Source organism: Polyodon spathula, chromosome 27 (assembly GCF_017654505.1).
Source record: "Polyodon spathula isolate WHYD16114869_AA chromosome 27, ASM1765450v1, whole genome shotgun sequence".
In the NCBI taxonomy this organism is placed as follows: Eukaryota; Metazoa; Chordata; class Actinopteri; order Acipenseriformes; family Polyodontidae; genus Polyodon; species Polyodon spathula.
Genome location: NC_054560.1, coordinates 1,118,145 through 1,262,323, shown reverse-complemented (window position 1 = coordinate 1,262,323; position 144,179 = coordinate 1,118,145). Strand labels below are relative to the sequence as shown.

Below are 144,179 nucleotides of genomic sequence, written 5' to 3'. Positions count from 1 at the left end.
TGACAGGCCATATGGCACAATTCACGGGGGAGTAGTTCAGCCCAGTTTATGTATCAGAACTTGTCGAGTTACACGTGTGAAAACTTATTTGTTTGTTCTGGACAAAAGTGCTTCATTGTGGTTTTCACAAGTCATAGAAAAAAGCAGCAGAAACACAGAGGACTGACAGTGAAATCTATGGAAATGAAACTGATATTAATGAAACTGAAGTTAAAATAGGAATTATCATTATAACGAAAACGAAATGAATACTAACATTCATAGCCAAACTGAAAATGGAACTGAAAAATGGCATAGCAATAGAAACTGAAATAACACTGCCCAGGTTTAGCTGTTTGAAGAGTTAGTCCTATTTGATATACCAACTTGAGAAAATGGCAGAAAACAATCCTGTATTTAAGAGATGAGCTACATTATTGCTATGCCGGACTAATATGATTACAATCCATTATAGAGGAAGAATGGAGAACATACATCACACAAATTACATTAATACCACATCACATCTGGCTGTGGTGCAATTCAATTGTTAGCACATAGCTTACAGTAATATTGATCCCCATGCACACTTGGATATTAATTATCTATTTCCTCTGTTACTGATGGTTTAAAAGTGAACGTCAAACCCAGCAAATGTTTTTCTACTCCCTTCTTGTATGAGTCTGATAGACAGCAGGGTTACTTCAATATTAGGGGGAGAATGATTACTCATTTGAACAGTCAACAAGTCAGCACTTAAAAACAATATGAATGGATCATGTCTGGTGGTCTATGTGTGAATGTTCAGGAACGCTGTGCTGTTTGTGCACCATATATTAAACAGCTTGGAACTGTTTTAAAACTATTTGTTCTTAAATGTCATTTTTGCATTAATGGTTCACAGTGACTTCACAATGACTTCATGATCATGTGACATGTGATCAGTCCACTACCAATTTCTTAAGTCCACTGTCAGTTTGATGCTACCCTTAATACATACAAGATTACTGTATGACTGTCTTTGCAGATATAATGACTTCCTATGTGTAAAGTCAGCAAAGTCATTGTTTCTGATCAAGCACCCTGGCAAGGCATTGCAGCCCATTAAATTGAATGGAGAAGCAAGGCTGGGCATGAACCACTAGCCCCAGGTTTTGCAGACCATGTTAAAACTCTACGCTGTATTGCTTGCTAGCCTAACCTCTCTTTGAGTGACTGAATACAATGGACCAATCACACATCTTAAAGATTAGGCGGCATTTCTCTGCTTGTATTTCACATTTGTGAAGATAATACCCTTTTACAAGATAGCAAACTATACATATTCAAATAATGAATCCAAACCAAAACCAAATACTTTAAAATCCTGCTCTTTAATTTTAAACTGGTCATGTGACTCCTGAATGAAAATCTTTCTTCCCAGATCTCATTAATTAAAATCCAATGACAGAAGGACCAGGAAAATCCCACTGTTCAGAATACAAAGTACTCTAGGATTTCTCAGAATGGTTGGATTAGTATGCCAATAAGCACTCCATTAAATGCATTTGGTCTACTTCATATTTGATAAAATACCAACATATACCACATCTTTATAGATAAATGGAGCCTTTTTTAAACTTTTTGAATTTCTTACTGAGAATACCAAAACCAGGAGTACATTTTAAAAAATGAAATATTACAATGTTTATTATGGCATAACGACCATCTGAAAAAATTGCACTAATTGCTTGAAAAAAAGATATGGTAAATATGACCTATTTTTGTTCAGATAAAATGACACAGCAAAGTTATTTTTTATTGATAAAGAAAAGTTTTGGCCCCTGATGTGCAGTCAGGGCTGGTGCTGGTGCCTGGCTGGGTGAAGTCGTTGATCTTCGCTGTACATTCCACAGGGAGCACTGGCTCTGGCGCTAGGTTGGGGAGTGTAGCAGGGCACAGGAGAGCCCTGCATGAAATTAAAGGAGGTAGGGCAAAGCCCTGCTTGTAAGTAAATGTATTGTGGGGTGTTGATTCGAATGTATTTTTTGTTTAGTTAAAACACAGTGTATTAGGGCTCCCGAGCAGGACATCCAGTAAAGGCGCGCTGCATGAGTGCAGGATGCTCCCCATAGCCTGGGCGTCGCTGGTTCAATTCTGGGCTATTCCACAGCCGACCATGGATGGGAGTTCCCAGGGGGTGGCGCTCAATTGGCTGAGCGTCGCCGGGGGGGCTGGGGTTTAGGTCAGCAAGGGTGTCCGCGGCTCACCGCTCACCAGCGACCCCTGTAGTCTGGCCGGGAGCCCGTTAGCTGCCCGGGAGCTGGGTTGTCCTCCGATGCTGTAGCTCCTGTGTGGCTGGTTGGTGAATCTGCAGTGTGTAAAGAAGCGGGCGGCTGACGGCACACGCTTCGGAGGACAGCGTGCGTTCATCTTCACCCTCCCGAGTCAGCGCAGGGGTGGTAGAGGTGAGCTGAGTCTAAATAATAATTGGGCATTTCAAATTGGGAGAAAATAACAAAAATAATTGGCAACAACTAAATATAAAAAAGAAAAACATGATGTATTATGATTTAAAAGTAATGGTTTATTGTTATTATTGTTGTGTTATTATGATTTAAGATGTTGTTTTGTGTTTATTAAAAAAGTGATGTTTTTGTTTGTTGTTTTTTGGCAGCATGGAATGTGACCATCTCCGGATTGATTCATTTATTGTTAATTCAGAGATGGTCACATGTATAAAAACCGCAGTTTTTGCTGAACGGGTGGGTGATCAGGAAGGAGGAACAAGAGCGGAGGAGAAAGATTAAAGCAAGAGAGAAAACAAAGAGAAAGCAAAACAATTGCTACGCGTGCAGGAAGCATGGTGCTTGTTTGTTGAAGGTAGTTGTGTGTTGTGAGATTTTGTTTTTGTTCAACCCTTTTGTTTTGTTCTGTGAACGTTGTCTTGTTTAATTATTTGATTTTAAATAAATACGCGTGCACCAGCGCTTTCAACCCGCAATTACCAGTGTGCATGTCTGTGTCAGCTTCCCGGTCAGGGGACGTCATTACCCTACCACAGGGAGGTAAAACCGGCAAGGACGGTTCTCCTCAGCGCACTACAGCGGCCCCTACTGGCCAGAGCCTGGTGAGCTCAAGCAAACACATGCAGGGCTGGCATGAGTGAATCAGATTTAAAATAATTAAGCACTCCAAATTCAAAAAAAGAACCCCCTTCCTCTCAGCACAATAAAGATAACTGGTTAATCCTTTCTGGTTCAAATGTAATGGTCTAATCTATAAGAATAAGAAGTACATGACTCTGGTTGTAACATTGTGTAATACCCTATGTAGCTGGACAATGTTTTTGCCAGGTTTGACGCTGTTCTTTATGTTCCTAGTTGAAGGTAAGGACATTTCAGCTACATGAGTTTATTTTAGTTCCTGCAAGGCATAAAGCAAGTATTGTCACACAGACAGCCGCTGCTTTCACCCACAGCTTGCAGTTTTCAAGTGAACATTTATTCCAAAAATCACTGATCTATAGGTTAATTCGAGTTTCATCAGATTTATTTATGTAATTTACAAAGTTTAAACATACATGTCCATTAATGAAATAGTATATTAGCAAGTAATATGTCAATATAATTGATAAACAAATTATTTACTTAATACACGCTTTAATCAATATTTAATATTTAAGAATTTTGTTGTGTATATATTAGTTATTTTTTTATTTAATTTTTTTGGTTCAGAAAAGTGACAGCCACAAAAGATTTGATGAAACGTAATATACCTTGGCCCATGGCCTTGTCCATTGGAGACTATTGTTTGATGCCAGCGGGCAGGACAATTAATTAATTAAAATAAGAACATATCTTGCCAGTGGGCAGGACAAGCGGAGCGATTTCTTTCCCCCGGGACAGGCCGATCTCAAGCTCCTTCACCTTGCGGTATTAAACTGCCCAGCGCTCGTAAGGAAACACTTTCTTTTCTTTTCTTTAGTGACAGTGTTTAGTGAGTCATTTTTTTTTGGATGTAAAGTTTGTAAGCCCCAGTCTTGATCAGGTGGAGAAATGCTCAATGCCGATCCTGAAGGAAGGTCTGGAGTAAATACCAGGAGAAAATCCAGTGCGTAGGAGAGATGTGCATAGATGATGGTAGAAACAATTCCTGGAAACAACTGATCCTTCTGGGGTTTCTTTTTTTTAAACACTCACACTCTTGCGTCACATATCTCTCAACTTCTTGTTGCATCTTGAGCCAGAAGAACCGCTCTCTGATGAGACTCAATGTCCTTTCACTCCTGAGATGACCCATGTTCTGATGGAGCTCCCGATACACTAAGGGCTTGTACCTGCTGGGTAACACAAGCTGGGTCCGGTGGGCGGACTTCCGGACGAGCAGATCCTCTTCGTTGACTTGTAACCTTGGCAATTCTCTTAACAACATCCTCACCTCCTTGCTCTCTTGTCTTTCGGCAATTGCACCTGGGCGCTCCCCACGGATCTTGTACTTCAACACTCGATCGATTACCGGGTCATCTTCCTGGGCCCTTCGATTTCATCCGGTGGGAATGGCTGGGTAGTGGTGGGTAGCTTGTCCATTGCCTCCTGGGATGTACTGGCCCTCCCTCAAACACGGCTACGATCACCTCTTTGCTCAGCTCGTCTGCACACTGCCCAATGAAGCCCTCAAAGTTGTCTAATATGGGTGGTACTTGACCGTGAAGTTGAAATCTTCCAGCTCTGCCACCCACCTTTGGCTGGTGGTGTTAAGTTTAACAGTAGTGAGCACATAGGTGAGCGTATTGTTGTCTTTATAGACTGTAAACAAGGGGGCGTGATACAAATAGTGTCAGAACTGCTCACATATGGTCTACTTAAGCTCCAGGAACTCCTACTTCCCTGAGTGTAAGTTATACTTCTTTTCTGCAGGTGAGAGGGTTCTCGAACTGTAGATGATCACACAGAGTTTTGCATCTTGTCACTGGTATAATACAGCTTCCAGTCCTTTATGTGAGGAATCAAAGTGTAGGACAAATGGCTGGTTTCGTCAGGCAGTCGGCTAACTGTTCGAGAACATGCTAATGTGTCTCCATCCATTCAATGGGACACAGCTCAGTAGCTGGCCTTGCCCCCCCCCCCCCCATGTGCCCTTCCTTCTGGGTGGTTTCTTTGCTCCCAATGATGTCTCTGCTGTCCTGTTTCTCCACCTGTGGGCCTGCGAGAAGGTCGTAAAGGGGTTTTCCAATAAGCGAGAAGTTTGAAATGTATGCCCTACTGAAAAACAAGAAACCTAAGATCTTCCACAGTTCCCCCACTGTGGCTGGCCTCTTGGTCTTCAATGCCTGGACTGGGGCTGTCTCTGCAGGGTCCATGGGGTAGCCTTCTGCTGATACCACTCTCCCCAGGAACCTCACCTTGCGCCAGAACAACTCGCACTTCCTGGGAGTCAGCTTTACCCCATGTTCCTGGTATTTCTGAAGTACAGCTTGAATGTAATGTACATGATCCTCAAATGTCTTGCTATGGACCAGGCTGTCATCCAAGTAGGGTAGACAGATCTCATCGCGGAGGCCCCTCAGGCATTCCTCCATACTCCGCTGGAACTCAGTGGGGGCGTTGCTCAATCCAAAGGGATTCTGCACCCACTCGTACAGTCCCCATGGAGTGATGAAGGCTGTCAACGGCCGGCTCTCCTCGTCTAAGCTTCTCTGATGATACTCCTTGCCCTGGTCCATCACTGAAAACCACAAACTTCCAGTCAAGTTGTAAAGCATACGCGGGATTGGGTGACGGTCGAGGACAGTCTTGAGATTTAGTTCTCAGTAATCAATACAGTGACAAAGGCTGCCATCCTTCCGGACGCACACGATCGGAGAGAATAAATTTGACCTGGACTGGGTAATCCAACCCCGGTTCAGGAGGTCCTGTAGATACTCCTTCACTTCTCGGTGGAGGGGCTTCGGCATGGAAGCATAGGTCTTTTGTACAGGAGTCGGTTCCTGGAGGGTGATGTGCATCTTCAGATTTGGAATGCAATCCATGTCTTCCTCATCCATGGAGAAGGCGTGGCACTCTTCCTTTAGCATTCTCCATGCCATTGCCTGTCGTTCCGCCATCAAGTGTTCCAGAGTGACTGGAGGGACCCACAACTGCTCGAGGGTCCTGGTCCCTGTCCTCTCCTGGGAATAAGAACATAAGAAAGTTTACAAACGAGAGGAGGCCATTCGGCCCATCTTGCTCGTTTGGTTGTTAGTAGCTTATTGATCCCAAAATCTCATCAAGCAGCTTCTTGAAGGATCCCAGGGTGTCAGCTTCAACAACATTACTGGGGAGTTGATTCCAGACCCTCACAATTCTCTGTGTAAAAAAGTGTCTCCTATTTTCTGTTCTGAATGCCCCTTTTTCTAAACTCCATTTGTGACCCCTGGTCCTTGTTTCTTTTTTCAGGCTGAAAAAGTCCCTTGGGTCGACACTGTCAATACCTTTTAGAATTTTGAATGCTTGAATTAGGTCGCCACGTAGTCTTCTTTGTTCAAGACTGAACAGATTCAATTCTTTTAGCCTGTCTGCATATGACATGCCTTTTAAACCCGGAATAATTCTGGTCGCTCTTCTTTGCACTCTTTCTAGAGCAGCAATATCTTTTTTATAGCGAGGTGACCAGAACTGCACACAATATTCAAGATGAGGTCTTACAAGTGCATTGTACAGTTTTAACATTACTTCCCTTGATTTAAATTCAACACTTTTCACAATGTATCCGAGCATCTTGTTAGCCTTTTTTATAGCTTCCCCACATTGCCTAGATGAAGACATTTCTGAGTCAACAAAAACTCCTAGGTCTTTTTCATAGATTCCTTCTCCAATTTCAATATCTCCCATATGATATTTATAATGTACATTTTTATTTCCTGCGTGCAGTACCTTACACTTTTCTCTATTAAATGTCATTTGCCATGTGTCTGCCCAGTTCTGAATCTTGTCTAGATCATTTTGAATGACCTTTGCTGCTGCAACAGTGTTTGCCACTCCTCCTACTTTTGTGTCGTCTGCAAATTTAACAAGTTTTCTTACTATACCAGAATCTAAATCATTAATGTAGATTAGGAATAGCAGAGGACCTAATACTGATCCCTGTGGTACACCGCTGGTTACCACACTCCATTCTGAGGTTTTTCCTCTAATCAGTACTTTCTGTTTTCTACATGTTAACCACTCCCTAATCCATGTACATGTGTTTCCTTGAATCCCAACTGCGTTCAGTTTGAGAATTAATCTTTTGTGCGGGACTTTGTCAAAAGCTTTCTGGAAATCTAAATAAACCATGTCATATGCTTTGCAATTATCCATTATCGATGTTGCATCCTCAAAAAAATCAAGCAAGTTAGTTATGGGTTTTCGTGACTGTGCCTTCTCTTGTCCAGCTCTACGGAAGCTTCAGCAGGGGTGAGGGGATGCACTGTGGCCAGGTAAGCTGCTTTCACCTAGTGGAGGTGCCCCAAGATTCTCCGTTTTCCCAGTATGATGTTACAATGTGTCATACTGAGCACGGGGATGGTTGTTGTACATTGGAACTCTCAGCTTCCGGCCCCGGTGTGTGGGGCTGTCCAACTGGAACTCAACCTCTATCCACCCAATGAATGGGATCTCAGACTGATTTTCAGAATTTAGGTACATCTGTTATGTTTTGGGTCTTATTGACCCGATGCAATTTCATACTAATTAAACAGCCTTAAATTGTGTTTTTATTTGCAAAAGTTTTATGCTCTTTTAGTCCAGGCGCTGTGATAAAAGTTGTTTGACTGCCAACCTCCTTTTGGAATGTCTTTACCACTAAGATGCTGTTGCAATACTGACAGTGAAAATTAGGCTCTGCCTTGTAGATATATATATATATATATATATATATATATATATATATATATATATATATATATATATAATATATATATATATATATATTTTGTTTTTTTGTTTATAATTTAAAGAGGCAGACCCGTGCAGCCATTTCCAGAGATAATAATACAAATATAATAACAATAAAATAACACATTGAAGAAGTTTGTTTTATTCCTGTACATAAATCTACATAAATAAATGCCACAGGTCACAGTGACCCAAAACAGCTTATTTGTATACATGACCTGTTCTAAAAAAAATAAACATCTCAAAGGTTCTGTTTTCTGTGTATAAGTTCATGACCCCAACTTAGGAAAAGTCATAGAATATTATACAGAAAATGAAGAGAAAAATAGCATTTAAGCTAATTGGAAACTAGAGTTGGGTCAAATAGACCCGAAACTTAATAGGAGGGTTAAAAAAAAACGTACTTTTTCTTTTCCTGACAAATCCATAGTCTCATCCATCATGATGGAATAAAACTTAGCGGTCTTTATCTTTAGCACTGGCATTGCCATAATTTTGATTATCTTGTTAACAACATCATGTGACAGCCACTTGTATTTTATGTGACTAAGTCATTGTCTTAATTCCTCAGAATATATACTGTGTAGCAGCAAGAGCTGCATCAAATTCAAATCACTGTCATTATGTCCATGCAATGCTATTCCTTGCTGAGTTAGATATTGAACACTGGGAAACATTTTGTGCAGGGCATTCCTAGCTGATTGGCATTCTTTTTTGTAACTAGCTGACATCAATGCAGAAACATTTACCTGAGATTGCAGAGACGCACACTTCATTACAGCGTCTTTGTGATATGAAGATTTTTCATGTAATGTAAAAACCACGCGATGCATGTCTCCAATCTTAAAATCCAGATGAAATAAAACTTGGTTCAGCCTTTGTAGAAAATGTTAAGAGCTTCTTTTGTATTACTTCAGTTTGCAAGGTGGGTATCAAACTCTGACTGTCACATGATGAATGACCTTTTGGCACTTCTTTTTCTTTTGGTAACTTTATTAAGTATTTATCCATTTTGTTTTTTTATTATTGGTCTCATGAATTGAGAATTAGCACAGATAAGACAATGCAGCTAGAGCGCGCCCCATTACAGGGCCAGGAATGTATGTCAAATACAAGCTCAAACATTGGTGGAGCTGGGCCCATGTTCCTGAATATTGGTGGAGCGGGGCCCATGTTCCTGAATATTGGTGGAGCTGGGCCCATGTTCCTGAATATTGGTGGAGCTGGGCCCATGTTCCTGAATATTGGTGGAGCTGGGCCCATGTTCCTGAATATTGGTGGAGCTGGGCCCATGTTCCTGAATATTGGTGGAGCTGGGCCCATGTTCCTGAATATTGGTGGAGTGGGGCCCATGTTCCTGAATATTGGTGGAGTGGGGCCCATGTTCCTGAATATTGGTGGAGCTGGGCCCATGTTCCTGAATATTGGTAGAGTGAGGCCCATGTTCCTGAATATTGGTGGAGCTGGGCCCATGTTCCTGAATATTGGTAGAGTGAGGCCCATGTTCCTGAATATTGGTGGAGCTGGGCCCATGTTCTTGAATATTGGTGGAGCACGGGCACCATGGGCCCGTATTATAACTCACCGCCGAAGCCTGTGCCTGAGCTCTATTGCTTATTAATTATTCAATTGAGCCCAGGCACATTCTGCATGACAGTTTTTAATTTGCGTGGCCGACAGCCAATTTGTAATAATCATTAGCTTCAACCACGCATTCTCACGAACTGGCAGACAGAGATGAGTTGCTAACGCTGCCTCTGCCAGACCAAATTTAAACCAAACAATAATACATTAAATCACCTGTGCTACATAACCCCAAACAATACATACAATAATAACAATAAACCACCATTCTTTTAAATAAATACAATACACCATGATACATTCATCAGCAGGGCTTTACCTTGCCCGCTATGTACCCACAGCGCTCTGCTCAGTGCAGGAGACAGTGAGCGGCATTGACTTTCTCAAGAGTTCATTGATAACCTGGAGAAATAAGCACTTCTGGATACCAACAATAAAACAAATAAAAAAACAAACACATTTGCACAATATCGGCGCAATTATAATTACCATGAGATTGTGAATAAAACTAGAATTACATGTATCTGTTCGTCTCATGTATGCAGTATTCTGCCATTGCTTTATCCTGTTCGTTAAGAATTAAAACTCCTAAAGTAAAAATCTTGAATTGAAGCTTTACTTTTATTTAAAATCAATCTGACATGAATTGTTTCAAAGTACGTCAAATCTTAATCCAACATGCACGAATCCCTAAACGATTTTTTATTCCAAATCAACTCTACATGAAGTTTGACATGAAATGTTTGCTGTTGTTGTTTTTTTCTTGAATCAATTTTGCTTTGCCACATGGTTGCTGAACACTGAACAGAGTGCTTTTTGATAACCTATATTCATAATGATTGCGATTTGGAATATACCATCAGCATTCTTTTTCTTCTTATGGGGTATAGCAACGTTTTGTGATACGTTTCTGAATTTCTTTTACCTTAATTCCTCAGTTAGTTGATTTACGATTAAAATATGTGAATACAATATCAAAACAACTGATACTATGTTGAAAAAACATTTCAGCAATACGTGTAGCATGTGTTGGTCATGTGCTTGTTGTAAAAACGAAAGGGTGTTTATTAACACCAAGGCCAGACCGACAGTGGTGCCTGAATTTGAGGTAGTTTTATTTTAAAGCACTAAGAAGAATGTCTGTAACATACAACTCTCGGGTCTTTTCAATGCTTGCCTATACTTTGCTTTATTACACTGCTATGCTTTTCAGAAGCAGTTCCCTGTGTTATTGCATTCCAAGTGTGTTATGCCTCTGGCTTTGCGCTTTCCCTGGAGAGCTGATGTTTTTCTTACAGCGGAGGATCTGTTTCCTGTGCAGTGTACTGGCCAGCTGGCTTTCTGTCCATCTTGCTTAGTATCAAAATGTCTATTTGAAGAATCAGTTGCAGATCTAACAACGTGTTCTTTTAAAATGAAAATGCAGCAAACAATTATTCACACTTACTGTAGGTTTAAATCCAGTGGTTTAAATATTACTGATTCTCCACTTGGGCGTGATTGTTTTCTCCTGATGAGCACGCCAGGGTAAATGTTGAGTAACGTATGTTGATTCATGCTCGAGACAGACAGCACAGGTATACGGTATAAAGCGTTCTTTTCTTTTCCTTACACCTCATTTTAAGATTCTGTTATTTACTGCACTAATTAATATGACAAAGCCAAAATATACAATTTCTGTTAGTTTAACAAACAATGTTTATAAAGTATTGGAACCATGCTTTAGATTAAGGACAAACATTTAGTAAACTTTAACCACATTTTAACAAAACAAAAAGCAAAATATACAATTTCTAGTAATTTAATATATTAAAAAAAAAGAAACACTCAGATGTTTATGATAATTCTTAACAGTACTTTACATCTGTCTTGCATATTTCCTTCAGCTCAGGCAACTTTTTCAGATTAGTCCAAAGCATTTCTATTAGATTGAGATCTGGTGATTGTGAAGGTCATTCCAGAACTTTTACCTTTTATTCTTCAAGGATTCTTAGCTGTATGCTTTTATTTTGTTGAAGAATGCTTCAGATTCCTGTAAAAATGTACTGGCAAAATCCAAATGGTTTGTTTTATGAATTATATTTAAAAGTGGTTTGCAGTGAGGTCTACCTGCATGCAACTATTCTATGTTTTGTGTCTTTTGTGCAGTTCTTCCGTGCACTATTATGCCTGATGCTCCTAAATCTTTCTTTTAGTCCTTGGCTGTTAATTGTTACATTAGCTGCTTGGTTGATTCTCCTACCTGATGTTCCCATAATTCCCATGATTTTCTTTGGATATGAATAATTTTCCAGTCCAGTGGGATGGCTCCTTTATTTATAGATTTGTTGAATCCCCCCCCCCCCCCCCCACTAATGGACTATAGGCAGCTGCAACAACTCCCAGGGACCCAGCCGCAAAGGACCCCCAGATGATGGGAACTGGCCTCCCGTCTGCGGAGGAGGAAGCAGCAGGTCTCCCGGAGCAAAGGCAATTCCAGGCAAAGGCAAACTGGTGACCCCAGGTGAAGCAGGACAGGCAGCAACCCCAGCGAAGCAGGACAGGCAGCAACCCCAGCGAAGCAGGACAGGCAGCAACCCCAGTGAAGCAGGACAGACAGCAACCCCAGCGAAGCAGGACAGGCAGCAACCCCAGAGAAGCAGGACAGGCAGCAACCCCAGCGAAGCAGGACAGGCAGCAACCCCAGCGAAGCAGGACAGGCAGCAACCCCAGTGAAGCAGGACAGACAGCAACCCCAGAGAAGCAGGACAGGCAGCAACCCCAGCGAAGCAGGACAGGCAGCAACCCCAGCGAAGCAGGACAGACAGCAACCCCAGCGAAGCAGGACAGACAGCAACCCCAGAGAAGCAGGACAGACAGCAACCCCAGAGAAGCAGGACAGACAGCAACCCCAGCGAAGCAGGACAGACAGCAACCCCAGCGAAGCAGGACAGACAGCAACCCCAGCGAAGCAGGACAGACAGCAACCCCAGCGAAGCAGGACAGGCAGCAACCCCAGCGAAGCAGGACAGGCAGCAACCCCAGCGAAGCAGGACAGACAGCAACCCCAGCGAAGCAGGACAGACAGCAACCCCAGCGAAGCAGGACAGACAGCAACCCCAGCGAAGCAGGACAGACAGCAACCCCAGCGAAGCAGGACAGACAGCAACCCCAGCGAAGCAGGACAGGCAGCAACCCCAGCGAAGCAGGACAGACAGCAACCCCAGCGAAGCAGGACAGACAGCAACCCCAGAGAAGCAGGACAGACAGCAACCCCAGAGAAGCAGGACAGACAGCAACCCCAGAGAAGCAGGACAGACAGCAACCCCAGAGAAGCAGGACAGACAGCAACCCCAGCGAAGCAGGACAGACAGCAACCCCAGCGAAGCAGGACAGACAGCAACCCCAGCGAAGCAGGAGACAGCAACCCCAGCGAAGCAGGACAGACAGCAACCCCAGTGAAGCAGGAGACAGCAACCCCAGTGAAGCAGGACAGACAGCAACCCCAGCGAAGCAGGACAGACAGCAACCCCAGCGAAGCAGGACAGACAGCAACCCCAGCGAAGCAGGACAGACAGCAACCCCAGCGAAGCAGGACAGACAGCAACCCCAGTGAAGCAGGACAGACAGCAACCCCAGTGAAGCAGGACAGACAGCAACCCCAGTGAAGCAGGACAGACAGCAACCCCAGAGAAGCAGGACAGACAGCAACCCCAGAGAAGCAGGACAGACAGCAACCCCAGCGAAGCAGGACAGACAGCAACCCCAGCGAAGCAGGAGACAGCAACCCCAGAGAAGCAGGACAGACAGCAACCCCAGAGAAGCAGGACAGACAGCAACCCCAGAGAAGCAGGACAGACAGCAACCCCAGAGAAGCAGGACAGACAGCAACCCCAGAGAAGCAGGACAGACAGCAACCCCAGAGAAGCAGGACAGACAGCAACCCCAGAGAAGCAGGACAGACAGCAACCCCAGAGAAGCAGGACAGACAGCAACCCCAGAGAAGCAGGACAGACAGCAACCCCAGAGAAGCAGGACAGACAGCAACCCCAGAGAAGCAGGACAGACAGCAACCCCAGCGAAGCAGGACAGGCAGCAACCCCAGAGAAGCAGGACAGGCAGCAACCCCAGAGAAGCAGGACAGGCAGCAACCCCAGAGAAGCAGGACAGACAGCAACCCCAGAGAAGCAGGACAGACAGCAACCCCAGCGAAGCAGGACAGACAGCAACCCCAGCGAAGCAGGACAGACAGCAACCCCAGCGAAGCAAGACAGGCAGCAACCCCAGCGAAGCAGGACAGACAGCAACCCCAGCGAAGCAGGACAGACAGCAACCCCAGCGAAGCAGGAGACAGCAACCCCAGCGAAGCAGGACAGACAGCAACCCCAGTGAAGCAGGACAGACAGCAACCCCAATGAAGCAGGACAGACAGCAACCCCAGCGAAGCAGGACAGACAGCAACCCCAGCGAAGCAGGACAGACAGCAACCCCAGCGAAGCAGGACAGACAGCAACCCCAGCGAAGCAGGACAGACAGCAACCCCAGTGAAGCAGGACAGACAGCAACCCCAGTGAAGCAGGACAGACAGCAACCCCAGCGAAGCAGGAGACAGCAACCCCAGTGAAGCAGGACAGACAGCAACCCCAGCGAAGCAGGACGGACAGCAACCCCAGCGAAGCAGGACAGACTGCAACCCCAGTGAAGCAGGACAGACAGCAACCCCAGTGAAGCAGGAGACAGCAACCCCAATGAAGCAGGACAGACAGCAACCCCAGCGAAGCAGGACAGACAGCAACCCCAGTGAAGCAGGACAGACAGCAACCCCAGCGAAGCAGGACAGACAGCAACCCCAGCGAAGCAGGACAGACAGCAACCCCAGCGAAGCAGGACAGACAGCAACCCCAGCGAAGCAGGACAGGCAGCAACCCCAGCGAAGCAGGACAGGCAGCAACCCCAGCGAAGCAGGACAGACAGCAACCCCAGCGAAGCAGGACAGACAGCAACCCCAGTGAAGCAGGAGACAGCAACCCCAATGAAGCAGGACAGACAGCAACCCCAGTGAAGCAGGAGACAGCAACCCCAGCGAAGCAGGACAGACAGCAACCCCAGTGAAGCAGGAGACAGCAACCCCAATGAAGCAGGACAGACAGCAACCCCAGCGAAGCAGGAGACAGCAACCCCAGTGAAGCAGGACAGACAGCAACCCCAGCGAAGCAGGACGGACAGCAACCCCAGCGAAGCAGGACAGGCAGCAACCCCAGTGAAGCAGGACAGACAGCAACCCCAGCGAAGCAGGACGGACAGCAACCCCAGCGAAGCAGGACAGGCCGCAACCCCAGTGAAGCAGGACAGACAGCAACCCCAGCGAAGCAGGATGGACAGCAACCCCAGCGAAGCAAGACAGGCAGCAACCCCAGCGAAGCAGGACAGGCAGCAACCCCAGAGAAGCAGGACAGGCAGCAACCCCAGCGAAGCAGGACAGGCAACAACCCCAGTGATCAGTTGCTGAATTTGAAACCAACTTCCAAATACTGTCTCTGGCATTTAGGGAATTACATTATAGAAAAGTAACAAATGACAAGAAGCCAGTTGGCCCATCAGTGCTTGTAGTTACAGTAAGTACTGCCAATTTTCCATCAGCAACAACATGGGCGGGCTGTCCATTCCACACACACGCCTACCTTCCCTCTGAATTCATCCCTACTTCTCTCGCCTCTCAGGTCATGATGATATTTACATTATCCCAACCTGTTTAAAACTGTCATTTATTTTACATACTTGATCTGAAACAGAGATGGCTGTTTAATTCACTCTGTGGCAGAGTGCCAGGAAATGTGTGCCTGCAGCTAAAACTAGCTTCACCAACGTACACAAACTGGGAAGCCAATAACGGCTGGTTTCTGGTGAAGCAGAGTACACAGAAGACTATTTTAGAATGTAGGACGACCCAGTAATCTTACCTTAGGACAGTTTTAAGACCATGTTTTCTTAGTTCTTTGGCTGACTTAAATAATGAGGTGACTGGACAAAGAACTTTGAATGTTATCATTTAAACTAGGCCTATATTTAATCTCTGTTTCAAGTCAATCCTCCCGAAAAGACAGAACTACAGTATTCATTTATGTATTTTAACTTTTTTCTGCTTGATGAAAACAAATCTCTATTCGTACACACCCTCTGAATGATGATCACTACCATTGCGGCTGATTTTCTTTCATATAGATAAAGCATGTATATGATATTTTCTTCATTGTTTTTCTTTAAGCTTAATTGTATTCACTGAACAGAGAACTTTGTTAAATTGAACAATGTTCATCCTGCTTTGGCACACGAGACACAAGTCTGAAGTTAATCACTCTTTTTTCATGATAAAACCTGACTGTTGGTGTGGCTGTGCTCTCCTTAACCAGATTCCTTTTTATTTGTATTGAGACTATGGTTAAATGTGTTACCACCGGTTTCTTTAAAACAAAACAACATGCTTCCCTCTGAGCTCCCCTGACTGTGTGAGTCCCTCTGCGCTCCCCTGACTGTGTGAGTCCCTCTGCACTCCCCTGACTGTGTGAGTCCCTCTGCGCTCTCCTGACTGTATGAGTCCCTCTGCGCTCCCCTGACTGTATGAGTCCCTCTGCGCTCCCCTGACTGTGTGAGTCCCTCTGCGCTCCCCTGACTGTATGACTCCCTCTGCGCTCCCCTGACTGTATGACTCCCTCTGCACACTACGTGGCCATGCCTTTACCATGGGAGACACTCTGGGACCCCCAATTAAACTAAACTTTTAAGGGTCCCACTTTTCTACCTCTCCTGAATAAAGATAAATAAATAAGCAAGGAGTCTAACAATCTTCATCATAAAAAGAATCCCAGTGGTAATGTTGGCAGTGCCAATACAAGACAAAAACTTTGATTTTAAAGCTTTAGTAAGCAGTCAGTCCTTTAATCTCTATGGACTTACATGCTGCAATCATTTCTCAAAAATCAGCTGTTACAGTAATGGCATTCTGTTAGTGTTCATTAATATTTCAATACACACTGAAACTAAAAACACCCTTTGAGGTTCTGAACAACAGCATTTTTAAAACATACAAATACACTTTAGTGAATATTGAAAACTCATAAATACCCTTCTTTTTACCGCAGTAAATTTGCAGTCATTTTGTAGTTTTCCCATGCTTTCTCCATGGTTGTGCTATACATTTACCACAATTTACCATGTTTTGTTTTTGAATATGCTTTATCATATATTTATAGGCTTACAATGCTTATATATGCTTTGCTTTTGCCATGGAAACTTTTATAAGGGTAAGTTCTGAGGAATTGATAGCTGGTGTTTGTAAAGGATGCTTGACGAGCTACCAGCCCTCAAGGACAAATGCCAACCCTGCAGGTGTCCGCATGAGCTGACAGGGTGCCTGGCCAGTAGGGGCCACTACCTTCAACACATACTGTAATTGAACTGTACCATTACAACTCAAATGTCATCTGGGAAGTTCACACAGGTGCACAAGCGAGACTATGATTAAAGAAGCCTCTCTGTTACCTTTAGTCTCAAACTGATGATGCAAAAAGCCCTTCTAAACTAAGGCAACTAGAAATGGTCCTCAGCAGCAACAATAAGTTTCAAGTCTGGACCCTGATGACATGAATGGCACATGAGGAAAAGACCCTTTTCCATCGACCGGAAGCTAACAAAGTCATTTCAGAAATTGGACTTGTTAGGGGAAAAGTCGATAACCACAGGAAAGAGGCCAGTGAAGGGGTGGGGGCACTTTCACTCTCCAGGTGACCAAGCACGTGCAACACAAACTGAAAGCGGTTTCTTAAACCAAGTTTAGTACCAGATATGTTTTAAAATAAAACTACTAGTCAGCTACAACATGTGCTTCTTTCAAAACTGCACATTTGAGACCTACATAACAAATGGAAGAGCACGATCTGTAAGACTGATAGGATTATTCTGTTAACTACAATCAAAATGTGTCTGACTGTCATTCCTTTCAGTGTCAAACAATACTCTTACTATCATGCATGTGTGGGTTAACACTGATATATTACTATCAATCATAAGCACAAATGATAATCTGCAGTAGCAACACAAAGCATTGAGGTTAACCAGAAGAAATACCACTAAGATGGGCATATATTAGAATCCTAAATTAAGAGCCTCTAAGCTGTTGGTACACTGGCTGTCAGTAATGCTGGCTCAGCTGGTTCAGAAATTGCTCAAATGGAAACAATACTGAAAAAGGCTTTCCAGATCACCAGCACGTTACAGATCACCAGCACGTTACAGATCACCAGCACGTTACAGATCAACAGCACTTTACAGATCACCAGCACGTTACAGATCACCAGCACGTTACAGATCACCAGCACGTTACAGATCACCAGCACTTTACAGATCACCAGCACTTGCTGGTCATTAATACGAGGGGGTCTAAGCACAGTGGAAAAAACCAATGAGGGATGAACAGTAAGAGTAGACAGAACTGTTCCCTTCTCATGGGTCATCAGGTTCAGCTTGCTCTATATAAGCCAGCTCTGTGGATTCATATAGATGACGTCTGTCTCCAGTACAATTTCATAAGCATCAATTAATTACAAACAAAAATGACATTTCCTTTACATTACTGTAAAAACAAACATGATTGTTTTTGTGTTGGGGAAAAAAATACTTTTTTTTTTACAGTTTAATTGTTCATTTCTGACGACTGAACTTTAAAAACTCCAATAAGTTATACAGACAGAGGAAATAAATACGGAATGAAGCTAAGCCTACCATGAATTCTGTATTGTAGCATAAAACATCATTTTTGTATCCTTGTCTGTGGAAAATAATTTTTATATATATTTTTTTGTAATAAAACATACTTTTTTTAAAAATGTCATATATTTGAATGAAAAAGAAGCAGTTCAACAGGAAACAGTATAAAATAAAGAAATACAGGGGTACTCACCACAGTATTTGCGGGGAGGAGGCCATCACTTACAGTTCACCCAAATTCACACGCTTATCTTTAACAGGTCAATGATGGAAGATGTTCTTATCACACACAATGGGGCAATTTCTCCAAAACCTGCAACGTTTCAAAACACACGACTCGAGGTGTTAATTAGTTACCAGCCAGCCGTGGCCAGACGGAGCAACCTTTACACCGCGGCTGCACTTCGGCCTCTCGGGTCTCGACGTTCACTCGCTGGGCAGTCTGGGGACAGAGAAGTCATAACTCGCTGCACAGGTAAGAAACCAAACATTTTATTTCTTTTTTGTACTAACTGTCGACCACATATTGTCAGTAAATAAATACTGAAGTAGTTCACATTTCTTAAGCTTTGCAAGGTCTTGGAAACTGAATGGTAAAATACAATAAATTACCCTTTTAAATGTAGTATAAAAGTGCACAACCCTAAAGTGTAAACATAAATATTTTCATAGCTATGTAGTTAAACTTTAGGTAACAGGAAAATGAACAAAAGTGCATTCTATAAATTGTTTGTGATAATGTGTTTTACATATAGATTTGTTTGAAAACAGTATAATGCAGGTTTTTTTTTTTATGCACAGGTGCTTATCTGAGACTTAAGTCATATGACTTTGGAAGGTGTCATTATAAAACCATTCTGGATAATATATTATATTTATCAGTGCCTCTGTAAACTTTACATTCTGTCATTCCAGAGGTACACACAGAGAAAAGAAAAAAAGCTTTTAGCTACAACTGTCTTCAGAAAGATCTGAGTGGCAGTACCTCAGTAGCTTTGCATGATTTGAAGCAGGTCATTCATTCTTATGTTCCCGTTTTAACTAATGTTGTGAAATTGCAAATTTTGATGACACTATTTGGGTAGGTTTTAGTTAAAAAGTTGTAAAAAATAAAATTAAAAGTTGTACAATTGTAATCTCAAGGGACTTTCTTGTGAAATAAAAACACAATAGACTAGTTGTGCAGTATTGCATTAGCTTCAAATGCATTGTTCTCTTATGATGCTGTTTGAGTCATTATTACTGCAGATTCTCACAGTACATGCTTCTTGTTTTGTATTTGTCATTAAGTCTATGCAAGTGTTTCACCTGAGTTCAGGAGCTTCTCCTAAGTTCTAGTTGTTTGCCATAGATATACACAGGCTAGACCAGTCAGTGTCTTTGCAGAAGTTTGACACTTTGGATCAAGTTTCCTTTTGTTTTGCTGCAGTACACCACTGTCCACTAGATGGTGCTGCTGCTCACTCATTTGAAGACAATTTTGTTGATCTATCCTATTTTACATATGTGAATCAACAAAAACTGAAGAGCATGATAATTAACAAATGAGAGGAAGTCATTTAGCTCATCTGCTTCCTAGTAGCTGATTGATCTCAAAACTAAGGTAACCCATTCCATCCCCTCACCACTCTCTGTGTAAAGAAGTATCTCCTACCTTCTGTCCTAAATCTCCACCAAATTTCAAACTGTGTCCTTTGTGTCTTAGTGCTGTTCTTGAAATAGACACTAGGATTAATGTTGTTGACTCATTGGACTTCCTTGTTCTAGACTACATAGATTCAGTTCCTTTCACCTATCTTGATAACTCGTACCTTTTTGCCCTGTGATTAGTCTAGTAGCTCTTTGCAGTACTTTAAAGCTGTAATGCTCTTTTTGTAATGCACAGAGCAAAACTGACCCACTATTGCATTATATACTCATTACAGCGTCCCATGGTTTGTACTCTCTTACCTTAATAAGTCACTGAAAGTACTATTTGAAAACAACTTGCCCAAAGCAATGTAACATGCTCAAATGGATCCCTTGAGCTGTTTTAAATCTCAGAATCAGTGAAGATATTGAGGCTGCTGCCTTGCCACAGCGTTAGGACTGTCTACCCGTCTGGATATGACCCTGATATAGAGATGCATATTAGGTTGATCATGTGATGTGACAGTACTATTAACCTGAGGGAGCAGTACAATTGAGAATAGTCGAACAGAAATGGGGAGAGATCTAACAGAGCTGGAAAGAGGCATGCTAGTGGGTGCAGGTGGAGCAGGTGACACAGCAACAAGGGCAGTCCTGTTGGCTGCTCCAAGAGTCACCAGAGTGGATCAGCAATGACAAAGGGAAAGCCAAGAGAGACAGCTGTGGCTGCAAACAGTGACAGACAGAGTGGAAAACTGGGTAGAGAGGCTTGTCAAGTCTGAAATATAAATGACTGAATGGATCCACAGAGACACCTTCCAACACCTTGTGGAGTCTATGCCAAATCAAGTTGTGATCAGGGCAAATGGAGCCTGATAGTCGGTAGAGTTCCTAATAAAGTGGCCAGGCAGTGTATGAAACACTTACATTTAGATTACTGTCATGGTGTTCTAGGTATGTACTATTTACAACTGTGAGAAACTGACATACTTGTATATTATATGCCTGAGGCATACTAGGTTCAATTTGTTTTGGTTCTTCACTGACAGACAAGCACGAAGGCCTCAGAATGAGTTTTCCACAGGCTTACTTTTTTTCTCAGGGTGCTGGAATGTACCGTCCTCATCCTTGGGCCATGGGCTGCTTAGGGGGTGTACTTGGACCTGGTTGAGAAATAGCTTAATTACTTCCATCTGAGTTCTGCATTCCTTTCTCTTGCAGCCATATAGTGGCTGGGCAGTGGTAGCACAAGGGCAAAAATAACAGGGATAGGCTATGTGGGAGGGTAGAGTGGAAGTAATACCCCCATGACCAAGGTGTGTGAATGAAAGTCTGAACAAGTTCAAGTTAACAGTGCTGTGTTTTATTTCATAAAGCAGTTATAATCCAAGCACCAATTAAAGGATGCTTGTAGGGGACTGCTGTAAGCAGAATTATACCCAGGAATGTAGATCATTTCTCAGATTCTAGTATACGTTCTTCCCTTGCATGAAGACAGATACACTGGGTTGGGTTCAAACAGTAGCAGCTCCTCTGGGAATCACCTGCTCACCTGCCATCCATGCCCAGATCTGACAGCAGCACAGGCTGCTTCGGGTGAATGGGACTGGCAAGGCAAATTTTATTGAAGAAAAATAGTTATGTGATTTCTACACATTTTAATATATATATTAGATATATTATATATATAGTATTATATATAATATATATAATATAATCTTACTATAACTAAAACCATAAAAAATATTATTTATAATTGATCCCTCCTGGTAAAGGCATGGCCGCGTGGTGAGCAGGGTGAGTCATACATGGGAGTGCAGGTTCATGTCTTCGTTGTAAAAGACATTTAATAGGGAGCATTCACCAGGAAAAATAATGTCCACTAAGGATCACAGTGTATCCAGATCAACAATGCTGACTTTGTGTTCCCACAAGACTCCACTCATTTCAATCACCAGCGTTGTAGTAGGAGGAAGCATGTACTGGGTATACGGCAATGTTCAGGATAAAAACTCTTTCTCCCGATGAATGTTCCTGAGTAAAAGTGAAAAAAGCAGCATATTTACTCATGATGTGTGAATAACACAATACCACGACTGTGGGGAATAAATCTGCAATATGGGTGAGACACAGAATACAGCAAAGGTGCAGTAATTTATTTCTTGTAAACACTGCAGGGGGTTTGGGACACTTCAATAGCCACTTGTTCTAATTCCCCCTCCTTTTTCAGGTTAACCATTGAATGCACATCTGAACCTTCCGCAGACAGCTTCCCTAACCCAGAAACACAATGTCAGCAGAGCTGCAGCAGAGTACTGTGCTGGACGGGCTGTGTCAGACCCAACTCCCAGTGAAGACAAGGAGGTCAAGCAAGAAGGGTAGGAGGTCATTTGAAGTGACAACAGTTCCATGTGCTTCTCTGCCATTCATTTCCATTTACTATATAGGTCTCATATGTGCAGTTTTGATATTATTGAATTTAAAATGCTCATTTAAAAACATCTGGTACAACATTAGGTTCAATTGGTTTGCAAGATTGTCTTCCACTGCCTTGGCTACCTAGAGAGTGAAATTGTCCCCCACCTTCAGTAACTAACTTGCCTCATGAATGACTGACATGCTTTGCAGTCAGTAAGATGCTTTGACCCCTGCATTGAGTTAAGCACAGGCAAAAGTGGTAATCCCAGACAAACCCGCAAATCAGCAGTAAGATTTTTCTCTTGTTCATTAAACCCGTGTGGATGCCTAGACTGTGATCAGAACACCTCCTGTTATAAAACCTTTTCATGAACTTGCTGACTTTTCTCCTGCTTTTATAACACTACTCATGATAAATGGTTACTGTAGCATGCCAGGGTAAAACTCCCATAGCAAAGGGTACTGTAATAAAGCATACAGGTTTGCTAAGTGATTCACACAAAGGTATGACAGTACACAGTAAGAAACCTAAAAGTGAAAGCCTAGGGTCTGTGAGTGGCTTGCCTGGTAAGACCATGGCAATGTGGTGTGCAAGGTGAGTCATACATGAAATGGAGCACAGGTTCCTGGCTGTGCAAAGTCACCAGTCTTCGCTGGGGATTCCACAAGGAGTATTGGCTCTAGCTGTCCCATGAGTTAGGGAGGCAATGGCCCCTGCTGGCTGGCAGGCCAGTACCTTGTCAATGTCCTCTCTCAAGTTCCTGGGTGTAAAGAGGCAATTGGCTTGACATGGGATCAAAGGACGCCCGCTGACCTTCAGGTCTCCTGAGCAGCTGTGTGGAGCGTTTCTGGAGTGACATTGGGGAGACAATTGAGGGTTAAATAATTGGGCACTCTAAATAAAAACTATAAAGTCCCTAAAAGTATGTAAACATGGGGAAAACGTGATACACTGTAAATGCTATTGTATTTGTGCACTCCCAGGGTAATGGCAGTGTCTGGAAAGGTCTATCGTGCTGGAGAGGATATTTGAGCAGTTTGAAGCAGCTGTGTGAAGTCTGGTTCATTACGAGCTTCTTCAGCTGCAGCTTGTACTCTGGGTGAACTTTTGCTCTTTGGTAACAATCGCAAAGAATTCCGGTTTGCTCAGCTTGAGAAAGTTCTGATACTATTAAAAGACCATTCTGAAATGGAGTGGAGTTTACAGTAAGTAACTAGTGTTGGGTAAATGTATACCATGAGTCACTTTTAGTCATCAGTGAGAACTATGGAAATGCGTTGTATAGTACGACAGAGTATGGCATAGACTGTATACAGAATACATCTGCTGGCTGCAAAGTGAGGTTTAAGAGCCACTTTCCTCATGTTCATGACATGGTGGTCTACCAATTAAATTCTGTCTGCATTAGTTATTAAAGATGTAATATGTCCAAAGTTGTTTTTTTATGTTATTCATTAGCTGCTATATATGACAGCTTGATTGATTTCAATCTGCATGTCGAACAGGACAAATCCCCATACACAGCATTTGAAAGAACAATCTGCGTGCCTCCTCACAACAACCACATGGCTGTATTCATCTATCAGATCTTTCTCATGCTAGTAAAAATATCTGTCACTGTAGCATTTATAATGCAAATTTCCAAAGTGAAAAGTTTCAGACAGTTTAAAAGATTACATGCTGCAATGCACTTACTGGCACTTTAAATCCATGTCGATTTTTTATTTTCTGCTAAAATTATTCCTGTATGTGCAGCATGAAGTTTTTTTGTTTTGTTTACCGCTGTTTTCTCCACAGTTTAAATGTTCCATCACAGCAGCAACTTTCTACAACATCTCAGGAGGACTGAAGTACTCAGCGATTATTATTATGAGGCCCTCTGCATGTAAAGCTATGTCAGTGACATGTTACTGTGTCTCCTGTTTATCTTACAGGATTGAAAGAGCTGGTATTGGGTCTTTCTAAACTACATTCAGCCTGTCTGTGGCACCATCTAATGATAAAACTGCCACCTTGCTTTGGACCACTGCTTGGGATATACTGATAAAATATCAAAGCAAATTTCACTTATTAGTATACTACAATTTCATGGCCTTTTCTTCATGTATTTTCAATAAAACTAAACACAGTCAGCACATACATATCCGACCCTATAAAATAGTGACTTCAGTGATGGTTAAACGAGTGTGACGCATATCTGATTATTTCATTTTGGCCTGTTCCAACCCATGTCCGTTTTTTTCAGAGAACGCAAAAACAATACAATGTCAAAAATCATAGCTGAAAGGGCTGTGTTTTAAAATAAGTAGGCTTCCATTTAGATGTACTGTGTTGGTTTTGTTCTTACAGTACTATATTTTCAACAGAAGTATTTGAATTCAGAACAATAGGATTCTGAAAATATCACTTGCCAAAAGAGATGACACGTGGATTGTAATACAGTACATACTTTCAAACCTGGTACTTATTGTAGCAGTCTGTGAAATTCCCCATTAATGACATAGCTACAAAATGAAATCAAAATGTTATACACAGAAATGCGTACAATGTAAAAGGCAGTGCAATTTAGCAAAAGATTAAAAACACCAGTTTCCAGAATTAAACCAGAATGCCAAGTCAGTATTCAAAATTGCAGAATATAGTGCTCGATAAGGCCCTAATGTCAAAGTTCACTTACAAAAGCAACTAAAGATCACAGATTTAAAAAAAGAATGCCCCACAGTATCTAAAACTCTTTATTGATTAACTTTTACACTGCCGTAGCTTGTCTCGTTCGCTTTGTTTTTGCTGCATCTTCGTCATGTGAAACTGAAGTGTGTAACTGCACAATAAAGACAATAAAAACCTGGGCTAGAGGATAAACAAGTACATTGTAACATTGAGGTAGGCTTTGTATCAGAAAACTGGTGACGGAGTCAGAAATCGCTTGTGACGGGTAAGTGCATTCATTTTGTTATATATATATATATATATATATATATATATCTATAATTGGGAATGATTTTATTCTTAGTACAAAGGTGGTAAAAAGCGACTGACATGTATCTGGGTAACAAATTGCACAAATTAATTTCCCAAGCAGACCCCAATTTACTTTAAATGTCGTGATGCTAATCCTTTGTGAAGTTTGAAATTGAAGTTGTTGCATTATAAGGTTATATTGATGGCTGATGTTACAGAACATTTTCTATGTCCTTATGTAAAAAAAACTCCAGCATTGCTGAGTGAGGAGAGTATCCACGAGAAAACAAAGACACAGTAAGAAAACTCTTGGAGATAAGTTGGAATGTTAATAATGTAAAAGAAAATGGTTAAAGCTTTTCACGCTGCGCTGCCATAAAAATGAGTCCCACACACACCACACAGTGGCTTTGCTCTGAGCCCTGAGCATAATTTCCCCAGAGCTGTAAAACGCTGAGACTGTTGTGTCTGTTTTTTCATGACAAATAATTAACCCAACAAGGCAATGAAGGCACAATTTTCGTATTGTCCCTGATAGCAGATATCGAAAGAAAGCAAGGTGTTTGCAATTTCCAAATGACATTTAAACTTCTGAATTGTAAGGAACTGTAAATGTAACCAATTAACCAAGGAGTCAGAGGACATTGTGTACAATATTGCTGTATGGACTAACCATGACACATATATCACATGCCATGTTTTTTCATACGGAGTGATTCATAATTTGCATCACACTGTCAGAAGGTATGTCAAGTGGAAGGTGATATTAAAGTAGTCCCTCGCAGAATCAGCCCCCGCTTACTGGAGGATGGTATATCAAGTAGTCCCTCACAGAATGAGCCCCTGCTTACTGGAAGATGGTAGATAAAGTAGTCCCTCGTAGAATCAGCCCCCGCTTACTGGAGGATGGTATGTGAAGTAGTTCCTTGCAGAATCAGCCCCTGCTTACTGGAAGATGGTATGTAAGAGCAGAACTACATTGTTCTTCAGTGGTTAAGTGGAATTAAAGTAGCATAAACCCTATCTGTAGTGTAGTGAGAAGTTTGGCGGGATTCAGTGCGAAAAGCAACCTATTATTTATGCTATACAGACTCAAGAAGGAAAATTATAAAATGGTTTGGATAAATTAAGTGCTGCAATTGGCTGAACAAGATCATATGACGATGACCATGCAGTAAGACTGTTCTTATGTAAGGCTAGGGGCGAATCACCTCTGGTGATCAATCAATTTCCTATGATTTGTTCTCCTTAAAACCTCTAAATCTTGATCACTTCTGCCACGGTGATATTTCCTGCAAAGCCCGGTCTGAAGTAGAAAATTCAGACGGACTGCAGGATCTGAAATCGGGATGGAGATCGGTTGCCTTGGATCTTAACAATGAAGGGACAGCATATGACAAATAAATAAATTATAAAAATCCTAGGTTCATATTTTCAGAAATATGGTATAAAAAGTTAAATACATTGCAGTAATTGCAGACATCAGTGTGCATTACAATGCAGTGAACAGTTTTATTTAGTTTGACTGACTGACAGTGAGGTTCTGGAGAACTTAAACTAGTGTTGAGAAGAGATGCAGGCAGAGTGTTTGGAGGAATAAATAAAGGTGCAGAGTATGATTATTGTACAAGGGAAACAGTGATTTCAAATGAAAACTTCATTTACCAAAATATATAAAACATGTAACTAAGCAGTTATATTTTTTGATTTTCAAACTGTGCTTAAAAAATTAAAATAATGAAAAATGTACTCAGCAGCGTTACATTTTGTCAGCAAATTTGTAGCTTCTAAAACATAGGGGCTATTCTGCATTAGCTGACAGAAGGATACATAAAACCTGGTCTCAAGCAGCCAGGCATGAGTAAGTTGGCCTGGGACTTACTTTTTCTTATTTATTAATACAACCCTATTGTTCATTCAAAAATCATTGCTGCAGAATTGGACAAATTCTTTGTAGAAAATACATTTTCCTCTTTGCAGATTTTAGGAAATTTGAGTGCAGATTTGTGTGGGGACTAGTAAAGGAAACATATGACAGAGACTTGCTGTGACTCACTCTTTGACCATCAGGTTGATCAATAATGTCAGCATTTGTATTTATATTTTACTGTATTTATTTATTCTTATGAATAGAACTGACATCTAAGCAACGCAACAAAATACTATTCCTATTAAACATCCATATTTGGTATTTTGCAAATGTCAAGGTTTGGTAAATACAGTTTGTCTGAAATGATACGTAACATGCTTAACAATAGAATGTATTTGGTCACTAACCGGTCACTAACTTTAAAAAGGAATAAGGAAATGTAACCACATGGTATAAATCCTAGTGTCTCTCAATGTACCAGTGAAGGCAGGACTCAAACATTCTCCTATCAGGGGTTCCCCGAGGGTCTTCCCTGGTAAAGGCATGGCTGTGAGGTGTGCAGGGTGAGATACAGTCAGGGGCTGGCTGGGCTAAGTTGCTGGTCTTCGCTGGGTATTCCAGAGAGAGAATTGGCTCTGGTTCTCCTGTGGGTTAGGGAGGCAAAACTCCCTGCAGTCTTTGTACCTCAATTCCCTTTGTTGTAAATACACTTGTTCTACCTCCATCTCATCCTGAATTCTCTGTTTCCTGTGCTGTGGGTTAGGGAGGCAAAACTGTTAACACTGTTTGTACCTCAATTCCTGTGTAGTACTGTTAACACTGTTTCCTGTGCTCAGGGTTTGTGTCAGTGTAGTACTGTTAACACTGTGTCAGTGTCAGTGTAGTACTGTTAACACTGTTTCCTGTGCTCAGGGTTTGTGTCAGTGTAGTACTGTTAACACTGTTTCCTGTGCTCAGGGTTTGTGTCAGTGTAGTACTGTTAACACTGTTTCCTGTGCTCAGGGTTTGTGTCAGTGTAGTACTGTTAACACTGTTTCCTGTGCTCAGGGTTTGTGTCAGTGTAGTACTGTTAACACTGTTTCCTGTGCTCAGGGTTTGTGTCAGTGTAGTGCTGTTAACACTGTTTCCTGTGCTCAGGGTTTGTGTCAGTGTAGTACTGTTAACACTGTTTCCTGTGCTCAGGGTTTGTGTCAGTGTAGTGCTGTTAAGTGTAACACTGTTTCCTGTGCTCAGGGTTTGTGTCAGTGTAGTACTGTTAACACTGTTTCCTGTGCTCAGGGTTTGTGTCAGTGTAGTACTGTTAACACTGTTTCCTGTGCTCAGGGTTTGTGTCAGTGTAGTACTGTTAACACTGTTTCCTGTGCTCAGGGTTTGTGACAGTGTAGTACTGTTAACACTGTTTCCTGTGCTCAGGGTTTGTGTCAGTGTAGTACTGTTAACACTGTTTCCTGTGCTCAGGGTTTGTGTCAGTGTGGTGCTGTTAACACTGTTTCCTGTGCTCGGGGTTTGTGTCAGTGTGGTACTGTTAACACTGTTTCCTGTGCTCAGGGTTTGTGTCAGTGTAGTGCTGTTAACACTGTTTCCTGTGCTCAGGGTTTGTGTCAGTGTAGTGCTGTTAACACTGTTTCCTGTGCTCAGGGTTTGTGTCAGTGTAGTGCTGTTAACACTGTTTCCTGTGCTCAGGGTTTGTGTCAGTGTAGTGCTGTTAACACTGTTTCCTGTGCTCAGGGTTTGTGTCAGTGTAGTGCTGTTAACACTGTTTCCTGTGCTCAGGGTTTGTGTCAGTGTGGTGCTGTTAACACTGTTTCCTGTGCTCAGGGTTTGTGTCAGTGTAGTGCTGTTAACACTGTTTCCTGTGCTCAGGGGTTTGTGTCAGTGTAGTGCTGTTAACACTGTTTCCTGTGCTCAGGGTTTGTGTCAGTGTAGTGCTGTTAACACTGTTTCCTGTGCTCAGGGTTTGTGTCAGTGTGGTGCTGTTAACACTGTTTCCTGTGCTCGGGGTTTGTGTCAGTGTGGTACTGTTAACACTGTTTCCTGTGCTCAGGGTTTGTGTCAGTGTGGTGCTGTTAACACTGTTTCCTGTGCTCAGGGTTTGTGTCAGTGTGGTGCTGTTAACACTGTTTCCTGTGCTCAGGGTTTGTGTCAGTGTAGTGCTGTTAACACTGTTTCCTGTGCTCGGGGTTTGTGTCAGTGTGGTGCTGTTAACACTGTTTCCTGTGCTCAGGGTTTGTGTCAGTGTAGTGCTGTTAACACTGTTTCCTGTGCTCAGGGTTTGTGTCAGTGTAGTGCTGTTAACACTGTTTCCTGTGCTCAGGGTTTGTGTCAGTGTAGTGCTGTTAACACTGTTTCCTGTGCTCAGGGTTTGTGTCAGTGTAGTGCTGTTAACACTGTTTCCTGTGCTCAGGGTTTGTGTCAGTGTAGTGCTGTTAACACTGTTTCCTGTGCTCGGGGTTTGTGTCAGTGTGGTGCTGTTAACACTGTTTCCTGTGCTCAGGGTTTGTGTCAGTGTAGTGCTGTTAACACTGTTTCCTGTGCTCAGGGTTTGTGTCAGTGTAGTGCTGTTAACACTGTTTCCTGTGCTCAGGGTTTGTGTCAGTGTGGTGCTGTTAACACTGTTTCCTGTGCTCAGGGTTTGTGTCAGTGTGGTGCTGTTAACACTGTTTCCTGTGCTCAGGGTTTGTGTCAGTGTGGTGCTGTTAACACTGTTTCCTGTGCTCAGGGTTTGTGTCAGTGTAGTACTGTTAACACTGTTTCCTGTGCTCAGGGTTTGTGTCAGTGTAGTACTGTTAACACTGTTTCCTGTGCTCAGGGTTTGTGTCAGTGTAGTACTGTTAACACTGTTTCCTGTGCTCAGGGTTTGTGTCAGTGTAGTACTGTTAACACTGTTTCCTGTGCTCAGGGTTTGTGTCAGTGTAGTGCTGTTAACACTGTTTCCTGTGCTCAGGGTTTGTGTCAGTGTGGTGCTGTTAACACTGTTTCCTGTGCTCAGGGTTTGTGTCAGTGTGGTGCTGTTAACACTGTTTCCTGTGCTCAGTGGGTTTGTGTCAGTGTGTCAGTGTAGCTGTTAACACTGTTTCCTGTGCTCAGGGTTTGTGTCAGTGTAGTACTGTTAACACTGTTTCCTGTGCTCAGGGTTTGTGTCAGTGTAGTACTGTTAACACTGTTTCCTGTGCTCAGGGTTTGTGTCAGTGTGGTGCGAGTTTCCTGTGCTCAGGGTTTGTGTCACAAGTGCTGTTAAACTAATCGGCATTGATACAGTGCCTGAAGCACAGGGGGACAAGATGTGTCTGGACTCCATGATGAAGCTCAAGGTAAACAGAAACTCCCTTGGTTTGTGCTCTGAATTAATACCCAAGATGGGTCATCGTGTATTGATAACTGTTATTGTTTCTTTATCTGATGTTTCACACTGTGATAGAGATTGCTTATCATGCATAATGTTATACAGGGTTATAGGACAGTCTGTGTATGAGTGATTATACAACAAGCATTGAGATATCTAGCATTGAAAAACTTTTTTGTTTGTGGTATAACTTCAGCTCAGGGTGAATATAATGAGTACATTGCCAAAGAACCTGATATATATACACTACCTTTGTGTCTATGTAGCACTATATATATAACTATACAGTGTTGTGTAGATATATATACACTGCCTTTATAACCCTGCATTAACACTGTTTCCTGTATAATATGGTTTGTAAGATGTATTACACACTGTTTATAACACTGTATCCTATGCTCTGCCTTTATAACCCTGTATAATACACTGCCTTTATAACCCTGTATTACTGCCACTTTATAACCACTGCCTTTATAACCCTATACACACATACACTGCATGTTCCTTTATAACCCTGTATTATACACTGCCTTTATAACAAAAATGAATTGATTATAATGCACACAAGTTTTACACAAAGCAATAGCTATACAAAGTACAGTTTATCAAAAATAACTGCCTTTCTCTTCTGATCACTTTAGCAGTGTTGTGTTGCCCCTCAAGACATGGCATAACGTGCAAATGGTGTGTGGACAGCCTTTATAACCCTGTATTACACACTGCCTTTATAACCCTGCATTACACACTGCCTTTGTAACCCTAAGCAGTATAATACACTGCCTTTATAACCCTGCATTACACACTGCCTTTATAACCATGTATTACACACTGCCTTTATAACCCTGTCTAATACACTGCCTTTATAACCCTGTATTACACACTGCCTTTATAACCCTGTATTACACACTGCCTTTATAACCCTGCATTACACACTGCCTTTATAACCCTGTATAATACACTGCCTTTATAACCCTGCATTACACACTGCCTTTATAACCCTGTATTATACACTGCCTTTATAACCCTGTATAATACACTGCCTTTATAACCCTGTATTACACACTGCCTTTATAACCCTGTATAATACACTGCCTTTATAACCCTGTATTATACACTGCCTTTATAACCCTGTGCATTACACACTGCCTTTATAACCCTGTATTACACACTGCCTTTATAACCCTGTATTACACACTGCCTTTATAACCCTGTATTACACACTGCCTTTATAACCCTGTATTACACACTGCCTTTATAACCCTGTATTATACACTGCCTTTATAACCCTGTATTATACACTGCCTTTATAACCCTGTATAATACACTGCCTTTATAACCCTGCATTATACACTGCCTTTATAACCCTGCATTATACACTGCCTTTATAACCCTGTATTACACACTGCCTTTATAACCCTATATAATACACTGCCTTTATAACCCTGTATTATACACTGTGTTTCATGTAGAACCATCTCTATCATCTCTAACCATGAAATACAAGAATGTTTAGGGAATCCAGATCCATTGGTTGATGAAGGCAATACTGCAAATTGTGCAAATGACCCATGGCAAACTTTATAAGGGACTAAATGACATAGGAAGTAAAACAGTAACAAGACTCCCTAAAAATAAGACCCTGTAACTTACCAAAGTATGGTAGCAGATTCTTTTTGAATGATTTTTGGGAGGGCTGGTTTTGCACCACAGATAAAATGTATGCATTGTTTTCTGATTCTCAATAACTCATAGGACTGTTTGTGTTTCTCAGGGGCGAGAGGTAGCAGCTCGTAACTCTGGACAGCATAAGCAGAGGATCTGGTTAAAGGTGTCTATGGAAGGAATTCAAATCATTGATGAGAAGTCAGGGGTAGGTATTTGTGGCCAAGGTTCCCCTGTTTATTATTTTCTTGTAGTTAGGCACATATAGAGTACAACTTCCCTGCATGCAAAACTGTCCTCATTATTTGCAGTAACGCATTCAGTTTGGTTTCTGTGCAGGTGTTTATGAAAGGCTGCAGTAACTCATTCAGCTTGGTTTCTGTGCAGGTGTTTGTGAAAGGCTGCAGTAACGCATTCAGCTTGGTTTCTGTGCAGGTGTTTATGAAAGGCTGCAGTAACTCATTCAGCTTGGTTTCTGTGCAGGTGTTTGTGAAAGGCTGCAGTAACTCATTCAGCTTGGTTTCTGTGCAGGTGTTTGTGAAAGGCTGCAGTAACTCATTCAGCTTGGTTTCTGTGCAGGTGTTTGTGAAAGGCTGCAGTAACTCATTCAGTTTGGTTTCTGTGCAGGTGTGTGTGAAAGGCTGCAGTAACGCATTCAGCTTGGTTTCTGTGCAGGTGTTTGTGAAAGGCTGCAGTAAGCTTGGTTTCTGTGCAGGTGTTTGTGAAAGGCTGCAGTAACTCATTCAGCTTGGTTTCTGTGCAGGTGTTTGTGAAAGGCTGCAGTAACTCATTCAGTTTGGTTTCTGTGCAGGTGTTTGTGAAAGGCTGCAGTAACTCATTCAGCTTGGTTTCTGTGCAGGTGTTTGTGAAAGGCTGCAGTAACTCATTCAGCTTGGTTTCTGTGCAGGTGTTTGTGAAAGGCTGCAGTAACGCATTCAGTTTGGTTTCTGTGCAGGTGTTTGTGAAAGGCTGCAGTAACTCATTCAGCTTGGTTTCTGTGCAGGTGTTTGTGAAAGGCTGCAGTAACGCATTCAGTTTGGTTTCTGTGCAGGTGTTTGTGAAAGGCTGCAGTAACGCATTCAGTTTGGTTTCTGTGCAGGTGTTTGTGAAAGGCTGCAGTAACTGTGCATTCAGTTTGGTTTCTGTGCAGGTGTTTGTGAAAGGCTGCAGTAACTCATTCAGCTTGGTTTCTGTGCAGGTGTTTGTGAAAGGCTGCAGTAACTCATTCAGTTTGGTTTCTGTGCAGGTGTTTGTGAAAGGCTGCAGTAACTCATTCAGTTTGGTTTCTGTGCAGGTGTTTGTGAAAGGTTGCAGTAACTCATTCAGTTTGGTTTCTATTCAGGTGTTTATGAAAGGTTGCAGTCAACATGGAAAGGCAGAGTAGAACCCCCTGGAACCCCTGGGGTTTTCGCTGTTTTGTTTGTTTTGTTCGTTATTGATAACCAGGGATTCTAGGAATTTGCTGCAATAATAAAACTTGAATTTCCTGTTTCTGGAGATTTCTTTTTACACTTGGGGAGGGGCTTTTTTTGTTTGTTTGATAATAACCAAATCAGTACACATACAGTATATAAACACGAACACAGGCAACATTGCTTTAAATTTACAGAAACAGGCTTCTCTAATAAAACTGCTTCCGGTGTTCAAGCAGTTTACCTCAGTTAATATCCAGATCTGTTCAAAGATGCCGAAAGCAGTGCTGCTTTTCTGTTCCAACAACATGACATTCATTTCAATCACCAGCATTTTGTTCCTGAGTAAAAGTTGAAAAACTATTTTTTAAATTCTTTTTTTACCTGTGATATGTAAATAAAAAATATCAAAAGCTGCGATATGGACAACATGCGACACAGCAAAGTTGAGCGCAGTGTTTCTTATAATTGCTGCAATGAGTTCTGGTACACTTTGATAGCCACTGGTTCTAATTTCCCCTTCCTGTTCAGATTGCAATGAAACTGTCTGATCCTCTTGAGTCTCTTGCAGCATGCAGCACACAAGCACCCAAGTGAGCAGATCTCTTTCATTAAGAAGGATGAGACTGACCCACGAGCTTTCGCCTATGTGTTTGCACAGGAAGGAACCTACACGCTGCTCTCTATCAAAACAGCAAACACAGTAAGAAACCAGGCAGTTTACACAACTTTAACATCCATTTTCCTTCACGTCATCAACTCCCCCTTTTGGTTCCCCACTGTTAATTCTGAATATGCTAAATTATACACCCTCACCCCCCTGGCTCTACTGTTTATAACACTATCTCCCTGGCTGTACTGTTTATATCACTCACTCCCTGGCTCTACTGTTTATAACACTCACCCCCCTGGCTCTACTGTTTATATCACTCACTCCCTGGCTCTACTGTTTATATCACTCACTCCCTGGCTCTACTGTTTATAACACTCACCCCCCTGGCTCTACTGTTTATAACACTCACCCCCCTGGCTCTACTGTTTATAACACTCACCCCCCTGGCTCTACTGTTTATAACACTCACCCCCCTGGCTCTACTGTTTATAACACTCACTCTCTGGCTGTACTATTTGTAAAACTCACTGTCTGGCTCTATTGCTTTCAGTGTTTTCTTTGTGGAAATGAGACTTATTGTAAGCTTGTCCCTTTCTCATGTTACATCAGGCCGACCCTGTTGTAGAGGACCTTCGAGATGTGTGTCAGATTGCTGCCAAGTTAAATGAGGTAAGATGTGTTGCTGCATTGGAAAAAGATGTGGTCTGGCACTGTATCGTGAGATGAGACCAAGCAAATGACTGGAGCTAAAAATAGTTCCAGAAATGTTATCCGCCATGCAAATACATTCATTATACATGTCTAAATTGAGTAGTTTGGAGACCTTTATAATGAATGTATTTGCATGGAAGATAACTTTGAGACTTTTGTGCTTTTAGACTATTATACTTCCTGGGTCACCTGGAGGGTGAAATGGTCCCCCCCTTTCACTGCCTTCATCTCTGTCAATAACAGTCAACTGCTTCCATTATTGACTGACATGACCCAGAAGATACTGCCATGTGAAACTGCCAAGGGAGTAAAGCAGTAAAAGGCAACGCAAGCTAACTGAGAACTAAGTGTAGTGCCAAATGCCTGTTTTAAAATGAAAATACATATTTGCGACAACATGGGTTATGAGTGAATGTCATTCACTGAACATGTTACTACTACCAAAACTACATTGACGAGTTAGTAAAGTACATGTTGCTTACTGGAAACCACTTTCAAGTGATGTTACGTTATTGCAAAGCCATAAATCTGCATTTCCATTCACTACATGTGTCTCAGATGTGGAGTTTAGAAAGAAACACATGATATTGCAAAGCATGTGAATGTGCAGGTACACATACCAGATGTTGTTCTTCAAGATTACTTCCCAATAAACAACAAGCAATGAACATACAGCAAAGTGCAATAGTTTTAAAGAGCTTGTTATCCATATAAAGTTACATTTGCACATTTTAGTTTACTTTGAAGTTACAGGATGGTAAGAGCTTGCAATTAGCTATAACAACACTCTTTAATAGCTCTTTAATAGCTCTTAAAAGCCGCCAGATGGTTTGCGACCGAGAGTGTCCAACAAAATGCTTCTCTTCACCGTGAGTGGGTTTAATGTGTGTTGGGGACACACTCAACATTGATTTTATATTATATACAGGAATCCACAGCACTTAATGTACATTGTACTTTACAGTTTAATAAGCTTGTTCTCTTTATAAAAGTACAGCACAGTTATTTTGGCAATAACTGTTGGGCTGGCGGACAAGCGTCACAGAGCCTCACATACACAGTAACATCTTGCTTTTCTTGTGCATTCATTTTGTGATCATAAACGTAAGAATCAAATGAAAAAAATCGGATGTCTGTATTATATTTATAAAATTATGCACATGCATGTTTTCAGATTAGCAAAGAGAAAAGCCAAAGGATCCCAAGTGGTTTGAATATTTAAGGCATTATCATGTGGAGTGCAGGGTTAGTTATGTGTGCTGAATTGGTCGGGCCCACAAGGGGTACAGTATTTGCCATTGCACACCACAGCGACCCCTACTGGTGAGGATCAGACCTCCAAGCTGAAGTTCCTCCAGGGTTCAGTAAAACACTACTGATATTCATTCAATTGCCAAATACCACTGATAATATGAAGACAATATTTTGTACCAGATCTAAAGTATAACAATAACAGTGTTGATGGCTGCTATGTTCAATCGCAGTGCTTTTGGTTTGTAAGAAGTGTCGGCAGCTTACATTTGCTGTGGAGGTCCTGGGTGTAAAGAGGTGATTGGCTTGGGGATCAGAGGACACCCGCTGACCATCAGTTCTCCTGTTGGGGGGAATTGCAGCAGTGAGGTACTGTAATTGGACATTCTCAACTGGGGAGAAAATCGTGGGTAAAATAATTGCCCATGTTTTCATGTCTGTACAAGACTGGTTATTGTATTATGACAGCATAAAGCAGTACATCACTTAATAGTACCAAATTCTGCATGCTGTAGTACAGTATAGATGAATCTGCTGTTGGGTTGTGGCCAGCACTGTGTTATTACCCATAGGCAACAGTAAACAGAGACCGGTTAAGTTGATCAGTAGTATTTGTTTTCTCTTGTCTACATGTATAACTAATGCCTGCTATTTGGTAAATTCAAATCTCTGGTAGAGGCACTGTGTAGCTGGCACCCTCTATTGGCGAAACAAACTCCTTGCATCTTGAAGCTAATTTAAATCCTATCACCTCAAAAAGCACCCAAGGCATATTCTTAACAGCACTGTTTTCAGGATTTTTTGAAGATGCTTATAAAAAACATTCTTTTAGGTCAGATGATTTAATTAATCAATATGGGCTTAAAAGCAGTTCTTAACGTTGTGTGAAGAGGCCCTTGATGTTTTTGGTCAATCCTAGAAATCCTAGTTATTATTTATCTCATTTTTTATATCATCTGCGACAGCATATTAACCACCTCCTCAAACTCTTCAGGTGCTTGTAGCTAATACAATGTACTTCCATTTCCTGTATAGTTTCCACATGATTGCAGAAGAACATGTCAAGGCATTTTAATGTAAACAACTATCTGGTACCATACCATACCTTACATATCAGAGGTAAATCAACTTCAAATCTCAAAAGAGCGGTATGTTTAAAAATATACCACTTCGATACGGACAACACAGGATACAGCGAGGTATCAAGTAGCGTCCAAAGGTTCTGCAAATGTAGCCTATGGTAGCGCACGCTTGACACGAGGTTATCCTGCAGCTATAAGTAATGTTCTGCGTCCCTTGCTCCTGATCATCACTCTGAGCATATGGAGAAAATCTGGGTAGCTGTTTCCCACCAGGGAACTGTCTTTGCTGAATTGCTGCAGGTACATGGGTAGTTCCATCAAAGGTGAAAGAACTCCATTATTTAATATACTGAAGAAATGTCACTGCTAATCATGTTTCTAACAGTCATCTAACGGTGAAAAGGATCAGCGCCACTGCTACCGAGATGATCTTCTCTCTTCCTGCAGACAATTGATTTGTCCACAAAGAGATTGTGGAGTGGTGGTGAGTGCCACACAGTGAAACTGGCATCAGAAGCACCCCCTCTATTGAGGCTTTATTCTTAAAAATCCAACAAGCAGATCAAGAAATAAAGAAAGAGCTTCATGATTTTACAACGACATTTAATCCCAAAAGCAAAGGGAGCTGTTGCAGTGAGGGAACCGCAGTTGGACATTCAAAATTGGGGAGAAAAACAGGGCTAAAGTAATTGAGCTAAATTACTTTTCACTTTTTGTTCTAGGTAAATGGTGATGACAAAACAACAAAGGTAAGAAGTTTTGCAGTTCCATTTCAAGTACGAAATGTCCATTACTGGATGGGTTTTTACCTCCTAAAGACCCAAATCCTGAACACTTTATACCAAAGCTGCTCTTTGAACCTGTGATGCAATCATGACCCCACCCTTGAGGGATCAAAGCTGCGACCCGGTGGACCCATACACTGGTACCTACCTGGTGTTTAGTACACCGAACCCATGCCAAAGTGACCCGGTACCAACACTATGCCGAAGCCACCAAATCGGTACTGAATTGGTGCCTATCAGGTTCCGAACCAGTACTGACCTGGTTCTGAACCAGTACCGACCCAGTGTTTAATACTCTGAACTGACCAGGTACAGTCCCGGTACCTACCTTTGCCAAGGTCACCAGATCGGTACCGATATATAAGCAGATTGAGGCACCGGCTGTACAACCCTATACTATACATTGCATTGCTTTCTCCTTGCACTATGCCTATCCCTGTGAGACATGCAAGGACAGTCTCCCTATGGAGGACTAGCACGGCAGGTGCACTTCCTGCCTGGGGCCAGAGCATGCCAAGGCAGCACTGGTTAATCGCAGCTTTTGCAAATTTTGTGACCGTTTCTCCAGGTGCACACTTGAGAAGAGGTAATCCTGCAACTCTAAGGAATGTTCTGTTTCCCTTGCTCCTGCTCAGTTCTCTACCTCCATCACCCTCTCTTAGACGGTTTGCTGCATCCTCACCCCATGGCTCTGCGCCAATGGAGAGCAGACGATGCACTCGGGAAAGTAGCAGAGACAGGAAACCATCTTCATGGTCTTCCTCATTCTCCTAGTTCTACCTCTCCTTCCCCTCCCCCGCAGAAGAGGAGAAAGAGTCGTCGTTCCAAGTGATTGGCAGGTTCGGAGCAGATGGAGAAAGTATGGGCATCTGTTTCCCACCAGGGAATTGTTCTTGTTGAATTGCTGCGGGAGCGCTCGGCGCCATCTATCCCCTTGGGGCCCCACGGGGTTGCGAGTGCAGATTGGCCAGAGGAGGACATGCTGTCCATCGTTACCTCTGAGTAGGTGGGCAAACAGCATCTGGTTTTCCCGTCTGAGGATGTGGAGTCGGACAGCACGCCCCCACCAGTAAAGCTCTCCTTGAGCTCAAATTAAGAGCCAGCACCTACCTTTCCAGACAGTCTTCTATCTTGGAGTGTGCTTGGACTCCGGGTCCATGCTGGCCATTGTGTCAGACAGCAGACCATAGAAAATGGCTGCCTGTTTGGAGCTTTTTCAGCTCAACAGAGCACTAAGGGTAATAATGCTCCAGAAATTTTTGGGCCTCATGGCAGCAGCTTCCCAGACCTGTCCATTGGGTCTTCTTCGTATGTGCCCTCTGCAGGCCTGGTTCAATCGTAGGGTCTTCTAGACCACCTTTCAAGGGGTTCCCAGCAGCTCAGAATGGAGGCTTCACTCCAAGGTTGTGAGCCTCATCTGTGAGAAGTTTGGGAAAGCATAGAAATTAACCCACTGTCCCCTCTGGTTGTCCATAATAAGAGACAGGGAACCATTGGGAATAGATGCCTTGGCACACTAGTGGCACACCAGTAGCATCTGTTATACGACTTCCCACCGCTCACACGTGTCTGAAGAAAATCAGGCATGATTGGGCCAAGGTACTCTAAGTAGCCTCATACTGGCCCAGGAGAATCTGGGTTTCAAGACTTCTGCTCTGGGTCTGGCCCCTCAACGGCTCCATTTGAGCTGTTAGGGACTTTCCAACAGGGCATTGACACCCTACAGAATGCCAGGGCAGTGTCTGCTGGTTTTCAGTATGGCTACAAGTGGGGTGTCTTCCAGACGTTGTGCCTGCCTCATTGGTTTGACCTCATGACTTTTATACGGCAGTTATACTGCAATTTTTGCAGGACCTTTTTTGATAAGGGGAAATCCCCTTCAAGTTAAAGGTTTATCTGGCAGCTATTTCAGCTTGCCATGTCAGGAATCACTCTATCTCCCAAGGAGCTCACTTCCTGGCGGGACAATGTTTCAAAGGGACTTGGCAGCTTTGTCCACCTATGAAGGACATTGTCCCTTGCTGAAGGCTAAACATGGTGCTTAATACACTCATGAACCTCAATTTGAACCCCTGCACTCAGCTGAGCTGAAATTGCTATCTGGTAAAGTGGCTTGGTAAAGCTGTAACGGTTTCTAAAAATTTATGGAATACTGTCTGAAAAATAAATAGATTCTGGACCCAGTTCAGTTAACCAACAAGCAAGTGTATTGTACAGAAACATTAACAATGAAGATATAACATTTACAAGTGACCAGAAATAACCCCAAACCAACACCCCACAAATATATACACAGTCCCGAATAGAATAGTCAAGTTGCTGCAGCTCCTCAATTTGGAAAACAAAAAACCCCAAATATAATTCAAAATCTAGAAAAAAAAGATGGGTTAGATCTTCCCAGGTCTGGGGAAGCTGTTAGTGTAGAAAATGCTTGGGGTTGCTGCCCTTCCAGAACAAAACCAGGAAAACTCCAACAAAAAGTATTTGTAATCCAACAGAAAGAAGGAAGAGGATGTCAGCAAACTACTCTTTAAAACATGATTCAGTACTTTTAATACTTTCTTTTTCCTTTCCTTTTAACTTACAACCTTTTTTTTAGTAGATGATTTTGGTTAAAATCACAGCAGCCAGAAACCTAACTCTGTTACCAAACACAGAACAAACACACCCCTCCCCGATGATCACCTGAGCTTAATAAAGGAAAAATGTGGAAAAACAGGTTTTCCTAATAATTTAGCCACCAGTAGATAGACCTGGAGGTGGAACGGAAAGGTACTAGAGCCCAATGGCTCCTCTTAAAGGGATATTACACTTCATTTATTTATTTGTTGCTTTTCTCATTTAAAGCTTTTAATTTATTGTAACGGTGTTATAAAGCGGGTGAGTGAGATACAGGCATTCTCTCGCGAAAGCCTGCTTATTTTTTACAGAGGCCAGGACAGAGGTCACTCTCTGCACCAATCCTGCCATCTTGTCAAAGAGTATCTCTGTTTTCCATGTCAACCGGTCTGTGGAACTGAAGGCTTTCCATCCACCTTCTTTTTAGTCTGACAGGGAGCGACAGCACCATACGCTCGGCCCAGTTTGGGCCTTGGCTTATTATGTTGACAGGACAAAAAGTTGGAGGCAGTCTGAACAATTTTTTGTCTGCTATGGGGCAAAGTCCCGTGGTCAAGCGCTGTCTAAGCAGCAGCTGACCAAGTGGATTGCAGACATGGGCAAAGTCTCATGGACTGCCTATGAGCTGGCCAACTTGCCCCTTCCAGAAAATCTCACTGCTCATTCCACCAGGGACCTTGCAACTTCATGGGCTTTAGTCCAGGGTGCATCTGTCAAGGACATGTGCAATGCGACGGTGTGGGCTACTCCCCATACCTTCATTAGGTTCCTCAGGCTAAATGTCATGGATCCTCAAAACCCTGGTTTTGGAACTAGAGTGTTAAGGACAGCTTCCCAGTCAACCCTTACAACACAGACATAGAGGTGAAATTCTACCTCAGCTATTCACCCAGCTACTTGTTACTGGGGTATCGGATGGTGACGCACAGGGCAGCCTCTCGGCTTAGTCTTGTAGCATTCCAGTCAGTGATGCCCTTGCGATGGATTGGGTATACTCACCCATTCAGTAATGGTTACATTTCATACTTGAAAGGGAACGTTAGGTTATTCTCATAACCCTGGTTCCCCGAAGTAGAAATGTAACCATTAACCTTCAATGTCGCTGCGTCCATTATTTGCAGCAGATTTGAAGGAAAAATAGTGCTGAGATCTGTGACTGCAGTGCTTGTGATCCCTCGGGGGTGGGGCCACAACCCCGTCACAGGCTCTAGGAGCAGCTTTGTGTAAAGTGTTCAGGATTCAGGTATTTAGGAGGTAAACACCCATTCTGTAATGGTTGTATTTCTATTATAGGAAACAGGGTTATGATAATAACCTAACGTTTTCCTATAGTTATACTTAGAAGTTTCCATAGTTTACCATGGTCTGTTTCATACATACTTTATTATAACTCTCTGGGCTTTACCTTGCTTCACTAAGGGAACTCAGAACCAGTGTTTAATATCTTTAACAGAATGGTGATTGCCTACTCCTGGATGAAGAGGTGACACAAGTCCAAAAGGTAAGAGAACAGCATGATTTAACCAGAACAATTGTTAAATCAACTCTCATGAATGCTTATAATTCTTCTAATGCTGGCATGCTTGTCTACTTTTAGGGTATTGATGAGATAGACCTGTTCAACCCATTACCTTCACCTGCAGATTCAGGCACTAACAAGGTAAGGACAATCCTGTCAAACACATCTTTTACATCTCTATTGCTTTTCTGATGGTTATACTATGCATTTACTAGAGTTTAGCCTGGTTTGCCATGCTTTTTATAAGCTTTACCATACCTCTCTGGGCTTTACCATGCTTTCACTATGCTTTATTATACATTGCTATGCTTTTTCCTACGTGCTCTTGTGTTAGATACTATTTTTTAGCTAAAGCAACACAATTGGTATACATCACTGTTAGAATTGTTTTATTTACCTTTGCACTTCAGAATATGCATATCTGATATGTGAGTCCAATGTGTGTGCTGTGCTTTGTCTAGGCATTGCCGAGCAGTGAGCTGTCATCTCTCTTCCCCCCTTCCTCTCCCTCTGCCCTGCTGCAACCTCAGCCTCTACCTGGGAGTCCAGTCAGCCCCCTGGAGCTCTACCACACAGGTACGCAGCAGAGCCAGCAGACTGATTCCAGGGTTAAGGAATGATGAAGGAACTGTCAGTCTGTACAGGAATTAGGTGGGAATTGATAAAGTGAAGTCTAGCCCAAAGCACAGCACACAAACCAGAGGACACAGAAACTAAATGGACCTAGGGTAGGGGCTAGGAGACATTTCTTTATAAGGTTTACCAATTATTTGGCATCCTTTATAACAGCATGTGACAAGGTTGGCAGAGTGGTGACGTCAGGCGAGAAGCAGGAACAAAAACAAACAAAATAAGTGCATTGCAAAGCTCTGCGGCACTGATAATACAAAATCACGAAACACAAAATCATACGATCAGGCTGGGTGGTAGCCTTCACTGATCCTACTTATTTTTATCTTTGAATTTTTAATCTCCTCTTTCGCTCTCATTCGCTCCTCCGAACACCCACCAGATTGCAGAGAGCTCAGGCTTTTGTGCAGGTGATTTTAACAAAGTAATTACAAACACTTAAACAATAATTTAATAAACGGCACCAGCCACATTCTCACGAGGTGTCTGGCAGATAGGAGCTGCTACCATTGCCTCTGCCAGACCATATCCAAACCAAACAATAACCAGGAAAACATTGTATTTATAAATAACACAACAAACATTCAACAACAATAACACACTCTGCTCTTCACACATCCTTCATATACATAATAAATAATAATAATAATAATACAAAACACATATACTTTATAGGAGCTTTGCCCTGCCCCCTTCTCCTGTACAGGGCTCCTGGCCCTGTTACACCGCACTTGATAAAGGTTTGAGATTAATCAGCCATTTTTTTTTTCTCTATTCTGAATTGATACAGGATATTGCTTTAAAATAGGAGTCGAGAGTTCCAGTTGTTGTTAAACAGGCCATAGTGTAATTAAGTATTTGATTTGTGGAACAAAACAACAAATGAGTGAATTCAATGAATGGGTCGTTCATTTCTGGTTGGTAACTATTTTGGTGTGCTCTTTAGAAAAAAAAAAGTGTGATTTGTTTGTCATGTCTTTCCAGTTAACCTTGGCAGGGGGGGCAAGAATACAGCAAGTAAACTGCAAGTTAGCAAACCTGTGGCTATAGAGTTTATCTTTAATCATGTTATACAGCTGATCATTTTTTCATTAATATCACATCTTGCTGCTGATGATTCTTTTTGTAATTGGGGCCCTTTCTGAAAATGCCACATAATAACTTTGTGTGAAATCTTGTGATTGTTATACAGCCTTAGGGCAGCAGGGGGTGCTGTGTACACAGTTTTTCACAGTTCTCGCCCTTAAAATTTTTATTTTGTTTGCAAACTATGTTCAGTGAATACATTATTCATATAGTTATTATATATTTTTGACCAGAACCTCTCCAGATTGGCTGTATATTATGAGGTGGACAGCTGTAACACTTAAGAGGGGCATGACCTGAAGTCTTTAAAACCTTAAAAGGACATACTTGACCCTCCGCAATAAGCACAGAACAAAAACCGGGCTCAGAGTGGCGATAGACATTATGCAGAGGGACAGAGACACTTCTTCACACAGAGGGGATATAATGGGCTATCTAGTCATGTTGAGGCAGAATCACTTGGATTATTTAAGACCCAGCTTGCCAGGTTTTGAGATCAAGCTAGAACACGAGCGAGCACTGATGGGCCGAATGAAAAATTGTAAATTTGTAAATGTTCTTATGTTCTGATGTACACAATTTGTAAATCTTCTAGCAGTGTTCCAGCAGTCTGCCACAAATGATGAACCCAAATAGTGCTTTCAGAATTCACTAGCCGAAGCCTTTCAATTCCAAAGGTTTTGTGTGCATACCAAAGAACCTCTGCTGAAACATTCTGGCTTTTAATGAACCTCTGGCCAGGGGCTAAGTGGAAAAGTAACTGGAATCACCAGCCTGTCATGCTGCTCAAATGAAAACACCACAACATCAGACACTGCCTGAGAGGACTGAAATGACAGTTTCCCTGTTTTGAAAAACTCTTTATTTGTTACCCTCAGGGACAAACCAGCCTGTGTGGGCTGCACAGATGGCCTCCTCATTCCACCACATGAGCCAACTTCAACCAGCGCCCTTTGGACAAACCACAGCAGCCACCTGGGTCCAACGGGCACCAGTTGGGACAGCCGCACCCAGTCAGCTAGGCCCCTGGGGAGCCCCAGCCTCGGCTACCCAGCCTGCCCCATGGGGAGGCCCAGGCCCAGCCTCACCTACACAGCCTGGCCCCTGGGGAGCCACAGCCTCGCCTACACAGCTAACCCCATGGGAAGCAAGTGGTCCATTGAACCAACATGGAGCTATCCTCCCTGTCCCGGGGGCCTGGGCCCAGTCAGCACCCACTCAGCCTGGACAGCAGGTGCCTGGGGTATGGGGGCAGCTGGGCTCCATCACTCCCTTCCCAGCCTCTGCCCCTCCCCCTGTTCCAGAACAGGGTTTCTTCCCTCTCAGCTCATCCACAGAAACCACCAAGTCAGTCTTGTGGCAGACACCTGCTGTGAGTCAGCATGTTTTTATTTTCCATATGTACAGTATTGAAGTTGAATACAGTGCTGTGTTTTATACACAATAGCTTTGTGATTTCAGTTTTACTTCTTTTCTGTTTCATGAATAGATGTGTCAATAGGGCAATTTAGTTCCACAGCTGACTTGAAAATGTGCAATTTGGGAAAAATCGAAATATTGACAGTTCCTGTTCTGGAGCTTGTATGAGTGCCCATCTACTTCCCTGCCCCTGCTAATAAACCATTTGAGCTGCAATTTCATATCTTAAGTGTTGTGGAAACTGTGGGCAAAATATAACACCCTTCGCTTTGACCTGTGACCTAAGATGGTTGCCAAATTGCTGTAGCTGTACTGTATATAAGCCCTTCATGCTAAATGTGTTTGTGACCATGACATTGGCCTCTGATACAGTATGGCTGCCTTATTGAGGTCATGTGACTTTTGAAGCTGCATAGAGACAGTCCACTTTGAGTTCTTATTGTTCACTGTATTGTTTGATTTTCCAGAAAAGCAATTTGTCTAGCCAGTCATGGGCTACACATAGACCTAAATGACAGAGGCAGCTTGGTGCAGTGTGTGCTGATATACAGTACTGTGACATGCTTTTAATATTCTCTAGAGCTCCAGTTTGCCAGAAAAGGACCCCTATGCAGCCCTGCGCTCACTCAATACACAGTCAAGCTCAAGCATATGGTAAGCATCAATTTAATTTCTGAAGGAAGGAATAGAAAATGACAGAATCAGAGTCTTTCTAAAAAGGTATCAGAGTTTTTCTAAAAAGGTGTCATGTAATCAATCAGTTTAATTTCTGATAAGTTAGTTTAAGTTGCTTTGATTTTGATGTTCTTTGTTTATTAATCCCTTCCTTTTTTATGATGTTTCATTCTGAGTGGTTTTATTGCAGTGACTGAACTATTGTCTGTTCTTTAGGGTTTAAAGGCTGTTGCTTTGCCTTTGAGTTCAGGAGCTGCTCTTCAGTTGTAGTTGCTGCTAGATCTTTAATGCCCTGGGACTGGTTTTTCAAAACTTTTAATCTGGATCATTTTGATCCGGTTTTTCAGAAAATGTCACAGCTGGATTACATTTATCCAGATAACAAATAGATTATGAAATCCAGTTTTTTTAATAGGCTAGTTCTTTAAAAGTTTTTTTTTTTTTTTTTTTTTTTTTTTTAAGAGGCCTTATTTCTGATATAACCTATTTTAATTAAATAAATAAGATAGTGGTAATAATGATTAATACACAACTTTATTTATTTTGTTTTATATTATTCTTATTTGTTTAATAAAATTAAAATCACTTTTAATGTTAGTGCACATATAATGCATGCAAATAATGGTTATTGTATGTATGCCTACTTAGCAGAAATTAAATAGCCAAATCTAAATTGAATACAGACTGTGTTTTATACATCTTCATCCTGTCGGTCGGGAGTCCAGCATCTCTCAGACAAGTCTAAGGAGGCGTATGTGAAAGCGTATGCGTATGCTTTTTTATTAAAGCTATACCACTAAATACGCATTTTCCTTTTTGCTTACATGGATACCAAACTTAAATACATAAATATTATATTCTAACACTTTGGACATATTGTGTGTATTTGCTATGACAATTCAAACAAAATATTGCTTTTCTATGATCATTTAAAAGCTAAATCCACCTCTGCAGTAGGATCACAATAATCCTGGTATTTTGGATCAAAATAATCCTTATCTCCTCTTCTGAAAAACCCAATTGCAATGTTCAATCCGTGATTGAAAATGCAATCGGATTACCAAAATGAAATCTGGATCACAGTAATCCTGATCGCATTTTGATGTTTTGAAGAACCCAGTTGCACAATATAAACCAGATCAAATGTGGAAATCTGATTACCAAAGTTTTGAAAAACCGGCCCATGTAGTTAATTGTCTACAATGCTAATCTCCAGTGCCATAAAGAAACTCTAGTTGACCTATATTACATATCTTTAGCAGGTAACAAGAACTGAAGTGCAGCTCCTGAACTGGGATGAAAGCACAAACTGATCACAAACACAGTATAGATTGCAACAAGAAACCCTTGGAATGTGCAAACATTAAAAAAGGGACAGTAAAAAATAGGAAATCCAATGTGAAGCTACTACTTAAATATTTACATTTTTACTACAACAGGGAACAAACCATAATAAAGCAAAAGTCATCTTTTTATTTGTTTATTGATTTATTACAGATTATTTTCCAGTGCCCCTAGGACATAGTCTACACTTATCTTTTCAACAAGCAAGAAAAGGAAATGCTTTTGGTGATGTCAGCTCCACACCTGTCGAACTGCCTGATCAAGTAATCATTTATAGAATACAAGCATTTGTAGCTCACAAAATAATTCCATAACCCTTACCTGTTGTGCACTTCCATTCGTTATGGGGGTCTCAAATGTGCAGTTTTAAAGAAACACAGAATGGAGTAAACATTTTAATAATTGGGCCAGTGTTGCTTCATTGTAAAGAGATGTCAGAACAAAGACATGAGGTGAAAAACAGCAACACATCTCCAGAGAGATGCTGCTGGCAGTGGGGGTGGCCAATCAGCTAGCAGGTTAACACAATTATTTTTATTTAGATATTAAACATAACCTTCTAAAAGAAATAATAGACTTGAGTACAATTCAATTTACCAAAAAGCCATCAGCCTGTAATCTGTTGTGGGTGACTTGCACATTGATTGAAGTGCTTTCAGTGTGACACTCATTTGCATGTTATCTCACTGTCACAAAAAGCCTTGCTTATCTCACACATTAAAAAAAAAATCTGAAAAAAACAGTAAATGTGTCATACATATCACGCTGTATAATACGAAGATAACAGTGATGCAAGAGGATAAAAAAGGGGAAGTACTTTACAGTTTTATGTGCAAGAGGATTTAAATGGCTTCTTTCTGTCTAAACCAACCAGCATGTCTGGCATGCTTTCAGCCAGTAACATTGCACAGAAGACACTGCTGAGATTAAATGACCCAGAATGTGCAACAGATTTCCTGAGAATAAGGCGCAGGAACTGAGAACTATCTTTACCCGGAAATAATAACAAGTAAATCTGCATTTGCTGAATGTGTTTCTTTTGAAATTTTACATTTGAGACCCTTGTTCCAGGTGAGATGATGGAATTTTTTTGTTAGCTTACACAGTGAGCAGCTTTACAGTGAACAGTTTCACACAGAGAGCAGCTTCACACAATGAGCAGCTAGAATCTATCAAATGCACTTATTCCAATATTAACACTACTGTTCAGGGATTGGTACCACAAATGGGAAATCCATATAATATCCCACTTCTGTTGACAAATTACATATATATCAATGATATATTTAAAAAAAAAGATTTGCATAAAAGTGTACTGTTAATTAAAAGCCTATTATTTACACGCATGTGTTCTCTGATTTAATATTGAAAAAAACATATTCACAGGGACGTAAGGCATAAGTAAATGTCAGTCGCCACCTGATCGTTCTGTTTTTTATGGATGTTTGCTTTTTATTGCATTCAATAACTCCATCAGCAGTAATTCTGAATGTTTTCATTTTAAGTAATGAAGCACTGAACTTGTGTTTTTGTGGTACAGCAATTTTGTTTGGCATAGTTATTTGCATACCATGGTTTTCTCATCAGCTCCTCAAAATACTTCCAAAACCTGGCTTAGCTTTGTTTCTTTGTTTAGAGATACAGTTTTATTAAAAATATATAACAAACTTCAGAAAACAACGCTTGTCAATCATTTTATTACACCGTGGAGTTGATACAATACCACGCCCACTACAGCATGAAAAATAGAGTACACCAATGAAGCACCAGATCGTCCAAGAATAGAACCCACCCCAGTGTCATTCTTTCAGTTGCACCAATTACAAAAACTACTTGAAGGCAATTGCCAAACCCTGTCCTTTTTATAATATCCGCCCTTACTCTGGCTCCACAGCAGTCAGATACGCGACAGACTGCTGTATATGATAATAAATTACTAATATGATAATAAATTACTAATTGTATTGATTGTTGTAACATTTCCAGCTGGTCATACAGGTCCTCGGTGGCACTAATCCTGGATTGTTTTACCTACAGTAGCATATAGTCCCAGATCAGTGCCACTCGGGTATTTGAGCCTGTCTGCGGAATCCTAAGTGCCTGGTCTGCACAGCCTTCCTCATATGTGTTTCCCCAGTATTAACACTAACTGCAGGATTACTACTTGCTCTAGGTCAGATTCACTGCAATTCAGACCATGTGACTTTCTGCACAGGATGTGATTCTGTACCAGGATGCAGCAGTGTAAACTTCCAGGGAATCCGCTTTATTTACACAAACACCTTCCTTTTAGGACACATGGGTTTAAACTCAGAGGTATTCTAGAGGGCTGTATTGCTCACTTAGTTTTATGAACCTATAAGGCATGATGGGGTACACCAGGGAACCTCGTAAAATGACTGTCTGCCCGTGACTCAAACATTTTATTTATATATGTTATTTCTACATGTATGTAAATGGATTTTTGACTCATTTTTGTTTCAAAGTTATAGCTTTCTCCTGCTATCACGTTTACAAAAAAAAAAAGAAAAAAGCTGTAGGTTTTAAAAAAAACAACATTATTTAGACATGAGCAACAGTTTTATATGGAATAGCTGTGTTGTGGGTTATGATTGTGCAGAAAGATAACGCATATCATCATGCGCTTGTAGGACACACACACACAGCTGGTCTGTATGTTTCGAACCCTAAAGACTAAAGACTGTTGTCATGTCTTCTTTTTTCAGTGAAAATACACATTATTAAACGAGTGTTATCCACAAAGGATTCAGCTGACTATCTTGCTAATCGTATCAGATCCAATGCAGGTGTGAATGGAGAAACAGTACTGTGGTACTTGACTTGTGCATTCTACAATTCTTTCTGTACTCCTTGCAAAGAAAAATAAAATTTTATAAAACACTGAAGCAAGTAATCTTTCATTGTCTGTGGGTTTAATACTGATTTTACACAATGTTGAGAGATGTGTGCAGACAGGGAAATGCGCACCATATGACTAGATTTTAAATAATAGAAAGGTAAGCGATTGTTTATTGCACTCAAAAGTAGGCCTTCTACAACCAAAGCTTGCAAAATGATCTGTACTGTGATATTCTATACTGTGATATTCTGCACTGTGATATTCTGCACTGTGATATTCTGCACTGTGATATTCTGCACTGTGATATTCTGTACTGTGATATTCTATACTGTGATATTCTGTACTGTGATATTCTATACTGTGATATTCTATACTGTGATATTCTGTACTGTGATATTCTATACTGTGATATTCTGTACTGTGATATTCTGCACTGTGATATTCTATACTGTGATATTCTGTACTGTGATATTACTGATATTCTATACTGTGATACTGTGATATTCTGCACTGTGATATTCTATACTGTGATATTCTGTACTGTGATATTCTGCACTGTGATATTCTGCACTGTGATATTCTGCACTGTGATATTCTATACTGTGATATTCTATACTGTGATATTCTATACTGTGATATTCTATACTGTGATATTCTGTACTGTGATATTCTATACTGTGATATTCTATACTGTGATATTCTATACTGTGATATTCTATACTGTGATATTCTATACTGTGATATTCTATACTGTGATATTCTATACTGTGATATTCTATACTGTGATATTCTATACTGTGATATTCTATACTGTGATATTCTATACTGTGATATTCTATACTGTGATATTCTGTGATATTATACTGTGATATTCTGTGACTGTGATATTCTGTACTGTGATATTCTGTGATATTCTATACTGTGATATTCTGTACTGTGATATTCTGTACTGTGATATTCTGTGATATTCTATACTGTGATATTCTATACTGTGATATTCTATACTGTGATATTCTGCACTGTGATATTCTATACTGTGATATTCTGCACTGTGATATTCTGCACTGTGATATTCTATACTGTGATATTCTATACTGTGATATTCTGCACTGTGATATTCTATACTGTGATATTCTATACTGTGATATTCTGTACTGTGATATTCTGTACTGTGATATTCTATACTGTGATATTCTATACTGTGATATTCTATACTGTGATATTCTGCACTGTGATATTCTATACTGTGATATTCTATACTGTGATATTCTATACTGTGATATTCTATACTGTGATATTCTATACTGTGATATTCTATACTGTGATATTCTATACTGTGATATTCTATACTGTGATATTCTATACTGTGATATTCTGTACTGTGATATTCTATACTGTGATATTCTATACTGTGATATTCTGTACTGTGATATTCTATACTGTGATATTCTATACTGTGATATTCTATACTGTGATATTCTATACTGTGATATTCTTACTGTGATATTCTATACTGTGATATTCTGTACTGTGATATTCTATACTGTGATATTCTATACTGTGATATTCTGTACTGTGATATTCTATACTGTGATATTCTATACTGTGATATTCTATACTGTGATATTCTATACTGTGTACTGTGATATTGCACTGTGATATTCTGTACTGTGATATACTGTGATATTCTATACTGTGATATTCTATACTGTGATATTCTTACTGTGATATTCTATACTGTGATATTCTGTACTGTGATATTCTATACTGTGATATTCTGTACTGTGATATTCTATACTGTGATATTCTATACTGTGATATTCTGTACTGTGATATTCTATACTGTGATATTCTGCACTGTGATATTCTGTACTGTGATATTCTATACTGTGATATTCTATACTGTGATATTCTATACTGTGATATTCTATACTGTGATATTCTGCACTGTGATATTCTATACTGTGATATTCTGATATTCTATACTGTGTACTGTGATATTCTATACTGTGATATTCTATACTGTGATATACTGTGATATTCTATACTGTTCTGTGATATTCTATACTGTGATATTCTGTACTGTGATATTCTATACTGTGATATTCTATACTGTGATATTCTGTACTGTGATATTGCACTGTGATATTCTGTACTGTGATATTCTGCACTGTGATATTCTGCACTGTGATATTCTGTACTGTGATATTCTGTACTGTGATATTCTGCACTGTGATATTCTGCACTGTGATATTCTGTACTGTGATATTCTGTACTGTGATATTCTGCACTGTGATATTCTATACTGTGATATTCTGTACTGTGATATTCTGTACTGTGATATTCTGCTAATAAACTTGTACTGACTGTGATATTCTGTAACTGTGATATTCTATACTGTGTAATGTGTCATATTCTATACTGTGATATTCACACAGATAATGTATCAAGTATCTGCTTTTCCTATGACTGATGTAAAATCTATACTGTGATATTCTATATACTATACTGTATATATATATATATATAATATATACTGTGATATATATATATTCTGCCGTAAGATCTCAATGTTGATCTTTCAACAGGCCTTATTTCCTCAAGAGACATTAAAAAACATTGACTAGATTCCAGTACAAATATAAAAATAATCATAGACGAAAAGAATACTGACTACATTTTAGGAAGATTTAATCAATATATCTCATATATATATATAATAACTATATAATATATTATATATATATATATATATATATAATAAAACTTTAAAAAAAGAGTTCCAGTCAAAAATAAAAAAAATGAATAATTTTAACTAATGATTTAGCAAGGAGGAAATGTCTCAAATGAAGTGCAAAGAGTTGATGGAATTTTATTATAAAAAATGGAAGCAATACATTTTAAACAATTCACAAATAGGGTCAAAAAGAAAACCGACTTTACTGCTGAATTGAAAAAAGACACAGAAGCACTGTATGACAGTGGTGGGAATTAAAATAAAATTAAAATAGAAAATAAGGAGATTTAAACAATTGCAACAGAGTTTTATATACATTTATGTAAAAGTGAAAAATAGAGAATGAAAAAATGCAAGTAAATAAAATAGATGAAAAAGTACAAATGCTGAGTGATCCCATTGCACTAGGGCAGATAGAGGAGGAAATAAAACAGGCAACGAACAATCGATCTCCTGTGTCAGACGGGTTCAATTATGAATTTTATAAACATTTTAGCAATATTTTAAGCCCAGTTTTAAAATTATTTTTTAAAAATGATTTTTTAGATAAAGGCTCCCTGTGCGTTTCTTTTTTAAGAGGCATTGGTTATTTTATTATTTAAGAAAGGGGACAAGAAGAATATTGCAAATTGGAGACCCATACGTTTATTATGCAACGATTTAAAAATTCTCGCTAAGGTTTTAGTAAATCATTTGAAAAAAGTGATGGATGTTTTAATATCAACAGGGCAGTATTGTGGGGTGCCTGGGAGAAGAAATATTTTAGATTTTAGTATAATATGGAAGTGTTGCATGTACATATAAAGCTTGGACTAAGAGTGAATCATGAATACATTTCTAAGTTTTATCTCTCTAAGTTTTATTGTTTTTATTAATTGGATACAAATTTTAATTAATTAATGGCTTCGTGTGTAACTGTTTTTCTGTCCAAGCAGGGGTGAGGCAGGTGTGTCCTTTAAGTCCTATTTTCTACTTTTTAGCTATTGACCAATTTTTAAGAGCAATTCCAAACACCCCCTGTATTAAAAGGTATAACCGTCAGCCCAGGGGTTACTTATAAAATGAGAGCATACACTGATGCTATTTTCTTATATATTGAGGAAGAAACATTAACAAAAAATGGACTCAGTGTATTTAATAATTTCCAGGAGGTGTCAAACTCCAATGTTAATGGAAAAAATTCAGCAGCATTTTTGACTTACGAGACTAATCCTGATTTAAACTGCCAATGGATTTGGAATTAAAGAAAGATGGTATAAAACTTTTAGGGGTGCATTTTAACAACGATGAGTCAGGAAGACAAAACTAAGTTATGGAAAGCAACAGGAGTTCCCTTTTAGATAAAGTTATTTCAATCAAAACACTTTTATTACCCTTGCTTTTATACTGGTCTTTTATATTCATGTACCAAGTGACATTATGATCAAATTTAATAGACTGGTTTTTAATTTCATTTGGGGAGTACGAGTTGATTGTATAAAGAGAAACATCATGTGCTTACCGAAGAAATTGGGTGGAATGGGGCATTTAAACTCGGAAAGGTTTTTAAGCTGTGTTTTTACCCTTTTTAATGTAAAAACCTGTTTTACAAAGATTGTATTGATGGAAGTGGAATTATGAATGGATGGTCAAGAAATGATTTTAAAATGTTAAAGAAGCCCCAAAAAAGGAAGATTATATTTCCAATTAGGGTAGGGTACCAGCACTGAGCACTGATGATAGTCTAAAGGACTGAAATGTTTGCATTTTGTTTGTCATTTAATAAAAGATTTTTTTTAACCGTATAATCTTGACTGTTGGACTTGTTTCCTGTTGCGGAGAAGAGCAGCGACTGAGTCCACTTGTTGCTACCGATTAGGGTACCAAAAAATGTAATGTCGGGAAGTGTATGTAAATGGGAGTTATGTGGGGAGGAAGGCAATAAGCTAAATGTAAAGAAACTGTATTCAATTGTGATGGAAAAATATAAAGGAATAATAACGTGGAATTGTAATGTACTCAACTTTGGGAAAAATGTAAATGATAGTGGAATACCCAAGAAGAGAAATAGCTTGGTTATGTGCGCATTGGAAATTTATCCTGACAGCACTGCAGAAATGGAGAGGAACCAGTTCTTGCCCCAGAGCAGCATGCAATGCAGTTGATGACTCAGTAGTCCATATGTTTGTCGAATGCCTGTTTGATAAAGAAGTCTGGTCACAAAGTGCAGTGCTGTTAGGCATTTCCTAATGATTACATTGAAATAATGTATGGAGTTTTCCCGAATACAATGTCCAGATCTCAAAAATGGTGTATGTGGTTATATGTGTCAATAACAAAGAATTGGATCTGGAACAACAGAATATTCTTTCATCACTCCCAAGATTCAAATAGTTTGGAATTGGCAAAAACTATTGTTGGATTTTTATCAAAAATGTATTTAAGAGAATCAGATACAATGGATGTGAATGAATGGATCTGTTTATGGGATTTTATTGATTGGCCAGTACTGTAATTTTACTATTAATTTTTGACGATGGAGGAATCACCTGCATACATGTATGCTGATGCTGGGATGAGAAAGTTTCTCCTCTCACAACGTAAAGACACAGACTTGAACAGATTACTGTGACATATATATACCATTCATGGTTCAAGGACATGATATATGTCTATATATATATATATATATATATATATATATATATATATATATATATATATATATATACACACACAGTGCCTTGCAAAAGTATTCAGACCCCTGACCAATTCTCTCATATTACCGAATTACAAATGGTACATTGAAATTTTGTTCTGTTTGATATTTTATTTTTAAACACTGAAACTCTGAATCAATTATTGTAAGGTGACATTGGTTTTATGTTGGGAAATACTTTTAAGAAAAATAAAAAACTGAAATAGCTTGCTTGCATAAGTATTCAACCCCTGTGCTGTGGAAGCTCCCAGTTTGCACCGATGAAAGAAATTGCCCTAACGAGGACACAATTACCTTACCATTGGCCTCCACCTGTGAACCATTAAAGTTGCTGTCACATTTTCTGGATAAAAACCCCACTGTTGAAGGATCATTGGTAAGGCTGTGAATCTGAAGGAAAATGAAGACCAAAGAGCATTCTGCAGAAGTTAGAGATAAAGTAATACAAATGCATAGATTAGGGAAAGGATACAAAATAATATACAAGTGTTTGGATATCCCAGTGAGCACAGTTGGATCAATAAACAGGAAGGGTAAGCTACATCACACCACCCAGGCACTGCCAAGAAAAGGCTGTTCAAAACTCATCGCTCAAACAAGAAGGAGACTTGTGAGAGAAACCACAGAGAGGCCAACAATCACTTTGAAGGAGCTACAGAGTTCAGTAGCTAGGAGTGGAGTAATGGTGCACCAGCCAACCATTCAAGAGCTCTGTATAACACTGGCCTGTATGGGAGGGTGGCAAGAAAGAAGCCATTATTCAAAAAGTACCATCTGAAAGTACATCTGGAGTTTGCCAGAAAGCATGAGAGTGATCCAGATGCAATGTGGGAAAAGGTTTTGTGGCCAGATGAGACCAAGATAGAGCTTTTTGGCCAAAACTCAAAGCGCTATGTGTGGCGCAAACCTAACACTGCCCATGCCTCAAGACACACCATCCCTACAGTGAAGTATGGTGGTGGCAGCATCATGCTGTGGGGATGCTTCTCATCAGCAGGGACTAGGCGTCTTGTTACAATTGAAGGAAGAATGGATGGAGCAAAATACAGGAAAATACTGCAAGAGAATCTGCTTCAGTCCACTAAAAAACTGAAGCTTGGGAGGAAATTCACCTTTCAGCAGGACAATGATCTCAAGCACAAGGCCAAAGCAACATTGGAGTGGCTCAAGAACAAAAAGGTGAATGTCCTACAGTGGCCCAGTCAAAGTCCTGATCTCAATCCCATTGAGAATCTGTGGCACTATTTGAAAATTGTGGTCCACAAGCGTCGTCCAACCAACCTGAACAACCTGGAGCAAATCTGCCAAGAAGAATGGGCCAAAATCACTCCGACACTGTGCAAAGCTGGTACATACTTACCCCAAAAGACTTAAAGCTGTTATTGCAGCGAAAGGTGTCTCTACCAAATATTAATGTGTGGGGGTTGAATACTTATGGAAGCAAGATATTTCAGTTTTTTATTTTTCTTAAAAATATTTCCCAACATAAAACCAGTGTCACCTTACAATAATTGATTTTGAGTTTAAGTGTTTTAAAATAAAATATCAAACAGAATGAAATTTTAATGTACCAATTGTAAATCAGTAATATGAGAGAATTGGTCAGGGGTCTGAATACTTTTGCAAGGCACTGTATATATATATATATATATATACACATTTACCAACAGAAATTATAGAAGGCATTCTGGAGACCTAATGGGCTATATATTTGCCCTGTACTCCTATGTCACCTTGTAAATAAGCAAATAATATAAAATATTAGTAAATCATTGCATACAGATATTCTGATGCTGTTTTAGAGAGATGTCATCCTCTCAACTTCAATAACCAGATCTAAACATACAAGGACGTTTTCCTTAACATTCATTAGGAATAGTCAGGTGTGCAGCCATGATCCTGAGTCGCGCCAGGGTACACGATATCACGACATGGGTGGAGAGGCTCGTGGCCTGGGCCAGGGAGGACTGAAAAGCAAAGCCTCTTTGGTAGTTTTCTCACACAGCGCAAAGATGACAAGCAATGATTATAAGTTTTAACACATGCCTACAAAACTGGTGCAGGCAAGATGGGCACAGGTTTATGGGGCACTGGAGAACCTTCGAACGGGCGTGGCCTGTACAGATGGGACAGGCTGCACCTGAACAGGAGGGAGTCCCGTACACTGGGGGAGACAGTTAACAGAGTAACCAGGCAGAGTTTAAACTAAGGAATTGGGGGCAGGGAGGATAGAGCCAGGGGGAGCTACACAGCAAACTAAACAGCAAACAACAAATATATTAAAAACAAGAAGCATTAGAAGAACATTTTTAGAATTAGAAGCTGAGGTCATTGTGGATAACTATGACATTATAAGGATAACAGAATGCTGATTATCTCCAAAAGATGGAGACGAATTTAACATGGAAGGATAAAGGATATAGGGGAGATAGACACAGTAAGAGGGGGAGGGGTCGCAATATACATAAAAAATGACTTAGAATCAGAAATACTGGAAAGTAATGGTAACAATTACTTGTTATAATCTGTTATAGGCCCCCAAGTTCTGATGAATCATTAAATAAAAACTTATATGCAAGCATCAAAAAATATGTAAGGAAGGGGACACCCTAATTATGAGAGACTAACTTCCCAAACATAAACTGGGAGCAAATGACAACAATTCAGACATGGGAATGATAAAGTTAGTGCAAGATTGTTTCTATCACAAATGCTGAATGCCCCGACTACATACAATTCATGTCTAGATTTGGTATTAACAAACCATGAAGCAAGAATACACAACTTACAGGTAATAGAACCATTAGAAATAAGTGACCATAATATGATAATGTTTGTGGCAAATAAATCAAGAGCAGTTCATAAATCAAAGACAATGGTTTACAATTGCAGGAGAGCAGATTACAAAGGAATGCAACAGGAGCTTCTAAACACAGACTAGGATAGAATACTAATAGAATGAAGCTCAAAACAATTGGATTACATGCAGGGATATAATGTTACAATTGCAGGATACATTTATCCCAAAAATAAGAAAGAAAGAAACCACGATGGGTAAATCAATCTATTAAGCTGGGTATTAAAAATAAAAGACACTTATATCTTTCTATTAAATCAAAGGGAGCAGCCTCACAAATAGAATACAGAGAGGCCTGTAGAGACCTTAAAAAGCAGACTAGGAGAGTGAAAAGGGAATTAGAGAGACAAGTGGTGTCAGAAAGTAAACTTCAAATCCACAAGGGTTTTTTCAATATGTTAATGATAAAAGGAAACTGAAAGAGGAAGTCAGTAGTATATGTGACAGCAGTGGTCATTTAGTGACTGAAGACAACCAAATCACAGGTGTACTTAATCAATATTTTGTACAAAGGAGGATTTATACAATATACCAACATTAACAGAATGTGCACAAACATCATTACCAGAGTTTGCTATAAATGAGAATGAAGTACTAAAGGAGCTACCAGCACTTAAAATAAACAAATCCCCAGGGCCCGAAGGAATCTGTCCAGGAGTCCTTAGGAAAACTTGAGGACATATTTTTAACCCAACGTGTTGTATATTCAATAAATCTATAAATAAAGGAGCTGTCCCACTGGACTGGAAAATTGGCAATGTTGTTCTTATATTTAAAAAGGGAGATATATTTTACCCTGGGAACTACAGACCTACAAGTTTAACACTAATCAGATGCAAAATCATGGAAACTATAACAAGGACCAAAATGGAGGAATATTTATATAGTAACAACATTCAAAGCCCGGACTTGAATCCAATTGAGAATCTGTGGCAAGACTTGAAGACTGCTGTTCACCAACGATCCCCATCCAACTTGACAGAGGTTGAACAATTTTGCCAAGAAGAATGGAAGAATACTGCACAATCTAGATGTACAAACCTGGTAGAGACTTACCCCAAGACTCACAGCTGTAATTGCTACCAAAGGTGGTTCTACCAAGTATTGACTCAGGGGGGTGAATACTTATCTAACCAAGACATTTCAGTTTTTTATTTTTCATTAACTGTTGTTTCACAATAAAAATTCTCTTGCCTCTTCAAAGTATTGAGTAGTTTGTGTAAATCAAAGAAAAAAAAAAATCTCATTTAAACGCATCAAGATTTCAGGTTGTAACACAAAACGTCCAAGGGGGTGAACACTTACTATAGGCACTGTACTGTATATAGACAAGACTGTTGAATTCAGATCAAGAGAAGTTATATTAAAATTATACAATGCACTGGTACGACCACACCTAGAATATTGTGTCCAGTTCTGGTCCCCATATCAGAAGAAAGACATTGAGGCATTGGAGAGAGTTCAGAGAGAACACCAAGATTAATTCCAGGACTGAAGGGCACGTCATATGAAGATATACTGTGTAGACTAGAAGGAAGAGCCAAAGGTGACTTAGTAGAGGTATTTCAAATTGTCAAGCGATTTAACAAAGTAACTGCTGAGAATTATTTTTCACAGGATACAAGAGAACAGAACCAGGAGCCACAGGTCGAGCTGAAGAAGGGCATATTCCGAACCGAGGGGAGGAGCATTTTTACAGAAAGGGTGCTGAACCATTGGAACAGGCTGCTGAAGCAGACTATCGGATCCTTCAAGAATAGACTGGATGCTGTCATGAGCAATACTGTATAACCCTCTCTGTGACCACAACAAGACATTTAGCAAGCCATCTGGAGGATGGGAATTCCCAGAGGTTTAATTTCTCCTACTTGCAGGTAGCAATGCATATTGGTCTGCAAAAATGGGCCTGATATCCAGTTCAGCCCTGTACCACGGTGAGTACCGTACCGCCATTGGCAACTCAAATAAATCAGACTGGACTTCAACATCAGCAGTCCATACCGGTTTTTCTCTACTGAAGTGGTCAGCGTGGGCATAATTCCTAGATCAGGCTCCCAAAGCTTGATTAGTGGCTCGGCCTAAAAAGACACTTGAGGTGTCTGTGACACTGCTGGCGTGGTACTCTGTCATGTGACTTTAGTGTTTACCTCTCTGTGTAACACAGTTTTATTACATGAGGCAGTTTCTTGTGAGAATGGTCGTGCCACAGTCACCCAGGAGCAAAGCTCACTAAAGCAAATGTTTCCAATAAAATACAGTGCGCCTTACACAAATACAGAACCTTTGATAAAAATGGCAGATTGGATATTAGCCTAGGGCTTTACCACTGCAACTTTAAATGCAGAGGGAGGTATACCAGAGGAAAGTGATTCATTCATAATTGTTAAAATGTGTGTTAATAACACAGAAAACATATTTTTAAGAATTTGGTAGGTATTGAATCAAGGGCAAAGTAGTAGGTCTCATATGCAGAACTAATGCTGTCAGGTCTTAAGATAATCAGAGAAAAAGCCTCCAACATTGCTCTATCAGGTCTAATAGGTTCAGGTAAGAAAGAAGAAAGAGTGGTCTGTAATAGAGAGAGTTTGTAAAATAGGATCTCTACTGTCAAGTATTTTATTTTGGAAAAACTTTAAGAAGTCATTGCAGCTAAAAAGGAGCCACTGGTGAGGGTAGAAGCATTAGAAGGTGGAATCACTAACTTATCTGTGGAACTAAAACCTAGGATTGTTTGCATTTGTTTCAATCAGATTGGAATATTATGAAGATCTAGCCTGGGACAGAGCCTTCCTCTATTTAGCTTGATGGCTTTTCCATGCAGGATAATGAACATGCAGATTAGTACCCTTCCATCTGCGTTCCAATTTGCGACCCTCACATTTCAACTTACGAATCGTGTCATTAAACCATGGTGTGCTTCTTTTGTAAAACACCCTCCTGGTGCTGCAGTATCTAAAATGTTAGTCATGGAGGTGTTGTAGGTGTTAACCAACTCATCTATTGATATAGACTGAATAACTGGTGATACATTTAATGCCTCACAGAATTACAGCGGTTGATGAGTTAACTACCCTGGTTTTGATTATCTGTGATGGACTGGCGTCCCATCCAGGGTGTAGTCCTGCCTTGCGCCCTGTGTCTTCCGGGTTAGGGTCTGGCTCACCGCGACCCTGTAAAGGATTAAGCGGTTAATGATAATAGATGGAAGGACGGTTTTGATTATATGATGCAGACTCTGCAGTTGAAGGTAATTTAATAGTAAGGTCAGTAGTTATAATATAAATCTGAAGTATGGACACAATTACGAGTTGGACCCTGAACATGCTGGAAAAAATCTAAGGAAACCAGTAACCCCGAAAATTCAGAATCAGATTTAATATCGCTAATTAAATATATAGTTGACAGAGAATAGTGATAAAAGTAAAAAAAACAAAAAAAACAGGAAAAAATGGCAAGTTTGACTTTGGAGGCCGATATATAATTACAATAAGAACAGGTAATTCATTATTTAGTGTTAAAGGTAACAGTTCAAAAGAGGAGTATCCTTCAAATTCTCTGTTAAATTATATATTCATTGAGGATGATGGTGGCAAGTCCACCTCCCTGAAAAGCCTCAATCAAGGACACATTGTCTTCAGCTCCAAACCAAGTTTCAGTTAAAGCTAAACTAACTAGTTTAAAGTCCTTAATAAAATCATTAATTAAAAGGCACTTTATTAGAGATAAATCTAATATTAAATAAAGCCAGGTGTAATGTTGTATTATCAGAAGCATGCAGCTGGGCAGAAGTAACAGAGACTTGATAAAGATTACTAAATCAAATACCACAGGGTCTGTTAAAGGGCAATAAATACTGGCAAGATATTCTAAACAATATTTTTAACATTCAGCACGGGGCAAACCTCTTTAAATCTCCTCCCCAGTTCCTAGTTTAAATAATTTGCTAAATGGTTTTCAATGTTGCAGCTACTAGCCCCATCCCAGTTTAGCTGCAATCCAGCTCTCTTGAAGAATCTAGTAGTTCAAAAAAAACTAATTGCTGAAATACTGAAAGAAAAGTGACAAACGTCTGGACTAGAAGTCTTCACAATGCAAGGTCTGGACTAGAAGCCTTAACAATGCAAGGTCTGGACTAGAAGTCTTCACAATGCAAGATCTGGACTAGAAGCCTTCACAATGCAAGGTCTGGACTAGAAACAATGCAAGGTCTGGACTAGAAGTCTTCACAATGCAAGGTCTGGACTAGAAGCCTTAACAATGCAAGGTCTGGACTAGAAGTCTTCACAATGCAAGGTCTGGACTAGAAGTCTTCACAATGCAAGGTCTAGACTAGAAGCCTTAACAATGCAAGAAGATGTGACATGTGGACCCTTACTGTTTTACAATTACAGAATTGTAAAATAACATGCAGATTTTATACTGTTAAACAGCATAACCAATTATTTCTGCATCTGATGCCGAGAGACAAATGCATGCCTTTGTTTCATCTAGAATTGATTATTGTAATGCATTTTTTTCTGGTGTCCCAAAGCGTGTGTTATCCCGCTTGCAGCTTGTTCAGAATACTGCTGCTAGAATTCTGACTAAAACCAGGAAAACTGAACATATTACCCCTGTTTTGGCCTCTTTGCACTGGCTCCCTGTGACGTATAGAACTGATTTAAAGATTTTGCTGTTAACTTACAAGGCCCTAAATGGATTAGCACCTAGTTATTTGCAGGAATTACTGACCCTGTATCTTCCAAACCACACTGTGAGATCACAGGATGCAGGGCTGTTGGTATTCCTTGGGTCAACAAAAGCAACATGGGAGGTAGGGCTTTTTCTTGTAGAGCGCCAACATTTTGGAATGCTCTGCCTTCATTTGTCAGGGAAGCTGGTTACAGTTTTCAAGTCAAGGCTAAAAACACACTTTTTTAATGCAACTTTAAGATTGCTGCTTTTGTATTATTATGTGTATGCAGTTATTTAAATGGTCTGATTATGGCAGTTGTATGTGTGACATGCTATATAGAAATGTGCTGTGGTGTGTTCTTTTTTCTGTTATTCTGTTTTTCTGCCAAGCCCCACGAGCCCAATGTCAGCAGCCAGCACCGGGCCAATTACTTGGGGCCAGAATGGCCCTAATGTGCAAATCCACGTGGGGCCCACACTGGCTGCCAGTTATGGGCCAATATTTCAGCCCATGTTGGGCCATTGCTGGGCCAACGTGGATAATTTCTGCTGTGAAACAAGTACTCAGTGTCAAACACAAGCTGCATACAAAACACTCCATGAAAACAGAAATAAGACACTGCATCAGAACTAACTGCACACAAAACACTCCATGAACACAGAAATATTTTACAACATACACTAATCATTTGAACTTAATTAAACCTCTTTTTTAGTGTTTCTTACCTGAAACGTTTTTAGTATTTAAGCAGCATTTTCTAGTTCTCACCATTCGATTTTTTTGAAATTGTTTTATTTTTTGGAAATAGTATTGCAGTTTAAACTAACCCCAAACTCTTAACAATATTTCACAAAATTTTACATACAATATATACTACACACTAATTTGAACTTTCTTTACTCATTTTTACTCAGCAGCACGCCCTTACAAAAAAGTACTATAGGGTTACTATAAAAATACTAGAGTACTGTACTATAGTAAAATGAGAATTCTATAGTAATAAAGTACTACAGTATTTTATGGTAATACTATAACAATACTATTACTGTACTAAAATGACATCACTATTGTACTGTACAATACACGGTGCAGTATTGCTTACCATAATGCTTTATTACAGATAAAACTAAACAAAAACTTTCTCAGAAAGATATTTTTTTATTTAAAGTAATTTAAAACAAAAATGGTATTCAGAACCTTTTTATTTATTAATGTATTACACTGTGGCACTCCTTCTTGCCAGCAGTTTCTCTTCCTTCTTGCCAGCAGTTTCTCTTCCTTCTTGCCAGCAGTTTCTTTTCCTTCTTGCCAGCAGTTTCTCTTCCTTCTTGCCAGCAGTTTCTTTTCCTTCTTGCCAGCAGTTTCTCTTCCTTCTTGCCAGCAGTTTCTCTTCATTATTTAGTTTTGTCCTGATAGCATTTGGTTATTACCATAACCCTGGTTCCCTGAAAAGAATGACAACCATTACCGAATGGGAAGCTGTATCAAAGCTGCTGTGGCTCCAGATTACTGACAGTACAGCCTCACGGCGATAGCCTCAGAGCCCATACTACGCCTAAGGGCATGCCACCTGCAACACCCTAGAGCACAGAGAGGCCCTTGCTTGGTTTGCAATATCAAGGTGGTAAAAACGTGCAAATATCTGACTACCTGTCCATGTAGCAGCATTGCAAAGCTCATCCAAGGAGGCGCTATGAAAGAGAGCCCATGAAGTCGCTTGGCCCCTGGTAGAATGGGCTGTAATGTTGCCCAGCATGGGAGAATCTGTCTGTTCATACATCAAGCATATGGTATCTGCCACCTAGTGCGCTAGACATTGCTTTGATAGGGCCTGACCTCTAGAGCGGGACCCATAGCAGACAAACAGCTGGTTGGACTGTCTCCAGGACACTGTCCTATCCAGGTAACAACGCAGAGCCTGGACAGGGCAAAGTGTGTGCTATCTACTGTCCTCCTCTGACTTGTGCGGGGGGAGGTCTGCAAGTTTTCAAAACCACTGGTTGGTTAATATGGAATGATGAGACCACCTTAGTGGCACACTGATATTGCTGCCAGGTAGACCTTCAGTGTGGATGCAGATTTTCCCCCATCAAGCAGGTGTTGTAAGAAGGTTAGGATTGTCTCAATAGGGCAGGTCACAGGATCGTGACCATCAGCAATGGAAAACTTTCCATTTATATGAATACTGGGCTCTCTGCATCTGGCAAACCTCGTCTGGATAGACGGCTCCGTTAAACGGTCAGACCCAAAGTTGGAGCTGGGCTGGGTTTGGGTGCCATAATAACTCCTCTGTTTGGCTCAGGTGGTCCTTGCGTAGCAGGAGCTGCCACAGTTGGCCCAACAACATGTTGGAAAGGAGAGCAAACCAGGGGCGCCTCGGCCATCTGGGTGCAACCAGCAAAATCTGGGCTCTCTCCACCCTGATCCTCTCTAGTGTCAGGGGTAATAGAGGTAGCGGAAGGAATGCATACAAGAGACCCTGTGGCCAGGGAATGAGCTAGCACATCTAATCCCAGGGGAATCCCATAGAGAACCATAGGGGACAATGAGTGGACTCGGCTGCAGCAAAGAGGTCGACTCGTGCAGTACGAAACCTCTCCCAAATCTGTTTCACCACCTGAGGGTGCAGTCTCCACTCCAAGCTGTCTGGAGCTCCTCTGGACAGGAGATCTGCTGCCCTGTTGTCCACACCGGGGAGGTGAACCACCCTGATGGAATGCAAGTTTCTGTGTGTCCAGGACAGGAGTCTGTGCGCTGTGTGGTAAAGGCCCGATGAGCGCAGACCGCCTTGGTGGTTTATGTAGGCTACCACTGTGGTGTTGTCCATCCGGACCAGCACATGTTTGTGCACTAACTGCTGGTGAAAATAAGAAAGCGCCAGGGCTACTGCTTGCAGCTCTTTGGCATTTATATGCTCTTGCTGCCAATGTCCCTTCCACTGACCTCTTATTCTCCTCCCATTCCAGACCGCTCCCCAGCCCACACTTCCCTTCTGTGAGGGGAGCCGAGGGAAGAGGCGAGGCGCAGATTGCTAGGAAGGAGCCACCACTCCAGTGTCTTCTGGCATTGTCTGGACACTCGCAGCAGCCAGTATCGATCACGGACTGGGTGCACCTTGAGCTTATTTACCCAAGCTTGAAGCGGGCGCATTCTCAGTAACCCTAGGAGAAGGATTCCATCAGCCCCAACAACCTTTGAAATATTCTGATCTGTAGAAGAGCATCCTCTCTGAATTGGGAGAGCGTGACTTCCAACAACTGAATCCTGTCTTCCGATAGTGAGGCAAGCATGCTCACAGAGTTCAGTTTGATCCCCAGGAACACTGTGGACTGAGACGGTACAAAGTTGCTCTTCTGTTGATGTATGGAGAGCCTTAACTTTGTCACATGATCTGTGACCTGTCTGGTATGCACAACAAACTAGCCAATCATCCAAATAGTTCAGGATCCGAATACCCCGCAGACTGGGTGCAGCCAGTGCTGCATCCATGCACTTTTTAAATGTGCAGGGCGCCAGCGAGAGGCCAAACAGCAGCACGCAGAATTCATATGCGTTGCCTATAAAGGTCGAAGTGGGACGGATCGGGACATGGAAGTAGGCGTCTTGCAGGTCGATCGATGTGAACCAGTCGCCTGGCTGGACGGACTGGAGGATACGCTGTGCGATCAACATGTTGAACTTCCTTTGTTTGAGGAACATGTTCAGGTCCTTGAAGTCCAGAATAGGTCTGAAACCGCCATCCCTCTTGGGCACCAGGAAGTATCTGGAGTAAAAGCTGCTGAGGGCATCGCTTGGGTTTACCCAGTGCACAGCGTTCTTCTGTTGAAGATTGGTGATCTCCTGTTGAAGGAGAATCGCGCTTGCTGGTTTGGCGGTGGTAAGGAGCACACCCTTGAAGGGTGGTGGGCCTATGCGGAATTGCAGAGCGTAACTGTGTCTCATTGTCGATAGCACCCAGGAGTCCTAGTCTTTGTCCCTTCTGGTGAAGGTGGATCCTTGCACCAGTACCGTGACCGTGTCCATAATGGTAGGGAACGTGCCAAGGCCAGCTTCTTGGACTCCTGCGGTGTGTAGCAGGGACTCTGCTGTTCTGGAGCCTGAGGGAGCGGACACTGGGTTGCCCCAGGAAGCGCAACCCAGCTCCAGAAAGTCCTGGCACAAGGGTAGGGCTTGTTGTGGGTGCCTTTTTAGCTTAAGAAAGCAGTTCCCCTTCCCCTCCTGTTCTGCTGGCCAGGCAATGTCCGTGGCAGCAGCTGCTTGCTCCGTCAAGGCCTGGAACTCCTCCCTCCGAGATACATGAGGAAGGGGTGGTATGGAGCCCCCGCTGTGGCTTGCCCAACTGAAGTTACGGGGATGGAGACGTCCGACCTCGACGCTGTGAATGACAGCTTGCCTGGGCTTGGGGGTCTCAGTGGGGCCAGGGGTGGAGAGTGGGAATGAGGAAGCTGGGGCTGCCCAGTATTAGGGGGCAGTCTACCCTGAAACTTCAAGAGGGTCTATAGCATGGTCTGCTGGGCCCTCACCATCTCCGCTAGCTCCTGGAAGCACCGCTCAGCCAAGCTTTGGCGCCTCTGTGGCGATCCAGAAGGAGAGTGCCTGCGCCTACATGGGGAGAGAGAGGTACCTCCTCGGTGACCGCCTGCCTCCTGGGGAATGTCCACTTGAGCGGTGTTGCCTAGGCGGCGACCATCTTGCCATCACATCACAGAGGGATGCCTACGCCTCTGCACTAGTGGTGGGGAAGGTGAGGGTGACCCAGGGGTATGGGGGAGCTCCCTGGTCACAGTGGTGGGAGGGGTGCTCGAGGACCTTTGGGAAGGGTCTTGGACCACTGATCTTATTCTGCGGAGCTTTGCTGCGCACTGTTCGCACTGGTGAAAACCAGCGGAGGACCCTGTGGATCACAATGACATGGCGTGGGGCGTCAGTGCCGGTGCCGAGCAACGCGTAGGTGCCGAGCTAGTAGCAATTGGCGCGGGGCAATCGGCGTCTGTGATGGCATTGTGGGTGGACTGATCAATGTTGGTGTTGAAAAGAGCACGGACGAAGCTGGGCTGTTAATCGGAGCCGAATGTATCGGTGTTGGCGCCGAGGTCAGTGCCGCAGGACTGTTCTGACCGGTGCTGAGTTTAATCAGCGTCGGGGTCGGCGTCGAGGAGAAAATGGTCGATACCGTGCTGTTCTGACTGGTGTCCAGTTTAATCAGCGTCGGGGTCGGTGTCGAGGAGAGCGCGTTCGATGCCGTGCTGTTCTAACCGGTGCCGAGTTTAATCAGTGTCGGGGTCGGCGTCGGGGAGAGCGGGGTCGATGCCGTGCTGTTCTGACCGGTGCCGAGTTTAATCAGTGTCGGGGTCGGTGTCGAGGAGAGCGCGTTCGATGCCGTGCTGTTCTAACCGGTGCCGAGTTTAATCAGCGTCGGGGTCGGCATAGAGGAGAAAGCGGTCGATGCCGTGCTGTTCTGACCGGTGCCGAGTTTAATCAGCGTCGGGGTTGGAGTCGAGGAGAGCGCGTTCGATGCCATGCTGTTCTAACCGGTGCCGAGTTTAATCAGTGTCGGGGTCGGCGTCGGGGAGAGCGCGGTCGATGCCGTGCTGTTCTGACCGGTGCCGAGTTTAATCAGCGTCGGGGTCGGCGTCGGGGAGAGCGTGGTCGATGCCATGCTGTTCTAACCGGTGCCGAGTTTAATCAGCGTCGGGGTCGGCGTCAGCGTCGAGGAGAGCGCGGTCAATGCCGTGCTGTTCTGATCGGTGCCGAGTTTAATCAGTGTCGGGGTCGGCTTCGAGGAGAGCGCGGTCGGTGCCGTGCTGTTCTGATCGGTGCTGAGTTTAATCAGTGTCGGGGTCAGAGTCGAGGAGAGCGCGGTCGATGCCGTGCTGTTCTGATCGGTGCCGAGTTTAATCAGCGTCGGGGTCGGCGTCGAGGAGAGCGCGGTCGATGCCGTGCTGTTCTGATCGGTGCCGAGTTTAATCAGCGTCGGGGTCAGAGTCGAGGAGAGCGCGGTCGATGCCGTGCTGTTCTGATCGGTGCCGAGTTTAATCAGCGTCGGGGTCGGTGTCGAGGAGAGCGCGATCGATGCTGTGCTGTTCTGATCGGTGCCAAGTTTAATCAGCGTCGGGGTCGGTGTCGAGGAGAGCGCGGTCGATGCCGTGCTGTTCTGACCGGTGCCGAGTTTAATCAGCATCGGGGTCGGCTTCGAGGAGAGCGTGGTCAGTGCCGTGCTGTTCTGACCGGTGCCGAGTTTAATCAGCGTCGGGGTCGGTGTCGAGGAGAGCGCGGTCGATGCCGTGCTGTTCTGACCGGTGCCGAGTTTAATCAGCGTCGGCGTCGGTGTCGAGGAGAGCGCGGTCGATGCCGTGCTGTTCTGATCGGTGCTGAGTTTAATCAGCGTCGGGGTCGGTGTCGAGGAGAGCGCGGTCGATGCTGTGCTGTTCTGACCGGTGCCGAGTTTAATCAGCGTCGGGGTCGGAGTCGAGGAGAGCGCGGTCGATGCCGTGCTGTTCTGATCGGTGCTGAGTTTAATCAGCGTCGGGGTCGAGGAGAGCGCGGTCGATGCCGTGCTGTTCTGACCGGTGCTGAGTTTAATCAGTGTCGGGGTCGGTGTCGAGGAGAGCGCGGTCGATGCCGTGCTGTTCTGACCGGTGCCGAGTTTAATCAGTGTCGGGGTCGGCGTCGAGGAGAGCGCGGTCGATGCCGTGCTGTTCTGACCGGTGCCGAGTTTAATCAGCGTCGGGGTCGGAGTCGAGGAGAGCGCGGTCGATCCGTGCTGTAGCCGTGCTGACCGGTGCCGAGTTTAATCAGCGTCGGGGTCGGAGTCGAGGAGAGCGCGGTCGATGCCGTGCTGTTCTGATCGGTGCTGAGTTTAATCAGCGTCGGGGTCGGTGTCGAGGAGAGCGCGGTCGATGCTGTGCTGTTCTGACCGGTGCCGAGTTTAATCAGTGTCGGGGTCGGCGTCGAGGAGAGCGCGGTCGATGCCGTGCTGTTCTGATCGGTGCTGAGTTTAATCAGCGTCGGGGTCGGTGTCGAGGAGAGCGCGGTCGATGCCGTGCTGTTCTGACCGGTGCCGAGTTTAATCAGCGTCGGGGTCGGCTTCGAGGAGAGCGCGGTCGGTGCCGTGCTGTTCTGACCGGTGCTGAGTTTAATCAGCGTCGGGGTCGGAGTCGAGGAGAGCGCGGTCGATGCCGTGCTGTTCTGACCGGTGCCGAGTTTAATCAGCGTCGGGGTCGGAGTCGAGGAGAGCGCGGTCGATGCCGTGCTGTTCTGACCGGTGCTGAGTTTAATCAGTGTCGGGGTCGGTGTCGAGGAGAGCACGGTCGATGCCGTGCTGTTCTGACCGGTGCCGAGTTTAATCAGCGTCGGGGTCGGTGTCGAGGAGAGCGCGGTCGATGCCGTGCTGTTCTGACCGGTGCTGAGTTTAATCAGTGTCGGGGTCGGTGTCGAGGAGAGCACGGTCGATGCCGTGCTGTTCTGACCGGTGCCGAGTTTAATCAGCGTCGGGGTCGGAGTCGAGGAGAGCGCGGTCGATGCCGTGCTGTTCTGATCGGTGCTGAGTTTAATCAGCGTCGGGGTCGGAGTCGAGGAGAGCGCGGTCGATGCCGTGCTGATGTAACCAAGTCAATCGGCGTCAGCGTCGATGGGAAGTTCAGCCGCGCTAGGAAAGCCCGAGGCTTGATATAGGGACGTAGGCCCGAGCTGTAAGGTAGCTGAGGCCGAGTAAATCAAAGTAGAGGATGGTGCCACGAGCCCGTGAGGTCAACCTACAGCACCACAATAGCTCTATCAACGGTAATTATTTTTTTTTGCTAACTACACGAGGTAGTGAGAATAATGTCTGCTTGCCAAGCTTAAAAGGGGGGTCGAAACTGACTCTAATCAGTACCGACTACTGACATGAGACTCAATGAGCGATGTGTAGCTTACCCTGTTGTATGAATTCTGTAGGTCGGAACCATACAAAATCAGCAAATTACCAGAACAAAAATAACACGAGGCAATCTATGACCAGTCTCAGTGGAGTGAGAGAGAAAATGGCCATATGCTACTGTGAGGAAGACCCTTTTCAACAGGAGGTGGGAGGGACTTCCTCCTCATAGCAGGGCCCTGATAGGACAGCTTTTTTTATATATGCTCAGTAATTGACAGTCAGAGAGGGCTCTTCCCATTCGGTAATGGTTGTCATTCCACTTGAAAGGGAACTGCCTTTACTTCCTTTTCCATGCATGCAAAATGTTTGCATTTGTATCCTGAAAAAAAAAATACTTTCAATTTTACATTCAATTCTTTGAACTACGGCTCCAAACAACCAAAAATAAATAATATAAAATAAAACTAATTATGTATTTCCATAAAAAAATAAAAATAAAAAATAAGAATCTTATAACTGAAATAATTATTTATCTCTAGACAAATTAGTTACCTCTGAATCTCTCAGCTTCATGCCGCTGTCAACATGCAAACTCTCCAGTAAAATCACTATACTAAGATGTCGATCATGATGGTTATCTATTATGATTGGTGGAGTGGCCAGGAAAAGGCGGGTACAGAGAATTATTGCTCGTTTTTTTTTTCCTTCAGCACTTACAAAAATAATTTAAAGAAATATCTTTAATGCAGCTTTATATATGTAATCAGATATGTACCGTGTACAGTAGCTCAAGATATGCTAAGCATTTTTTTCAAAGGAAATGAGAAGAAAACGTTTGTGATATTTACGTTTGTGGTATTTTCACTGTAAAATACCTGATGAGCAGAATGTACGTGGTTTGTCTTCATCTTCGTCATGATATTTCTTTTTTTGTTTGTTCGAAATCAAATTTGATTACAGAGTGAGGCCGTCACTATGGTGATTGGTGGTACACCCGTGCCCGTGTTGTGTGCCCATGGTGCCCTCTATGCCAACATAAGTCCAATGAGTACATTTCTGCTGGGTAGCCAGCGACCTGCACGACTCGAGGATGACAACCTCTCAATCTATTGTCCCTAGCTGGGCTTGTTCAATTCTTCTTCTTCTTCTTCTTCTTCTTCTTAAGAACATAAGAACATAAGAAAGTTTACAAACGAGAGGAGGCCATTCGGCCCATCTTGCTCGTTTGGTTGTTAGTAGCTTATTGATCCCAAAATCTCATCAAGCAGCTTCTTGAAGGATCCCAGGGTGTCAGCTTCAACAACATTACTGGGGAGTTGATTCCAGACCCTCACAATTCTCTGTGTAAAAAAGTGTCTCCTATTTTCTGTTCTGAATGCCCCTTTTTCTAAACTCCATTTGTGACCCCTGGTCCTTGTTTCTTTTTTCAGGCTGAAAAAGTCCCTTGCATCGACACTGTCAATACCTTTTAGAATTTTGAATGCTTGAATTAGGTCGCCACGTAGTCTTCTTTGTTCAAGACTGAACAGATTCAATTCTTTTAGCCTGTCTGCATATGACATGCCTTCTTAATACTACTACTACTACTACTACTACTACTACTACTACTACTACTAATAATAATAATAATAATAATAATAATAATAATAATAAAATAATAATAATAATTTCTTTATTTTTTATATAGCGCCTTTCATAGTGGACCACCATCACAAAGCACTTTACAAGATACAAGACTAGGGTGTGTGAACTATGCATTAGCTGCAGAGTCACTTACAACAACGTCTCACCCAAAAAACGGAGCACAAATATTATTATTATTATTATTATTATTATTATTATTATTATTATTATTATATTATTATTATTATTTGGGTGGGTGGTACGCATGCACCTGACAGTTGAGATGTGTTGTTGTATCGTTTGTTAATTCCTTTTTGTATTTCATTTTTATTTGTCTCATTTCATTAAAAAAAAGAAAGAAACAATCACTTTTGTTACCTGAAGATGGTGTAATTATCCCTGTATTCCTTTAGTTAACTCGTTATAAATTACAGGTCTATTGGTTTCTTCATAAATGACTTTGAAAAACAGTTTTGCCTGCGAGTGGTACGTACACAGCGTTGAGAAAGATCAAAGAGTTTAGTCAGAGATATGAAGTGAGTATTTCCTGAAACCTTGCCGCAGTTTCTGAGCGGAGAGCGTGTCGGTGTTGACTTGCTCTGAGAAAATGTTTGCCTGCCAAGGTTGACTGGCATAACAGTTATTTTAAGTGGAATTATACTTTAGAATATTAACTTCGATATTGCAGAACACAAAACATGGTAAGTCATTTAAGACGTATCTACATCAAATGGGCATACAGCGGGTGTTAATTCAACCAAATAAATATGTGGTTTTTATTAAACAAGAGGCCATCGGGTAAATCAAACGCTGGATAAGTGTTAAAACTCATCGCGTTCACTCGGATACAGTTTTTTTTTTTTTTTTTTTGAGATACACGTTACTATTCGCATACCTTCGTCAAATTTAAATTAACAATGAAGGCGTGGTTGCTTACACGCTCCATAGGCATTATTGGTTTATTATTAGCAACTTACTAACAGTAGTAGTAGTAATTAATAGCTTGTGTTACACAGTCAGAGTTATGTTCTGTGAAAGGCCTGTGCCTTTTGTAGTCTTTAAGTTAATGTGTCAGTTTTGGTAGGGTATATTCATTGTCTGTATGTATATGCTGTATGTGCGTCCTGTGAATATTTATCACATATTTTAAACAAAATTAACAGAAAGCTATGTTCCCAGTAAAGTTATGTTTTTCATTCCTGAAAAGGGAGATAATTCACAAATCTTAAGGACTATTTTAAGGAGTGTTTTGTTAAGGAGTGTTTAAAATGAAGTTGTCAGTTCATGAAACCTTCACTGCTTTAAAGAGGGGTTATTGGTTTATTCTCAGTTTTCAAAGCACTGTTCAACCCAAGAGAACGTTTAAAAACACATTGTTAATGTGTCCTGATATGGAGAAAATAAAAATTAGTCTTAAAAAGTGTATTAACCTACACTGGGTCTATTCAATGATCAGTAGACTGCTGTAAAACATTATGACCAAATCAGTAATTTTTATAGTATTTAAAGGCATAAACAAAGAAATGTTGGTTTTGATGATTTTACCTTTATAAATGTTTTCCACGTTACATGTGCACTATTTCCATTGTTATGCTGTGCATTTACCATAGTTTACCATGGTTTGTTTTTAATGTGCTTATTATCTGTTATTTAATATGTGTTATTGTGTGGATGCTGTACAGAACTTTCCTTAGGTCCATTCACCTTGGAGAATACTGTGTTCAAATATATCATGCAAAGAAAACCAATGCATCAAGGAGGTCTGGAATAAAGAACACACATTCCACTGTACAGAAGTGGGTTCTCTTCTGTCTTTAACAGATCATTTGGTTGGATGCCACCAGGTTTATGTTACTCATGTTTTAGTTTAATATGGTACAAATTAAACTTTCGTTTCTAGCAAAATGAAAGAATGTTTGAATAATGGTTTAAATTTCAGTCACTTTGGAATTGACCAGTGAGGAACCAGGAATGTGAAAGGCTTTTGTGTGGAAATCACAATGGCCATCCATTTTTGTCATATTTTTGTGCAAATCTAAAGGTGTGTTCATGTGTTCCAGGGCAGTTAATCAAATAGGGAACTACAACTTCCTTAAAAGTTTTATTAATGTAAATGATTAACAGCAGTGAATCACTGATTAAGCCAGACATTATCTTAATCCAAGCAGAGCACACACATACAAAACACCCTCATAATCGCTTCATAATACCTGAAAGGCTAAAATATGTGTATAAAAGTATGTGTATGAGTTTATCAGATTATAGCCAATCAGAAACACCTAAAACAATTCCATATCAAAATTAAAACAGTCCAGTAGCTAGGAAGTTGCTAAAAGGACCATCAGTACGTAATAGGAATAGCACTGTTTAACCAAAGAAAACAACTCATTCAATGCCACTAATCCTTAATTAGAATTAGTTCATATTTTCACTTGCAAAATACTCGGCACCAACAGCCCTGTGCACTGTGAGAGCCTCAGACTGTCCTGAGAGCCCCCAGTGCTGGCCAGCACCACTGCTGCTGGGCTTCTCATATCTGCTGAGATCATCACTCAGACTCCATGGTGCAGTGGCTGTAGGTGTTATAATTACATTGTACTTGAAGTGTAGCTAACAAAATAATTCCATCAATTTTAACCATTTGTGCACTTCCATTCGTTATGTAGGTCTCAGATGTTATATTAAACATGTTTCTTTTTATTTAAAAACATGATACCTGGTCCTAAGTTTCAGTTAGTGTTGCACTTCCTTGGTCACCTGGGTAGTGAAATTGCCTCCTCCTTTAACGGCTTTCTTCCTGTCAGTAACCAATCAGATGCTTCCCCTATTGACTGACATGCTGTCAGCCAGTAACATGACCCAGAAGACACTGCTGATGTAAAATGAAATTCTTTAAACTAAAATACCAGATATCATGTTTTTAAAATAAAAATACATGCTTGCTAAAACATAAGAGCATAAGAACATAAACATTTACGAAGGATAGGAGATCACGTCTAAGCTCATCCGGTTCCTATGACCTGACTGATCCTAAAACTTTGTCAAATTGGGTCTTAAAGGATCCAAGTGATTCTGCCTCAACAACATGGCTAGGCAGCCCATTCCAAACCCTCTCCACCAAAACATGTGTTTCTTTCAAAACTGTACATTTTAAGTGCACAATAGGCAAGATTTAGAAATAGGAAGTGCAAGACAGTGTAAAAGCACGGCTTGCAAACACTTTAGCCTAGTGTACAGATATCTTGTTTTAATGAAAGCACTTATTTCAAAACTGCACATTTGAGACCTATATGATGAACATGCATGGTGAAGAAAATATATGAAATATTTAGTTAGCTATGATTACTTTAGCAAACATTTAACATATTAATTTGTATGGGAGCTCCAAAGAATTGTTTATTTCTTTATTTATTTTTACCTTGGGACAGCAGGAAATCAGCATTATGTTTCTGGGATTAACAGGTGAAAGGAAAAGGGTGATTTTCAATTTCCAATCTTAACCAATGGTCTGATCCAACAAAAAAAAGTACATTATTTTTCAGCTTGTTTTTATTGCATTTTATTTTTAACCTGGGGAGTGCTTAGCCTGTACAGTATGAAGAAGATTAGAACATTTACAAACTCTTAGTGCTGTTTGATCCCAATTATTCAGCTTCAACAATGTGGCTTGATAACCCTTGGTAGCCATTCTATTCCTTCCTCATTATCTATGAAGAAGTGTCGCTAACCTCTGTTCTGAGTCTCCACTTCATTCTAGCTGTGTCCTCTGGTCCTGGTTTCTGTGCTGAAAGTATTGTCCAGGTTTGTCAACTCCTTTTTCAGATTCTTCACTACATCCTCCTGAACTCTTCTTTGTTAAATAGATGGCTAAACAGATTCAGTCCCTTGATTCTGTTAATAGCTTATCAGGACTGATTCACATCAAGCTGCTTGAATGGATGCAATACGTGGACCTGTGATTGCCCCCAGCAATTCCTTCAGAGAATGTGGAGGTTGAAATCTTAAATCTGTATTCCGGTATAGTGTTGTTATTACTCGTATACAGTACTGTGCCAAGACAAAAAGAAGCAAATAACCTGTGAAGGGTGAGGTGAGGAGTAGTAAAGTCTTGACTCTAGTCCATTTTTGTGCGGTTATTATCTGACTTCGTTTAGTTTTGTGCATTAACCACGGCTGTATCGCAGATGCTTCGGGTGTGTTTTCTGCATCACTAAACTTGATCAAAGATGGCGACATTTTAAAATGTTGGATTTTTTTCAACTGAGTTTTTGTTGCTTTCTTTTTGCACTGGGCAATCAGGTAATGGCAATGCTTACAAAGTAACCAAGCCCTCTGCAGTGTTTACAAGAAACATATTACTTTAGATTCACTGTATCCTGTGCTTTCCATATAGTTTTGATAATTTTATTCACATGTCATAGTTAAATCAGCTGGAGAATTACTTTATTCAGGAATGTTCAGCAGTAGAAAAACATTGCGGTGTATCTGGATCACGCGCCCTCCTGCAATAATACTGGTGCCCTGATTGAAATGAGCAGTGTATTGTGGGAACAGAAAACCAGCATTGCTGCAGGAGGGAGCATGATCTGGATTCAGTGTGATCCGTAGAAGAGACACACTCCGGAGTTATTGATGAGAAATGTATTCCTCGGTTGATTTATGAGGGTTTTGAATAAGGACTTTAGAATATAGGCCTACTCAAAATATTCTGCAGGTTAAAAAGAATGGATTATGTTTTAAACAATTTGAATATGGCTCATCCAGTCTGTTCCAATCCCTTTCCTTGTTTGGCTGTTATCAGCATGGAACAGTTTTTACTCTCCCTTACAGACAGACTTCACAACCATCTTTCAGTAGCACTAGCTCTGTGAGTGCATATTATTTCAGCTGCTTCTGAAGATGCGTGGTGTAATGTAAACAGACAGCAAGCAGCCGCTCTATTTTAAGACAGCGCTGAGGTATTTAATAAGATCACAGAGCAGAGCTGAAATACTCGGGCTCATTTCCTCCCCTTATAGGCTTTTTCTGCTGTGACCTCCCCTCAGCAGGGAGGTGGTGGCCCCTCGTGGTCCAGTCCAGTCTATTCCAAGCAGGTCTTAAATGAGTTAATCAAACTCGCTAAGGGGCAATTCATTAATTCAGGACTAGATTGGAACAAAATAATCCTGACTGGAATGGATCTTAAGGACCAGAGTTGTCTCTGGATTATATATTTTCCCAGTGGGCAAATCACAGGCAAATTGCTCACTTCATAGTAAACATATTGCATGGGCCTATTACCTACAGTTGAAGATCAGACCCAGTGTCTGAATCTTTGGTACCATTGCTGTGTTTTTGTGAACAAAAACTCAAATTTCTAGTTTGAGCTGAGCTTGATTCAAACTGGCCTCCACAACTGAAGGGAGAATAAGCCAGCTGCAGCACCACATAGACAGCATTCTTTTACTGTCCTACAAAGATACAAGAAAAGTAGAAATGGCTTTGAGTAAGCCTCATGCATTTAGCCTGTTGCAAATTTGCACCAGTTTGATTCTTACTGTTCAGAGAAAAAGGTTTGCCTATATTTCCTGTCAATTTGAACACAAAAATTTCTCACCGGCAGTGCATGTCTGTGATAGGCCAACCAATTTACCAGTCTCTTCTCCTGTCGTCATGGCTACCATTGTTGCGGTGTCTAGTTGAGTGTGACTTCCTGGTTGTGTGGTTAGCATTGTTCAGGCCTCCTGATTGCAGAGCAAAACCTCAGCTGTGAGGAGCACCCTGTGCCTCTCTGCTTAAGAGACACACTTCAGCATTTCTGTGTTTCTGTTGTAAGCAGGTAATAAACACATTAACCATAATTTATCATGAAAAAATGGGAAAATGGGAGTAAGCATGTCCATTTGGGACCTGGATATATGAACATAAACATATAAGACAATGACTATGGGAATGTTGCCTTGACGTGATGACCAAAAATGAAAGATGGAAGATGGTTTACCTTTAATGAAAACGCCACAGGGTTTATGTGCAGAAATACAGTTTTGCAGAATTGCAGCATTCTTATTTGTTCCATGTGTATCAGGTCTTGTTTAGGCTCACTTATGCAATTTTGCTCATTTTAAGGTTCCTACTTTGTATCCATTTGCGGTTGTGAGCTTCATAAACACCCGTCTTCTGTGTGCTGTTTAGCATTATGAAATGGGATAAACATGGAAGGGAGGTCAGAACAGGCGGGGGCTCTCTGTTTCTGGTGAGGGGCTTTCTTTCATAGGAATCCCCTGTGGTAGTGGCTGTAATCTTCACTCCAGTTGTCACTGCTGAAGAGTCTGATGCGGTTCATATGAAGTAACACTCACCTCAGAGGCTGACAGTTTGTAGTTAGCCATGTTCTGGGCTGCCAGGAAGCCCACATTCAAATGCAATTAGTTTAGTTCAGATATTCTGTGTTAGATTGAAGGCTAATGCAAAACTAAGTCAAGTAGACAAACATTTCGGCGAGTGGCTGGGTATTCACTGGAGAAAACTACACACGATAACATGAAGTGTGCAACACTAACCCACAAAACCAGGGAAAACGGGCTGTATTGTAACCTACTGTACAGCAATGTTCTAGGCATTGCAGAGCAGACAAGGACAGTGTGGAGCACTTCAAATTATTATTTAAAATGTAACTCGTTACAGTTACCAAAAGTTTCTGCTCAGGCACAGTCTGCATTTTACAGAGATATTGTTTTCAGATAGGCCGGACAGCAGCTCGGAATATTCTCTGAAGATTCAGCTATCAGACCCACTCGTGCCTTCCTTTGACTCCATTTTCTAGCAAGGTGATATGAATTGTGTGCTCACGAGACAAGGTTTTGAATGCAATATGTTCTGCTGCCTTGCAATTTACATCTCAGCACTGTCCAGCAGCTTAGTGATCTTAAGTGGAGTGGAAATCTGTTGTATGACTGATGAATGTTGTGATATTACCAGAGTGTGATAATAACCACAGTGATATTATCAGCATCATGCCCCCATTGACTCCCATTATATTCAGACCAAAACATTTCAGTATGGGGATAATAAGGTGACATTACCAGGAGTTGGTATGAAGCAGGTTTCAGTAACGGCTGGTTTCCCGCACCCTGATTAGTCTTGGACATTTTTTTACATAAAACATAATCAGGTTCTGTGACACCAGCCATATCTGTTTATTTCCTGTGTGACAGGGCAGAGTCCATGCACGCTGATTAAGTGGGTGTTTTGTGGGTTATTACTCAGTCACATAGTTTCATAATTTTATTGATTCATTGTTATATTGATCTAATTTAATTAGGGACACCTGTCTATAAATAGATAGGCAGGTATTTAAACAGGTCTGTAAGGTGTCCTGTTTCCAGCCAGCCTTAAAAGAACGGTAATGTGTGTGGCTTGTTCAAGTAAACAAGTGTTTTGGTGATCGCGCTCTTGGATAGAGTTAGGGTTTTGTTTTGTTTGTAAACGAATGCATATACAGGCACCGTCTTGTTTTCATTTCATCTTTTGTCTTCTTTTACACAAGAAGACAGTGTGAATGGTCCGGAACGTGGCAAAGCAACTTCCACTCTGCCACACCTGCTACAATAAGTATTATGTGAAGCAGATCTAGCCAGTCTCTGTGTGTGCAGGCTCTGTGTGTGCAGGCTCTGTGTGTGCAGGCTCTGTGTGTGCATAGGCTCTGTGTGTGCAGGCTCTGTGTGTGCAGGCTCTGTGTGTGCAGGCTCTGTGTGTGCAGGCTCTGTGTGTGCAGGCTCTGTGTGTGCAGGCTCTGTGTGTGCAGGCTCTGTGTGTGCAGGCTCTGTGTGTGCAGGCTGTGTGTGCAGGCTCTGTGTGTGTAGGCTCTGTGTGTGCAGGCTCTGTGTGTGCAGGCTCTGTGTGTGCAGGCTCTGTGTGTGCAGGCTCTGTGTGTGCAGGCTGTGTGTACAGAGGCTCTGTGTGTGCAGGCTCTGTGTGTGCAGGCACTGTGTGTGCAGGCTGTGTGTACAGAGGCTCTGTGTGTGCAGGCTCTGTGTGTGCAGGCTCTGTGTGTGCAGGCTCTGTGTGTGCAGGCTCTGTGTGTGCAGGCTGTGTGTACAGAGGCTCTGTGTGTGCAGGCTCTGTGTGTGCAGGCTCTGTGTGTGCAGGCTGTGTGTGCAGGCTCTGTGTGTGCAGGCTCTGTGTGTGTAGGCTCTGTGTGTGCAGGCTGTGTGTACAGAGGCTCTGTGTGTGTAGACTCTGTGTGTGCAGGCTCTGTGTGTGCAGGCTGTGTGTACAGAGGCTCTGTGTGTGCAGGCTCTGTGTGTGCAGGCTCTGTGTGTGTAGGCTCTGTGTGTGCAGGCTGTGTGTACAGAGGCTCTGTGTGTGTAGGCTCTGTGTGTGCAGGCTCTGTGTGTGCAGGCTGTGTGTACAGAGGTTCTGTGTGTGTAGACTCTGTGTGTGCAGGCTCTGTGTGTGCAGGCTCTGTGTGTGCAGGCTCTGTGTGTGCAGGCTGTGTGTACAGAGGCTCTGTGTGTGCAGGCTCTGTGTGTGCAGGCTCTGTGTGTGCAGGCTGTGTGTACAGAGGCTCTGTGTACAGAGGCTCTGTGTGTGTAGACTCTGTGTGTGCAGGCTCTGTGTGTGCAGGCTGTGTGTACAGAGGTTCTGTGTGTGTAGACTCTGTGTGTGTAGGCTCTGTGTGTGCAGGCTCTGTGTACAGAGGCTCTGTGTGTGTAGGCTCTGTGTGTGCAGGCTCTGTGTGTGCAGGCTGTGTGTACAGAGGCTCTGTGTGTGCAGGCTCTGTGTGTGTAGGGCTCTGTGTGTGCAGGCTCTGTGTGTGCAGGCTCTGTGTGTGCAGGCTCTGTGTGTGTAGGCTCTGTGTGTGCAGGCTCTGTGTGTGCAGGCTCTGTGTGTGCAGGCTGTGTGTGTGTAGACTCTGTGTGTGCAGGCTCTGTGTGTGCAGGCTCTGTGTGTGCAGGCTGTGTGTGCAGGCTCTGTGTGTGCAGGCTCTGTGTGTGCAGGCTCTGTGTGTGCAGGCTCTGTGTGTGCAGGCTCTGTGTGTGCAGGCTCTGTGTGTGTAGGCTCTGTGTGTGCAGGCTCTGTGTGTGCAGGCTCTGTGTGTGCAGGCTCTGTGTGTGCAGGCTCTGTGTGTGCAGGCTCTGTGTGTGCAGGCTCTGTGTGTGCAGGCTGTGTGTGCAGGCTCTGTGTGTGCAGGCTCTGTGTGTGTAGGCTCTGTGTGTGCAGGCTCTGTGTGTGCAGGCTCTGTGTGTGCAGGCTGTGTGTACAGAGGCTCTGTGTGTGCAGGCTCTGTGTGTGCAGGCTCTGTGTGTGCAGGCTCTGTGTGTGCAGGCTCTGTGTGTGTAGGCTCTGTGTGTGCAGGCTCTGTGTGTGTAGGCTCTGTGTGTGCAGGCTCTGTGTGTGCAGGCTCTGTGTGTGCAGGCTCTGTGTGTGCAGGCTCTGTGTGTGCAGGCTGTGTGTGCAGGCTCTGTGTGTGCAGGCTGTGTGTGCAGAGGCTCTGTGTGTGCAGGCTCTGTGTGTGCAGGCTCTGTGTGTGCAGGCTCTGTGTGTGCAGGCTCTGTGTGTGTAGGCTCTGTGTGTGCAGGCTGTGTGTGCAGGCTCTTTGTGTTTAGGCTCTGTGTGTGGAGGATGGACTGGTTTGTTTTAATAGTATGAATTTAATGATGGAGTGGTTCCCCTCTACAGGGGGGTGGAGGAGAGTCAAGCATAGAACATTATTTCTTTTTCTCCTTTTTTTTTTTTACAAATGTATTTGATTTGTCAATTTTCAATAACAAACCACAATTAATGTCAACAACATTATATAATAATAATTTGCAAATACAGTAACAGCATATACAGTAACACATTATTAGTCATAGTTGGCAAACAACAGTAAAGATCTGAGAAAGAGTCCCGACTGACAGATCAAACCTGAGATGAGGGATGAGGTGACTGGGGAACCCTGTACCTTCGAGATGAGGTGGAATCTTTACCTGGACAAATAATTCAATGGTTGCCTTGTCAAATAACAAATATTAGTGGACCCACGAACAGCAAACTATTTTGTATGAACAGGCACCTAATATGCTGAACAATGGTTAATAGCCTTTGGGGCTTTTTTAACATATGAATAGACTTCAAACGAATAGCATGAACTGCATACTGTAGAAGCTTATTGTCTGTTTCAAGACTGGAACAAATGTGTTTAATGTATAAAAATAACCAACACGTTCATGCAAAGCTGTTAACAGTTCCTGTGCCTTCGACAGTGTTTTAAACAAACCTAACCAATGGGCTTGTGCTGCACAGGACAGTGTAGGTGGATCCCTGCACTGTTTCATTTTGCTGCTTTTCAGTTATGTGACACATTCAGTATTGCTGCGTCCCTCGGTGCTTGAAGAGGATCTAACAGGTAACACTGTCTTTCTGACACACACCCTTGAAACCAGATACTGGAATTAACATCGCTAAGCTCTAAAGGCTTTTGAGATTTCTCTTGTTTGATATTTGTACCATTACCTGCATGGACAATGTTTACAAAATTAGATCAGTTATAATTCCATGGATTATATACTATATTGTATTTCTTAAATACTAAAAGAAACACAGTCAAACATTTTGACTAAATGCCTTCTGTTATTGTATTTTAACTATTTATTCTAGGAGTAGAACGAGTACTAAGTTCAGTATTTGAGGAAAAATTGTCGAATCGGTTGACTAGTTGCCTCCTTAAAAACTATCGGAATGAATCATGTAGCCTATTTGATGTCTGCGGTTCAACTTGTGAACAGGCTGTTTTGTGACACTTTGCAGTTCACTATATTCTATAAGTGCTTGGAATGTTTTTATTTATGAATGTTCTAAATGTATATATTAATGGATTGCAACCGCACCTGCACTTGTGTCCGTCGGAAACGAGACACGTCCCAATCACGTGATGCGCGATCAATCGACTATCAGTTTCTGAGGTCGATAGTCACTGTTCGAGTATTTGCCGATACCCCTAATTGGATTGTCGTTGGTCTGTAACTGGTTATTGATACTGCTGTCTCTCAGGACCTTTTTGATAATGGGACCCTTTTGACAAACAATTTTCTGGTTTATAGTCACCCTGTCCTGAGAAAAATGAGTTTTAGGAACTTATATTTCATGCACATGGGACTCAGCGAACATCACCATTGACTACTAAGGATCAATAACGAAATGAACAAGAATCAATATCCTGTATGATGGGCTGTCCCAACAGAATTAACAACATCACATTTCCAAAAGATTTATCTAATCCAGGGCTGCCAAAGCTAGCCCTTCCACTGCTGGTCTTTGTTCCAGCCTTGTTCTAACCCGTTCAATTGAACCAATTTAAAGTACTTCCAGAGCCGGTAGTAGTTCATTATTTCGTCGTACCTGTTTAACCTGTAGTGGAATGGCTCTCCAGGACTGTGATTGGATGCCCTGGATCTAATCTAATCAAATCAGATTTATTGCACCAGGTTGGAGTTTCAGATATAAAAAAAAAACAATCAAAGCGTTTAAAAATAAAAAAAAAAAGTTTTTGTCTCTATTCAGTACTGTTGCCTTTTTTTGTGACAGCAGCAGGCTTTTCTTTCTATTTCTGTTTTTCAATTTTTTTCCTGTCTTTTATATATTTCTTTTGTAGAACTCCTCCTTTCCACCCCATGTTTCTCACCATTTCACAGTCCCATTACCAGACTGATCACAATGAGGGCGCTGTTCACACCCAGTTCTCACAGGGAGGTGCTATCACCCCTGACTGATATAAAAACACCAATGTGTAGAGTTCTTAATTAGTAGAATAATGTCTACTTGACTCCTATAGTCTTAACTTGAAACAGCTGATTCTATTAAAAAGGCATAAACAGGAAATGTGGTCCTGCTCTTTTTCTAGTTTCTAATGTAGCTGCATAATCCAACAGCTTCTCTGAGGGATCAGTACTCACCTTCTAATGCTTTCCAATTACTGAGCCCAGGTTCCATCCATATAAGAGTTCCACTTCTTTGTAGACTTTGTAAGTCAATGGAGACACAACTGTTAAAATGCTGTCATTTCTTTTTCAGGAGGAAAAGAAGGAAGGTTTCCAAGCCTTGAGGGCCAAGTTTCATACCCAGACAGACATGAGCGAAGCCAAGCCGCCGCCTCCAGTCCTGGTCAGGCAGGCTAACGTCTTCGGCTCCAACCCCCAGGCTAATGGACCCTTCAAACCCAGCCCTAGAAGCTCCCCTCTGGGTTCGAATGTGGGCACCCCTCCCCCTCCTAAAATCCAGGGAGCCATTCGAGCCTTCGGGGAATCCTCGCGATTTCCCAAACCAGAGACTGTCAAGTCAGGCAGCCCAGGGAATGAAAGGCCCTCCCCTGTTGCTTTGTTCCCCCGACCCCCAGGACCAGGCCGGGTGATTTCTAGTGACAGTGGAGAGTTACTAGACAGTCCTGTCAAGTCCAAAGCTGATGAATTTCGCCACAACTTGATGCTGATACAGCAAGGAAATCGTGGGTCACCAGATGGGCCTAGAGAGACCCCCAGACCTGCTGCACCTTCCCCTGCTTTGGTCCCACCCCTACGCAGCCAGAAGAGCGTCACTGAGACCCCCGCTCCCTTGAGGAAGCCCCTCCCCCCTGAAGCGACTCTGGGCTCCAAACCCATCAAGCCCAAGAGACCCCCTCTCGTCAATCTGGATAACTTCAGGAAAGGCAAGCTTCCCCAGTTGCCTGGACGACTATCTGTTGGGAAGGTGATTGGTATGTATTAGATTTGTTTATTATGCAGTACAAAACAACAATACAAATGTACTCTTATGTAACGCTCTTCATGCCAGTGCATCCCAATTGAAAAACAAATCAAAAATCTCAAATGGAAAAACAAAAATGGAAAAACACAAATTCAAATCGGAAAACAAATACAAATCAAAAAACACAAATGTAAATTGAAAAACACAAATAAAAAAACACAAATACAAAAAACTGAAAACACAACAAAACAGAAGCACAAAACGCAAAAACAAAAGCAGGAAACACCCACAACACAACAGAAGTAATTTCACAACGGAAGTACATCACAATGGAGGCCCCCCCCCCCCCCCCCCCCCATATACCCCAGTACAGTCTCCACCTGTTTCTGGAGAAGTTGGAGCTGTTTAGAAAGAAAGAGCATGTTGAGTCTTAGTAACTTAGTTGGCTGTGATATATTTCTGTCAGTGTTATAAGTTGGTTGGCTATGGTATATTTCTGTCAGTGTTATAAGTTGGGTGGTCGTGGTATATTTCTGTCAGTGTTATAAGTTGGTTGGCTGTGGTATATTTCTGTCAGTGTTATAAGTTGGTTGGCTGTGGTATATTTCTGTCAGTGTTATAAGTTGGTTGGCTGTGGTATATTTCTGTCAGTGTTATAAGTTGGTTGGCTGTGGTATATTTCTGTCAGTGTTATAAGTTGGTTGGCTGTGGTATATTTCTGTCAGTGTTATAAGTTGGTTGGCTGTGGTATATTTCTGTCAGTGTTATAAGTTGGTTGGCTGTGGTATATTTCTGTCAGTGTTATAAGTTGGTTGGCTGTGGTATATTTCTGTCAGTGTTATAAGTTGGTTGGCTGTGGTATATTTCTGTCAGTGTTATAAGTTGGTTGGCTATGGTATATTTCTGTCAGTGTTATAAGTTGGTTGGCTATGGTATATTTCTGTCAGTGTTATAAGTTGGTTGGCTGTGGTATATTTCTGTCAGTGTTATAAGTTGGTTGGCTGTGGTATATTTCTGTCAGTGTTATAAGTTGGTTGGCTATGGTATATTTCTGTCAGTGTTATAAGTTGGTTGGCTATGGTATATTTCTGTCAGTGTTATAAGTTGGTTGGCTATGGTATATTTCTGTCAGTGTTATAAGTTGGTTGGCTATGGTATATTTCTGTCAGTGTTATAAGTTGGTTGGCTATGGTATATTTCTGTCAGTGTTATAAGTTGGTTGGCTATGGTATATTTCTGTCAGTGTTATAAGTTGGTTGGCTATGGTATATTTCTGTCAGTGTTATAAGTTGGTTGGCTGTGGTATATTTCTGTCAGTGTTATAAGTTGGTTGGCTATGGTATATTTCTGTCAGTGTTATAAGTTGGTTGGCTATGGTATATTTCTGTCAGTGTTATAAGTTGGTTGGCTATGGTATATTTCTGTCAGTGTTATAAGTTGGTTGGCTGTGGTATATTTCTGTCAGTGTTATAAGTTGGTTGGCTATGGTATATTTCTGTCAGTGTTATAAGTTGGTTGGCTATGGTATATTTCTGTCAGTGTTATAAGTTGGTTGGCTATGGTATATTTCTGTCAGTGTTATAAGTTGGGTGGCTATGGTATATTTCTGTCAGTGTTATAAGTTGGTTGGCTATGGTATATTTCTGTCAGTGTTATAAGTTGGTTGGCTATGGTATATTTCTGTCAGTGTTATAAGTTGGGTGGCTATGGTATATTTCTGTCAGTGTTATAAGTTGGTTGGCTATGGTATATTTCTGTCAGTGTTATAAGTTGGTTGGCTATGGTATATTTCTGTCAGTGTTATAAGTTGGGTGGCTATGGTATATTTCTGTCAGTGTTATAAGTTGGTTGGCTATGGTATATTTCTGTCAGTGTTATAAGTTGGTTGGCTATGGTATATTTCTGTCAGTGTTATAAGTTGGGTGGCTATGGTATATTTCTGTCAGTGTTATAAGTTGGGTGGCTGTGGTATATTTCTGTCAGTGTTGTAAGTTGGTTGGCTATGGTATATTTCTGTCAGTGTTATAAGTTGGGTGGCTATGGTATATTTCTGTCAGTGTTATAAGTTGGGTGGCTATGGTATATTTCTGTCAGTGTTATAAGTTGGTTGGCTATGGTATATTTCTGTCAGTGTTATAAGTTGGGTGGCTATGGTATATTTCTGTCAGTGTTGTAAGTTGGGTGGCTATGGTATATTTCTGTCAGTTGGGTGGCTATGGTATGGCTATGGCTTTGCAACGGTAAGCATTGTGTTTACCCTAAATGAGTTTGTGTCCAGTAATAGCGGTTAAAAGCTACTTTTTGAGATGATTTAAATACAAGTGCACTTCTCAGTTGTTTTTATGTCATCAAACTTTGAGTATATACTATGTGCTGTTAGATGTACAGTACAATAAAGTTAATCTTCCTCATGGCCATCAGTGTTGAAATGTTAAGCAATACCAATGGTGTATTGAGGCAGGGAGAGGGTTAAAATCACCCTGCCATACAAAAACGTTTAATTGATAGATTATGTGTTACCGTTTTTTACGATTGCTTTGACTCATTTTTCAATCCAGTGACCCAATGTGCACAAATCTTAACACATAATGATGAACTGAGTGGTAAAATACAACCATTCAGGTACATTTTTCCATGCTAACATACAACATGCATAACTGTAAATCACCTCTTCCAATCACAAAGTTGCCCTGTCAACCATTAGGACTCATGTCAAATGCTAACACTTATCTGGTAGAGTTCGTAACTATTTGATCACCTGGTAACAATTGGGGGTCATAATTGCAAATCGCTTTCTCTCTGTGAGAATGCAAGACAGCTTAATTAATAATTAGTTCATCATTACATAAAGCTCTGCGCTTTCTATTACTGTAGGTTTTTTTCCAACAGCAGTATTTGTGATTATTACTGTAAGACTCATTTATGTTATTGTGTTTCAAAGATTAAAAAGAAAATGTTCAGGCAAAGTTTCTGATGTTTTGGACTCATTATTTGCTTTTTGTGTCTTTATTGCCGCATGGTTGACTCCACGGCATTCATTTTGCACTGTATACAGGATTTTGATCAGTAGTTTGGGTTTTGGTCATCTTTGGACTGCTACATGATATTTGATGCAATTGTGTAGAATATCACTGAATGCTTACTGCACATTATTTAGAATATGTTTTATTCTGCAGGTTGCTATCGTTTTGCTCATTGTAATGTTGATCATTTGAATATGAACAAATGACACTTGTAGACTTTGTTTTAATTTGAATTATTTTGTGTTTGACAGCATTATTTGCTAATGGGTTTTTTATTTAGCAGTGCTTCAGTGATTAAATTCAGTGATCAAAGCATCTGATGTTTTGGTGCTATGGTTTGCTTTTGCATGATGTATTTATCTCATTTGACACAGTAGTATTTATTTTGCACTCTGCATGGGATTTTGACCCCAGAATGAGCAGTTCAGCATCTTGTGTTAAGAGTTACGCACATTGGAACACTGTACTGAAAAATGAGTCAAAGCAATTGTAAAAAAAAAAACTGTAATTGTTTTGGCAGTTGACTCATTATTGCAAATTGTGTGTGTGTGTGTGTGTGTGTGTGTGTGTGTGTGTGTGTGTCATAACAAAAGGTACTGTGTGAACCTTTTTGTGTACTGTGTGTTTTTGTATACTTGGTGTTGTTGTTTTTAACAGGTAAAGAGCTTAGCAGTCCTTTGTATTTAGTTAGGTTCCTGACGTGTGTAGTCAGCTCTCCAAAGTGGAGCTAGGTTTTTGTTTTGTTTATTCTTATTTTTGAAATCCATCTCCTGTGTGTGAGTCGGTCACTGACTGCAAAAGAACCCAAGGCGGGCCTGTGTGGTGAGCATCATGTTACAGTATATATTAGGGTAAGCTAGAAATTCACTCATCGGAGCTATAAAAAAACAAGTAAAACAAGTCAAACTTAAATGTTGTCTAACTATTATAGTAGTTTAACTGCTATTACTACACACACTCATTTATGTTAAACATGATACTTACAGTTGCAATACCAATTATAACACTGACAGAAATATACCATAGCCAACCAACTTATAACACTGACAGAAATATACCACAGCCAACCAACTTATAACACTGACAGAAATATACCATAGCCAAACAACTTATAACACTGACAGAAATATACCATAGCCAACCAACTTATAACACTGACAGAAATATACCACAGCTAACCAACTTATAACACTGACAGAAATATACCACAGCCAACCAACTTATAACACTGACAGAAATATAACATAGCCAACCAACTTATAACACTGACAGAAATATACCACAGCCAACCAACTTATAACACTGACAGAAATATACCACAGCTAACCAACTTATAACACTGACAGAAATATACCACAGCCAACCAACTTATAACACTGACAGAAATATACCACAGCTAACCAACTTATAAGACTGACAGAAATATACCACAGCCAACCAACTTATAACACTGACAGAAATATACCACAGCCAACCAACTTATAACACTGACAGAAATATACCACAGCCAACCAACTTATAACACTGACAGAAATATACCACAGCCAACCAACTTATAACACTGACAGAAATATACCACAGCTAACCAACTTATAACACTGACAGAAATATACCATAGCCAACCAACTTATAACACTGACAGAAATATACCACAGCCAACCAACTTATAACACTGACAGAAATATACCATAGCCAACCAACTTATAACACTGACAGAAATATACCACAGCCAACCAACTTATAACACTGACAGAAATATACCACAGCTAACCAACTTATAACACTGACAGAAATATACCATAGCCAACCAACTTATAACACTGACAGAAATATACCACAGCCAACCAACTTATAACACTGACAGAAATATACCACAGCCAACCAACTTATAACACTGACAGAAATATACCACAGCTAACCAACTTATAACACTGACAGAAATATACCACAGCCAACCAACTTATAACACTGACAGAAATATACCACAGCTAACCAACTTATAACACTGACAGAAATATACCACAGCCAACCAACTTATAACACTGACAGAAATATACCACAGCCAACCAACTTATAACACTGACAGAAATATACCACAGCTAACCAACTTATAACACTGACAGAAATATACCACAGCCAACCAACTTATAACACTGACAGAAATATACCACAGCCAACCAACTTATAACACTGACAGAAATATACCACAGCCAACCAACTTATAACACTGACAGAAATATACCACAGCCAACCAACTTATAACACTGACAGAAATATACCACAGCCAACCAACTTATAACACTGACAGAAATATACCACAGCCAACCAACTTATAACACTGACAGAAATATACCACAGCCAACCAACTTATAACACTGACAGAAATATACCACAGCCAACCAACTTATAACACTGACAGAAATATACCATAGCCAACCAACTTATAACACTGACAGAAATATACCATAGCCAACCAACTTATAACACTGACAGAAATATACCACAGCCAACCAACTTATAACACTGACAGAAATATACCACAGCCAACCAACTTATAACACTGACAGAAATATACCACAGCCAACCAACTTATAACACTGACAGAAATATACCACAGCCAACCAACTTATAACACTGACAGAAATATACCACAGCCAACCAACTTATAACACTGACAGAAATATACCACAGCCAACCAACTTATAACACTGACAGAAATATACCACAGCCAACCAACTTATAACACTGACAGAAATATACCACAGCCAACCAACTTATAACACTGACAGAAATATACCACAGCCAACCAACTTATAACACTGACAGAAATATACCACAGCCAACCAACTTATAACACTGACAGAAATATACCACAGCCAACCAACTTATAACACTGACAGAAATATACCACAGCCAACCAACTTATAACACTGACAGAAATATACCACAGCCAACCAACTTATAACACTGACAGAAATATACCACAGCCAACCAACTTATAACACTGACAGAAATATACCACAGCCAACCAACTTATAACACTGACAGAAATATACCACAGCCAACCAACTTATAACACTGACAGAAATATACCACAGCCAACCAACTTATAACACTGACAGAAATATACCACAGCCAACCAACTTATAACACTGACAGAAATATACCACAGCCAACCAACTTATAACACTGACAGAAATATACCACAGCCAACCAACTTATAACACTGACAGAAATATACCATAGCCAACCAACTTATAACACTGACAGAAATATACCATAGCCAACCAACTTATAACACTGACAGAAATATACCACAGCCAACCAACTTATAACACTGACAGAAATATACCACAGCCAACCAACTTATAACACTGACAGAAATATACCACAGCCAACCAACTTATAACACTGACAGAAATATACCACAGCCAACCAACTTATAACACTGACAGAAATATACCACAGCCAACCAACTTATAACACTGACAGAAATATACCACAGCCAACCAACTTATAACACTGACAGAAATATACCACAGCCAACCAACTTATAACACTGACAGAAATATACCACTGCCAACCAACTTATAACACTGACAGAAATATACCACAGCCAACCAACTTATAACACTGACAGAAATATACCACAACCACCCAACTTATAACACTGACAGAAATATACCACAGCCAACCAACTTATAACACTGACAGAAATATACCACAGCCAACCAACTTATAACACTGACAGAAATATACCACAGCCAACCAACTTATAACACTGACAGAAATATACCACAGCCAACCAACTTATAACACTGACAGAAATATACCACAGCCAACCAACTTATAACACTGACAGAAATATACCACAGCCAACCAACTTATAACACTGACAGAAATATACCACAGCCAACCAACTTATAACACTGACAGAAATATACCACAGCCAACCAACTTATAACACTGACAGAAATATACCACGACCACCCAACTTATAACACTGACAGAAATATACCACTGCCAACCAACTTATAACACTGACAGAAATATACCACAGCCAACCAACTTATAACACTGACAGAAATATACCACAGCCAACCAACTTATAACACTGACAGAAATATACCACAGCCAACCAACTTATAACACTGACAGAAATATACCATAGCCAACCAACTTATAACACTGACAGAAATATACCACAGCCAACCAACTTATAACACTGACAGAAATATACCACAGCCAACCAACTTATAACACTGACAGAAATATACCACAGCCAACCAACTTATAACACTGACAGAAATATACCACAGCCAACCAACTTATAACACTGACAGAAATATACCACTGCCAACCAACTTATAACACTGACAGAAATATACCACAGCCAACCAACTTATAACACTGACAGAAATATACCACAGCCAACCAACTTATAACACTGACAGAAATATACCACTGCCAACCAACTTATAACACTGACAGAAATATACCACGACCACCCAACTTATAACACTGACAGAAATATACCATAGCCACCCAGTTTATAACACTGACAGAAATATACCATAGCCAACCAACTTATAACACTGACAGAAATATACCACAGCCAACCAACTTATAACACTGACAGAAATATACCACGACCACCCAACTTATAACACTGACAGAAATATACCATAGCCAACCAACTTATAACACTGACAGAAATATACCATAGCCAACCAACTTATAACACTGACAGAAATATACCACAGCCAACCAACTTATAACACTGACAGAAATATACCACAGCCAACCAACTTATAACACTGACAGAAATATACCACAGCCAACCAACTTATAACACTGACAGAAATATACCACAGCCAACCAACTTATAACACTGACAGAAATATACCACAGCTAACCAACTTATAACACTGACAGAAATATACCACAGCCAACCAACTTATAACACTGACAGAAATATACCACAGCTAACCAACTTATAAGACTGACAGAAATATACCACAGCCAACCAACTTATAACACTGACAGAAATATACCACAGCTAACTAACTTATAACACTGACAGAAATATACCATAGCCAACCAACTTATAACACTGACAGAAATATACCACAGCCAACCAACTTATAACACTGACAGAAATATACCACAGCCACCCAACTTATAACACTGACAGAAATATACCATAGCCAACCAACTTATAACACTGACAGAAATATACCACAGCCAACCAACTTATAACATTAGTAGCACACTACCCTTTCAAAAAAACTTGCTCTGATTTTGAATGTGAGGTTCTTAAGAAAGGTATTGTCACTTTTTGTGTCCCGGCACCTCTCTCTTTACAAATTAAGCACTGCTAATTTTTATACATTTAAATGAAATTATAGCTTTACAGAACAAATTAAATTGAAGCATGTCTTTTGCAAAAAAACAAAAGTACAAGATATTTTGTTTTTAAAACATAAAAAAGATATGTAACAGAGAGATGGTTTAACAATGTTGATATTGCAATGTAAATGTAATTGGCTACTTGATGCATTTTATAATACATAATTATCACAAATTGCAAGACAGAGTTTGTACTTGCATACAGCTCAGTTAATGGCTGCTTTTACAACGAAACAAAATAGCCTTACCTTTGGCTCATTGCCAAACCTTTATTTTCTCTATTATACAATAGATAACAATACTAGCATTGAAAAACTACCCATTTTGTTAAAAAAAAAAAAGAAGTGATGATAATGCAGTATCCCTTTGGATAAATTAATGAAATATAACAACTACGGCAAATATTGAAGCAGGTTATATATTTATAGTGTACAACACTACTACGACTACTACTAACAGAAGCTTATCAGGACATCTTTGAGGCCCTGGCGCTCTCAGCCCAGTGGCCCCAGACACAATGGGCTAGTTACCTCCTGCCACAGCTGACGGGGAAGGTACAGGCAGCAGCGAGAACTCCTGTCCCCTGACCATCACCCATCACCTCAACAATTACGCCATGGGCTGGCTTAACCTGGAGGTGACCATCAAAGCCAGGCTGGTGGAGGTGATCATAGTTGAAAGATTGGTGGAATGCTCGGCGCCCAGGCCCTGCCTCTGGGTGCAACGACAGGCATCCGAGACCTTGGACCAGGCAGTAAAATTGGCAGAACGGTACCAGGCAGTGCAACCAACGCATGCTAAGCCGTCGGGAAAACCGGGTACTCCAGAGCAGTGGGAGCTCCCAGCCTGAGAACTGGGGTATGGTGGTGTTATCCGTGGGCTGCTGTGGTGTCGGACTGGGGTGTGGTGGTGTCAGACCGGGGTGCAGTTTTTTCAGGACCGGGGTGTGGTGTTGTTGGACCGGGGTGTGCTGGTGTCAGATCGGGGTGCAGTTGTTTCGGACCGGGGTGTGGTGTTGTTGGACCGGGGTGTGGTGGTGTCAGACCGGGGTGCAGTTGTTTCGGACCGGGGTGTGGTGCTGTTGGACCGGGGTGCACTGGTATCGGACCGGGGTGTGGTGTTGTTGGACCGGGTTGTGGTGGTGTCAGACCGGGGTGCAGTTGTTTCGGACCGGGGTGTGGTGCTGTTGGACCGGGGTGCGGTGGTGTTGGACCGGGGTGCGGTGGTGTTGGACCGGGGTGTGGTGGTGTTGGACTGGGGTGTGGTGGTGTCGGACCGGGGTATGGTGGTGTCGGACTGGGGTGCGGTGGTGTCGGACCGGGGGGTGGTGGTGTCAGACCGGGGTGCAGTTGTTTCGGACCGGGGTGTGGTGTTGTTGGACCGGGGTGCGGTGGTGTTGGACCGGGGTGCGGTGGTGTTGGACCGGGGTGTGGTGTTGTTGGACCGGGGTGCGGTGGTGTTGGACCGGGGTGCGGTGGTGTTGGACCGGGGTGTGGTGGTGTTGGACCGGGGTGCGGTGGTGTTGGACCGGGGTGTGGTGGTGTTGGACCGGGGTGTGGTGTTGTTGGACCGGGGTGTGGTGTTGTTGGACCGGGGTGCGGTGGTGTTGGACCGGGGTGTGGTGTTGTTGGACCGGGGTGTGGTGTTGTTGGACCGGGGTGCGGTGGTGTTGGACCGGGGTGCGGTGGTGTTGGACCGGGGTGGGTGGTGTTGGACCGGGGTGCGGTGGTGTTGGACCGGGGTGTGGTGGTGTTGGACCGGGGTGCGGTGGTGTTGGACTGGGGTGCGGTGGTGTTGGACCGGGGTGTGGTGGTATCGGACCGGGGTGCGGTGGTGTCGGACACTGTGAACATTTATTTGTAGTTTTTGAATTTAAAGTATTTTGTTTTCACTTATTATTTTTCCCTTTGGATTATAAATATTATTTGAACTACAGGAGACTGTCTCTACACCCGGGCTGGAATGCCATTACTGGTAGACCTCCAGGGCATCTCTGGTGCAACCCCACTGGGGTACCTAACAAAATAAACCTGGTGCGCCTGCATGACGTTTTCAATTACACCTCTTTGTCTCATGTGTGTTTAGTGAATTACCCACACCCTCCCATTAACATTGATAAAGACTACATTAAAGCCTTGTAAATAGATTTGACAGAGTTAATGATTTCTAGAGTTTTCAGAAAATCTTGCATGTAAGTACTCTCCTATTTGTGTGGTTATACAAATGTTTAAACATAAAACGTGTGTTTAGAGGATAATAAAATGAGCTACAAGTTTAGACAACGCAAAATACTTCCCATCGAAATGTTTGTCTATGTTATTTACTAAACTTCTTTACTTCTGTTTTCTGGTAGATTTGTCTCTGTATTGTTGAAATGTTGATAATGATCTTACACGGTCTGTATAATTGAAAGTTTAGAAAATGCAAAATACTTCCTATCGAAATGTTTGTCTACGTTATTTACTAAACTTCTTTACTTCTGTTTTCTGGTAGGTTTGTCTCTGTATTGTTGAAATGTTGATAATGATCTTACAGGTCTGTATAATTGAATTCAATAAGTACTGATATATCTGTTTCCCTGCAGGAGAGTCTCTTTGTTTTGTGTTTAGTTAGTGGGTCCCTATTCAAAAATGCTTTCAAAGTATGTTTCAGATCAATATTTGATGTTTGGTAAAATAAACAGGATTGTTATATTACCAAATTATTTTATATTTTTGAGTGGTATTACCTGAAGCTTAACCTTGTAAATATTAAATCAGTATTACCAATTATCACATGTCTTCTGATATACTCTGTACTGTAGTTTCTGGTTCATATAAAGCATTTTTTTTTTTTTGTCGTAAGTAATCTACTTAATTTTGAAACCATTGTCAAAGAGAATAGAAAAATAAAGAACTGAAAATTGAGGACCAATTGTTATTATACTAAAACACCTTGTAAATTTAATGACTAACATTTCAACCTTTGTCTTTCTCAGTGTCTACATCAGAAATACTAAAACACTTTGTAAATTCAGTGACAAGCCTTTTTCAATGACTTCAGTGTTGAGCTTTGATATAACTCTGAGTGATGTGGACTCCAGCTCTTGATTAAGTGTCAATGGTCCCATGAAGAAGAATTTGTAGGGGATGGTTTTGAGTTTGGCGTGAATGGCTCTAGTTACAGCAGGTCATGTTATAGTAGGTCAATTATAGAAATACTAAAGAAACGTAAAAATTCAATGACATATGTTTTGACTAGAAGTCTTTCTCAATGTCTTCAAACATGAAGACGTTAAAGATTTCTAGTCGAAATGTGTGTCATTTAATTCATTACGTTTCTTTTAGCAGTGCTAAATGTAGCACTATTGAGTGTTTAATAGTTATGGATTATCAGCTTAATCCCTAACCCTAACCCTATACCTAACCCTAACCCTAACCCTATACCTAACCCTATACCTAACCCTAACCCTAACCCTAACCCTAACCCTAACCCTTACCCCTGTCTGTCTCCACTTAATTTACAACTATGTCCTCAAATCTTTTTGAAATAGTGATTATTATACTTAACTCCTCCAAGCTTCCTGTACAATACATACAGACATTATACTGCACACTTACATATCACCTCTACATGCTGTGAATATGGTTGGCTATGAAAATCAACTTTTTTATTCAAACTTCAGACTTTATATAGCCTGCGAAGTGGATCTACTGAAGGCAGACATACAGTACATGTGTCACACTTTCTCAGATTTACAAAAAAAAAAAAAAAAAAAAAATATATATATATATATAAAACTGCTTATCTGATTGACATGAAACTTGGTATTAACAATATTCAGTGTAATTTATTGAGTATCAGATTCTGGGGGTGTCTGTATTGCCGTACGTCCATCCTTTTGTATGGTGAACTGCTTATCCCATTGTATTAACATTATTGTCATGGCTGGTCCCTTAGTTGTTTTTGTATTTCTGAAGCTATTTTTGATTTTTATTGTATTTCATATTGGTCTCTATAAATATTCTGAGACAGATTGGGGATTATGTTAATTGAGGTGACAAATATCAAATCTTAAACCAGTGAAACCCCCAATTACTGTATCTCTCTCTCACTCTCTTTTTCTCACACAGTGGCCAGCAAACCTCCACTCCCAGGATTCAACGCCCCCCCTGCCCCGCTACGTCCTGGACAGAGGCCCAGCCCCTCCATGCCGCAGCGTCCCCCAGTGTGAGTACCTTGCCTCTGCTTCCCTGCCCTTGCCATACTGTAGGACTGACAGCTACTTTGTAGATGGCATAAAAAAAGGAAACAGTTTTGAATGGACTGCACTGAATAAAGGGGCTGGTTTATCATGCAAAGGGACTCCTGAGGTCATCTGTTATATATCAAATATTAGTAGGTGCTGGCTTGGGCAGGTGAATGCCCACATATCCTGTTGATAGTGTTACTGTATGAGGGGTCGCAGACTGGCTCTGGTTAGTGAGGCAAGCAGGGACTCCTCGTCGTGCTACAGCTACTGGCCAGGCGCTTGTTGAACTGGCAGAGCTTGCCTTTGTGCTCCAGGGGGCAGTAGTGCTTAAGTTTATGGTGGACTAACTCCACAAGAGAGGCAGGTTTATATAGGTTGGGAGATTGGCTTGATGAGAGCTTAATTAATCTATAATATTTAACACTGCCAATCTAGTCACTTGCCCTCAACTCTGCTCACAGTGAAGCTAAAATGTCACTGTAACAGGGGGAAGTGTTACGACTGCGGGTCATCACTGAACAATACTGAAGCAGACACAGAGCATTGGGTGTTGGCACGCCACACACTTGTGCATATTTCAACACAAGTGCTGGCACTAGGGTACCAGCAATGATAGCCCTAGTGTCACAGTTAATAAAGAAAACAAAAGAAAACAAATCTAAAAATAAAAGTTTGCCACATTAAAAGAACCAACTACTCCTCGCAAACCCTCTCTATACACTGTTTGGGATCAACCTCCCCTAAACTAAACTACTTTTGGGCTCCCAGAGTCCCGGCCTCACGGCGACTCCTGCCTCCTCACATGGCCTCGGCTGGGCAATGCCTTTGCGAGCACCGTCATGCAGCTGAAGGGTTCTGTAATAGTTAATCCTGCAGAGCAGACGCTCTCCTGAGTTGTGGTCTTGTGCAGGGGTAGATGCTTCCGAGGTTAGTGCTGGCTCTATAGCTTCAGCTCCTGGGTTCTACGAATGTGCAACACAACACGAAACAAAACACAGCAATCTTTCGCTTGGCGCCCATCTGTATGGCTATGGCCATGCAGTAGCCTGAGCTGTGATGCAGATGCTTGTTGAGCTCCGCACAGCCTCCCCGGCCACACCCCCCAGCCAATCCAGACCTCACAATCGGCTCAGCGCCGGGCGAGCCTACCTGCTCAATTACTGCCATAGCAAAGCATCCCAGCTGCTTCCATATAGGCACGCATGCACTCCAGAACCAGCAAGTTATACAGGCTTCTGTGTCCCTCATCGTATTTAACCTCTTAAGAGGGGAGTGGTCCGGAAGCTACGTCCTTTCCCCAAGCCCATCCCTTTGTAGGATACCACCAACCTTACTTAGCGCCCTTCCTGGTCAGGAGGTAGACTTGCAGCTCAGATTCCTTCTCTCTCGTTCACAGTCACCCACAACTGTTGGCAGCAACCTCTCTCAGAAAGCCCAGTCCCTATAATATTGGGAATATACTATAAACAGGTGTTATAGACACATTTCCAGACACATGTGTGTAACTCTGACAGGGTCTTGCTTGTATCACATGTGTGGGTAGCAGCTGCTTAAGCATGCAGAGAGACTCATGGAGGTGAAGTTGAAACATCGGCACAGGCGCGCAGGATTTATTAACAAACAAAAAACGAAAGTCAATAAAGGTGGTCATGTGACGTTACCAGCGATGATACGAACACTATAACTCAAAGGAGCAGTGGCTCCTTTGAGTTATAGAACAGTAGGCTTTGCAGCATCCGCGAGCTATCTCACGCGAATGTTTTTAAACTGACGGACACTTGGTCGAGACCCACCCACCTGCTGATTGAGGACCAGCACAGCCATTCACTTGCAGCCCTTCCCCTCAACCAAGTCTAGCAGGCAGCAAGTCTCAATCGAGCGCCCGTCTGTAAACAATGATTCAATCAAACAAATCAACTCCAAAACAACACACAATAAACCCATTCCCACATACAAACCACACCAGCACTAATTGCCTAGCGTGCAGGGCAATCGCCCTGCCACAGTAACATTTCCTAGTAGTTGATTCATTCCAAAAGTTTGTCAAGTCGGATCGTAAAGGACCCAATGACTATGGCTAGGGCGCCCACATTCCACCCCCTCACCACTCTGTGTGAAGAAGTGTCTTCTACCCTCCGAGTCTTCACTGAATTTCCACTGGTTTCTTGCTTAAAGTATGAGCTAGGGTTAACTGTTTCAACTCCTTTTAAGATTTTACTTCAATCAAGTCCCCCCTAATTCTTTTTTCTTCTAGGCTAATTCAATCTGATTAGTCTGGTTGCTCTTTGCTGAATCCTCTCCAGGTCCACAATATCCTTCTGGTACTGTGGTGACCAGAAGTGAGCACAATATACTGCCGTGTGCATTATACAACCTCTTCGCATCCTCGCTGCATTTGTTTTTTACACTTACAAGCATTTTGGTTTGCCTTTTGCAACTGATTGTAGCTTCAAAGACTTTTCAAAGTGAAGTGTGCCTGCACAAATCTGAGCAGAACTGTTAAAATGGTACAGCGTCTCAGAGACTGTGGGCTTGGGAAATGGATTTGAAAACTTTAGGGACTGCACCTGAAAAAATGAAATCATTAACATTTCTTCCAAAATGAAAGATTGTGGTTTCTGCAAAGATGCATTTTCTGTGGGTGGAGGTGCATGGGTGAGCTGACTGTAACACTTAGGATTCACACCTCTTCGTTGACATGCATTTCACTGCTTCTGCACTACATTGAGTCCAGTATATTCTATGGTGTTGCACATCAATAAGGAATGGGCTGTGAAGACTGAGGGGACCAGAACATGGATTTAGGGGTGACCTCATTGAAGAACAGCACAGAGACTAGGACCGGAGGACACAGCTGGGAATAAAGTCAGGCAGAGAAAAGGAGACACTTTGTCACACAGAGTGGTGAGAGTATGAAATGTTACCTAGCCATGTTGTTGATGCTGAGTCACTGGGAATCTTTAAGGCTGCGATCAACCAGCAACTAGGAATCGGACTAGCACTGATGGCCTGAATGGACCATTTGTTAATCTTCTTGTGGCTCACCAGTGAATTATATAACCTCATTATTACCCCCATAGAGTGCTCTGCACTTTGTACTATATAACCAAGTATGCTACTTTAACATGGCTTGGATTTTAAGCACATACGTTGATCGGTTGTTGAGTGTGTGAGTGGGTGTTGTGTTGCGAGTCGCATTGTTTGAGGTCTGATTGAGGAATATTTTGCAACAGGGTCTTTTGCCTTTTATTATTGTGCATTGAGCTGATTTCCAGGATGCTGTGTTTAGATCACAGTAATTGTATTCTTATTACAATACATTATCTGAAAAAGGGTTTTGCTGTTCTGTTCATCAGCTTGGAAAATTGAGTTTCTAAACAAATTATAACCTTAGGGTAGTGTGGCATGGCTGAGGCCCTGAGTATCTAAAATTGTGTTTGTGTATAAATACTATTTTGGATATTTGAATTTAAGTTTGGCAGAGATGGGGTTAAAATCCCATTCCTGTTTAAATCCATGTGCAGAATGTGGCCACGTGCTAACTGATGAACTGATTGTCAATTAGACTTGGCCACATGGTACACAAGAGGAGCCAGCCCCTTTGCTCTGGGTGAGGTACTTTAGGGAAAGAGAGAGTAGTAGGTTGTGTGCACGGTCCCTACATGTGGGTGTGGGCATGGGCGTGGCAGCTTCATTTCTTTTGTGTTTTAATTAATTGTTTTTAATTTCTTAAGTAAGACAAAACTGTGTTACCACACACAGTAACATTAGGTAAGACATGCTGGAATGTTTTTAGTTCTGTGTACTTTTAAAAGGGTGATATCAATATGAGTATGTGCTCCAGTTTAAAAAGAATCATAAATATGAGTGTGTGCTCCAGTTTAAAAGGGTCGTATCAATACGGGTGTGTGCTTCAGTTTAAAAGGATCATATCAATAATCTATATATAGCACCTTTAATAGTGAACCACCCTCACAAAGCACTTTACAAGCTGCAGAGTCACTTACAACAAGGTCTCACCCAAAAGACAGAGTACAGGTGACTTGCTCAGGGTCACACAGTGAGTTGGTGGCTGAGCTGGGATTAGAACCAGGGACCTGCTGTTTACAAGCCTGTTTCTTTAACCACTGGACCACACAGCCCCCTATGAGCATGTGTACTTTAAAAGGGTCATATCAATATGGGCTGCTCAGTACATGTGTGTGCCAGATCTCAAGGATTCTTGCTCAGAAGCCAGAGAGCATGGTAGGTGAGGAGCAGGTTGAGATTCAGGCTGTCCAGCCCCTGCTCAGACTCCTCCATCTACAGAGAAATCAGTGAAGCTGCTTGTGTGTCTCAGTCCCACCCAGATCTAAAATAGGAATGATACATAAAGTGAGTCTAAACAACATGAATACATTAGTTAAGGCTGCACCAAGTAGCTCTTTTACATAATTAGAGGATACAAACCCAGCTGAGCCCCTGAAGGTATGGAATGGCTTGTTGCTTTGGCTTTGTCATTTCAGGTTTGCAGTTCACGCTTCTCCTGTGATGAATATTTTGGGATTAAAGGCAGCAAAATAGGCTATGGGAATTACACAGTCATTGTAATTAATGTGTCAACAGAAGATTTTTAAAGGTGTAAAAAACTCGAAAATGTTGTTGAATATGTTATTCTAAATGACTCTTGTTTCCAGCAAAATTCTGTTACTTTTTAAAAGATTGTTTCAATAGTTACAACATACTTGTACCTCTTCAGGCTGTCTGGGATATATGAAGATTACGAGGCAGGTGTATACGCAACACTTTCGGCTATGTTAATATATTTATATTGTCACCATGTACATGGGATATTTAAGTAGGCTATGCTTAAAATAGCTTAAAAATATACAATCCACGTGGGTACAGTCCGCCTTATATACATTCAATCCGATACGAAAAAAAAAAGAAATTTGAAAGTTGAATAGAGCGACCGCTGCTTGATTGTTGAGCTCAGTGGGGCTTTCCCCTGCCACGTGGTAATTCTGCTAATTTACTGCCATTTAGGGAATGAGGTCCAATGTCTGATACTACTTAAGTTTAAAGGACTTTCAGTTTTTTCTGCATTTTTCATAGGAAATATGTGTTTTCTGGGTAATACTAGTATGTTACTGTATGAAAGATGTCCATCAACAGGCCCCCTGTTTTACACACTTCAGTAGAATTCTAGAATTTTGGCCCCCTGTCTTACACACTTCAGTAGAATTCTAGAATTGAGGCCCCCTGTCTTACACACTTCAGTAGAATTCTAGAATAGAGGCCCCCTGTCTTACACACTTCAGTAGAATTCTAGAATAGAGGCCCCCTGTCTTACACACTTCAGTAGAATTCTAGAATTGAGGCCCCCTGTCTTACACACTTCAGTAGAATTCTAGAATTGAGGCCCCCTGTCTTACACACTTCAGTAGAATTCTAGAATTGAGGCCCCCTGTCTTACACACTTCAGTAGAATTCTAGAATAGAGGCCCCCTGTCTTACACACTTCAGTAGAATTCTAGAATTGAGGCCCCCTGTCTTACACACTTCAGTAGAATTCTAGAATTGAGGCCCCCTGTCTTACACACTTCAGTAGAATTCTAGAATAGAGGCCCCCTGTCTTACACACTTCAGTAGAATTCTAGAATAGAGGCCCCTTGTCTTACACACTTCAGTAGAATTCTAGAATTGAGGCCCCCTGTCTTACACACTTCAGTAGAATTCTAGAATAGAGGCCCCCTGTCTTACACACTTCAGTAGAATTCTAGAATAGAGGCCCCCTGTCTTACACACTTCAGTAGAATTCTAGAATTGAAGCCCCCTGTCTTACACACTTCAACAGAATTTTGATATTCAACAACTGCTATCTGACTGAATGTTTTAGTGTGGATCGGATGATAGGGTTTGGAATAGAAAGTGTACTGCATATATAAGAATGAGTCCACCACAGATATCTATACAGCTCATGTTGCTCTGTAGTGGTAGTAATTAGGCAGAGCCTGTTAAACTTAGAAATAGTAAAAAAAAAAACTGAATAAGTTGAATGACAAATATTTTTAATAGAAGCCTTTTTAAATGTCTTCAGATGCTGGTATGGTTTTGATTTCACATAATCCCTGATTGTGTGAATGATTGGTTTCTTAAGGGGAGTGTGTGATAATTATCCACAAATGGGACACTAAGCTTGCAGGTTTGAGAGTGGCTAGTTAGTCACTTAGGCAGGAATTTAAAAGAGAAGAAAAATACAGTAATAGTAAGAACTAAAAGTAAACAACATAAAATAGGTATGCGAGAATTACGAAATACAAATGAACTAATAAAAATATTTTCTGGTTATACTGTTCATTCCGAATGGAGTATCGGTTATTAGGCGTGCTCTAGTTTTTCTCTGTAAAACGTGTAAGACAGAGATGCATGTGTGCAGTTGGAAATGCTGCAGCATCTTCTTTCCTTTGTCTTTGCAAAAGCATGACTGTAGGCCTGCACCGGATGCACAGTGTAACAATCTCCAGTGTTATGCATAGCTCTACACATACGCTTTATCTTTACATCTCTTTAAAGTCAGTTTGTTCAAAAACAATCTATTTACATATGCTCAGCAGCTTTAAAAGTCATTTTAATTTCTTGTTTTCACAGTCGTTCTGAGGGATCGAGTCCTGTTTCTATAATATTGAGTTATTATCATTTTCTTTAAATCTGTCTTTACCGGCTTTGAGCTGCTTTGAGCTTGTCTGGAGAATCCTAAGTGCCGGAACTCAGCAGCCTTCCTCTTTCAAACCCTACACAGTAGCCGCAAAGTAACTGTGGCTAACAAAATAACTGCATACATTCTGTGTGCCAGAGACATCCCTTCACTATAGGAGCTCTCAGACATCCCATTTTGAAAGAAACATGTCTTGTACAAACCAGGTTTTTTTCATTTTAAAACAATATCTGGTAATGCAGTTGCTTGAATGAATCTCTTTTCTTTAGTCTGTGCTATCACGGTCATTTTACCTGGAGAGTGAAATTGTCCCCACCCCTTCAGACCTTCTTTCCTGAGAGTAACCAAGGCAAGGCAAGCAAACTGGGGGCTTTATTTTACTTGCTGTAGTAGCAAATGTTTTGAAATGTAAATACACCACATGTTTGGTATTACGTGTGTTTCTTTAAAAACTGCACATTGGAGACTTGTAAAGTGAGTGGATGTGTACGACAGGTCTGCTTATGAAATGCTGAGGGAGGGAAGAGAAGAGCACCCCCTAGTGCAGTAGCTGGTTTTCCTGAACTTGCTCGGTTATTGAGCTGATGCAATCAGGCAGGTTGGTGTGGATAAAGACCTCTTAGACAAATCTCTTCTTGGCAGGTATAATCTGCAGTGGCGAGAGTCTGGCTTTAGAACTAGATCGAGGTGCATGGCAGGCTTCCGATGATAGATCCATTGTACTGTACACATCTTAGTCATTGTAGCTAACAAAATAATTCCATACATGGTCCCTATTTTGCACCTCTATTGCTTACATAGGTCTCAAATGTAAACTTTTTTTTTTTTTTTTGGAATAGCCAATTATTTGTCTTATTTTCTCCCCAATTTGAAATGCCCAATTATTGTTCTATTTCACTGCTGCCACCCCCCGCACTGACTCAGGAGGGAAGAAGACGGACACACGCGTCCTTCGAAACATGTGCCGTCCACTTCTTTTCACTCTACAGGCCAGCCATGCAACCACCTCAGAGCCACAGCATCAGAGGACCACACTGCACTGGGTAGCTTACAGGCAGGCCCGCAGGCGCCTGGCCAGTCCACAGGGGTTGCTGGTGCGCTGTGAGCCAAGGACACCCTGGCTGACCTGAACCCTCCACCACCCGGGCGGCAAATTGTGGGCCACCTCCTGGGTACTTCGGTCCACGGTGAATAGCCTGGACCCGAACCAGTGACCTCCAGGCTATAGTGCGCATCCTGCATTCCCCGCAGAGTGTCTTTACTGGATGTGCCACACGGGAGCCCCTTACATGCAAACTTTTGAAAGAAACATGATATAGCACACATGATATAGCACAGATGTTTTTTTCATTTAAAATAGTACTTTAGGTTAAAAGAAAATTCTTAGGATACCTGTTGCATTTTCACTTCCTTAGTCATTTCTTCTGGGTTGTGTTACTGGCTGCAAACATTTCATTCAATAAAGGAACCAGCTGGTTGGTTACTGACAGGAAAGAAGGCCCTGAAGGGTTTGGGACATTTTCACCATCTAGGTGACCAAGGAAATGCAAGACATGGCTTGTGAACCAAGTTCTTGTTTAACCTAGTGTAGTACCAAATATGAAAACACAGGTCTAAAAACACAGGTCTAAAAACACAGTCTGAAAACAAAGGTCTGAAAACACAGGTCTAAAAACACAGTCTGAAAACACAGGTCTAAAAACACAGGTCTAAAAACATAGGTCTGAAAACACAGGTCTGAAAACACAGGTCTGAAAATACAGGTCTAAAAACACAGGTCTGAAAACACAGGTCTAAAAACACAGGTCTGAAAACACAGGTCTAAAAATAAAGGTCTGAAAACACAGGTCTAAAAATACAGGTCTGAAAACACAGGTCTGATAATACAGGTCTGAAAATACAGGTCTACTAAATGTTAATGCCAGAGAAAATGTGTGGATGTTCATGGCAGAGAAAATATATGGAACTATTTTGTTAGCTACAATTACTTGAAGGTGAGACAAATAATTCAATTAGTCTCACTCTCTAACCTTTAGTCACACATTTGATGATGCAAAAAGCCCTTGTGGGATACTGAGCTAAGACTACTTAAAATAGTCTTCAGCCGCTAGGCTTGTGGCTGTGATCCCTGCTGAACTTTTAATAACCTGCAGGAAAAGAATACTTTCTTAACCCCTTTCCAGTTATTTCAGAATTGTCAACTAAGTCTGTCTCTAATTTCACAGGCCTGAAGAAGAAGAGCAGGACACATACGACGACGTGGATTTCGTCTCGCCGTTCCCTGCCCCCCCACCCCTGCCAGTCAAGCAAGGTACAGGACGGTGCTGCTGACCCACAGAGTCATTTCTGGAACCACTGGGTGTCTCAGGAGACTTGGGTGGGCCCCCCTCCCCTTCCTTATCATCAACCACGATCACAGCCTTATCTAGGCATGGAGTGAGCTTAGGTGCTTTCCCCAATGTTGTTTGTCTACTTAGACTTCATTTATTATAGTCTCCACTTAATTTCCTATTACTGTCTCCCTGCTGAGTCTGGGTTTCTGTGCTGTGTTTGAAGTATTGTCTTGGGTGAAACGCCTGACCGATTACACTATTGAACACTATTGGTTGAAAACTGCTTTGCGTCAGCCATGCCCCTTTATTATCCTGCCTGTTTAGCATCCCTCAAATCAATCCTGAACTCCAATCATGAACCCCCTTCACTAGTCTTCTCTAATGAGATCTCCCAAAGCAGCCTATGAAAATAGAACATGAAACCCACAAGGTCTTCTGATTAGTATGAGCTCCAATGAAGCTTCAAGGTGTTTAGGTAATCACAGGCAGAGTTGCACAATGATGTAAACTGTTCCATTAAGCCAGGCCTCCAGGAGAACAGCATTGCACACAACCTCAACCCCTGATCTTATATCACGGAGACAGCCACGCCTCCAGGGAGAACAGCATTGCACACCCCCTCAACCCCTGATCTTATATCACAGAGACAGCCAAACCTGTGGGGAGAACAGCATTGCACACCCCCTGAACTCCTGATCTTATATCACTGAGACAGCAATGCCTCTGGGGAAAACAGCATTGCTCACACCCTCAACTCGAGATCTTATATCACTGAGAGACAACAGCATTGCTCACACCCTCAACCCCTCTCACAGAGACAGGGGAGAACAGCATTGCACACACTCAACCCTCAACTCACGCCTCTGATCTTATATCACTGAGACAGCCACGCCTCTGGTTAGAACAGCATTGCTCACACCCTCAACTCCTGATCTTGTATCACAGAGACAGCCACGCCTCTGGTTAGAACAGCATTGCTCACACCCTCAACTCCTGATCTTGTATCACAGAGACAGCAAATAGATCTTGGTCAATTTTTGTAGCCTGACATGTATAATTAAAGTTGACTTCAGTGAGTGGATTTGTTCCAGTACCATCTGTGTCTATGAACGCTTCACCCAGTTCCAGGTTTTTCTCCCAGTCTCTAGCCCAGTTACAGAACTGGTTGTTAGCTAATGAATCAAAATACATTGAACTAAAAGTGCATTTTTTTCAGATTCCTGGAATAACCAAGGATCTAATCAAGGAGATGAGGTAAGAATTCCCTTGTGGTATTACTGTTAAAGTGCATGACACTAACCAAGTAATTCCACTTAATCAGAGCTAATATGTACTGCCGCCATTTCTTAGATCTTACATGTTCTGTATAAAATATGCAGACTTTACTGTAATGGTTCATTAGATTTACGATGTTTTCTTTAAGCTATCAGTGATTTTTTTTTGATTGCTCACTGCTGATAATTCTAAGATGCTCTTCCCGTTCACCGTATTCTTCTTCACGCAAAGGAACTCGATGGAAGAACGATAGCTAGCTGGGAAGGTCAGCCAATGCATGAATCTCCTGGGAGTTGTTGTAAAGGAAATAAATGACAGGATTTTTAATGTTTCATTCTGTTTTTGTTTTTTTTAATCTTGAGGTATATATCAAATATACTCAAGAAGAGCTTAGAAACAATGTGGAATATCCAGTGGCGTGCCGTGACAAAATCTACTGGGGGTAGTGAGTCAACATTTTCTTTGATTTGTGCAATATGCACAGTGTAACGATTTGGAGCTTTATGAATAAGCAAATATAAATTAAAAAGCAGACTACTTATACACCAAATCCATTCTGCGTTCTTTCAGTGGTCGATCACATCACTGTAAAATTTGTCTTTCGACTTCAGCTGCAGAAGAAGTTCACTTTCAATTGTTATAATCACCATGGATGACAGCAATATCGTGCGAAATTCCACTATTTTTTCTTACACAGCTTACCCTAGCATATTTATGCTCACTCATGGTTGGATGCTTGCATACCAAGGGGCAGATCTTTGACTCTCCAATTGGTTAAACTTACTCAAGACCTTCAGCCGAGGCAGAAAAAACACCCTCAACTGGTTATGTCCTGCCTCCGCTGACTTATGATTGGACTGCCGCAGAGAAAATGCAGGTCTTCTATTGGTTGACCACATCGCAGGCCCTTCAGGAAAACATTAGAGTGCGTTTCGCAGTATATAAGCGAACTCTGTAAATTTGTGATTGGCACTGTCTTGTCAGCAGAGAATACCTTGAAGGCTCTGATGGTACGCCCCTGGGTATATCGTGCATGTTACATCTTACAGGTGCTGCCTTTGATAATGTAGACCATTCCATCCTACTGAATTATCTTGAAAGCACAATGGACTGTCTGGACTTCTATCCTGGTTCAAATCTTATCTTTCTGAGGTTTCAGTTCGTCTCTATTGGGGGGTTAAAATCGCTATCGTCAGTTGCCTTGTTGTTTTCATTATATAAGCTACCATTAGGTGAGATTATCCACGGACACAGAGTGAACTTCCATTGCTATGCTGATGATACCCAGCTATATTAGTCCCTAAAGCCAGGAATTTCTTCTGCCTGGGTGTTATTAGCTACTTGGCGCCCAGGATTTCACTGCAAATGTTGATTCCCAATGGTAGTATTAGTTCTTCAGCAATTGTGTGCAGATTTTTGCAATATGCATTGTAACCAGGTACGACACATTCATCTCCTTCTCTGAGACAGTGACCATTTTTTTTAAGAACATCTTGCTGTTCAGCGAATTGATCAGCTTTCTTCTGGAAAAACTCGTCCTTTCCCAATGCAATGTGGGTGTTGTTTCAATTTGTATGGCTTAAGGCTTCATTAGCCAGTACAATACAACTAATGACACAATGAGTACTTGGACCATCCTCATTTTCAACGTAAGAAAAACCCAAGTTAATGTAAGACGGTAGATAATTGCAAACATTTTTTTGTTTCTTTGAGCTGCAAGTAGGATTACACATTTTTCGTTTTGCATCCATTTTAACAACTGTTTTCAAAATCACAAGTAACCTCAAATAAAATGTCCTCTTATGCGTTATTTTCCAGTTCATATTTAAAGCAGAAGACATGATAAAAAAAATACATTGTTTACATAATTACTGCTCATGATTTATATGTGAATTATATTTATTTTGAATATTAGCACAAAAAGTTGTATAGTGAAACAAAATGTTAACTGTGCACTAAACATCATATTTTGTAGATTGTTTGGCGACCCATCAGAAACCTTGCATCGACTCGCATTTGGGTTGCGATCCCCACTTTGGGAAACGTTGCTCTAAACTTTCTAAAATCTCGGGGACTTTCTTAAAGTCGCTGAGATTTGTTGACTGATACAGATATAAAAAGTGAATTTGAAGAATACATTAGATAAGAGAAACTGATAATTCAGACCCATGCAGATTGCTTTTTAAAAATGAATATTCCCTGACCCTGCTGTTAGTTAAACTGAGCGCATTGCTTTCTCTGTACAGGACAGCGATGGCAGTGAGATCTATGAAGAGGTTGACAGGTAAGGCTTTAATTGGCTTCATCTCATTGCAAGGTTACTGGGCCCTGTTCACAAAGCTCTTAACTGCATATCCGATTGTGATGAAACAAAGTTATTAACAATATCGAAACCTGTATAGTAATGGGGGCTGTACAAACACACTGCTTGGCCAGTTTATTAGGACCTGTCTGTGGGGCATCGTACTGGTATAGGGCATGTTCTACTGGTACCCTTAGAAAACTTTAACAGTCACTTTGGAGTCATTTTGAAGTTTTCCCCGGCTTTACCCATGGTGTACATTTACCATAGTTTACAATAGTTTACCGTGGTTTTTAATATGCTTTACCATACCTTTATCAAAACCAATGTTATTCTGATATTTGTGAGCTTGTTAAAGACTGCCCCTCTCCTCCTCATGCAGCACGGAGACCCAGCATCACAAAGCGGGAAACGACAAGAAGAGACAGAAGGAACTGAAGCGGCAGCAAGAGCTCGACAAGAAAGAAATGAAAGAGAAGCAGAAACGAGAAAGCGAGTTCAGGAAGAAATTCAAGGTAGAAATGCACACTGAATAACCATACCTTTCAAATCCAGCCCCTTCGCTCACTGAATGTATATTTATAGCATGTTAAGTTTTCTGTCTTTGTTGGGTTTCCTGAGTGGGTCACCGCTGTGTGGTGTGCAGAGAGAGTCATACAGTCAGGACAGCGTGGGTTCCTGGCTTTACAAAGTCACCAGTCTTTGCTTTGGGGGTGCGTTACATTGGCACTGTTGCTCCCACAGGTTACAGCAACCCCCAATAGCCAGGGCTGGACATGACAGGGCATGACAGGGCAGGGCAGGGCAGGGCAGGACTGGTAGCTCAAGTTCCTGGGTGTAGAGGCAGTTGTCTTGGTTGTGGGATCGGATGACACCCATTGACCTCCATTTCTCTTGCATTGTGATGGGGAATTGCTGCTGTGAGGGAACACAATTGGAAAACTGGAAAAAAGGTTTCCTATCTTTGCTGTACTCTATAATGCATATATTTCCTCAAAGTCATGGCAGGGCAACTTCTCGTACCCCATAGAGTTCACATAAACAGTTATAAAAATGGTACGTGGCTTATTGAGGGCATGGAAAAAATACATAAATAATTTATGTTGTGATCTCAACATAACGGTTTGAAATGTCGAAATCCTGAGACAATTTATCCCATGATCATGACAGAACACATTTCTATTTATATTTCTGTGCTTAATGTGCCACTGTATGAAGGGAATATACATTTTGTTCCATACAAGTGAGCACCATTGTTGAACAATATCACAGTGATCACGGAAGCTCTTAAAGATGACATTAAAAAATGGCTGCAAAGTAGGAAAAATGTACCTTAAAATCAGCCTCAAAACAAGAGGGCCTACATAAAATCCGGTATACATGAGAAAAATAATGTGTCAATAGACAAGCTCTGCAAATATACCCTGTGGTAGTTCCATTAAAGGTGAAACAACTTCCATAGTAAATGTTTCATTTTTGGCTATCGCTTGTAGGCAAAATACAATAGTGCTTTGAAGTCATCAGTTTGGGACTATAAAACCCTTTGTGAAGTTTCTGATGGGTTTCTGTAATAGAAGTTAACATAAGAAACTTTACTAATGAGAGGAGGCAATTCAGCCCATCTCTATCCGGTTCTAGTAGGTGATTGATCTAAACACTTTAAGTTGGTTCTTAAAGGATCTCAGTGACTCAGCATCAACAACATGGAACCCATTCCATCCCCTCTGAAACCCATTCCATCCCCTCTGGAACCAGTTCTAACCCATCTAGAACCCATTCCAATCCCTCTGTAACCCATTCCAACCCGTCTAGAACCCATTCCATGCCCTCTAGAACCCATTCCATCCCCTCTGGAACCCATTCCATCCCCTCTGGAACCCATTCCAACCCATCTTCATCCCTCTGTTTGTCGCCACTTCATTTCCAACTGTCCTCTGGTCTTGCTTTCTGTGCTCCTTTTTAAAGACTTCAATCAAGTTCCCCTTGTTCTCGGCTCATTTGATTCAGTTTTCATCTTTGTAACTCATTCCTTTATACCTGGGATTAGTCTGGTTGCTCTTCACTGAACTTTCCATCTGAAAGGGATGTGATATGCCTGCATCACAAGCTGGCAAGAAAGACAGTGTCATTGAGATGTTTTTGTCAAGATTTTGTTCTACAGTTTTCCACAGGGCTTGTAGATTCTAAATGAAATACGCATCCTGTTGTGTCTGTGTAGCTGACAGGTTCAGTGGAGGTCGTTCACTCAGCGAAGGTTAGGGTGGACTGTCGTGGAGGAAAGAACGATCTGTGCGTCAAGCAGGGAGAGATCGTGGAGATTGTGAGGGTGAAGAACAATCCTGAAGGAAAGTGGCTTGCCCGAACACTTGACGGAACCTGTGAGTGAAGGATTTTTACGTGCAATTGCATTATAATATTCAGACTCCCATCAGATTAACACATTATTGTATAGCTTGTTTGGTTTCATTTAATAACTGCAAGAATAAAAAAAAAACAATATAAAGTAACTTCACAGCCCTAATATTTAGAAATAACTGATTATTGTGAACAGCCAGGTATAGGCTTTAACCAAACATGTGTATTTAGGTTTAATGACTGCTTTATTTTTATTTCATAGTATTTCGTATTTGTCATGAATGTTGTTTTTCCTGGACAGATGGCTACATTAACAACACCAGCGTGGACGTGGATTATGAAGAAGTGAAGCGGAAGATTCAGAGCCAGGACCGAAGCCGGGTGCTCGAGTCCTCCTCAGGGCCTGTGCAGGATGAGGATTTCTATGACGATGTGGGCTCCTCAGAGCAAATGAGCAGGTAACACCCTGACAGGCCTATCAGTGGGAACTGCAGCCCAGGGCACAGCACAACACACTGTAGGGTAGAGTGATTGTCTATCAGCATTGCAGCCCGACTCACACAGTGATTGTGAGAGACGTCGGGCTGAGTGTGTCACTAACAATGATAATTTTTATTAAGGGACAACACGTAAAGGTAAACAACAGAGTTTAAACGTTAAAACTTTCTTGTATTGAGTACTATTTATATATATATATATATATATATATATATATATATATATATATATATATATATATATATATATATATATTAGTTATATACAGTTTTTATTTAAGTTAGTCAGTGGTGCAGTGCTAAATTGTGCACAATTATAAATCACCTGCATGTTAATAAAATTAGCTGGATTACAATTAGCTTTGTAAGTACACCTTGCTTTTAGGGAAAAATAAGTATTAGTGTTCGCCTCAAAAATGCAGTGAACACAATTGGCAACTCACGAGAAAAAGTGCAAGTGCCAGCAACAATTGCGACTGTTTTGAAGCATGCTTTCAAAAGTTCTTAACAAACTGAAAAAGTCCCAATTGCGGGGTACTGCCACAATATGCCTCCCTGCCAGAATTTGCCACCCTTGTATTTTTGTGTATTTTCTTGCATTTTTGATTGGTATTTAATCGTAATGTTGATACTTGAAAATTACATTTCAACACAATACAGGGAAGGAATTTGTTCTTTGGTACAACTCAAAATCTCTGTACCACACAAGATACAAATCCACCAACATTATTCATACCTGGGCCACCTGTTCCACAGAGGTTTTGCGCACAGAGGATCTTCCATCAAGGTGTATATTGCTGCAATATCTAGTATTTTACTGGGGTGGGAAGATCACCTGGTAGGTTCTGATGAGGGAATGCTCCTGGCTAGATTAAAGCCTTACGTAATCGCGTGCACCCAGGGCTACCTAAAGCTACAGATCACTGATATAATCTTCAAAACTAAAATGGTATTTAAAAATATTATCCAGTGATTTTTAACCTTTTCAGTTAACTAAATATGTTATTCTGAGCCTAAAGTGAATAAACTCGCTTGTAACAGATTGTGTCATTGCCAAGCACATGTGCAACTGTTCTCAGCAATCCACAAAATCAGTCACCACGAAGCTTCAAAACCATGCATACATATTTCTTTTTACATGTTTCAGTCAAACTGGAGTGGGTTTCATTCTGGGCATATTCTCCATCATACAGTCACAGAAATTAAAGTATCATATCTAAATCTTTTTTGTCTCTTGGTTGGGTTGGGTAGCTATTTCTGGCATAGTAAATGTGTTGAGCATGCGCAGTTCTCGAAGGAAGCAAAAAGTGGCAGGTGGCACAAAAATGGGCAGAACACAGGCAGCATTAATAGATCTCATTGTAATATTTGAGAACCCTTATTTGCACTGTCTCCGCCACTTCTGTGAATTTATGCAGGAACGCCCATAATTGCGTATTCATCTAAGGCTTCAGCCATAAAGAAAAACTGCTACCGCAACATTCCATAAAAAGTCGCTAACAGCATGGTTAGTACATTTCACCCTAGACTTCTGACTCATTTGCAACTGGCTTGTAACTATTGCGACAGGCGCAACACTTTAGTACATCTACCTCTGAGGGTTTTACTTCAGGACTCCGGGCAGGAGCCTCTATTAAATAAATATAGAAACTCAATTTTTGACATTTATTTATATTTCTTTTTACAGCAGCCGAAAAGCAGATAATGGTGAGTATCTAATTTTACTGTGCATAAAAAAAGAATTCAATTGTATTTCTTTACCAGGATAATTCAGTGCATTTATATACATTTTAAAATGTGACCTTCAGTTCTTCTGAGCTGTTGTGCAGTATTGCTGCGGTGAGGGAGTGAAATTGGACAGAAATTAAAAACACAGCACTGCTTGGTGATAATATGCAGATATACTGCTGCCTCACTGTCTTCAGCTCTAACCACTAAAGTGAATATTTATAGGTATGAAAGTTTGCTATTGTTATTGCTTTCTTTTGTTTTGTGTAGGTTTCACCTTTTCACAGATGTTATGTTTAGTCTCTGACTTGCTGTTTTACCATTAAAATCATTATATCATTATAATCATTAAGCTTCCTTTACTAAACTTTGCAGTAAAGTGCAGTTTTTACCTCTGATGTAATTCTTTACTGAAATTGCAGTCATGTCCTCCAACTCCAAGATTTATTAATTTTAAAAAAAAATGACATTCAATTAAAACTATGTGCATTTTTTTTAATCACAGGATTGAACGAGAATAAAATCCATGTTTCTTTTTTCTGCGTTGATTTCTGCTTGTTTTGAATATTACCTTTATCAAGGTTCTGAGAATGTTTTCACTTTGCAAGAGCAGGGTGATGTATTATCGGTTTAATGTTCAAACTGCATCCAAAAAGCAGTGCAGTGCATCAGAGCAACTTGCTGTTGCTAAACTATCATACCTATAAATATCCCCTGAGGCCCAGCCTTTGAACTCGTGGTCTCCCTGGTAACGCAGGTGTTTCTTTTCAGAGGACGTTTACGACGATGTCGAAGCAATCTCAGAGGAATTCCCTCCCCCACCTCCTGAAATCTGGTGAGTCACACTTCCTGACTGAAAAAAAAAAATGTTTGAAACACAGGAAAAATAGTCCCTTTATTAATTTCAATGGGCAGTACATCATCACAATAACAACACATGTTAGTTCTCGGGGCACCAACTGTACACAGTAACATGGCTGGTAGTACACACATTTGGGTCATTCCATACCAACTCAACCAGAGCCATTGCCCGACCTTCTCAGATGTTGCTAGAAAATTTCACTCATGGGTTTGGGCCCACTGAGTTCAGAAATGCTGATCTTTTTTTTATTTCCCCTTCGAGCTGTGACCTGACAAAGTGACCTTGACCAGAAAAATCACCCTGGGCTACTTAGACGCCCCCATCATGTGTAGCCCCTCATTCGAACAGGACTTATGAAAAAAAAATATCAAGAGCACCTAACTCACCTCTGGCAAGTTGCCAGACGAGGGGTAAGGGACGAGTTTTATTTGAACTTCAGCCCAACCCTTTACCCTGTAGGGGTGCGGGTCCTAAAATGTTAGTATTGCTTTAAGAACCTTAGGGACCACGCTTCAAAAGTATTTCACAAAATTCGGTTTCAAATCCCCACACTGGTCATTAACACCCTCTGAAATTAGAATTTTGGGTATTTCTACCAAGTTTTGTCTTTTGTACCAAAATTTGTCATGCATTCAAGTATTGCTTATGGCCACTTTGGTGAGGCTAAAGTACCACATAGTTCTAACTGACCTGGCGTTATTCTCCAATTTTGCATTGTCTGCGGTTAGATCTAGAGTAAAAAGTGACAGGGTTTGCTTCCAGTGGCACTAGCTTGGAGCTGAGGGGTTATGAACTTGCATGTGGAACTTGGATTTCTTTGTTACAGTGACACTTTGAAACTACCAAAACCTTAATTAGGTGCATTTTAAAAACTACAAACTCATAGAAAACACAAAGCATAGATTACCATGGTAAACTTAAGGAACTGGGGGGGGGGTTAACAACTTGTGGCATCACTAGAATTTCACATAACTCCTACTGGAACTGAAATATGGTAAGCATGCGATAAAGATCAAGAAATGGTTAACCCCTCAAACACCTAAAGATTTGCCACAATTATCAATTGTTTGTGTTTTCTATCAGTCTGTAGTTTTTAAAACGCACCTAACTGAGGTTTTGGCAGTTTCAAAGTGTCACTGTAACAAAGACATCCAAGTTCCACATGCAAGTTCATAACCCCTCAGCTCCAAGCTAGTGTCACTGGAAGCACACCCTGACACTTTCTACTCCTAAATCTAACCGCAGATAATGACCAGTGTGGGGACTCGAAACCAACAGTGTACCACAGAATTTGGAAGAGTGGTCCCTAAGGTTCTTACAGCAATACTAACATTTTAGGACCTGCATCCCTACAGGGTAAAGGGTTGGGCTGAAGTTTGAATAAAACCTTTCCCTTACCCCTCATCTGGCAGCTTGCCAAAAGTGAGTTAGGTGCTCCTGGTATTTTTTTCTGGAAAACCCTGTTCATTACGAGTCGAACAAGGTGATTTTTCTGGTCAAGGTCACGTTTTCACTTCAGGTTGGCCTTTGCCAGGTCACAGCTCGAAAAGGAAATTTAAAAAATAAATAAAATGATTAGCATTTCTGAACTCGGCAGGCGAATTTCTATAGCAAAATGTGCCCCTTTTCTGGTTGAGTTGGTGTAGAATGACCCATTTTAAACTGTGTACACAGTAACATGGCTGGTAGTAGACACATTTTAAAGATTATACAAATAAGTATGTTTCCTGATGTATTTATTCAATACCTTTGTCTAATTTCTCAATTATTTTTCAAAAGTTTTCAACTGGTGGGTGGAATTCAATATAAAAAATAATAAGAACAATTTCTAGTTTCTAATCCATTTGTTTTTTTTTTAATAACTAGAAACTAGAAGTTTAGTCCAGACTTAATTTTCAAATATCTGAAAATGAAAATCTTCTTTGCCCGTTAAATGACAAAACAAGTATGTATGTTTGATAACAAAGTGAACAGACACATAGAAATAACTCAGTGGAATTGCGGCCTACTATAAAAGACATAAATTCAATTTTTTAATTTTTTTATCTTTTCAGTATTGGCTTTTTTTTTTTTTTTTTTAAAGAATTAGGGGCTTCAGAGTGACGCATCCGGTAAAGGCACTCCGCGTGGAGTGCAGGATGCGCCCTATAGCCTGGAGGTCACCTGTTGGAGTCCAGGCTATTCTACTGCCAACAATGGACAGGAGTTCCCATGGGGCACCGAACAATTGTCCGAGAGCTGCCTGGGCGGGAGGGCTTAGGTTGGCCAGGGTGTCCTCTGTGTCCCTGTAGTCTGGCCAGGTGCCTGTGAGCCTGCCTGTAAGTTGCCCAGAGCTGGATGGTCCTTTGACAGTGTTGCTCTGAGGTCTGTGAGTGAAAAGAAGGTGACAGCACACGTTTCGGAGGACACGTGTGTCCGTCTTCGTCTCTCCCGAGTCAGCACGGAGGTGGCAGCGGTGAGCCGGGTTGAAATAAGAAAGAATTGGGCTTTCCAAATTGGGAAAAAAGTGAGAAAACATAATTGGCGATTCCAAATTTATATATTTAAAAAATCATAATTAAATGAGGTAACTTACTTCTGGGAACATCATTTATTTTTTATATTAAGAACATATGTAAAAGAATATTGGTGTATGTAATATACACCAAGATACTGAAGTTTCGTATGGCTGTCTGGATCTATGACTGTATATTAAATGAGACTATTTCTTAAATTTCCAATAGGGTTTATATTAACCAATTCCATGTCTTTTGAAACAAAATGATATATGAATTAGACAAACAATGAGTAATTAAGATTCAGGGAATGTGAAAAAGTAAGTGAACCCCTGGTTTTATCAGTTCAATTAAGGGGATAATTAGAATCAGGTGTTTAAATAATTAGGTAGATCTTCAGGGGTGAGTTTGGGAGGCCCCACTCTATGTAAAGATCAGAAACTTTGTGAGTTTGGTCTTTGCCATACAGGTGTGTGGAAACATGTCATGCCACAATCAAAAGAAATCTCTGAGGGCCTCAGAAAAACAGTTATTGATGCTCATCAGTCTAGAAAGGGTTACAAAACCCTTCAATGGATTTGGGGCTCCACCAATCAACTGTCAGACAAATGGAGAAAGTTCAAGACCACAGTCACTCTTCCCAGGAGCGGCCATCCAACCAAAATCTCTCCAAGGACAAACTGGAAAATCATCAAGGAAGTCACAAAGAACCCCAGAATAACATCCAATGATCTGCAGGCCACTCTCACCTTGGCTAATGTGACTGTTCAACTATCAAAAAAAGATCTAACAAGAATGATGTTCATGGAAAGATAGCCAGGAGGAAACCAGTGTTCTCTAAAAAGAACATTGCTGCCTGTCTGAAGTTCACCATAGAGCACATAGATGATCCACAAGACTTCTGGAACAATGTTCTCTGGACAGATGAGTCAAAGGTAGAACTTTTTGGACTCAATGAGAAGCGTTATGTTTGGTGAAAACCAAACACTGCATTCGAACAGAAGAACCTCATCCCAACCGTCAAGCATGGTGGTGGGAGTGTGATGGCTTGGCGCTGTTTTGCTGCCTCAGGACCTGGACGGCTTGCCATCATTGACACAACCATTAATTCTGCATTGTATCAGAAGATTCTAGAGGAGAATGTCAGACCATCCGTCCGTGAGCTGAAGCTGAACTGAAAGTGGGTCATGCAGCAAGACAATGATCCTAAACATACAAGCAGATCTACAAAAGAATGGCTGAAGAAGAAGAAATTCCATGTTTTAGAATGTCCTAGTCAAAGTCCACACCTAAACCCCATCGAAATGTTGTGGTAGGACCTGAAGTGAGCTGTCCATGCAAGGAAGCCCTCAAATGTCACAGAGTTGATGCAGTTCTATAAGGAGGAATGGGCCAAAATTCCTCAAAACCGATGTGAGAGACTGACCAACAGTTACAGGAAATGCTTAGTTGAAGTCATTGCTGCTCAAGGTGGTGCCACCAGTTACTGAATCTAAAGGTTCACATACTTTTTCACACATGGATATTGAATATTGAATCATTTGTGGATAAATAAATGTTCAAAACGTGTCATGTGTTTGTGTCGTTTGTTTAATCGGGTTTTCTTTATCTCTCTATTATTAGGACTTAGATTAAGATCTAATAATATTTTAGGTTTGAAATATGAAAATCCTAAAGGGTTCACAAACTTTTTCTCGGCACTGTACACAGTTACCCCATACCCCATTGCAAGATGTATATATGTTTAGACAGCTTTCTAAGGAGTCGTCCTCTTCTGCTCCTAACTGTACTGTTCATCTTCTAGCCTGGACCCAAGGAGGAGGAAGAAGGAAGAGAAGGAGGAAAAGGAGTTCAGAAAGAAGTTTAAGGTGAGCTGAATGGTCTTTGTTTTTGTGTAGGCACTGGTTTCTGGTCTTTCTCAACTTCGTTTCCATCTACACCATGAAAAGCAGTGTGTAAAACTGTAAATCTACCACCAGTTATACCAGCACTTTACAAATATTCATTGTACAGTATGTAAAGGTCAAAGATAACCTACATGTACCAGGTTTTGGTAGTATTCCATTTTATGAATTGTAAGTTCTTCACCTGTTTTGATTGTTCCCCGATAGTAAAATTAATGGACAATTAACAACTCTCTCTGAAATTCAAGTTTTAACACATGTACAGTATGTATCACATCTTGTAGAATTGCTATTTCTAATTTAATACGTCAACCTCCAATATTTTACCTGACTGTATAATTGTGGTGTATATTTGTAATGTAATTTCTAGGGTAAATTAAGTAAAACACATTTCTTAGTATATCAATTAATTATAGTATCTCAAAAGAAAATATATCTAACTTTTATCAGTTAATGTTAAATAAATGCAATTAAAATACCAAGATTAACTTAATAATTGAATACAGTGCACTCCGTTTATAAGAATCACATCTGTCCAGGATGATTTGATTCTTATAAGCAGACCGATATGATTACAATTAGCAACAGTGTGCCTCTGTGCATCAGCAATTTAAATACAGGATACAGAGATCAATGGTGATCAATCACTGAGGACAATACCTTTAACTGTAAGATGCCCTTGAATTAAAATTTCCCACCTTTAATTTAAGGAAAAAATAAAACATCAGATAAATCTGCATTTACAAAAGTACAGCCTCAGTGAAGCATATGGAGGCAGTTTGTGGCCATCTGCTGTCTAAACACAGCATTACAGTTCTGTGCTGCTTCTCATTTCCAGCCTTGATTGCCTGCTTTTCTCCCAGTTTGTGAACTGGGGTATTGCTTGGTATATCGAAAAATCAGCATGTCTGATCAACATTTCCGACCTGTCCGAGCTGGTACTGTTTGTAGAAACACTGAAAATTGTAAAAGCTTCTCTTGGAATTCCTCAGGGAGCTAATGACGCTTTGAGATTGGACAGTAACATTTTGGCTCGTCTTTTCTCAGCAGTCAGTCACGTTGCTGCTTGTGTACTCGTGTAGTCGTGTCTTTGCTGTCTTTTCTCAGCAGTCAGTCACGTTGCTGCTTGTGTATTCAGACAGTGGTGTCTTTGTTGTCTTTTCTCAGCAGTCAGTCACGTTGCTGCTTGTGTATTCAGGCAGTGGTTTCTTTGTTCCTCTTTCTCAGCAGTCATTCACGTTGCTGCTTGTGTATTCAGACAGTGGTGTCTTTGTTGTCTTTTCTCAGCAGTCAGTCATGTTGCTGCTTGTGTATTCAGACAGTGGTGTCTTTGTTGTCTTTTCTCAGCAGTCAGTCACGTTGCTGCTTGTGTATTCAGGCAGTGGTGTCTTTGTTGTCTTTTCTCAGCAGTCAGTCACGTTGCTGCTTGTGTATTCAGACAGTGGTGTCTTTGTTGTCTTTTCTCAGCAGTCAGTCACGTTGCTGCTTGTGTATTCAGGGAGTGGTGTCTTTGTTGTCTTTTCTCAGCAGTCAGTCACGTTGCTGCTTGTGTATTCAGACAGTGGTGTCTTTGTTGTCTTTTCTCAGCAGTCAGTCATGTTGCTGCTTGTGTATTCAGACAGTGGTGTCTTTGTTGTCTTTTCTCAGCAGTCAGTCACGTTGCTGCTTGTGTATTCAGACAGTGGTGTCTTTGTTGTCTTTTCTCAGCAGTCAGTCACGTTGCCGCTTGTGTATTCAGACAGTGGTGTCTTTGTTGTCTTTTCTCAGCAGTCAGTCACGTTGCTGCTTGTGTATTCAGACAGTGGTGTCTTTGTTGTCTTTTCTCAGCAGTCAGTCACGTTGCTGCTTGTGCTTGAGAAGTGATCGTCTCGTGAGGGTGCCTAGTTTAACTATCGTGTGGTGTTACATGTAATGGCCTTTGAATTGAAATGACATTAGAGTACAATATTTACTTTCAGGCTAACACTGCATTTAAGCATCTGTGGTTTGCTTTTTTTCAGTTGCGAAGCAAATCTCAGTTTTTCACTAAACCGAGATGCAAAGTTTCCCAATCCCCTCTCCCCTCCTCACTGTGCCTCTACGCAGTCCCCCTCCCTCTACAAGCATATCACACAATAACACTGCTGTACTTAGCATGTATTCAATGAATGTGCATTCACTTTATTAAAACACATTTTCACTAACAGAGAACAAAAAATAAATATCTGCCATATCGACTCACACGTAAACTGCACGACTACTTGGAGTCGCTGAGGACTGTATACACGTTGCAGACCAGGGATTATACTGTATACACGCTGTGGACCAGGGATTATACTGTATACACGTTGCGGACCAGGGTATAGACGTATACATACTGCGGACCAGGGAATATATTGTATACACGTTGCGGACCAGGGATTATACTGTATACATGTTGCGGACCAGGGATTATACTGTATACACGCTGCGGACCAGGGAATATACTGTATACACATTGCGGACCAGGGATTATACTGCCGTTATCAGTTGAGACAGGAATTGATGTAGGTGACCTGCGGCAATTAAGGTTTTTAACGAGAAATGTGTTCATTAATGACCTCATCTACTCAATTTCAAATCATTAACGGAATGATTTCATTAACACATGTAGTTTGAAAATCACTTGCCACTAAAGCTCTCGTCACTATACCACGAGTTCGATACAATAACCCATCCCCGATTGTATACTCAATGCCAATGATTTCACCTTGCAAATTCAGTGTAAAACTAACCACTGAAGTCTCAACTAGAAAATTGCTTACCATCAAACAGGCAGATATATTAGACTGATATGACAGTGGGACTGATTGACAGCAAAAAAAAAAAAAAAAGAATGACAGAAAAATTAAAAATACATGATCTGAAATCAAATGAACTGAAGCACAGTCTTGTAAATGCATCATTCTATTACATACTTAATGAAAGTGCAAATGCAATGAATGTGAAACATAAATTCTCTGTTTTGCAAAACAAATAATACTAAACATATTATTTGAGAATGATACAGTATTTATATATATATATATATATATATATATATATATATATATATATATATATATATATATATATACACATGTGTACATACATATTTTAAAGTCAGTCAAGTCAGTCGAATGAAATCCAGCGACAGGAAGCAAACCACTGTTTGCAGGATATCAGCACCCCTGTCATAGACATGAGAAGGACATGCGTGGATCAACTAATGATGAACCCAATGATCCATGCGAACCCAGTAAGACAAACCAGCGTAAGAGAGAAAAGAACCTCAACAGGCACAAGCCTGGAGTTAAATGGCCAAGAGCTTGTGAGAAAACTGCTTGGGACACAGTAAACACAGATCTCTGTTTTACTTTGGAAAGGTTAAATGGAACAGTTGAAAAGAAGCTGGATAAATTTGAGGACATCATCTACGCCTATGGAAGTGAGAGGTATGGAATTGAAAAAAAAGAAGGAAAAAGTACAAACTATTCCTGGAAAGTCTAGACTGCAGCAGGAGATTGAACACTTAGTTAGAGAAAGGAGGCAGTTGAGGAAGCAATGGAGAAAAGCAGAACAAAATCAGAAGGAGGGACTCAATCTGTCATAAAAAATAAGCTTGCAACATTGTGCAGAGCTGAGCACTACGGAAACGCTACAAAAAGAAAGAGCGTACGAGAACTAACTTTTATAAAGAGCCATTCAAATTTGTAAAAAGATATTCACCAGTGAGAAAAATGGCACACTAAAATCATCTAAGTTTGAGCTGGAGAGATATTTGGAGAAAACACTTACAGATCTAAAAAAGCAGGAGCCTATGTCAATTCCTTCAGACATCCCACCTATCAATCCACCCGAATGCCAAATGGAGGACTGAAGTGGAAAGAAGTAGAGCAAGCTGTCATCATTATCTCCAGGGCATCATCATCTCCAGGGCCTAATAGAGTTCCATAAAGAGTGTACAAGAGTGCTTCTGGAGTTCTACGAATCCTGTGGAAATTGATGAAAGTGGCATCGGAAAAACAGGTTGTACCAAGAGCATGGCGCCGAGCAGGTGGAGTCTTTATACCAAAAGAAAAAGATTCTACAAGCATCAGTCAGTTTCGTCCTATTTCCCTATTAAACGTAGAAGGCAAGATTTTCTTCAGCATTATTGCTCAGAGATTGTCAGCCTACCTAAAGAACTGCTTCATTGACACTTCAGTACAAAAAGCAGGCATTCCAGGTTTCACAGGATGCTTAGAACACATCAGTGTAACCTGGCAACAAATTCAGTCAGCAAAAAAGGAGAGGAAGGAGCTCCATGTGACATTCCTGGATTTGGCAAATGCATATAGTTCAGTGCCATATGAACTTCTTTGGGCAGCATTTGATATTTTTTTTTCATCATACTGATGACAATAACAAATTTAGTGAAAGCCTACTTTGGAGATTTGCAATTTAGTTTGTCAACTTCAGAATTCAGCACTACATGGCAATGCCTGAAAGTTGGAATAATGGCAGGATGTACCATTTCTCCACTGGCCTTTACCATGGCAATGAGAGTAATTATTAGGGCATCAAAATGAGTAGTGGGAGGAGAGCGCTTGGCTTCTGGAATGCGACAACCACCAATTCGAGCATACGTGGATGACATGACAACAATGACTACAACAGTAGCCTGCACTAATCGGTTATTGAGCAAATTAACCAATAACATTGAATGGGCATGAATGCAATCCAAGCCCACTAAATCAAGGAGCATCTCTATAACTAAAGGTAAAAGGGTCTACATTAATGGTGATACCAACAATACCAACAGTGTCCGAGAAGCCAGTGAAAAGTCTAGGGAGATGGTGCAACAAGGATCTAAAGGATTAGTATATTGCCTTAATTAAGCATTACACACAAAAGGCAATATATATTCCTCCATCCAGGAGAGCAACCACCAAGAAAAGGTATTAAAATCAAGCCTTGCCCAGGACAGCTGGAAGCTGCTATAGACTGGAAGATGCTGGCGGATGTTGGTCAACCGCTTATTTTTCCACCTGAGATTACCACCACTAACCTTCGACCAAACATTGTCTTGTGGTCTGGATCAGCATGCCTTGTTCATCTGGTAGAGTTAACAGTGCCATGGGAGGGTGCTATGGATGAGGCGTATGAGAGGAAGAAACTTCGATATGCTGAACTGGCTGCTGAAGCGGAACAGTGAGATTGGAGAGTCTGAGTTTACCCAGTGGAGGTGGGTTGTCAAAGATTTGTGGCACACTCTACAACCCAGTTTCTCAGAGACGTCGGGTTCAGAGTTGCATTGCACAGTGAAGAACTTATCTGAAGCAGCAGAAAGGAGCAGCAACTGGCTGTGGTTGAAACGGAAAGATTCTGAATGGGGATCTCAAGCACAATAGAAAGAAAGCAACACTGATGTACAGGTAAGTAAGCTGGGCTGAACTGAGTGGGGGGTGGAGGGGGATGATGCTGGGACGCCAGAATCACTGTTGAGCCCTCTTGAGGTGTCGTGGGCTAGTCAACGAAACACCAAGGATGGAAGGTGCCCTCTTGAAGACCCTAGAGATGTACCCTACTTAGCTCAATCCAGACGGTTGTCATGCTGATGCACTGGGAAGACAGCACTAGGTTGATCCCCAGAGCCAGCATCGCAGCCGTTGTGTGTGCTGATGCACTGGGGAGGCAAAATTAGTTGATCCCTGGAGCCAGCATTATACTTCAGCCATCAACACCAGACAGAAGGATATCTACATCATCAGATGGAAAACAACGCAAATGGATGGAGAGGCAGATGGATCACATTAGTTTACTATAAAGCTACGTCTTAGTTGGTGCTTATCTTGGTGAGAGCTGAGTTCAAATCAGCATGAAGTTCAACATCTATTCTCATGTAATGGAAATCATATAATATATATATATATATATATATATATATATATATATATATATATATATATATATATATATATATATATATATATATATATATATTTATTTATTTTTTTTTTTTTTTAAAGCATTCTTACTTTACAGCATTTTTTCACACCTGCCTAAAACTTTTGCACAGTACTGTATATATATATATATATATATATATATATATATATATATATATATATATATATATATATATACACACACACACACACGCACACACACACACACACACACACAGTACATACATATTTTAATGCATTGTAAGAGCAACGTAATTATCAAGTAAACTTGTTTTGTAATCATGCTTTTAAAAACAATAATTGGGTGGGTCATTTATATTCCAATAGATGGAGACTGGTACCACATTTAACATTTTTCTTATTCTTATTTTCTTATTAATGTCTTACTTGTTGTCTGTCCTATATCAGTGTTTTGGTTTATCTTTATTACATAGGTGCTTAATATGTGTTATGAAACATGCATTTACATTTCAAACTCTAAATAAACGTTTATAGTAGTGCTAGTCCTGAAGGCTGCACCGCAGGGGGAGTGAACAACACAGATATGGCATAACGAACTGGCGATGCCATGTTGTTGGTATGTCTACAACCAGGTTCATGGTTGTTAATACTGTTGCTAAGGAAGCGACACATTCCCTTTTCTAGTGCAGAGGCGCATGCGATCTTTAGACTATGCTAAGGGGTGCTGACCTGACAGCTGACAAGAGAAAACCGCAAAATGAAATTTCTTGAGTGGCAATGCATTTCAGTAATTTTTCCGCACCTCACAACTTTTCCCCGCCCTACTTACGGCTCTGGCCTTCAGTGAAGAAAACCTACAGTTAAACATGGAGGTGATTCGATTGTGGGGGTGTTTTAGCAGTTCAGGGACTGGAGACATTCATGTGATCTGCTGTTAGGCTGATTGACAGATAGTTTATCTACCAACACGACAACAACCTAGAGCATACGGCTAAGTGAACTCTGGAATTCTTGAAGAAAACAAAGATAAAGTTCGAAATAGCCTTTGCAATCACCAGATCTCAATCCAGTAAAAATGCTTTGGACTGATCAAAAAAATAAAAGCTGTAGTCAAGCACTGAGTATGCAATCTGTCTGAGCTGAATGAAATGGTCAAGATTTCACCAACAAGATGTAACATACTGAATAGAAACAGAGTATAAGAAGCTGCTCAACGGTGGAATGATGCCATTATAGTGGCACGATACGGATTTAACTTCATTTCTGTGGTAAATTCTGATTTTCAACCATTAATATTGTGGCAATGGTAGTGGGAAGAGTGATGCCCTGTACAGCTTAAACAGTTTGTGGCTTTGTCTTATTAAATCTTTAAAAAGGATAGGTATTTTAAAAGACAAAAGCAAGGTCAATACCTACAAAATATAATGTAATTTTTCAGCAGACCTGGAGAAAAACCTGTAATAGCTACAGCACTACTAGAATTGGTTAGAATTTGATTGGATTAGTAGTTTTACAGCTATTTTGATTTTAATTGTGATTTTGTGGCATTTGTCAGGTCCAGTCAGAAAGACACGCACCCATAACACAAGGCGCAGTTGAGAATGCTGCCCAATACAATGGGAGCCAGACTTGTCACAGTGTGAGAACGCTGCCCAATACAATGGGAGCCAGCCCTGTCACAGTGTGAGAATGCTGCCCAATACAATGGGAGCCAGCCCTGTCACAGTGTGAGAATGCTGCCCAATACAATGGGAGCCAGCCCTGTCACAATGTGAGAATGCTGCCCAGTACAATGAGAGCCAGCCGTGTCACAGTGTGAGAATGCTGCCCAATACAATGGGAGCCAGCCCTGTCACAGTGTGAGAATGCTGCCCAATACAATGGGAGCCAGCCCTGTCACAGTGTGAGAATGCTGCCCAATACAATGGGAGCCAGCCCTGTCACAGTGTGAGAATGCTGCCCAATACAATGGGAGCCAGCCCTGTCACAGTGTGAGAATGCTGCCCAATACAATGGGAGCCAGCCCTGTCACAGTGTGAGAATGCTGCCCAATACAATGGGAGCCAGCCCTGTCACAGTGTGAGAATGCTGCCCAATACAATGGGAGCCAGCCCTGTCACAGTGTGAGAATGCTGCCCAATACAATGGGAGCCAGCCCTGTCACAATGTGAGAATGCTGCCCAATACAATGCCATGTCACAGTGTGAGAATGCTGCCCAATACAATGGGAGCCAGCCCTGTCACAGTGTGAGAATGCTGCCCAATACAATGGGAGCCAGCCCTGTCACAGTGTGAGAATGCTGCCCAATACAATGGGAGCCAGCCCTGTCACAGTGTGAGAATGCTGCCCAATACAATGGGAGCCAGCCCTGTCACAATGTGAGAATGCTGCCCAGTACAATGAGAGCCAGCCGTGTCACAGTGTGAGAATGCTGCCCAATACAATGGGAGCCAGCCCTGTCACAATGTGAGAATGCTGCCCAGTACAATGAGAGCCAGCCGTGTCACAGTGTGAGAATGCTGCCCAATACAATGGGAGCCAGCCCTGTCACAGTGTGAGAATGCTGCCCAATACAATGGGAGCCAGCCCTGTCACAATGTGAGAATGCTGCCCAATACAATGCCATGTCACAGTGTGAGAATGCTGCCCAATACAATGGGAGCCAGCCCTGTCACAGTGTGAGAATGCTGCAATACAGTGGGAGCCAGCCCTGTCACAGTGTGAGAATGCTGCCCAATACAATGGGACCTGGCCCAGTGTTTTTGAAATCTTTAGTAACACAATAAGTTCAGCTAAGCAATCCACAGAAGGTAGAATGCATCATCTGCTAAATAAACAAATAATAATAATAATAATTTAATATATTTGCTATTTTTTTGTCTTCATATATGATGTTGCTGTTTGTATCTCTTAGACATTTCACCTCCTCTTTGAATGTTCTCTTGCTGTGATAATACTGGAAAACCTTTTTGGAATTGGTTTTAGCCCCCTTGAGCAATGCTCATTTCGATTTCTCTCTTGGCCTTTCTAACTTAATTTATGTTTTTCTAAAGAACTCCTAGAAGCTAGATGTGTTGGAGTGCATTAGAGTCACGGTTCCCTGGGACTGACAGGTTTTCAGTGTCGACTGATCAAAAAAATAAAAGCTGTAGTCAAGCACTGAGTATGCAATCTGTCTGAGCTGAATGAAATGGTCAAGATTTCACCAACAAGATGTAACATACTGAATAGAAACAGAGTATAAGAAGCTGCTCAACGGTGGAATGATGCCATTATAGTGGCACGATACGGATTTAACTTCATTTCTGTGGTAAATTCTGATTTTCAACCATTAATATTGTGGCAATGGTAGTGGGAAGAGTGATGCCCTGTACAGCTTAAACAGTTTGTGGCTTTGTCTTATTAAATCTTTAAAAAGGATAGGTATTTTAAAAGACAAAAGCAAGGTCAATACCTACAAAATATAATGTAATTTTTCAGCAGACCTGGAGAAAAACCTGTAATAGCTACAGCACTACTAGAATTGGTTAGAATTTGATTGGATTAGTAGTTTTACAGCTATTTTGATTTTAATTGTGATTTTGTGGCATTTGTCAGGTCCAGTCAGAAAGACACGCACCCATAACACAAGGCGCAGTTGAGAATGCTGCCCAATACAATGGGAGCCAGACTTGTCACAGTGTGAGAACGCTGCCCAATACAATGGGAGCCAGCCCTGTCACAGTGTGAGAATGCTGCCCAATACAATGGGAGCCAGCCCTGTCACAGTGTGAGAATGCTGCCCAATACAATGGGAGCCAGCCCTGTCACAATGTGAGAATGCTGCCCAGTACAATGAGAGCCAGCCGTGTCACAGTGTGAGAATGCTGCCCAATACAATGGGAGCCAGCCCTGTCACAGTGTGAGAATGCTGCCCAATACAATGGGAGCCAGCCCTGTCACAGTGTGAGAATGCTGCCCAATACAATGGGAGCCAGCCCTGTCACAGTGTGAGAATGCTGCCCAATACAATGGGAGCCAGCCCTGTCACAGTGTGAGAATGCTGCCCAATACAATGGGAGCCAGCCCTGTCACAATGTGAGAATGCTGCCCAGTACAATGAGAGCCAGCCGTGTCACAGTGTGAGAATGCTGCCCAATACAATGGGAGCCAGCCCTGTCACAGTGTGAGAATGCTGCCCAATACAATGGGAGCCAGCCCTGTCACAATGTGAGAATGCTGCCCAATACAATGCCATGTCACAGTGTGAGAATGCTGCCCAATACAATGGGAGCCAGCCCTGTCACAGTGTGAGAATGCTGCAATACAGTGGGAGCCAGCCCTGTCACAGTGTGAGAATGCTGCCCAATACAATGGGACCTGGCCCAGTGTTTTTGAAATCTTTAGTAACACAATAAGTTCAGCTAAGCAATCCACAGAAGGTAGAATGCATCATCTGCTAAATAAACAAATAATAATAATAATACATTTAATATATTTGCTATTTTTTTGTCTTCATATATGATGTTGCTGTTTGTATCTCTTAGACATTTCACCTCCTTGAATGTTCTCTTGCTGTGATAATACTGGAAAACCTTTTTGGAATTGGTTTTAGCCCCCTTGAGAATGCTCATTTCGATTTCTCTCTTGGCCTTTCTAACTTAATTTATGTTTTTCTAAAGAACTCCTAGAAGCTAGATGTGTTGGAGTGCATTAGAGTCACGGTTCCCTGGGACTGACAGGTTTTCAGTGTCGACTTGGTTCTTTCATCTGACCTCCAGAAGCTGACCAAAGTGTAGCATTGAAGTATCTGCAAGGAGCGTTCAATAAATATTCTTCACTAACAGATTGAAATAAACTAACATTTATAAAATAATTTCACCTTGAGTCTTTTATATTTGCATTTTTTCAAAATCAAGATTTACTGATATTATGTTATTAGCACAATGTACTTTAAACTTTAGTGGGACTGTAAACACAGCAAGAGCGGCCTCTAAACCACTGTCCTGACTGGGAGCTTCCGTTCCCAGTGAAGTCACTGACCTTTGTTCTTTCCTGTCAGTATGAAGGGCCAATTGAAGTCCAGTACCAGATGATGGTGGACCCCAATGCAAACATCAAGAAGACTGGAGGGAAGGACTTGCCCCTGATCAAAGGAGAGATCCTGGATGTCATTAAGCTGGTCAATGACAAGAAAGTCATTTGTCGGAACAAGCAAGGGAAATGTATGTGTTTTATCCAGAAGTTTATCTTGAGTAATGGGAGAGCTATAAGTCAAGCAATAAGCTGCAGCAAAACCTTTGTATACTTGACTGCTTGCTAGGGATGTGCTGATGCTTGTAATTTTGGAGTAATTCCCTTTAAGAAGTTTTTGTTCACAAGTATTAAATTAATCCAAACATGCTTGTTAATTAAGTGCTAATTTTACAAGAGGAAAAGCGTTTTCACTACCATAACATTAACTGACAATGACGAGGTGTCACGAAACAACAAAAGCATCGGATTTGACCAGGCTATGCACAGGAACTTTCCTTAGACCTAACTAGCTGAGTAAACTGGGATTGGTCAAGTTTTTTCGTCAAGTCTTTCCCAGGACTACAATCCCAGAATTCACTACAGGCATGACACATTTCTTAGGAAACAAGCAAAGTGAAATCCGTATGATTTTATATCAAAAGGTGTAAATAAAGGTAAGACAAATCATTTCTTATAATATGTGGTTTTATAGTATCTAAAAATTTTCAAAGAGAATGAATAGGAAGGTAGGAGTATCAGAGCCATTCCATACTCTCAACTCTCTCTGTGTGAAGAAGTGTTTCGTCCCTCTGTCAAAATCTATCTGGATTTCTGTGCAACAGTGAGGTAGTTCTCATGGTCAGGCCACTCAGTTGTACACGCACACCCCCACCCCCACCCCCACTTTGTATTGGGATCCTACTTTTTTGTGACTGGCACTTTTACATTTGTTGATATTACATTGAATTTGCCACGTTTCTGCCCATTTATGTAAAGCTCAGTATGTGGTTTGTATGGAAATGATAGTGTGATAATATGTAAATACATGAATAAAACACATGCATCCGTAACAGTGCTGTTACTAGGAGCCCCTCAGGGGGTCTAGCTCCAGTTTGAAATCCACCTGGGCTATTGAATGAATCTCTCTTTGTCTCTTGCAGATGGCTATGTTCCCAAATCTGTTCTGCTGCAGGCGTAAGTACACCACACACATCTCTTTCTCTCCATTTTATTCCCAACTTGCTAAAGAAATTCAGCCTTGCTCTTACATGTGTGCCACTGTTTGTTAAAGTAATTGCAGCTCTCAAAATAATTCCATAAATATTACTCATTGTAAGCTGCTTAGGTGTGCAATGTGCTATTCTAGCAAACATGTATTTGCATTTTAAAACAGACAGCTGGTAAAGTCTGTTTGCTTGTCTTGCCCCTTAGGACAGGGGTGTCAAAATAGCTCCTGGAGGGCCGCAGTGTCTTCTAGCTTTCGTTCCGCCCGAGCTCTCAATTACTTAATTGGTCTAATCATTTGATTAATTGGACACATTTAACGCTTCTCTCCAGGCCTCAAATGATTCATAGGTGAATCAAGTGCATTTTTTCAATCTGTTAAAGACATTGAAAAATATGAAATATGTCCAATTGAACAAATAATGACATCAATTAACTTCATTGAGCTCTTAAGTTGGAGTGAAAGCCTGAAGACCCTGCGGCCCTCGAGGGCTAGAGTGTGACCCCCCCTGCTCTAGGAAGTCTGCTTCTGCTTTACTTCCTCTGTTACCCCAGCAGTGTCTTCTGGGTCACTGTCTCAAACAAAGATATTCCATATACCAAGTTATTTCAATGTAAATATATACTTATTATTTTGCTGTCGGTCTTTAGCATATCTGTGTATATGAAAAGGAAAAGATGCACTTGAAAATATGACTTAATCTGGAATAAAAAACACAGGTATGGAATATGGGCTTTATACTGTTAAGAAAACATTTTTATTTTTTTAGAACTAAAGTTTATGAAGCCGGGGTGTAGTGGCACTGGAGGTGTCCTTAAAATAAATCAATAATGATACATTGTAAACAGTTAACCTCTACTGCATTTTACATTTCATTACATTAAATTCCAACTCACTAACTCATGTTTACTAGCACTGAAGTATTTAAAAACTTTTAACTCAGATGGCACAATTAAATCAATTACTTAATAATAATAATAATAATAATAATAATAATAATAATAATACATTTCCAGTTATTTTGAACTTAAGAAATCCAGAAGTTATAATCAAATATGCGTCCGAAAACAAACACTCGCTCGTTAAAAACTTCCCAGTGTAAAATACAGACATTGGAGCGTAATCAAAAAAATACAGCTTTTTATTTCAATGTATATTAAATGTACACCTGTATTTGTGACAGTCACTGCATGTGTGAATACACGAGTGAGAGGGTCCAGTCACTCATTTTCACTCATTTGGAGGTACTTATAACACTGTTTTTGACGCAGCACAATGGAGTGTAAGTTAGGTCATACAATAGCTGATTAATAAAGTTGTGTAAGTTTGTGTACTACATACATCGTTATAAATTCACTGATGTGTTAATCCAATACCGAGATTTCAAAACCTGGCTATGTTTTGTATACAACAGTATACAGATCAGTGAATACGTAGCTTTGTGCTCTGTGCACATCGTTATAAAGTCAGTATATGCTAATGCAATACATTATTCGAGAGGGTGAACTTTGCACAGCATCAGTAAAGCTTAGGTGTCAATCACGTCTTTCCAATACAGCTTTAGGACGTCTCCAAAGTGACACTGTACAGGCAGAATGATACTACAAAGTGACACTGTACAGTCAGAATGATACTACAAAGTGACACTGTACATGAGACAATAAAGTGACATTACAGGCAGAATGATACTACAAAGTGAAACCCCACAGGCAGAATGATACTATAAAGTGACACTGTAGAGGCAGAATGATACTACAAAGTGACACTGTACAGGCAGAATGATACTACAAAGTGACACTGTACAGGCAGAATGATACTACAAAGTGACACTGTACAGGCAGAATGATACTACAGAGTGACACTGTACAGGCAGAATGATTCTATAAAGTGACACTGTACAGGCAGAATGATTCTATAAAGTGACACTGTACAGGCAGAATGATACTACAAAGTGACACTGTACAGGCAGAATGATACTACAGAGTGACACTGTACAGGCAGAATGATACTACAAAGTGACACTGTACAGGCAAAATGATACTACAGAGTGACACTGTACAGGCAGAATGATTCTATAAAGTGACACTGTAGAGGCAGAATGATACTACAAAGTGACACTGTAGAGGCAGAATGTTACTACCAGCTTCATACATTGTAATGCTGCTCTGAAAAATTCTCACAAACAAAAACAGTTTATTTAAGTAATATAAAGCCCGTACTTCATACCTGTATGAAATAATGTATTCCAGATCATGGATTCTTTTAAGAGAATATGTTCTTGTGTGGAGTTTGAAACATACACAAACTCCGAAAGGCACTACAAAGCTGATGATTATGTGCATATGCAAATGTAAAACACTTTGGAAATAATGACTTCTCTCACTCGCTCCCTCGCTCCTTCACCACTTGCTGTTCCCTTTTTGTAGTGGGATCGACAGCTCCTGGTTTTCAAATAAAGCTAATATGTAAATGAGGCCACAGCCCACTGGCACTAACACAGACTGACAAGGACAGGCACCCCTCTTTCTTCATTGGTTAGTGCTAATGGCATTCCCCCAGTGTTTAGATCAAACTCCCTTCAAAATCACAGCATGAAGGGGAAGCGCAGTCCAGCACTTTGCTGTTACGCTTGCATTTCACAGCACTTTGCCTTTACGCTTGCATTTCACAGCACTTTGTTTACTATTTTCACTGTGTGGATGTAAAGAGGTGCAGGTTCTGAGATACTGTATTGGTTCATCTATATACCCACTCCATGCGATGGACCCAGCTTTAGAGTAGGTGTGAGGTCACGTACATATGGGGTATAATGGGTTTCTCTTGACATAACCATACATATTTAGTGTTATTTTCACATGGATAGACCTTTTCTATGTGTAAGTGACAATTCGATTCATTAATATGTGTGTCACCAAGGGTCATAATGTCATTATTCACAGCATTTCAGTAGTAGTTATTACCATAGGTGGAACTGGACTGAAAACTAAGGCTCTTTTGGGAAGAGGCTCCCAGACTGCTAGACATTTTGTGGCGCTTTGTGTGCAGCAGGCTTGTATATAGTGATAACCCATGGTGCCCTGGTAGTACTTGCAGTAGGTAATAGTACTTATTAAGGAGGAATTGCTTATTGCACCTGATTCTCCACATGCAATAACTACGCAAAATGTTTCATTTTCAGGGAAGGAGACATATACGACGATGCTGAAACTGCTGCTGGTATGTAGAAGTTTAAACTCATTTGAGACATAAATAACTTTTTAGTGTAGTGTTTCTAAAATATATGAATTATTAATTACCTCTGTAAAGCAGCTAACTGATGTAAATATAAACATGATAATATTTTCACAGATGATCCATTTCTATGTATCTAGTTAGTAGCTAGTTATCTGCCTGCCTGCCTGTACTTCATATTACCCATACACCCCAGTGTACTCACTATTACCCATACTCCCCAGTGTACTCCATATTACCCAGGGTTGATGTAGTTTACATGGTCAGTGAGAGTAACAAGCTTATATAGTTTAGTTTAATTTTAATTGGTAACAAAATGGCCAGCAATATGAAAGGAAAAACTTGCAGGAAACTCTGGAGAGCGAGGCCTTGAGAAGTAACCAGTGTTACAATTAGCAAAGTTTTAAAGTTACAAACTTCAAATATTTTAAGCCACTCTACAGCTGAATTCAAATTTCTGTTTGAATTGTATGAGTGCTACTGTGGAAGGGTGGTGGGTAATTCACTGACACAGGAGACAGACAGGTGGATTTGGCAACACCGCACAGGTGCCCAGTTTTATTTTTTGGGGTGCTCTTTTTCTTTTCGCCCGCAGATGGCGCTGTGGGTCTGTGGTCTGCTTACCAATGATGGTAAACAGAGCCACGGGAATACCAAGCGATGGTACAAATACCGGCGCCCTTGCAGGTGCTTCGAAACAATAATCCAAAACAGAAGGCACAAAGAAACAGGGAAAATAAAACAGTAACAAAACAAAAGCTATATCCCAGTCGCCGCTACCCGTGCGACCCGGATCACCGTCCTACACTGCCGGATAACTAGCCTCCTCCGTTACAATACTCCGGGGTCTGCCCAAGGGTTCCCCACTCTCACTGTCTCACTGTGAGACTCTTTCTTTTTCTCCCGGCTGATTCCCGATCCTGAATCAGAGCTTCCGCACTCTCGGAGCGTCTAAGTGGGCAGACCTGAGGAGACAGCAGAGCATTATTTTATAGGGCTAACAATCTCCCAGGACTCGCCTCTCAGCCATTCAGAGAGGGGGAAAGTCCACACACCCTCTTTCCCACCTCCCCGTGTCACTGCCATGACTCATAGGCGGTTGTTGGACGACTGCCGCCCTCTTCCTGCAGCCCTGTGAACACGCCAGCAGAGTCAGCACAGATCTCCCCCTGCTACAGCCACAAAAGTACTTGTTTACATGAAAATGCAGAAAGATGACATTGCTGTTTTATTTATTTTCTTTTAACAGTGTGGCTTTGAGAAACAATTGTATAATGTTAAAATTAGTTTATAATAGTTAGTATAAGTTCCATAGCACTGACCAATGGAGAAAGAGTGGGAGACAGAAGCTGCTAGCACTCCCTTTAAGAAAACAATAGCCCTAGCGATCTCCTTTGCTGTGACTTTGAAGAACAAAAAGCTACTTATTTCCATAGCACCATTGTTAATGCAGTATTTGGAAATATTTACATTCAATGAACAATGTTGCCTGCAGGGTTTTGTTATACTCATAAACATTCTAGAGGTTTGCCCTGTTATCAAAATTGGACACCATATCTTCTCTGCTGATGGGTGAGTGGATCTAACAGATATATTACTGACGCGTGAATAGAAGAATAGAAGAGTGGTTGGGAAGCGCATGGTTGGACTGCTGCTGTGTATCTCCAGTTTCAAGCTTGTCACTTACTGGTACTAGAACGAGTACCACAGGTTCAAAACCACTGCCCTAGTTTACCTGGTTGATTCTAAGCTTTGATCATTTCACATTCTCTTTTTTTTTACTTTACAGATATCTACGATAATGACTGATTCCCAGTAAAGTCTGAAGAACAAGAGAAACTTGAATACCTTGCCTCAGGAATTCTGAAGAGCTTTTCATTCCAATTTCCCCAAAAGAAGACATTCCTCTGAAGTTCCATTTACAAGCTTTTCTCTTACGCAGTAAACCTGAGAAATATTTCCTCGCTTGCGATCTTCTCTGAGACTTATTCATTCCTTATTCATATGCTTCATACTGCAGGACACTGAACAGGAAAGGGAGCTAGTGTAAATAGCAAAAGGCACAACAAGCAGCTTTAGTATATTAGCCCAGCGATTTTTAACTTGATGAAACTTTAGGACACAGATTAAATGTTTGGGAAAATATTTATAAACATGTTTTTATTTCTTAAACTAGCCATGTCAGGTAATATTTAGAAACGTCTCAGGTAACAAATGTGAAACTGCAACTGATATTGTGAGAAGCAAATGAACGGAAGCACACTGATCCAGCTCCAAGGGGTGTTCCGAGACTCGTACTTTCCGAATAATTACCATTGCGAAAATATTCCTTAATTTCAATAAAACATCATTATTGAGTTCCATCGTAACAACCTGACAGTGTTATTTAATGTAGAACCTGTCGTGCTCCCATTTAAAACGATTATTTGTCTTATCTTTCTTTTTATACCTTTGATATTAAATCATTGTTATTTCCCTTTGCTGACACGTGTCATCTCTGCAGTGAATTGTGTGATGAATCAGTTGCATTTGCTAGTTTTGCAACATATTTTCATTGTCAGTTTACGACCTCTGTATGGCAATAAAAATGTCAGCGCCCAGGATGAAAGGAAAATTTGCTTCCAAATGACTTTTAAAATGCTCAATGCAGAAGTTAACTGTCATTGTTTGCTACTCAAAGGTGATTGGAAGGTCAACTTGTTTTGAAATCAACACATTAATGAATTAATTTATTCAATACCTGCCAATAAATACTTCTTAAAGGTATTTACTCAGAAAATACTTGTATAAGCGCACCCCACCTGATCACACCCTTAGTGAATTTGATGGTGTGATCCTCTCTGCAATCCGGAACCTGTCTATTCTGGAATCCAACATGATTTATAAGTTTTGTTTGCCTAAAACCGGCACACACTCATGGCTTTTTCTTTTTCTTTTCTAAGGTCTTAATAAAGAATGTTGTGTAAACATGCATATGTCCTGCAGGGTATGGTACATGTATGCAAAATCCTTGCTTACATAATGGAGAAAATGACATTCAAATGAACATGGTGCACCTGGACAGCATTGTATAGAGTTGTTTTTAAGTGTTCATGTATAGGTTTTAGGTATTAGATTTTGCAATACCTCTGTAAATTAGCACACTGGATAATTCGGCACAATTTTCCAGTCCCAAGCGATTCCAGATTAGGTTTTACAGTATATTTTTAAGGCATCCTTTCTCTAAAGCCGGAAGAAATTCGCAGAATATTTAGGCATGTAATTTGCAACAATAAACTGCAAACACAAATTGCTAGAAAACATCTTTGATTTAGAGTGTTTTAAAGGGCGCTTGGGACACACGTACAGTATAGTTTGAAACTTGCATCACTATGAAAACATTTTATGAAGAAATCTTTTTAAATAATTGACCATGTAATCAGAATTTTAAGAACGACTAGTTGACCTATTTGAATTTTTATCTCGGTGTCAGATTAGTAGTCATTCTATCACTTAAGTAAACTTAGGGTTAATTATTTTTAATTAGCCATAACTCTTAAACACACAATAGTGGTGAATTTAGAAATACTGAAAGAAACATAATAAATTCAATTATTACATTTAATTTATTAAGTTTCATTTTAAGCAGATCATTTGATAAAAATGCTGCCATTGCAAAGCATATCCTATAGGTATTTTATATTGAAAACAAATGCTACAATATGGCCCACCTGAGATACAGCAAAGGTAAGGTAACATGTTGCTTGTAAACGTGGCAGGGAGTTTAATAAGACTTTAATAGGTTGCTTTGCTACATACAAGCCCTCAAAAAGTAAATAACCTGACGTGTGAACAGGTGTGACTCTGTCAAGTTCAAGGGGCTCATTGTACCTGTCTGGTGCAGAATCAAGGGGTTCCCATCCATGCAATATATATATATATATATATATATATATAATATATAATATATATATCTTAGAGTTATATTATACCGTGTAGCCAGATTGACAATTAATCATTCAGTTAATCACCACCTGGCCACATTCCACTCTTTTCTCTCATTCACTTACACAATTAAACAATCACCATGTGGCTGTGCAAACGGTGGCCATGTTGGTTTCAGGTTGTCCCTTCACCAGGCTCTTGTCCACCGGTGTCTAAGCTTAGAATAGCAAGCTCATGGGCCTATGTTAAGAAAATATTTTAAATAATGCACGGCACAGCAGAAGAGGCACATTTATGTGGAGAGAAAGGTATGCCAGGAATTGTTGAGATGCATTTATAAACATCCTACATCAGATCCAGAGTTTAGCCCAAAATGACCGCAAAACTAGCCCAATTTATTTTGGTGGGAAATCAAGCTTGCTATTATCAGGTATAAAACAAAAAGCAATCAAACATTTGTGAGAAATGACAGGCAGTGCCAACTGGATGAAAACTGTACAGAACCCGCAGCACCAGTTCATCCACACAACATCCAGCCGCAAATCCTTACAATCGCAAACAACTGGAAGAAGATCAGTCTCTTAAAGGTACCCCCGAATGTCAATGTAGTTAGATATCATGACATCATAATTACACCTTAATAAATGACAAATATACAACCAACAATTTACCTTTTTTTAATAAACACTGACTGTTAACAGTAGTTCCAACTACAACCCATACATAAACTTCAAATAGTTTATAACCCTAACCCTAAATTCTTCAATATCCTTGCTCATTGTCCCAGGTAGTCCATGGTGCAATGTTAAACAATGTACAATGTGTACATTCTCAATTCTTAAATATGTACAAATAAAAAAAATAGTTTCAGGTTTTTTATTAAGGTTTTTTTTGTTTTACTTTCTATTTGCATTGTGTTTTAGTCCCACATTAATTATTTGAATTCTTTGTGACAGCATTGCTGAGCGGCTGGTCTCAACACATCTTATTATACTGCATATAGGTCTTAACCCTGAGGATGTTTTCTGATAGGCTCTCCTGCATTTTGTTCCTCAGTTGGGTTTTGATTATAGCCATCAGTTTGTGATTGTAACCAAAGAGACACGTGTGCTTCCTGTCAGTGGCTGAAACAAACATCAAAATAGGTAAGTGAATTACAGTTAAATTGACAGTTTAAATCATTGATTGCTAAGGTAACCAGACTGCACATAAAAATTATAATTTAGATTTCCTTCATGGGCTGGGCTGTGTTGAGTTGGGAGGCTGATTAGAAACGTGTGTAAAGTATACATCTCCAGGCCTACAAGATAGCATTAATGTCAAACAGAGTCTTAGATGCCAGCCGTCGAACCTTGACCACTGTACTTTTGGATACTAACCTCTCCTTTGATGTCCAAATCTCCTCTGTAGTCAAATCCTCCTCTATCACCTCCGAAATATCTCAAAGGTCTGTCCCTACCTCTCTCCCTGATGCAGAGATACTTTTTCATGCATTCATCTCCTCTCGAATTGACAACTCTCTCTATGGCGGTCTTCCATCAGGCGCTATAAACAGACTACAGCTGGTTCAAAATGCCGCTGCTAGGATCCTTACCAGATGTAAAAACATGATCACATTACCTCCTGTCTTGTCCCAGCTGCACTGGCTACCTGTTAAGTTCAGGATTACTTTCAAAATGTTCCTGCTTGTCTACAAGACCCTTCATCACACAGGTCCAGAGTATTGCTCCAGCCCTCTGACCCGCAGTGTCCCTGCACGCAAGCTGAGGCACGCACTTGTTCTCTCTTGCTTTTAATGCTCTCTAAGCCTGGCATCTGTTATTAGCTGTCGTCTAAATTGCTAGTTCAGATTTTTTACTCCATCTTATCTGTATGATTCTTCTTGACACACGTATCGACAATGTTTAGAATTCACACCCTAACCTTTTATTAATGTATTATGCCTATATTTAATGTGTTTGCATGGTTTTTTGATGTTGTATTTAATGTACTATGACCTGCATTTCACTGTAATTAGTGGTCCACTATGACCATATAAAATAAATATTGATTCTTTAATTTATGAGACTGTGCACACCACAGCTGCATGCTAAAGGTTAAGGCTAAGAGGGACAAGGAAAATGACGAAGTTCAGTGAAATCCTAATCACCAGCTCCACCGTGTGTTCGCAATTTCAACACAAAACTGTTCAAATTGGCTTCTTCAGTGTTCAACCAGGGGAGTGTTTAAGGATTGCCATTGCTGTTCAAGTTTTCCAAAATCTCCAGTGTGGTAAAAATTATAAAGTTGTCAGCTGTTGATACATAACGGCCCAGTGACTGATCTTATAAGTGCTGAGCATTTTGTTCTGTGAAATCTTATATCCTTATATACAACCTCCCCAACTATGCATCCCAAATAGTCAACTGTGGGAATGCTGGAATGGCAATCGATATGGCCAGCCAGCTTTAATTCACATAGTTTAATGGAGCTGTCAAATTGCACCTGACTAAATCCTGTGTCAAATAAAGTTTGCACATTTGAAAAGGGAGAAGCGTTTCTTACAAGCTTCTCAGTTTTACAATGAGTTAACAGATCGCTGTGATGTGCTCAGATGTCACATCTGCAAGCCACTTTGCCTCATCACCAAATACACTCCCGCTGTATATCTTTCCATATTTTGCCAACTTATCTAGTAGCATCTCGTTGGTTTATCTCCTTGATAAAATAAAAACCTGTTAACATTTTACTTTTTACTCTCCTTACCGGCTTCACACTTGATAAAAATAGCTCAGTGAGTGGTTTCATAAATTATTGCTTAAAGTGGCTCTATGACCACCGTCCCGACTCGTGTGGTCATGCACACTGCGCAGTTAATCACCGTCCCGACTCGTGTGGTCATGCACACTGCGCAGTTAACCACCGTCCCGACTCGTGTGGTCATGCACACTGCGCAGTTAACCACCGTCCCGACTCGTGTGGTCATGCACACTGCGCAGTTAATCACCGTCCCGACTCGTGTGGTCATGCGCACTGCGCAGTTAACCACCGTCCCGACTCGTGTGGTCATGCACACTGAAGTTAACATCCATGAAACATGTTTCTTAAAACGTGCATATCAGAGACCCATGTAGATAATGGAAGTGCAAAATAGTTGATTTGTGAAATGATTTTGTTAGATACAATTACTTTAAATCCCACTATCGATGTAGTTTTTATTGGTTCCACGTGGGCATGCTGTGGTGAGATTGAAGGCGGGTGGTATGAGAGAGGTTCATTTTTAGTGTAAAAAGACAACTTTGCTACAAAAAAAAGAATTATTACACAAAAAAAATATTATTCAATAACAAATAACCACAATACTACATCAGGAATTATTGAAAACTTCCAGTTGAAACATTTGTCATATTATGTTTTTATTAGTATTTCTAAATTAAACACCATTGAGGTTTTAATAGTTATTTATAAAAGTTTACCACTGTAAATTTGCCTTTTTTAAATGATTTTCCATAGTGTACCTCATTGGGATTTACATAGGGATTTTTATAATGGTATTGTATTGATGATACAGCAGGAGTTACCAGAGATTACAGCCTGTTTGCACCACATTGGTCTGAACTCTCTGCTAATTAGGGTTTATTGCTTTAGTGAAAATGCTGTGCTGTCGGCCATTGAAATTGAATTCAGTTCCTAGACTTTCTTGACATAAGGCCCCCCTATGATAATAGGCATCCTGTCTAAGACACATAACTCTGCCCATTAAATAACAAGTTCTATTACTGACCCGCTGCTGTTCATGGTGATCAGACCTTCCCAGCAGAGATGCACATTTGAATTGGATGAACTTAACTTTGCACAACTGCCCAGTAACTTCCCAACATTTAAAAGTGGCTCATATTTAAATTAGGGATGATGCCTACTTCTAGTCAATCAAGCAAATTGGTTTAACTTTGCTGAACTTCCTGTGAAGAAAATGTTCCCAAATAAGAGCCAGGAGAAGTTGAAAGATTCCCACAAAGCCCTAACCAATCATATTTAAAAAAAACTCAAATAATCTAAAATTCAATGACAAGCATTTCATGAGAAGTCTTTTTTGATGTCTTCAAGACACGCCACTGTTGCCAGTGTTTTGGAAGGTGTTTGTAAAGGGGGCTGCTGGGGGAGTAAATAACGTCATTGTGTTGCTCAGTCACAGAGATCATCCAAGTGGTTTAGTGTAAGCCTCTTTTCCTGGAAGAGTTTGTGCCACTCTTTGGCTAATTAGTGTTGTCCTGGAAGAGTGATTTTAAATAATTCTAATACAGCAGCTACGTGTAGCCCTGGTGGCACTGCTAAGGGTGATAGGGGGTACGCAGGATGACTCAGAGATGCACTAATAAAATGAAAGTAAGAGAAAATAATGATCTTGATTTTTTTTAACGGTATGCATATTTAATCTTTGTTTAACAGCTCAAAGTGAACCGCTAATGGGAAAAAGCAAACAAAAGCATAGATTCTGGCACGTCCACATGTTCCACCTGTAAGGTGTTTGATACATTTCTTACTTGCAAAAGAAAAACAA

At 41.1% G+C, this 144,179-nt stretch overlaps 1 protein-coding gene across 2 annotated transcripts; it reads left to right on the top strand.

Moving 5' to 3' along the window:
* The first annotated feature begins 73,102 nt into the window (after positions 1–73,102).
* si:ch73-40i7.2 (FYN-binding protein 1) lies at positions 73,103–138,876 on the top strand. 2 transcript variants are annotated; one of them, XM_041230588.1, is made up of 16 exons: positions 73,103–73,242; positions 84,575–85,253; positions 97,788–97,884; positions 106,829–106,914; positions 108,153–108,190; positions 110,458–110,495; positions 110,896–111,028; positions 112,732–112,891; positions 113,170–113,326; positions 115,053–115,072; positions 115,865–115,928; positions 120,255–120,318; positions 131,306–131,468; positions 132,420–132,453; positions 135,663–135,700; positions 137,505–138,876. In XM_041230588.1, exons 1-16 carry the CDS (start codon positions 73,240–73,242, stop codon positions 137,522–137,524), a joined length of 1,794 nt encoding a protein of 597 aa, XP_041086522.1. In that variant the 5' UTR covers positions 73,103–73,239; the 3' UTR covers positions 137,525–138,876. The 2 variants fall into 2 exon arrangements, with proteins under 2 accessions (XP_041086522.1, XP_041086523.1); XM_041230589.1 differs by lacking the exon at positions 73,103–73,242 and adding an exon at positions 82,864–82,910.
* The last annotated feature ends 5,303 nt before the right edge of the window (positions 138,877–144,179 follow it).

Excerpts from the sequence above, each read along its gene's own strand:
- si:ch73-40i7.2 (XM_041230588.1), top strand. Across the intron at positions 111,029-112,731 it reads AGTTCAGGAAGAAATTCAAG|CTGACAGGTTCAGTGGAGGT; the intron begins GTAGAAATGCAC and ends GTGTCTGTGTAG. Across the intron at positions 135,701-137,504 it reads CGATGCTGAAACTGCTGCTG|ATATCTACGATAATGACTGA; the intron begins GTATGTAGAAGT and ends TTTACTTTACAG.